The 144,179-nt window shown below is 44.1% G+C and overlaps 3 protein-coding genes across 8 annotated transcripts; all 3 read left to right on the top strand.

The window, feature by feature from the left end:
* The first annotated feature begins 512 nt into the window (after positions 1-512).
* TMC7 (transmembrane channel like 7) lies at positions 513-62,558 on the top strand. The gene is made up of 16 exons (XM_028528931.2): positions 513-806; positions 16,215-16,458; positions 17,597-17,745; positions 20,786-20,953; positions 24,459-24,541; positions 29,062-29,207; positions 43,329-43,476; positions 44,609-44,782; positions 45,839-45,996; positions 48,424-48,541; positions 48,859-48,956; positions 50,581-50,767; positions 53,467-53,597; positions 55,827-55,982; positions 58,683-58,761; positions 60,145-62,558. The coding sequence occupies exons 1-16, from the start codon at positions 740-742 to the stop codon at positions 60,208-60,210; spliced, it is 2,172 nt and encodes a 723-aa protein (XP_028384732.1). The 5' UTR covers positions 513-739; the 3' UTR covers positions 60,211-62,558.
* Positions 62,559-66,087: 3,529 nt separating this feature from the next.
* On the top strand, positions 66,088-92,280 carry COQ7 (coenzyme Q7, hydroxylase). 6 transcript variants are annotated; one of them, XR_004902053.1, is made up of 9 exons: positions 66,088-66,234; positions 70,266-70,444; positions 71,517-71,631; positions 72,342-72,481; positions 73,162-73,230; positions 73,680-73,758; positions 84,525-85,852; positions 87,032-87,168; positions 91,997-92,280. XR_004902053.1 is itself a non-coding variant. In XM_036020876.1 (7 exons), exons 1-6 carry the CDS (start codon positions 66,162-66,164, stop codon positions 73,755-73,757), a joined length of 654 nt encoding a protein of 217 aa, XP_035876769.1. In that variant the 5' UTR covers positions 66,088-66,161; the 3' UTR covers position 73,758; positions 91,997-92,280. The 6 variants fall into 6 exon arrangements, 5 of the variants coding, with proteins under 5 accessions (XP_035876769.1, XP_035876768.1, XP_028386733.1 ...); XM_036020876.1 differs by lacking the exons at positions 84,525-85,852; positions 87,032-87,168; XM_036020875.1 differs by lacking the exons at positions 84,525-85,852; positions 87,032-87,168; positions 91,997-92,280 and adding an exon at positions 79,341-79,607.
* Positions 92,281-103,096: 10,816 nt separating this feature from the next.
* ITPRIPL2 (ITPRIP like 2) lies at positions 103,097-109,890 on the top strand. The gene has a single exon (XM_036020879.1). It carries the CDS (start codon positions 103,669-103,671, stop codon positions 105,274-105,276), a length of 1,608 nt encoding a protein of 535 aa, XP_035876772.1. The 5' UTR covers positions 103,097-103,668; the 3' UTR covers positions 105,277-109,890.
* The last annotated feature ends 34,289 nt before the right edge of the window (positions 109,891-144,179 follow it).

Here is a 144,179-nt window from a genome sequence, read left to right on the forward strand (position 1 = left end):
AAATATCCACATATGTTATTTGGACTTCTGCATAAGACACTTCCCCATTATGTTTTTAATTTGGCAATTACTAATATTACATACAAATGTATATACAATTACACTTATTTATTTGACATTTACTTTTAATTCCACTTTTTAAACCGCACGTGGTTAGATATATACAGGCAGAGATGAAACATAGATATGGTGTCAAGTGTGTCCCTCCAAGACAAACAGCATGTAGGGAAAAGTTCTCTGGCACCTTTCTCAACAAGTCATCCAGCTCTGCACTCGAGAGATGCCTTATGCATTTACAGACATGTTTATTCTTTTTCCCCGTGTTCTGTACCCAAATGGTAACTTATTTGAAACACGTGTTTTCGTTTGGTTATTTTTATTATACTTTTTAAAAATTTGAGTGAGCTATCTAAGAGTTCGCTCCTTATCAGGCCGCCGCTCGTCAGGCCGCTGGATGGAGCCGTCCGGGATCTCCAGCCTCCAGCCCATCCCCGAGCCGGGGCGGCGGGGCTTGCATCACATCACTGCTCCCCGACACATCCCGGCCGCGCGCCCTGCCGCTTGAGTAGTTCAGCGCGCGGCCGGCGTGGGAAGAGCTGTCTCCGCGCCCCCACCCCCAGCCTCTGTGACGTCCACGCCGGAACCTGGAATCCCGGCTCCTGGAGCGAAGGGCAGGAGGCGGCGGCTGCGGCGGCCGGAGCGGGTCTCCCACGGCCTCTCCGGTGCTCGAAACGCAGCCATGAGCGAGTCCGGTGCCAGTGCGCTCCCGCCGGGCAGGCCCAGCAGGCAGCCCTTCATCCATCCAGGTAGGGCGGTGGGACGGTGCTCCTAGCGGTCGGAGGGCACACAGCGCGCGCGAGGTGCCCGGAACGCGACAAGGGCCCGGCCTCCCCCGACCTACCAGTCTTTGGGAAAAGCGGTCTTTCTCACTCCTGCTGTCCCTCCTCTAACCTGTCCTCACCCAGTTGAGAGGGCGCATGCCCTACCGAAGGAGCACTAGAATAGGGGTCCGGACCGTGGTGGCTTTTCCTTCCAGTTGCTGGCCGAGAGATCCCGGGCTAGTCTCTAGTCTTATCTGTTAAATGAAAAGACTTTGAGATCCCTGCCAGTTCTGACATTCTAGTAGGAGGTGCCGACCCCAAACATTTCAGGGTGCACAATTAGATGGGCTTGGAACCGAATTCTGCTTAAACTGTTTATTGCTGTGTGATCTTTGGTAAGTGGCATGTCTTCTCTGAGCCTCATATTCTTAAGTACTAAAATGAGAATAGGATGTCTGGGCGCAGGGGTGGGGATTACCTGAGAGAAAAACGTGTGAAGTGCCTAGCACAGTGCCTGGTAGAAAGAAAGCACAACAAATGGTAGCCAAGCAAGCATTATCCTCTCTCTCTCTCTGTTTTCCTTTTTTCTTGGGTGAAAGTTGTGTCCTTCTTTGTAAATTTTTACAAAATTAGGTACAACCACTACCCAATCAAGAAAGAAAAGTTGCCAGTACCCAAAGCAAGCTTCCTTGTAGCATTTTTATCTTATATTTGCTTTTAACAAAACACAAGTACCATATTGTAAATTTTATCTCATTGTTTTCTCTAATTCATTTTGAGAACAGTGCTTTTGTTACAAGGACTTACAATAAAACATGAGTGTAGATTTGGGCATTGGGCCCTTCTGATTGGATTGTTCTCAACGTCTAGAAGAAGAGAAGACAGCCAGAAGGGACCCAAACTCTGGGACCCTGCTCAGGAATCAGAACTCAGGCTGGGTTTGATGATAATTCTTTTTTTAGCGCATTATTAATACTGCTGGCAGCAGCTCAGTTTTAGCCTTTCAACAGTGGTCATTCAAAGATTTTTTTGTTGTTAGTGTTTTTTATCTTCCTCTTATTTTAGCTCAGTCCATCACATTTAAGCTGCCAATCATGGCTTCCAATACAGAGGGCATAAGATGCATCCTTTTTTTGATGTTTACTGGGTGTTTAAGAGGACTCTAAGCATCTTTTTATAAGTATTATAACTGGCCCTTCTAAAGTCTCCCCCACTCCTTGGACAGATGATGTTTTTGACCTTGTACCCATCAGCATGCATGGAAGGCTCAGAAGGGACATGGGTAGCACTTGTAAATGTTTAGCTGTAAATGTTTAGCTGTTATATGGGCATCATGGGAGTAGAGTTGGAAGTGGGCAGGAGACAAAGGGGGTTTGGTTTACAGAATAGGCCATGTTCCTCTAAAGGCTAAAATGGATTATACCACTCCCCTTTGTAATGAAAACTTTCCAGTGGCTTCCCACTGCTCTGAGAGTAAACTCCAGGCTTTTCTATGGTGGTCTACAAGGCCTGGGGATCTGACCCCAACCTTCTTTCCAGGCCCTCATCACCCTTAACCCATCCTGCTCTAGCTACACTGGTTGTCTTGCCATTCCTTCAAAATACCAAGGTTGTTTCTGCCTCAGGGCTTTTGCATCTGCTGTTCAATTTGCCAGGACTACGTTTCTCTTTGCTCTTTGTATGGTAGCCACCTTCTCCTCCTGTCAGATCTTTGTTCAGATGTCACTTCAGAGAGGTAGACCTCTGGAGTCCTCCTCTTGTCTGAAGAAGTACCCCCATCTCACTTTCCCTGACCCATCACCTTGCTTATTCCTTCAAAGCACTTATCACCATCTGAAGTCATATAGTTTGGTTTGATTATAGCTGTCTCTCCTTCTAGAATATGAGTACCATGAAAAACAGGGGTTTTGTCTTATTCCGTTAGGACCTAGAACCATATCTGGTTAGTAGATACCAAATAGTGATGAATAAATGAAGGGAAGGGAGGCAACTATACCATAGTGTCTGCAAGTCTGGATTCTGCTTCCCAGATGCAAGTCCTTGTTTTCCCATTTACTGGATTTGTCTTTGGGCAAGGCACTGAACTGCTTGGTGCCTCAGTTTCCTTATGTATTAAGTAGAGATGAAGATAGTACCTACTTCAGGGGGTTATTATAAGGATTAAGAGAGGTGATTAGAATTTACTATTTATATTAGTTATTTATACTGCGTTACAAATTACCCCCAAACTTAATGGCTTAGAACAGTAATACTCATTATCTTAAGATTTCTGATGGTCAGGACTTTGAGAATGACCTGTCTAGGTGGTTCTGGCTCGCGGCCGTTCATGAGGTTGCTACCATGGTGTCAGCCAGGGATGCAGTCACCTGAAGGTTTGCTTGGGACTGGAAGATCCCTTCCAAGAAGATCCCTTGCTCACACGGATGGTGAATTGACACTGGCTGTTGGCAGGAGGCCTCAGTTCCTTTCCACATGGACCTCCCAGGGGGCTGTGAAGTGTCATTCTGACATGGTGGCTGGCTTCCCCCAGAGCAGATGATCTAAGAGGGAGCAAAGCGAACCTGTGATGTGCTTTAGATCTGATGTTGAACATCACACTGTGGTATTTCTGCAATACTGTATTGGTCACATGGATCAACCCCATTCAGTGTGGAAGGAGCCCAAATGAAGGTATGAATGTCAGGACACTGGGGGTAGAGGATGGATCGGTGGGGACCATCCTGCAGACAGGCTGCCATGGGACCACTGGAGTGTTAACTGTTGTTAGTCAATGTCTCCGCCTCCCCTACTAGATGATAAGTTCCAGGAGGCAGGGGCTGGGCCTGTTGGGCTCACCATTGGGTCCCCATGCTTAGCACAGTGTTTGGTACATAGCAAACCTTCAGTAAATATTAGTTGAGGGATGCTCTTTGTGGTTTTGCCCCTGTCTTAGCTTCCATATGCCCCCCCGCCCCCCGGCACATCTGACTGATGGTCTGTGATGGTCTGCATGTTACTTCTTGGGCCTGAAAAACTCCTTCTGTTCCCTCTCCTGGGACTATTACCTTACTTCTTTATAAGGCATACTGCTCTTCTCTTCTTTCAATCTGGTGTCACTTCCCCCTAGAAGCCTTCCTTGATTATCTCTCTTCCCTCAAGATGAACTATGTGCCCCTTCTCTGTGCCCACAGAGACCCTGGCCTTGCCCTGTGAAAGTGTCCATTGAAGTGTATCTCAAGTCTCTTGAGCTGTTTTGTTTTTAAGGGTAGGGATGGGGCTCAGACACTGACTTAGCCTTGTGGCCTTGAGCAAGTTACTTCCTTTTCTGAGCCTCAGTTTCCCCATCTATAAAGTGGAGGTTCTGATAGGAGTAGAAGGTGGAGGACCACCTTGATCCAGGGCACCTGGAGAGGATTCTCATCTGAGCATTAATGGCTGCTGCACCGCTTCTCCTCCAGGCCCCAGCCACCTGCTAGCCCCTCGCCGCATCTCCTTTCTCATGTCTTTGCAGTCGCTGTTCCCTCTGTCTGACACACCCTTCACACTTCTGATATCAACTTCAGTGTCACCTCCTTCAAGAGGCAAAACCCCCACTATATCTCAAGTAGCCCCCAGGAGACATTTTGCCCACCCCTAGGCCCCTCAGCCCCAAAGTGCCTGGTATGTTCCTTTTTATGGAATGGAATAACTTCTTGGCTTTTTCCCTTTGCCAAACATTTTTGATATTCTGGTCACTAAGTACTTCATACCACGTCATCTTCAACTAGCATGCATGCAGTGACTGCTTTTCTAATTGAGGTATAATCCACATGACAGAATCAACCATTTGAAAGTGTATAATTCAGCAGCATTTAGTATACTCAGTGTTGTGCAGTTGTCACCTCTATCTGGTTTCGAAATATTTTCATTGCCCCCAAAGGAAACCCTGTGCCCTGTAAACAGTCACTCCCTGTTTCCCCTCCCCAGCCCCTGGCTACCACCAATCTGCTTCCTGTCCCTAAAGATTGACCTGTTCTGGGCATTTCACATAAATGAAATCATATAATATATGACCTTTTATGGATGTTTTTTCCACGTAAAATAAATAATGTTTTTGAGGGTCATCCACATGGTAGCATGTGTCCGTACTTCATTCCTCTTTATGACTAAATACTGTTCCATTGTGTGGGTATGTCCTGGTTTATCCATTTACCCATGGTGCACATTGTTTCCGCCTTTGGCTATTAGGAAAAATGCTGCTGTGAACATATATGTGCAAGTTTTCTGTTTTAACATCTATTTTCAGTTGTTTGGGGCATGTACCCAGGAGTAGAATTGCTTGATGATATGGTAATTGTGTTTCACTTTTTGAGGAAGGGCCAGACTCAGAGACTCCTGACCCTTCTGTGGGGAGTGACCATGACCATTATGTCACTGTTCAGCAGGGGAACCGAAGTGACTCACCCACGATGATCCGATCACTGTGATGTGGTGGCAGGGCAGAATTAAAAACTGTGTGATGGCTAAAGCCATTGACCTCTCTCTTCCTCAAGGGGCACCGCTCTTAGGAGGGGACCTGGAGGGCCCTTATGTGATTGTATTTGGATTAACCCCACTTGCTAGAGGGTGAGACTTGGTCTGGGCCCTTGAAGCAGGGGATACCTAGAAGGGTGAAGGGATAAAACTGAACAGCCCAGTTAGACTCCTCCTGTGAGGGGAGCTGGAACTTTTTTGGTTTGGTTTTGTTTTTTAAAGATAAGTGAAGAGAACCTCTGGTGGTAGTTTTTATGGAGCCGCCTGGCCTAAGTGTGAATCCTGACTTGGCCAGTTTTCAGCTGTGTGACCTTGAGCAAATCCTATTACCTCTCGGAGCCTCAGTTGTCTTATCTGTAAAGTTAGGATAATCACACCCCGACCAGGGTCACTAAGAGGATATAAGGAAGCAGCACGTCAAAAATCTAGCACCACACCAGGCAGGTGCTGTGCACCTGAATGATAGCTGTTAGTATTATTATAATTGGGGCTTCTCTAGCCCTTATAAGATTTGATGACTGTGTGTGCTGTGTGCCTCTATTTTCTGGAAAGGTTCTATTAGATATATAGTTAAACAACTATTCTTTGGGTTGTTTTAGTCCAACAGAGGTATTAAACTTGAAGCAACCACTCAACCTACAGTGTTTATTCCCCCCCCCCCCCTGCTTATCTGCTAAGCCCATTCATCCGGGTCATTCATCACCCTTAAAGGGGCCGGGAGGGAGGGATCACCTGCAGGTCTGGAACAGTGGAGACTGCGCAGGCCCATTGTCAGGCTGGGATGGTTCTTTGGTGAGCCAGCCATCTGCCTTCTTTTTTTCTGCTGTCCCTGGAAGAGTCTGAATTCTGCCCAGTGACCAAAGCCACATTAGGGCCAGAGGCCCTGGGTGGCTCTTATTATTTTTGTTTCTTTTAGGAAGTGAAGAATTTAGAGTGATAAAAGGGGGAAATGACTTTTCAGTATTTTAACTTCATTGCAGTCTGTTTGCTTTTAAAAGGAGCATTGTTTAGGTGTGGGACCCACCCAGACTTTCTGTGGGGCTTCCCCTCCACCCACCAGGAAGAGGAGGAAGGGAACTGTCCTTGAGCCTTAGCCATGCACCAGGCGTGGGGTCTGGTGGTGACAAAGGTGGGCCAGGGACACACTTTCATGAAGCTTCTAGTCAAGCAGGGAGACGCTAACTGAACAGGAAAAGACAAAAACAGGGTACTTACAGCTAACCAGAACTGCTGAAAAGAAAATAAACAGGTGATGGGATAGAGAGGGAGAAGGGGGGAGCTGCTGAAGTGGGTGGCTGGGAAGGCCTCTCTGAGGAGAGGTCTTCTGAGGCTGTAAAGGAGTCAATGCAGGTGACTCTGCGAAGTGCAGGCAGAAAGAGTGTTCAGAGGGAGGCTCAGGAGGAGCAAAGGGCTGGAGGTGGGAATGACCTTTGGGTATTTGAGGAGGCTCCCAACTGGAGGTTAGAGGAGGAGATGGAATGAGGTCAGCAAGCAGGAAATAGTTCTGGGAATCTGGGAGACCTGAGTCAGCTGTTTGATTTCAGTTTTAAATGTGTCACTTCCTTGAATTCCGTAGAGCAACTCAATGAAGTAGGCACTATTTGCCCATTTTACCCTTGTGGAAACTGAGGCTCTGAGAAGTTAATTGACAAGCTCCTGAAACAGAAGGGCATTATGTTATGAATCCAGAGCCAGTGTGTCCATGTATTCATTTGACAGATGTTTATTTGAGCACCTGTCATGTGTCAGGCCCCATGCTAATCGCCAGGGGGGTCAAAGTAAGTCTTTGCCCTCAGTGTTAGGATCTTAGCTCATCCTGGGCAAAGTTTGTGTCTTCTCCAAACTCTCCATTTTGCAAAATCAGGATGGTACTTGAAGTCATTGTGAGAGCCACAGGAGGTAAGTATGTAAAGAGTTTGGCATAACCACAGCACATGGTAAATACTAGTTGTCATGAATGCCACTTCCAAGAACTTTGGAATCTCTTTTAGAGAAGTCTCGACCAAGGAGGATGAACACTCCACATAAGGAGTAGCTTGGTCCATAGCAAGAAGATTCCTCAATGCAAATATAAGTCTTCATGTACATTAAGTTCATCAGTAAATAATATCAAGTGATGGTCATTGGCACCAATTCAATACCGACAAGAATCCCCAATTTGGGATGCGGTGAAGAAGGAAACTTTTTTCCGTGCAAAACAGCTTAACTGTAACATAGCACAGCTTGGCTGGGGAAACAGAATGGCTGTGAGGCAGTCCTAGGGCCAGGTGGCCCTGGGGCCAGGCCCCTCTCCAGCTAGACAGCTCTGTTCTCCACTCCTTGCTGATCTGTCTTGCATCGCACTGGCCTGCTCCACTGTGCTTTGGTCTGCTCCGCTCCACTCTGCTCTGCTCCAGTGAGAAATCTTCAATATTTTAGCTCAGCCAGGGAAACACACACTTGAGTCTGCAGTGGAAAGGAAAAGTGCACTGTCAGAGCCGGAGGGAAGCTGGCTTATATGAACACAAGTCCCCACTCCTGGTCCCTGATTGGTCTGTCCTCTTGCAAATGAGGACTCCAAATCCTTGCAGTTGGATCCAAAAGGCACTATCCTGATTGGTTAGAATAGAGCCTCTCTGGTTGGTTGAAGCTGCACAACTCCTATTGGATGGGGAAAACCTCAGTCTTATTCATTGAAATAGAATTCCAGGAACTCCTTTATAAGGGCTGGCTTAGATGGCAGAAACACAGTGCAGGCAGGCAAGTAGGTCAGTGCAGATGCAGGCAGTTTAGTGCAGGCTTGTCCCTGAAGGGCAGTTTGTATGAGAAGTCCCTGCGTAGAAATGGCTGCTAGCCTTTTTTTTTTTTTTTAATTTGAGCCCAGTTAGCCACCAGGAGTCCTTCTCAGTAGGTGTCTGCTTTCTCAGGGCTCACAATAACAAAGTCAGTTCATCAGAAAGTAACTACACATGTATAGCACAGTGTTCCAGGCACTGACTGCTCTAAGCCACAGGTCTGCAAAGTACAACTCACAGGCCAAATCCAAGCCACCGCCTATATTTTTAAATAAAGTTTTATTAGAACACAGTCATGCCTATTTATTTATGGATTATGGTTGCCTTTGGGCTACAACCTCAGAATGGAGTAGTTGGAACAAAGACTGTGCAGAAAGCAGTATTTACTATCTGGCCCTTTACAAAAAAGATTTACTGACCTGTTTTCTAAACATAGATGTTTAACCCTCAGGATGGCGGTGCAAGGTGGGAACTACTCACCCTACCTAACATGTGGGGAAATGGAGGCACAGAATGGTTAAGAAGCTTGCCAGCTCACATAGGTGGCAAGTGGAAGTAGGATTTAAATCCAGGCAGTGGGCTTTGGAGGCTATGCTCTTAACGCCTGTGTGATATTATCTCCTCAGAATCAAAGTAACTGCTCCACTGGCAGCCCACTGGATACTCCACTGGCTTGAAAACCAGGAGACCTGGGTAATGGGCATGGCTCTGATTACCCAGTTAGTCACTGCTCCTGTAGGCTGTTTGCTCATCTGTGTAATATAGCCTTGGATCAAGCTAGTCCCCAGGCCCCACCCAGGTGCCAGGTGCCATGATTCATGCAGGTCCTCCCAGCCCTGAAGTTCTGAAGTCGGTCAGATAGGGGAGGTTCCCAAGACTCCTGGCTCTTCCCCTCTCACACTAGGCTCTGGGCTCTTGTGAATGAGGCCTCTCTACATTGTTCAACACACATGTGGCCATGAGATACAAATTTAATAAATCCTGATAAAATTAAAATTCATTTTCTCAGTCTCACCAGCCACACTTCAGTTGCTCAGTAGCCACGTGTGGCTAGTAGTTACCATATTGGACAGTGCACACACAGAACATTTGCAGAAGGACAGTGCAGCCTGATGCATGATGCCCTGGCTTGGGATATAGCCATGCCAAACTAAGTGACTCAGGGACAGAAATAGCCACAGGACTGGCCAGAGAGATCCTGTTAAATCTGAGTTAGACTGTGTCATTCCTCTGCTTAAAACCCCTCATGGTTTCCACTTACCCAAGTAAAAGCCATGACCTCACTTTGGCCCATAGGCCCTGGTGGCCTTGACCTCCTGTCCCAATACTCCCCTCCCTGCCAACTCTTCTCCAGGAGCAGTGGCCCCCTTCCTGTTCCTTACACTGGCTGGGCATGCTTTGGGCTCAGGGCCTTTGCACTTGTTCTTCTCCCAGCTATCTAGGTTCTTTCTCCCCACGCTTTGCTCAAACCCATTCTGGCCTTATTTTTCCCCATATACTTATAACTACCTGAAATATATTGTTCTTGCTTGTTTACTGTCTGCCTCCTCTAGCTAGAATGTAAGTCCTGTAAAAGACAGGGGAATCTGTGAGTCATATTCAGGGCTGTGTGCCAGTTCTAGGATGGTGCTTGGCACATAGCAGTTGCTCAGCATATGCTTTCGAGTACGTGAGTGAGTGAATGAATGGATGGGTGGGTGGGTGGCCTTTCCAGGGGAAGGGCAGTGATGAGTCTCCGGACACAGAGGTTTGTGAGCATTTGGTGATGATGTCAGTGGCTTTAACTAGATCTCCTGGACTGTGAACCCCTGGTAAAGGCTCTTTGGTCGCTCTGCACACAAATTATTCAGGTACCTCCCCTCTGGTTAGCATCCAAAATAAAAGCCATGTCAAGCCATAGAATATGAGTAAAAAGAAGTCTAAAAAGTTCTGAAATTGATGTCCACATTCCCTTAGTAGTACTGTGAAACTGGATATGCACATGCTATTGATTATTTCTTGAGCAATAATAGCACAATATGGCTTGTGTACAGTACCTGGAATAGGAAGAATGTAATATACAGTTGACATCTCATTTTTTTGCCAGCTCTTTTTCCTTCCTTTAAAATTTTTAATTGTGAAAAAATATATCATCCATATAGAAAAGAATAATGTTAAATGCTTAAATTCCTTAAATCTTTTTCTCATTTTTTGGTGCCCTTGCTCGTGCTTGTGTGCTAAGCCCATACGATGGTCTGTCTGGTGGGTGATCCAATGTTGCCTGTATCCCCAGCACCAAAATCATTCATTCATGGTAAAGAAGAGGGATGGCATCCCTGCCCTTGTGGAGGTTACAGAACAATGGAGGGTCAGAGACAACACACAAGCAAACAATTAGGGAGGAGGATGGCATAATGACAGGGGCATGGGCAAAGGGGTGGGCACCTAGCAGATACATGCTGGTCGGAGGAGCCAGCGACAGCTCATCAAGGCAGGAAGCAAGTCTGCAAACCTTCATCCTCCCCAGAGTCCCAGCGCCCAGCCCAGAGTCCCTTGCAGAGAGGGGCTTCATGCAACTGAGCTAATTCCCACAGCAGCTGGTGAAAAGCCAGGACTGGATGACCCAGAGGCCCCATCTTATCCAGAGTTTCCATGATTCTGCAAGTGGGAAGAAAAACCCAGAAGTGAACCTAGCACCAAATATGGTTGGGCTCAGGTCTTGGCAAACACTGGAGGGAGGCTAGTGGTGGTTTTAGTACCATTCAAATCACAGTTGGCCTGTGCCCACATCCTGGGAGACTTTGTGCTTGTTGGTAGGATTTGGTGTCCTGAGGAAGGAGCTGCCAAGAAAGTTGGGACCTAAAGGTGCTCTCCAGATGTGCCTGCATCTGCTCATTCATTCATTCATTCATTCTTCAAATGGAGGCCCTCCTCTGAGCAAGACTGTGCTCTGAGCTTCAGAGAGGCTCTGTCCTTAACCTGGAAGAATACAAGACAACAGCAAAAGTACTCATACCTGCCCCAGTCCCCACCTCTCCTGTAATTACCCAGTCACCTGCCTACCTAAATGATAATCTAATTGCTGAAATCTGGCTCTAATGGCAAACAGATTCTAGGTATTCCTAGATGGAGGTGCCTCAATATCTGAACTGTGTTCCCGCCTGCCATGCAAATGGTCGACAAATAGCCCACACACTGACCACCGGACTTAAGTGGCCATGCTGATGACACTTTCAGCTGGACCCGCTCAGGAGAACACCTGACAATAACTATAATGAAACATTCTTATCTCTGAGGATGAGAAACGGAGGATTGGAGAGGTGACGTGACCTGCTTCTGTAAAAAGCGGAGGAACCAGGAGTCTGCTTGACATCAAATCCTTGGGCAAGCTGCCATCTCTCTGGGCCTCAGCCTCCCTGTTGCAAAGCCAGGGCACTTGGCTGTCTGCCTCTGCAGATTGATGTGAGAAACCCAATGCTGTCATGCTTTGAAGAGTGTGTGGTCCTATATGAAAACGAGAGGAGGTGGATCATAGTTATAAAAATAATGATGCCTGTGTTCAAACGTATGGTGTGATTATTTTTATTTGAAGATGTAGAACTTCCCAAAATATCTGAAAGGAAAAGTCATTCCTCTTCAATGATGGCCGTTTTGAAAATACAGTTTTCCAGCAGGGACTTTGTTATGGAATGTGAATAGGATGTATCTTTCCTGTGGAATGTATGCAAGAACAATCTAATCAGTACGTTAATTGGTATGGCATTCTAGTGTTTCTGAAACGCTTTCAAATCCATGTCCCATTGAATTAAGTGTTTCATGGTGAAGACCACATCTTTGGCACCTGACAAACCTGTGCTAGGGTCCTAGATCCAAAACTTCATAGCTGTGTGAGTGGGAAAGGCATTTAACCTCTCTGAGCCTCAGTTTCTTCATCTGCAAAGTGGGATAATTCTATTCAAAGGGCAGTTCAGAGTATTAAGTGTGGTAATATATATTGAGTACCTCAAATAGTCTATTACATATAAGTGCACAATAAATCCTAGCCAGTAACTCTGTTCTCATGATCACACTGATGAGGTCTGAGGTGTCGCATCCCCAGTTCCAGAGATGAGAAATATACAACTCAGAGACGGTCATTGTCTGGCCTGGGGTGGCCTGGGTAGTGGGTGACAGGCCAGGCCAGGCTCCAGCTCCTTCCCTGACCCCACAGCTCTGGAATATTCAATAGGTCAGTGCTGCTCCATTTTAAAGACCTTTGTTCATGGCTAATAACAGCTCTTTGTTGCTGTCCAGAGGGAGGAGTGGCCTCCCGCCTAGACTTGGACTCTCTAGCCTCCAGGTCCCCACCCGACACTTCCCTGGTTTGCTTTAGGGAGCCACCATTACTAATGAGAAGTGTGTCATATCCTCAGGGTGTGCTGGGGCAAGGCAATAGGAGGCTGAGGAAGACTGACAGGCTTGCACTTGGCTACTGGCCAGGCTCCAGAAGCACGGCTGTGTGTCATCTGCAGCAGATAGCTGTTCCATTGTGTCTGCACAAGCCCATCAGAAAGGGGAAGAGGGGAAGATTATAGCTGTGCACCATCAGACTCCAACTCAGAGTGAGGCCATGGCTGGTTCCCTCCTCCCCAGCACTCCCTCTGTCCTGCTCAGGAGCACCTTCTTGTTCTATTAGCTATGTGTACATTTATGGAGTCCACTGCATGCCGGGCACTGGACTGAGCGTTTCTGTCTATGAAGGGGGACCCCCCAAAACCGGAATTATCTTCTGGAGGGTGGGTCCCTTGTAGTACAGGCTTCCCCTGCTGGGTGAGTATTCTAGGAACCCATCTGTATCAGTGTACCAGCTGGCGTTTTTCTGAGAGGCTGTGTTGGGCTTCAGCGAATTTTTTTGAAGACTCTTTCAACTCATTTGCTCATTTTGTGATGGACAATTTAAGAGTGCTCCTGCCCACACCGGGCTGAGTGTTCAGCAGTTTTTGACCCAAAAATGGCATGATCCCTGTGCCCCACCCTCCCTGTACACCTGATCTCACCCACTCACCCCGAGCGACCTTTTTGTTTGTTGGTTTCCCTGATTGAGAAAAGTCCTCAAAGGGAAACAGTTTGCTGTTGTGGAAGAGGTAAAACAAAAATATGGCAGAAGCACTAAGAGGCATCAAAACTGACAAGTTCCAAAACTGTTTTGAGCAGTGGAAAAAAACATCTTGATAGGTGTATTGCATCAAATGGAGAGTACTTTGAAGGCGACTGAAGTTTACATATGTAAGAATAAATACACGATTTTTTATAAGTAAATTCTGTTTTGGGGGGTTCCCCCTCAAATATGATCACATTTAATCTCCAAGTGGGACCCCATGGTGGGTCCTCTTCTGAGCCTTGCAGCCTCCAGAGCAACCCTTTAAAACACAGTCAGATAATGACATGCTTCTGCCCAGAGTCCTCACTGGCTTCCCATCAGCCACATCCAAGAGTGGCAGCACTGCCCACATCTGACTCGGTCTAGCCCTGCCACCTCTCTGACATCCCCTTTTCTATTCTCCCTGACCCAGCTAACTATTGTTGCTTAACAAACTACTCCAAACATAATGGCTAAAGCCATTTTATTGTTTCTGCTGATTCTGGGTATCAGGAAATCAGCAGAGCATGGAGGAGATACTTTGCTCTGCTGCATGTCACGTCTGCTGGGGCTGGAGTGTCCAGACAGCCTCCTCACACCTGTGGAGGGGCTTGGCAAGGATGACCTGAAGAACAAGGGACTAGCCATAAAGGCCCACCAGGGTCACAAGCCTGAGACTTTGGTTGTCCTCCTTGGAGGTCAGGGCCTCTTCCTCTCCGTGTAGAAGCCTGACTTCTTACATGGTGGCCCTAGCCTCACAAGAGGGCAGAATTGGAACCTTCAAGCTCTTGTAAGGCTTGGGTCTACAACTGGCAGAGTGTCACTTCTGTCGTGTAAGTCACAGATCCAGCCTAGATTCGAGAGGAGGGGGCAATGAAAGGCTGGTGTGGCTCATCAGGGTCCACCAATAAAACAGATTTCTGTTCATTTACTTTTCTCCAGCCACACAGGCCTCCATGCTCCTCTTCAAACATGTCATGCACATTCCTGCCCCAGGGCCTTTGCACTTACTGTTTTCCTCTTCTGGGATGCACTTCCCCAAATGTCCACAGAGATCATTCCCTCCCTCCATTCAGCTTCAGCCTAAATACCACCTTAATAGACATACCTGACCCCATCTTATTGAAAACGGTGCACCTTGCCCATCACCTCTGCCCCCTTACCCCACTCTGGATTTGTTTTCACTTATCACCTCTTGGCATAATATTTATTGCCTATTTATTGTCTGATTTCCTCTGCCCTCACCTCAGAATGTAAGTGCCACATGAGTAGGGCATTTGCTTTGTTCTGTGTGGTAGGTCTAGCTCCAGATCTGACATATGGTCAATGTATTTGTTGAATAAATATTAGAGTCGAGGAAACTGAAGCTCAGAGAGGTTAAATAACTTTCCTAAAAACACACAGCTATAACTGACAGAGCCAGGATTCAAACCCAAGCAATTTAGCATCTAGCATTGAGCCATAGAAGTTTTGTTGCCTATAAGGTTAATTGCCTCCTATTTTCTCTCCTTGTGTCTAGTTTGTCTTCACTCAGAGTGGTCTTCCCACAGCTAAAATTGGATCAGGCATACAACCCATCTTTAAGGTGGTGTCCCACCTCTTCAACAGAAAGACTTCCCTTAGACCACAGCACAAGGCACAGCAAAGCTTGGCCTCCAGCTGTGGCCTGGTGTACTAGAGCAATTACAGATTTTTGAGCCAGGCAGACCTGGTTCTGTTTCCAGTACCCCTGCTCACAGGGTCTCTAAACTCAGGCAGATTAGGAATGCCATCCATTCATCCATTCATCCATCCACCCAATAGGTATTCATGAACTCCTACTCTGAGCCAAGGATTGTGGTAGGTCCTGTGTCACTAAGGTAGACAGATGTATGCTCACACAGTCACCCAGATAAATATATATTCACAGATGAGATAGATACCATAAAGGACTCATGGTGTGGGAAAATGTGTAACAAGACAATTGTAATAGTGCAGCGAGGTAGGGACAATTTCCTGAGGAAGTGACATGTGAGTAGGGGCTAAGAGGGTAAAGTTCATTCCAGGCAGAGAGAACAGCACATGCAAAGGCTCTGAGGAGGTGGGAACACATTTTAGTATTGGAAAGACCCTAAAATCTGTGTGCAGGACAGAGAACCTAAGGAACTGGAGAGGCAGGCAGGAGCCAGATCATGCAGGACTTTGAGAGTCTGGGCAGGGGCTGAGGAACCCATTAATGACTTTATTTTCTCACCTGTAAAATGGGGGTAATAATAGACCCTGATTATTAATAATAATAATTTCCCAGTGTCTGTGGTTAACTGGGCATTGACTGGCTGTAGGCTGGTCTGGGATGGTCTCAACGAGGCCATCATCCATGTTCCACAGGGTCTCATGCTCTAGCAGGTCAGCTCAGCTTGTTCACACGGCAACAGCAGGGGTACAGAGAGCAGCAGAAACCCACAAGCTTAGAACTGGCACAGCATCATTTCCACTGTACTCTGTGGGTCCAAGCAGGTCACAGGGCCAGTCCAGATCCCACTGAGTGAACTCTCACCACAGTGCCTGGTGCCTAGGAATTGTTCCATAAATGTTATCACTGTTATTACTGTGTGTAGCACTTATGCTTTTTGATGTTTTATTCCATATATCATTTTACCCTACACTGTATGAGAGTAGCTGGGGCAAATATTACTAGCCCCATTTGACAAACGAAGAATGGAGTTTAGATAACTCCCTGGGGTCACACATTTAGCTAGTGGCTGCAGCTGAACGCTAGCACTCAGATATTATATAACTTAAAGCATATTTGCAAACACATCTGTTGAAAGGGAACCCATTTGCAGATAGTTTCATTGTCCTGAGCACCATCCTGGTAGATAAGGTAATTAAGATACAAATGCTTTTGTCAGTGGCCCAGGCTAGTGGCTGTCTGCAAGGTTTAGTTGTGATCTTGAGGTCCGAGTCTCCTCTACTACTTTTGTTTGTTGGTTCCCCCCAAAAGTTGTTGTCTCACCAGGGTGAATGATGCTTTTCTTCTTTTCTACCCAGAGAACCTCTCTTTGGACTCCAGTTGCTTTTCTTCCCCACCTGTGAATTTCCTCCAAGAATTGCCAAGCTACCGGTCCATTGCACGTAAGAGGACAAACATCCTTTCTCGAGACAAGCCAAGTGGCACTTTGCTGAAACCGACAGACTCTTATACCTGCCCGCTGGAGGAAGGAATCACTGAAAACCTTGATAGCCAATCCATTCGAAAGTATGCACTGAACATCTCTGAGAAGCGGAGACTAAGGTTTGTTCAGTAGCCATCTGGAAAGCATTTGATGTAGGTTTTGGGGTGTGTTTTATGCATGGAATGCATTTTCTGAAGAGTTCACATAATCAAAACTTTATTACCTAGGGTAAGCTAAGTTGCTCTGACAAAGATACCCAAACATGTAAAAGCTCAATTATTAGAAGTTTATTTCTTTCTCACATAAAAGTCCTGGGTCAGGTCAATAGATAACTTTGCAGTCATTTAGGAGCCAGGTTCTTTCCATCTTAGGGCTGCTCTGCAACCCTCCCAAAGCTTTGCTGTTGTCTGCATCTGGACAGAGAAAGCAGATGGAAAGATAAAGTGTATGGAGTATGAACCAGTTATCTGTGCTGTGTAATAAGTCACCCACAACTTAGTAGTTTAAAACAATTTCATGAGTCTACAAGTCAGCACTGGGCAATTCTTCTAGTTGCAGTTGGGCTCACAATCTATTGCCAGGTGTGGTCAGAGAGGTGGCTCTGCTCATCTAGCTCAGGGTCAGCTGGCTGTAGCCTGGTCTGGGATGGTCTCATCGTCCAGCAGGTTAGCTCAGGCTCATATGTATGGCAGCAGCTGATGCCCAGGAGGAGCAGAATCCTGCAATTCTTCTTGTAGTCTGGCCTTAGCACTGGCGCAGCATCACTTCTGCTGCATTCTGTGGTCTGAGCAGATCACAAGGCCAGTCCAGAATATAACGTTTTGGGGATTCATTCATGTTGTAGCATGCATCAGCACTTCATTCTTTTTTATGCCTGAGTAATATTCCATTGTATGGATATAGCTTATTTTGTTTATCTCTTCATCCATTGATAGACATTTGGTTTGTTTTCACCTTTTGACTGTTACGAATAGTGCTGCTATGAACATTCCGGTACAAGTTTGTGTTTGAGACTCTGCTTTTCATTCTTTTGGGGTATCTACCTAGGAGTGGAATTACTGGCCCATATGTCAGTTCTAGGTTTAACTTTTTGAAGATTGGCCTCTCTGATTTCCCTGGTGGCCACACTATTTTTACATTCCCATCAGCGGCATATGAGGTCTCCAGGGTTTCCATAACCTCTCTGCTAGGGTTTTATTTGCTGCTAAGGCTTGGCAGTGGTGCCATAGTCATAGTCATGCTTATTTTTTAATGCAGGGAGATTCAGGAGACCCAAATGAAGTATCTGTCTGAGTGGGACCAGTGGAAACGGTATAGCAGCAAGTCTTGGAAGAGGTTCCTAGAGAAAGCTCGTGAGATGACGACCCACCTGGAGCTGTGGCGGGAGGACATTCGCAGTATAGAAGGTAGCGCACCCCACTCTCTGCACGTGCTCCTCCACAACAGTGCCTGAGGGACAAGTACAGCTTTGTTTACACTAACTTTTAGCTGGAATCTAGCATTTCCTGCCACGAATATATGCAATCACACACTTGGGATTAGCAGAACTTGACTGTGTCTTTGTCACCAGGAAAATCACAGATATACTTCTATTCCTTCTGGTTGGAGTTATCTTGGAAAACCATTTATGCTCTTCACCACTTTGAAATCATAGCAGTTGTCATATCTGCTACTAGATCTTGTTATTTAAAGTGCTAATGAAGATGCTTTTGTGTTATGCTGTCACAAATTTGGTTTTGTTTATATTTTGTGCTCTTAAAACATTATTCTAAGGTGAGGTTCATACTGCCACAGGTGCCCATGGCTCTGAAGATACCAAGAATTTCTACTTTCCCATAATGGTGACAGTGGGATGCGGTACTGCACTAGGCAGCTCAGGTTGCCATGACGAAGTACCATAGACTGGGGAGCTTAGACTACAGACATTCATTTTATTAGAGCTCTGGAGACTGCAAGTTTGAGATCAGGCCACTTTGTCACCATGTCCTCACATGACCTCTTTTTGTGCACACTTCAGGAGAGAGCGAGTCGGAGAGAGAGAAGGTTTGCCCTGGTGCCTCTTCCTACTAGGGCATTAATCCCATCACGAGGGCCCCACCCTCATGACCTCATCTAAACCTCATCTAAACCTCATCACCTCCCACAGGCCCCACCTCTGAACACCATCACTTTGGGGCTTAGGGCTCCAACATATGAATTTGAGGGAAGCACAATTCATTCTATAGCAAGTATACAAAAATTGGAAGTTCTGTCGAAGTATAAAATTAGAAAAAAACCATTTCAACATTTGGGTGATACAACAAAGTGAGAGGGGAAAATACCTTTTAGGATGACATAGTTTCTACCATAAAGCAAAATGATTTACAGGAGTCTCCTTAAAATTGTTAGAATGGAAATTTTGTAAAGTTTGTAAGAAACACTGCAGGATAAATGGAAGAAATTATTGTCCCCATTATTGCTATTATAAAACCTATAAAATACCATTGGTAATCCCTTCAGTGAATTACCTTTTTTGGTTTTTGTTTTATTGAGAGAGTGTAAACAGTTTCTAAAAAGTTTCATTAGAAACTTACAACTTCAACCATCCACTTTTGAAGTTAAGCGAACACCTGGTTGGAGTAGAATTTAATAGTAAAAGCTAACCTTTATTGAGCCTTCACTATGAACCAGGCCTTGTATTAAAAATTTTACTCATGTTATCTCTGCTGGTCCTCACAAGATCCTTCCACACAGGTACGTATCACTTGCGTGGCTCAAAGAAGTTAAAATATTTGTGCAAATTCACTGGCTAGGACAGAGCAGACCCAGAACCTGAACCCAAGCAGTCAGACTCCAAAAGCAGGGGTGTTATCCACCATGCCTCACTTGTTGAGTGGTGGCCTCTCTGGAGATTTTCATTCAGAAAGTGGCTTGTGTATTGGAGTGTAGTTTCTCCCTGGGGAGCTGGAACCTTGATTTTCTCTTCAGTGAGTCCACTCCTGTGATTCCCTGGCTGGCTAGGTGCTCATGTGGGAGGAAGTGAAGGTGTGATAGTCAAGCTGCTTGCTCTGGCAGGGCTGCTGGGATTGGAGAGAAGCAAAACATGTAGGTCTCTGATATCTTCAGTGGCAGAAGATGTTCTTTGCTTCCCCAGAAGATAAGCAGACACCCTCACTTGAAGTGCTTTCTGACTGTCTTTAATAATTTCATTATTATGTGGTGGACAGTTTGTTTTCTTCTTGAAAAATCAATGAATGTAATCCTTAACAAAATAAGATTTAAAGTATATGCTTACCCCAACAACAGCTTATAATTGATAAAATTCAATTCCCATTCTTAGCGATAAAAAAAAAAGATGGGAACTTTCTTAATCTAGTAAATATATCTATAAAAATTCTGCAGCAAGCTCATATTTAATGGCGAAATATGGAAAGATTTCCCCAAGATTGAGAATGAGAAAAAGGGTGCTAGTTAGCATTGATTCTAATCTACATCATCCTGGAAGTTCTAGCCAATGTACAGTAGTGGGGGGAAAGGCATAGTGGGTGGAAAGGAAGAAATAAAATGTCTTTTCTTTAAGGTAAAGTTGCTAAATACAATATCTATATAAAACCAGTAGCATTTCTATATACCAATGACAAACACTTAAAAAGGGATATTTTAAAATGACACAATTCACAATAGCATCAGAAAAAATGCAATACTAAGAATACAGAATATATAAAGAAAGATATGAATCACTCTGTACATAAAATATACAATATTGAAATTAAAGAATCTAAATATATCATGGTCATGGATGAGAAGATTCAGTATAAAAATGTCACTTGTCCTCAAATTGGCTCATATATATTCCATGCAATCCCAATCATAATCTCAGCAGATTTTGTGTATGTGTGTATCTGTGTGAAATTAATATACTTATTCTAAAGTTTATATAGTAATGCAGAGGATGAAGCATAGCTCTTGAGGAAGAACAAAGCTTGAAAGACTTATAGCACTATATATCAAGTGTTATTATATGTGTGCATATTAGACAGACTGGTATTGGTGCAAGGATAGAGATATAGAACAATAGAAGAGAATAGAAAATTCAGAAACAGCTTCATACATTATGGTCAGTACCTAAGCACTATTGTAATTCATTGGGAAAAGGATGGTCTTTCAATAAATGGCACTCAAATGAATTACATTTTCACATAAGCAAAGATAACTATTGAATCCTTATGCATACCATTCTCAAATGGTTAATTTAAGATTGAATGTATATTTACAAGTCAAAGTTTAAACCTGTAGAAGTAGAGCCTTAAGCCAACAGTAAAAAAAAAAAAAAAAAAAAGAAATGTGTTTTTCTCCTTCCCTTCCACCAGGATTCCTCCAACTTCAGCCCCACGTAGTTGAATAAATCTGGAGTGGGTAGTGGGTCAATACTCCTGGTCAGTGATGTTTGGATTTCTTTTTCTCCAGGGAGATTTGGCACTGGGATTCAGTCCTACTTCTCCTTCTTGCGATTTCTGGTGTTGCTGAATTTGGTGATATTTCTGATCATCTTTATGCTAGTTTTGCTGCCAATCTTGCTCACCAAATACAAGATCACCAACAGCAGCTTTGTGCTTATTCCATCCAAAGACGTGGGTGAGTCTAAGGCCTTACGAGTATTATCTGGTTACAATGCTTCCTTCTTTAGGAATCTTTATATTCTTAGTCTTGGGTGACTGTATTAGTCAAGATGGACTGGGTCCTGCCACAGAAACAATCGACCCCATGACTCTCAGCACCTAATAACCACAAAGGTTTCTTTTTTTGCTCACAGTACATGTCCATCACTGTTTGTTAGTGGCTTTTTTTCTATGTTGTCTTCACACTGGCGCCTAAGCTGATGGCACAACCTCTTTCTGGACCACTGACAGCACTATGTCCAAAGGAAAAAGAACCATGACAAATGTGCTGGCTCCTACGGCTTCTGCCTGAAGCTGACACACGTCATTAGCCAAAGCAAGCCACTTGGCCACTCCTGAGTTCAGCAACGCATTTGAGAGGAGAGCCGCAGGGTTGGAAAGTGGAATATTTAGCAAACATAATACAATCTACTTCAGTGGTTTCTTTTCAAGACTCTCATCTCCGATAATGGTGGTGCTCAGGGCTACCATTTATTAAACATCAATTGTGCTGACAGCAAGGGCTGGACCTGTGTTTTCTTACTGACTTCTCAACATAAGTCACACCTTCTGGGCATTTTGTTTATTCAAATGGCAAGAGTTCCCAGTCAGTCTACAGACATTTGATTACCCTTTAGTACCAGGTTCTGCGCTGGGGCTAGAAGTGGCAGCCTCATGCTTCTCTTATCACATAATTCTTCTCCCTAGAAGAACCCTCCTCTGGAATCGCTTCTGTGGCCCTAAACATTCTTCCTTATCACATTTGTTTCTATCTTAATTGTGCTGTACTTCAAAGTAAAATAAGAGTACCGTGGAAACCCTGACTTCACTCAGGGCTTTGGCATTCCTATTGAGTGCCCACTGAATGCCAGATGCTACAGTCTCATTCTCCAATGAGTCTGTTTTACAGACACACATTACCTGCTGCTATGTGGAAACCCTGGATTCAGTTTCAAGGCCCAGCTTTGCTAGTTGATTAGACTTTCTGAGCCTCAATTTCCTTATGAATAGAATGGAGGTGATAATTTAAGTAAAGAGATGGCTAACGGCATTATTCAAATAACATCTCATTATATAATACTTAACTCATTAAAAATAATGCTTATTTAAATTATAAATAATTGAAAACAATAATATAAGTTCTATATTATTTAACACAGAAAATAATACTCTCATTTGAAATGAGAACTAAATAGTACAATGCTCAGCACATGGGGAGTACTCAATAAATGGCAGCTGCTTTTTAAAGCACTTTCTAAAGCACTGAATGCCATTCTGCCTCGTGTGAATCTGGAGCCTGGGCACTTAACCACTCAACCTGGCCGCCTGGCCATTTCTCCCTCCTGCAGTAGGCAGAGCCGTGGTTGCAGGAGAGCCACCCTCCTGTGGAAAACGCAGTTGAGCTAAGTGTGGTCAGCGTGCATCCCTTCTTTCTCATCATTTCCTTTGACTGTACCCTCCCCCTCCACACATATACTTTTTTAAAAAAAACTTACCTAGTAAGTGCTGTCCCTTAAGAAAAGGATCAGAAGTCTTTCTCTTCCTTTTTCTTACCTTCCTTCCCTTCTTCATTCCTTTATCAAGTGTTTATTGAGCACCTACTATGTGCTGGGCCTTGAGTCCAGCACTGAGGCTACAACAGGGAACACCCCACCTTTATCCATAGTGCTAATACATTCTAGCAGAAGGTGGGCTTTAAGGAACTAACCACGAGAAGTATAGAACGCATGAACTGGGCAATGGGGAAAAAGAACAGATAAAGTCCTGAGAAGTTGGACACCCTAGTGGCTGAGGGGTCCTCAAAGCCCTTTCTGAAGGCAGGGACATTTAAGCCAAAACCAGGAGGGTGAGGAGAGGGCAGCTGTTGAAGAACTCGGGGAAGCGTCTTCATGCAGAAGACCAGCGTCCATGAAGGTCCAGAGCTGGGAAATAACTCAGCATATTAGAGAAATGAAAAGCCTGGCGTGGCTTTTCCTATAAAGGGCCAGCTAGTCAATGTTTTGGGCTTTGCAGGCCATACAGTCTCTGTTGCCACTTTTCAATGTCACCATTGTGGTGCAAAAGTGGCCACAGACAAATGTCATGAATGGGCATGGATGTGTTTCCATAACTCTGTATTAACAAAAACAGGCAGCTGGCCAGCTCTGGGCCATAGTTGGCCAACCTCTAGTCTGGAGCACAGTGAGTGAGGAGCAGAGGGGCAGGCGTCTCATTTCATCTTCCTGACTCCTCTCCAAATAGAATGACTATCTCCCTCCTCTCCATATAATAGCATGTTCATGCAACCATTTGAATACTTAGGTAAACCTAACTGCCACTAGTCTTTCTTCACCCCTTGATGGTGAGCTTTTCAAAGGCAGGAACTGCTTCTTACTCATCATCTTATCTCCAACATCTAAGTGATTAAGTAGTATTTGTGGAAGGAATAAATGAACATATGCATGTCAGAATTATAAAGTGGCATAGCTGGATTTGGCCTTAAAGAAACTGGTTCAACTCTCTTATTTTAACAAAGGAGAAAACTAAGGCCCCGAAAAGGGTGATAGATTGGATTATTTTCCCCGATTTGTTGCTCCCCTGTAATTGTGATTTTGCAGGGCCTCTCACTGTGGGCAGAGAATACTTCCTGCTCCACTGATACTGCATTGGGCCACGTGGCTTATTTTGTCTAGTGGAGTGTTAGCTTGAAATGGCTTTGTGTGGCTTGCCTTATGAGACAAACCATGAGCAGAGCATCCCCCGGGTGAGCCATTTCCTCTTCATCTTGGGCCCCGGAATGGAGTCATGGGAGCAGACCTGAGCCCAACTAGAAGTCTGGAGTCTATCCTGGCTCAGCCTAAATCAGCTGAATTAACTCTAACTACAGATCTGTGAATAAGAAAATAAATGGTTGGTACATGAAGTCACTGAGGCTTTGAGGTTGTTACATGGCGATAGCTGACTGATACAGAAGAAGTGAACTTATTCAAAGATAAGGTAGTGTTGCTAAAATTGTTAGTCAAATAATTTTTTAGTTAATTACATATATGTAAATATATATTTTTTCAAATGAAACTGCATGTTTATTTACACACACATAGAGATATTTTAAAATTGGATGTGCTTAAAATGAAATAATGATTATACCAATCACATATTCTAAAACCTGTATAAACATGAACCCCAAAACATAAAATACCAATACAAGCAGAAAATATTACTGTAAGTGGACCCAGATGCAAAATGTCTAGGAAAAGCATACACCTTTAGATGCTCAGGGAGAATGGTGAAAGGGGAAATGCTACTGTACTTGGTGCATTGGAGTTCAGTTTGCAAATAGAAAATCACAAACATACAAACACATCCTTACACAGACACACCAGTATGTATAACATTTAAGGTGTATGCAAATACGTATGTGCATGTCTACGCAAAGTGTGCTAGGCAAGTTAGAGAGACTGTGAAACTATTTCCACTGATCTTGTTTGTTTGTTTGTTTACAGATATTCAATGCAAAGTATATCCAATAAGTAGTTCTGGACTCATCTACTTTTACAGTTATATCATAGACTTGCTCTCTGGCACTGTAAGTATTGAACATAATTCTGTATTTGGCCCCTCAAGTCTAATGTAGACATCAGTTTCCTGAATGTCTTCAGTGAGCGCAAAACACAGTGTTGACACAAGCACCAGTGAAAGGAACAGGATTTGCAGTGACCCCATCCGCAAGGCTAATGTCCATGCACACCCTGCTAGAACATGCAGGAGATGTGCTGGGTCACTTTCAGCCATTATCCTCAGCCATTGTCCTTTTCCTAGCCCCGGCCACCTTTCTTATTGACCGGCAACAAAATACTGAGTTCCCCCATAGAAAAGTTTCAGTGAAGACCTAACATTCAGGGGGTTCTAGGCCATGTGGATAAAAGCTATGGCTCTTCTGCATAATCTGCAGATTACACACACAGACATGCCTGATGCACACATATGCACATATGACTGTGTGTGCATACCACATTTGTATACATACATACACGTTTCCTGCAATCCCTTAACAGTCTACTAATCCCAGGTTAACACCCCCTTCCTTACAGTGGTATTAATCTCATCCTTATAGTAGTTCCAAAAGGGTTTCTTTTACCTTCTAAAAAATGATTTTTTGCGAGCTTTCATTTTTTGATTCCACTTTTTTTCAGCAAAAAAGAGCACAACTATGAAAAGTGACCATCTGCCTTTTAGATCAGGGTTTCTTTACCTGAGCAATGTCGGTAACTCAGGCCCAATAATCCTTTACCCTGGGCACCTGCCCTGCGTGCTGCAGGGTGCAGGCAGCCTCCATGGTCTCCGCCCACTCGATGCCAGTAGCGGTTCCACAGCTGTGACAACCACAGTGTCTCCAGACACTGCCTAATGTGTCCCGGGGGACAGAATTGCTCCTAGGTGAGAATTGCCCAATTTGATAGTTACAAAAATATCTTTCTGAAAGTTATCAGTATCAGAATGATATGTCATTGAACTTCCAATTTCCTGAGTAGTTAAACAGAAATATTGAATTTGTGTATTGCATTTAATTCTGAAAAAGTGCTTTTTACATTTCTGATAGTTTTCTCAAAACCACTGAGAGGAATTGTCATGTGGGCACTGAAATGTGCACTATGCAAGGAGAAAAATTCAGTGTCTCACCCAAGGTCACACAGCTGGTAAAATCAAAGCGGTACCAAGTCCCAGAACTGCTGTTAGCCCCATTTCTTTTTACATCCCCAAAGAGAAATCTGTAGAGCTCCACACATCATAACCTTCTTCCTTACAGGAAATATTTTACAGGAAATGTAGATGCACCTGGTTATCAGTGTCAGTGAAGTATGCGTCACAAAGAACAGCCCTGTTCAAGAGAATTTTCTACAGTGACGAAAGTGTTCTGGAACTGGGCTGTAAAATGCAATAGCCATGAACTAAATGGCTCTTGAGCACTTGAAATGTGGCTAGTGTGACTGAGAAAGTGAATTTTAATTTCATTAAAAATTTCAGGTTAGGCCCTGGCCTGGTTGCTCAGTTTGTTATAATGCCATCCTGATACACCAGGGTCACTTGTTCGATCCCCAGCCAGGACACAGACAAGAATCAACCAATGAATGCATAAATAAGTGGAAAAAACAAATCCCTGTTTCTCTCTCTCTCTCAAATCAATCAATAAAAAAAAATTTTAAGTTTAAATTGGCCGTAGAGAGAGATAGCCAACAAGATCTAACAGTGTTTTTCTGTGTTGAAAACGATTGAGCCAAGTTCATTATAAAATCAAAAAATGATTTCCCTGGCCCAGTGACCTTTTACCCTGAAATGCTACATAATTTTGAGGGAGAGATTAATGGCAACCCTGATATCAACCCTAGGTAAATATAAACAGGATTCATGTGATTGGGCAGGTTTTCATGGCCTGTGTGCCCCGCCTTTGGGAGAGTTAAAAAGAAGTTGAAGTTTTCTGTTTCCACATTTTTTTCTGTTAAAATTTTACTTAATTAATATTTATATTAATACTTAATACATGGTTGTCATAAAAATTTTAGAATTTATAGAGCAAAACATGAAAGCACTCCTCTCCAGAAGTCACTGAATCTTGAACACTAAGGCTCATAGCCTTCTTGCCCTTTCTCATGCCCTGACAAGGGCTTGCTTCATGTTTTAGACCATGGAGTTTTCATGCTGCAGCCAGGCCCCTGTTGATGGGTATTCAGGTTGCCTCCAACAACGCTGTGGTGAACTTCTCTGTGCTATCCGTGCCGCTGCTTCCATGTATGCTCTCTTCTCAGTCTCCTGGAGTGTTCCTGCTGTCCAAGGAGGAATCTGAGATGATCAGTTACTCTTTCCATAAGAAGTCAGGGACTGTTCTGTGCTCGATGTTCACACAGGTCACTTTTTTCCTTGTTTTGTTGCTAACAGCTTTATTGAGGCATAATTGACCTATCATATAACTCACCCATTTAAAGGGTTCAATTCAGTGGTTTTTAGTGTATTCACTGAGTTGTTTAATCGTTACCACAATCAATTTTATGATATTTCATCACCTCTAAAAGGAATGTCATACCCTTTAGCTATCACTTCCCAATCCATGTTATTAGCCCTAAGCAACCATTGACCTACTTTATGTCTCTATGATATGCTTATTCTGGACATTTCACATAAATGGAACCATATAATATGTGGTCTGTTGTCTCTGGCTTCTTTCACTTGACATGTTTTTAAGGTTCATCCATGTTGTAGCATCTATCAGTCTTTCATTCCTCGTTATGGCCAAATATGGTTCCATTGTGTGGAATACCACATTTTGTTCATTCCTTCATGATGGACACTTGGGTTGTTTCCACCTTTAGGCTATTGTGAATAATGCTGTGATGAACATTCATGTGTGAGATTTTGTGTGGAGGTACATTTTCACTTCTTTGGGGGTATATACCTAGGAGTGGAATCATTGGGCCTAATGGTAACCCTATCCCTAATCTGGAGGAAATTCCAGACTTCTGAAGTGGCTGCACCATTTTATATTCTCACCAGCCCTGTATGAGGGTTCTGATGTCCCCACATCCTTGTCAGCACTCGCTATTTTACCTGATTTTTTTTATTATAGCCACTCTGGTCTGTATGAAATGGAATGTGTTTGTGGTTTTTATTTGCATTTCCCTAATGACTAATGAGTTGAGCATCTTTTTATGTGCTTATGGCCATCCATTTGTGTATCTTCTTTGAATAAATGTCTCCTTGGATCTTCTTTCTGTTTTTAATTGGATTATATGTCTTTTTACTGTTGAGTGGTAAGAGTTTTTCATGTATTCTATATACAAGTATCTTATCAGATACATGATTTAAAAGCATTTTTTCCTATTCTCTGGATTGTCTTTTCACTTTCTTGATAGTGTTCTTGGAAGCACAAAAGTTTAAATTCTGATAGAGTCCAATTAATTTTTTCTTTTATTGCTATTATTTCTTTTGGGATCATATCTAAGGACCCATTGCCAAACCCAGGATCATGAAGATTTAGTCCTCTATTTTTTTCTAAGAGTTGTATAGTTTTGGCTCTTACATTTTGATTTTTCATCAGTTTTAAGTCAACTTTTATATATGGTGTAAGATAGGGGTTCAAGGTTTTGTTTTGTTTTGTTTTTGCATGTAGCTATCCAGTTGTTTCAGCACCATTTCTGGAAAAGACTATAATCTTTTCCCTTATCAAAAACCAATTAATTGAAAACATATGCGTTTATTTTTGGACTCATTTTCCATTGATCTATGTCTATTCTTATGTTAATACCTGTCTTGATTACTATTGTTTTGCAGCAAATTTTGAAACTGGAATGTGTGAGTCACCCAACTTTGGTTTTTTTATTTTCAGTATCTTTTTGGCTATTCTGGGTCCCTTTTGATTCCATATGAACTATAGGATTAGCTTGTCACTTTCTACAAAGAAGTCAAATGGGATTCCGATAGAGATGTTGAAACTGTAGATCAGTTTGGGGAGTATTGCCATGGATTTCCCAATCCATTAACATGGGGTATTTTTTTCATTAATTTAGATCTTATTTAATTATTTAAACAGTGCTTTATAGCTTTAAGAATACAAGATTTAGCCCTGGCTGGATAGCTCAGTTGGTTGGAGGATTGTCCCTATATGCCAAGATTGTGGGTTTGATCCCTGGCCAAGACACATACAGGAAGCAACCAATGAATGCATAAATAACTGGAATAACAAACTGATGTTTCCCTTTCTCTCTCTCTCCCCCCCTTCCTCTTTCTAAAATCAGTAAGTAAAAAAAAAAAGTCTATGAGATTTACATTTCAGTTGTTAAATCTATTCCTAGGTGTGTTATTTTTTGCTGTTACTGCACATGGAATTGTTTTAATTTTATTTTTGGATAATAGACCTGTGTATTTTTAATGCTCAGGTTTTATTCCTGCTTTCTTTATTTTGTAAACACTAAGTACCTATTATACCTCTGGGATTGTTCTAATGTCTGGGGATTCAGGGATAAACAGTAATGACATTGGAATGTGAGTTCTTGGTCTCCTGGTTCCTTGCAGTGAACTTACCAGTCTGACCTCATGCCTGTGACTTTTTTTCAGGGTTTCTTGGAGGATACCTGCCTGTTTTATGGACATTACACCATTGATGGGGTAAAATTTCAGAATTTCACCTATGATCTGCCTCTGGCTTATTTATTAAGCACAGTTGCCTACGTGGCCCTGAGCCTTCTTTGGATAGTGAAAAGGTAAATTTTCTTATCATTGTGTTCTCTTTGAATTATCCTGCTGGCTGGAGTTTATTGGAGGCCATGGATTCTTTGAGCCCATGCCCAAAAGATGAGCAGAGTCCAGGGCGGGTTTTGTGGAGGAAAGATTTGTGAGTGTTTTGGAGACTGTGGAAACCTGGAGGCAGTAGAGGCAGGATTTTGGAGCTGGAGGAGCAGCCCAGAGATCTTTACTCAACCATTACTGCATACATTTGCCCAACCTTATCTTTCATCTGGTGTGTATGTTAACCGAGTCTCTCCTGGATTTTGAATGGCAGAAACCCAGTTCTGACCAACTGGGGCAAAAGGGAATTGAGTGGCTCAGAGAAACAAGGAAGGGAGGAAACTCTAATTACAGGAAGGACGAAGATAAAGATATGGCTTTGAAATATCTGAAAGCAAGAACTCCTTCATCTCTGATTCCCTTGGTGGTGGCTTCCTCATGTGGACTTTCTGGGTCATGGGTTCAGGAATCCTTTGAAGAGATTGGTTAGCTCTGTTTCATTTCAGTACCCAACCCTGACCCTTTAGCTGTGGCCAGTTGGTTAGGGTCACATGAGAACATGGCATTTCCCCAGTAGACAAGTAGTTTAGTAGGGGCATCAATTCCCAAGGAAATAAAAATGAGGAATATTAATTATCTTAATTACTAACAAAGAACTTCCCCCCAAAGTACAGTGACCCAAATATGATAGAAGTTGTGTATCTTTCTAGCATAAAGTTCCAAGTGGGGTGCAGGTTAGTGTGGTAGACATCTTCTCAGCCATTGTGGGATTCAAGTGCACCGAAGTTCAGCCATTTTCAGCATGCAGCTTTGAAGCTCCTCGAGAGCCGAGAGTGACTATGGAGGAATATCCCGTGGGCGGTGTTTACCAGCTAGGCCTAAAGTGATACACATCACTCATATTCCGTTGACTACAGCTTAGCCACATGACCATAGCCAACTGCAAAGGGGTCTGGGAAATGTCATCCCTAGCTGGCAGCCACTTCCCAGTGCTAACACTATATTATGGAAGGGGAACCACAAATATTTGATGAACAGCTTTCTGTCTCTGCCACATGGGCACCTCTCTTACCCACATCACTGTCACATGAGAACAGGAACAGTGCTATAAGCCAGGGGGCTGTGAAGCTCCATATCACAGGAGTAGGAGAGACCAAGATGTTGGGGCCTGGATTTGCCCTCCATGGGGACCAGGGATTACCACCTCGGAGAAAGCCCCAGAGCCGAGCTGGGCACTCATATCCTGAGTCAAGCTATGACATGAAAGTTACCTGGTGTGTGTCCATTCCCCACCCACATGGGCAGTGTATGGACAAGAAGGGGCAGTGACTTTTTCTGGGGCAGAGGGGCAGAGGGGCAGAGAGATGCTTGGTAAAGAAATGTTGGTTGATCGGGGTTCTGGCTTTGCTCCTTTGTAATGGTAGACAGTTTGGAGTGTCATGGGTGGGCACAGGTAACCAGGTTCTTGGTGATCAGGACAAAAAATTGAACCGAACACCCAGAGTTTATAGCAGAGAACATGAGAACAAGCCAACTCCAAGCAGAGATTGACCTCACAGCCTGGAGGGACTCTATTCTTATAGGGCGGACCCTTCCTGGCTAGTTTTGGTGGGCTTTTACTGCGCATGTGCAAGTAGTTGTACTACTTTAAAGCTACTGCGCATGTGATCTCCTCTGATTTTCCCTGATTGGCCACCAGGGAAGAGGGTCCCACAATGCTACTGAATTGACCCCCTTTCTCCTGGGGTCCCCTGTACTAGGTTCACTTTTGCCCCTTACCAGAGAATTATAGCTCTCCATGTTAGAGATCAGTGAAAAGGAAAGGAATTATTTATTTGTTATATAGACTTAAGAGTAAGAGTAATGACTTAATGTCTTCATCAAAATCCCAAAGTCCCCTAAAACACCCACAAACACACACAGTTCCTCCTTCCCCCCTTTGCCCAGTCTGGGGTACCATATCTCAAGAAAAGAAGTATAAGTCCATGGCTCAGGCAGCCCCCGGTTCTTCCCAGTAATCTGTGCTCGGCTGGCAGGCCTCCCTCTGTTCCCAGCATCAACTGTGTCGCCAGGATCTCCAGTTCTTATTCCAAAACCACATGGCACCTTCTCATGGCCCAGCAGCAAGAGTCCTTTCACCCCTTTCCTTCCTGCAAAGTGTCTCCTGCATTCTTCCAAACTGCTAAGAGAGAGCTCTGCATTGCTGCTACATCTTGCTTTCCAGTTTCTTAAGCTGTATGGCAAAGGGAGACCCAAAGCCGAGTGATTCTCCCTTGCCACATGGCAATTCTCTGTCAAGCCGTGTGGTGGTTCTCTACCAAAGCTGTGTGGTGATTCTCTACTAAAGCTACGTGGTGATTCTTGTCATGGCCGCCACACCTGGGTTTAAATCCTAGCGCTAATCTTCCTCCGCAGCCCCATTTCCGACTCCTCCCACAATTGGCTACACTCCCAACACTCCCATATTTTTTCAGCTTTTCTGGGCAGCCTTGGTTAAGTCTGGGAGGTGTAGCCCTGTGGCATGGAGCCAATCATCTCCAAGCTCTCATGAAAGCTCTGTAACCAGGGGGAGTTGACTCCCAGTTACATCTAGAATGGAAGTCACTCCCTTCTCCCCAGCTTAAAGCATGGCCACAGCTATTTAACATATCTATGAAACCAGTTAAAGGTTATAGATATGTTAAATGACTTCTAGAGGTTAGCTGCAAAACCATTGCTATGCAAAACAACTCAATGGCCCTGCTGCAAGTATCCCCTTCCCCAGCTCAGACTGGTGGGGGTGAGGACATCCCATATTTTTAATATTTCCTGGACACTCTGAGTTTTGGACCCCATTAGTCCTTCTTTTAGGGGGCCCCTGGCTGCACCCTCTTATAGGAGGAGCCCTCTTTAAGACAAAAAATACAAAATATCTTTTTTAAATTATAAAATATGAAAATAGCGGGACCCTATGAACATATTGCTAGAGGTGGTCCCGGGGCCCTGAAAGGGCCCTCAAGAAGAAAGAAGCTTTCTTAGCCAAACAGTAATTTTACGTCTAGATCTTGCTCAAGCTCCTCACTTCTGGGCCTTGATTGTGTCCTGGAGAGGACTGGAGGAAGCATTGGGTGTGATGTAATGAGGAAGGTCCGCCCCTGCAGGAGAAGATGCTAGAGTAGCAAAGAGCATGGACTTTGAGGTTCCCAAACCGAGAGTTGAAAGTCACTTCACCTTTTTAAACTCATTTCTTTCACCTATGTAATGCACACACTTGGTTGGTGGAAGGATGCACTGAAACAAGACAGGTAAGGAACTTAGGACTGGGCCTGACACCTGGTAAACTTTATTAAACTAAAGTCATCATCATAAATTGGCCCCCATTCTGCCACTAACTCTCTGATTCTAGGGAAACAACTTTCTCTAGATCTTAGCTTTCTCATCTGTTAAGTGTAGGTTTGGTCTAAATTAGTGGGACTGGGGTGGGACTTCATGGAGCTTTATAAAATAACACATTTCTGGACCCCACATGAGGCCTACTGACTGAAAATCCCAGGGTATGAACCTGTCACAGGTGTGCACAGGTAACCAGGTTCTTAGTGATCGAGGACAAAGAATTGAACCGAACACACAAAGTTTATAGCATAAAGACAGAGGGAAGATTTATTAAGTGATAGTACACTCCACAGGACACAGGAGTGGGCCAGCTCTGAGCAGAGAAAAAAAGGGCACATGGGCTGGGGGATTCTATTCTTATAGGGCAGAAGCCCCCTTGCTAATCTTTGGCGGGCTTTTCCTGCGCAGGTACAAGGAGTTGGATTTCAAAGCTACTGCGCATGTGTGGTTTCCTATGATTTTCTTGATTGGCTACTGGAGAAGGGAGTCCCACGATGTTATTTCATTATAATGATATTATAATGAATCAGGGGTAGCGCGCAGACGCATTCTATGATTCAGAGTTATCCCAGTAAACAGGAACAACCTGTCTTAGGGGGTCTTTGTCATGTATAGATGTTTTCTACCTCAGCCCTGCGGGGGGCCTCTGGAGCTTCCTTCCTGACTATCTCCTGCCTCAACTTCTCCCTGAGAGACATGGTTCTCAAAAATCTTTTTGGGGTTGTTGAAGGATGAAGATCCGTCTTCCATAGCTGCTTCAGGCTTAGATTGGACAGTAGACCCTGCCTATTGAGAACCACGGAACTCTCGCCCTATTCTATCTAGAGGTTGAAGAGGAATTCCTGAGGCCACCTCGGATGCTGTATGTTGGTCAGCTTCGACATCGTTCTCAGGGATTGGTTGGAAACCTTGGAGCGTCATCAGTTTGACGTGGAACTGCTTAAGTCTAGAAGAAACAAATTTAACAAGTAAATTAAATAAGCAAGGCCCTAAAAGTAGTAAAACCAGCAGTGTTATTAAGGGCCCTAAGAAGGGTAATAACCATGTTAAGCCAGGGAACCATGAGGTCAGGGCTTCTTTAATCCCTTGGCCCTGTTGATTATACTTATGTAGCCATTCTGTCTGTTCATAAATTTTTTTTATGTTAGTTTCGATCATTCCAGAGTTATTTATATAGGTGCAGCAGGTTTTATTGATAACAGCACATACCCCTCCTTGTTCTGCTAGAAGATAGTCAAGGGCAAGGCGGTTATCCATGACTACATTTGCCAATGAGTCTACTGATCTTGAGAGTCCAGCTAGAGTACCAGCAGTATCTTTGGAGATTTCTTCTATAATCTTAGTGAGTTCCCTTAGAGTGGCCTCATGATAGGCGAAGCCTCCCCAGGGGGCTGCAGCGGCTATAGTGGCAGCAGCTCCAGCCACTACTAGACCAAAAGCTCGTTTTTTTCTGCTGAGAGATGGACTCCCAGGACCCGTGGTTATATTTATAATGGTTAGGTCTTGGGGTGCCAAGGTCCCTAAGGTGCAGTCACCCCCATGTTTAGAGTTGCTGAGATGAGTATAAGCAATAGCTTCTTGAAATTCTGAATGATCCGTTAGCCAGTTATTGGGAGTCCCACATAGCCAGACGAGCCCCCGGGGGTGCTGCAATAACTGTGGCATTAGTGGAGTTATATTTGTTAAGGAGGGCATATGGCAAGGGGGAAAGGCAGTCCTTAAAAGGGCCTAAGTTATTTCTCTGATCTTTCCCACCTGCAGGAGGTGGTAGAAATTTTGCTAATACTCCTTGAAGAGATTGGTTTAATTTCCAAGTAACACATTTAGAAGTATCGTTTGTATCTGCATTGTGAGTTTTGTCAAAGCAACAATGGGTACTATTAGGAATACAGTTAGAACCATAATTTGGGTAGCATACTATATGTGACCAATTTAATGGTTTGAAAATTTCTTCCTCAGAAAGATTCTCTAGAAAGCTGGAACTTGAAAGAGAAGCCAGGGCTTGAAATGGGTCAATGGCCCTTGTATGAGTATTATTATAACATGGGGTACATCCCATTGTACTGTTGCACTTAAGAGAGGTGCTGGAGTAATTAAATGGCTTCAATTCTAGTGGGGTCATACGGAAACACAAAGGAGGATTTCGCTCCCATCTGACTCTTAAAGAAAAAGAGGAACGCGTGTAATTGGCGGAGGAATTCAAAGCACTGATTAAGGATTCATTAGCTATTGGGTAGGCTTTTATATGAGTATTGTATCTGGAAGGAGTTTCTGGGTTAGGATGACATATCCAACATTGGGCCAGGTTTTCTCCTGCTGCTAAGGTCCGAGAAGCATTCACTAGAAAATTTTCATCCCATTCCGTTATACAGGGTGCAGGCAAGTAGAGAATGGTTAATAGAAATAACAAAGACATTTTCATTTTAGACAATCCACCCAGATATGATTCCACCCAGAAGGAAGTGAGCAAGCCTTTATATGAAGCAGAGGACCAGTATGAATAGGAAGTTTTCAAGAAGTGCAACTATCCAGAACAATGGTGATTTCAGTGCACTGTTATTGGTTATTACTTATCTTTTTAGGGCTTCTTCTTTTTGAACAGGAACCTGAGGTCCTCCAGTGGCTCGCAGGTATAGTCTGGGCTTTGGGTCTCCAGCTGGTCCTGAGTCAGATTGGGATCCGTGGGGGCTAGTTTTACCCTGGAAATATGAACCCAACTATCAACCCCTAAGAGTTTCACAGCCATAGGGGTACTCAGGGCTACCTGGTAAGGCTCTTTCCATTTAGGGTTGAGTTGGTCTGCTGGTGATCCCTCCTTCCAGGTTTTAAGGAGTACCCAGTCTCCCGGAGATATGGCAGTTTGAAAATTCCCTTTCAGAGCTGGTAAAACTTTATTTCCATATTCCTGTAAAGCTTTCTGCACTTGTCCTAAGTTTATTATATACTTAATTGCTTGATGGGTTTCTGTATCGAATATCAGATTTAGAGTTAAAAAGGGCCGGGCATACAACATTTCAAATGGACTGAGTTTAGTATTGGCCTTAGGGGAGCCCCTAATTCTCATGAGGGCTATAGGTAGTAACTTAGCCCAGTTTTCAGAAGTTTCTTGGCAAAGTTTTGCTAATGTCCTTTTTAAAGTTTGATTTGCTCGTTCTACCTTTCCAGAGGACTGTGGTCTCCAAGCAGAGTGAAGATAATATTTTATGCCTAGAGCTTCAGAAACTGCTTGAGTGATCTTAGAAGTGAAGGATGGCCCATTATCACTTTGTAGGGATCGTGGAAGACCAAACCTGGGTATTATTTCCTTTAGGAGAGCCTTTACTACTTCTGTGGCCTTCTCTGTCCTTGTCGGAAAGGCCTCAATCCATCCAGTAAAGGTATCTACCAGGACTAGTAAGTATTTGTATCCTTTACAAGGAGGCATTTTGGTAAAATCAATCTGCCAGTCCTCTCCAGGATAGGTCCCTCTTCGCTGAATAGGTTCTATCAGCGGGGGCAGGGATGGCTTTTGCCCAGGATTGTTATAGGCACAAAGAGTACAAGCCTGGCAAATATTCTTTATGGTAGTAGCTATTCCCCTACCTATGAATAATTTGTTAACCATTGTCATTGTAGCATCCCTTCCAAGGTGGAAGGAGTCATGCAAAGCCTTTAAGAACTTCCACTGGGAGGCTTGAGGAAGGAAGAGCCTCTGGCCAATATATATCCAGGGTCCTTCCTGGACACCTCCTTGCTCCAAAGCCCAAGATATTTCCTCAGATGTATAGTTGGGCTTGATATCTGAGACATTTACAGGGGGGAATAAAGCCATTTGTCTATCAGTCCCTAGCGCTGCTTTCTTTGCTTCCTGGTCTGCTCTCCTATTTCCCTGAGAGATATGGGACATATCTTTTTGGTGGCCTTTGCAATGCATAACTGCCACTTGCTTAGGGAGCCTAACTGCTTCCAATAAATTTAAGATTTCTGGTCCATGTTTAATAGGGGAATTCTTAGCGGTGAGGAGCCCTCTTTCTTTCCATATGGCGGCATGAGCATGCAGAACAAGGAAGGCATATTTGGAGTCTGTATAGATATTGACCCTTCTTCCTTGTCCTAGGATGAGAGCTCGGGTAAGGGCTATAATTTCAGCCTTTTGGGCTGAGGTTGAGGATGGAAGGGGCTGTGCCTCAATGGTGTTATATAAACTAACTACTGCATATCCTGCTTTTCTCTGCCCATTCTGTACAAAGCTGCTCCCATCAGTGAACCACTCATCATCAGGGTTTTCTAAGGGCTGGTCTAATAAGTCAGTCCTGCTCGATTGAGTAAGACTAATAATGTCTGAGCAGGAATGGATCAAATCTGGGGACGATTCTGTAGGCATTAAGGAGGCTGGGTTTAGGGTGTTACAGGTCTTTATAGTTACTTCAGGATTGTCTAGAAGAAGGGCCTGATATTTGGTCAGTCTATTTCCTGTTAGCCAGAGGTGCCCTTTCATTTCTAACACCCCTTGTACCTGATGTGGAGTTAAGACTTCTAACTTCTGCCCGAGAGTTAGTTTACTAGCTTCCTCGGTTAGCATGGCTGTGGCTGCAACTGCTCTTAGGCACGGAGGCCACCCAGCTGCTACAGTGTCCAGTTTTTTTGAGAAATATGCAACTGGTTGAGGTTCATTCCCTAGTCGTTGGACTAAGACCCCTAAAGCTATCCCTTGCTTCTCTGCTATGTATAGAGAGAAAGGCTTACTTAAGTTGGGGATGCCTAAGGCTGGGGCTTTGATTAGAGCCTGCTTGATTTTATTAAAAGCCTGATCACATTCTTTTTCCCATATAATGGGTTCAGTGTCTGGCCCCTTAATGGCTTCATACAGAGGTTTGGCGATTAGCCCAAAGTTGGGGATCCAAATCCTACAGAATCCTGCCATTCCTAAGAAGGAGCGAAGCTGCTGTTTAGTAGCAGGTGGAGTTAATTCAGTAATCGCTTTAATTCTCTCCTGTGATAATTGCCTACATCCAGGAGTCAAAATATACCCTAAGTAATTTACTTTTTGTTTGGTAATCTGAGCCTTTTTCTTTGATACCCGATATCCTCTTTTAGCTAGGAAATTCAGAGTCTGGATGGTATTTTGATCAGAAGCCTCCTTGGAGGGGCTGCAGATTAGTATGTCGTCTACATATTGTAAAATGGCCCCTCCTTCTAGCTGTAAATCTCTAAGATCCTTTTCTAATACCCTAGCAAAGAGATGAGGACTGTCCCTAAACCCTTGTGGCAATACAGTCCAAGTATATTGCTGATGTATCATCGTCTTTGGATCAGTCCACTCAAAAGCAAATAAATACTGAGAGTCAGGATGCAAAGGGATGCAGAAGAAGGCATCTTTCAAATCTAATACTGAATACCACCGAGCATCATCTGGTATCTGCGAGAGCAAGGTGTAAGGGTTAGCTACTATTGGATGTAAAGGGACTACTGCTTCATTGACTAACCTTAGATCCTGGACTAGCCTGTATTCTCCTGTAGGTTTCATCACTGGTAAGATGGGAGTGTTGCAAGGAGACTGACAAGGGACTATGAGCCCATGTTGTATAAATTTAGTTATGATGGGCTGTAAGCCCTCCAAAGCTTCTTGTTTAATAGGATACTGCTTCCTGTGAGGGTAATCTGACCTGGGTTTTAACTGGATTTTAACCGGTAATGCAGTCTTTGCTCTTCCAGGAATTCCTGACTCCCAAACTAGTGGGTTTACTGCATCCAGAACTGAACTTGGGATTTCTTCCTGATTTTGAATACTACTGATTATCATCACCTTACTTAACTCAAATGGCACTTCAGGGAACAACAAGATAGTTCCCATCCGAGCTAAAAGGTCCCGGCCTAACAGAGGAATAGGGCACTGAGGAACAATTAAAAAGGAGTGTTTGAATATTCGACTCTCAAATTGGCAAGTGATAGGGAATGTATAGAAATATGCCTTAGGATTTCCTTCGACCCCCATTACTTTAGTTGATTTGGAGGAAAGAGGTCCAGAGTAAGAGTTAAGGACAGAGTAAGTGGCCCCTGTATCAACAAGAAAGTTGATTTTCTTACCTGCCACATCTAGAGTTACCCGGGGCTCCTCAGTAGAGATGGGAATATGAGTATTCCCTGGGGCCGACCTGTTCCCCGGGCACCTTCAGTCCTCAAGAGTAGCCATGGCCTTGGGAGATGACCCCTTTCCACTATGGGAATGGGGGCAGTCTACCTTCCAGTGCCAGGGATCAGAACTGAAGTTCTTGCATAGAGGACAGGGCCTCGGAGGTGGCTGAGTGCAGTTCTTTGACCAGTGTCCAGGGCGCTTGCACTTATAACAGGTCCGATCCTTTTGCCCCTGATTCTTTTGAGGCCTCCCCGAGCTCCCCTGATGGGGCTGGTTTCCGCCAATGGCACTACTAAAGGCTAGTGCAAGGAGCTCTGCTTGCTTCTCTCTTTCCTTCTTTCCCTGTTTTCTTTCCTCCAAATCCCTATTGTTAAAGACTGAAAAGGCTGTATCCATGAGCTGATCTAAGGGGGTCTGCGGGCCCATTTGTAATTTCTGAAGCTTCCTGCGAGTATCAGGGGCAGATTGACTTATAAAATGCTGTCCTATCAAGATTCGACCCTCTGGGGATGAAGGGTCCAAGTTTGTATATTTTTGGAAGGCTTCCACTAGTCTGTTTCTGAAGAGAGCTGGGTTCTCTTCCTTGCCCTGAAAGATTTCCCTAACCTTTTCGTAATTCACAGGTTTCTTGATGCAGTTTCTCATTCCTGCCAATAAGCAATCTATCATTGCATCCCTACTCCGGATCCCTGCCTGAGTATTGTATCCCCAGTCAGGTTCCTGGTCCGGGACAGCTTGGGCAGCTGGCTGGTTAGTGCCAGGGTTCTGGGTATGCAGCTGATCTGCATACTTACGGGCCTCCTCCCAGATCCGCTGTTTCTCATCTGGGGAACAGCAGGTGGTCAGAATTATGTACAAATCCCTCCACGACATACTAAATGCTAGAGTAAGAGTCTGGAAATTACTAGTGAAACGTGAAGGATCCTCTGAAAAACTCCCAAGCCTGTCTTTACATTGTTGTAAATCAGTTATAGAGAATGGCACTTGTACCCTTATAGCACCTTCAGGGCCTGCTACCTCCCTCAAGGGTAGGAGTGCAGGAGTGGTAGGGAGATAAGAAGCGCCACTTCTAGTATGTCCTGCAGGGCTGGGTTTTTCCTCAGCTGGTGGCTTTAGGTTGTTTATAGCATAGGGTGGTGGAGAGGTCGCTTCCTCTAAGGTAGGGGCAGAGACTCCAGAACTCTGGGGTTCCCTTAATCTCCCTTGAGAGACAGGTGGGGAGCTAAGGAGAGTATCTTCTAATTGATCAACACTTGGGCCTATAGGTTTTGTCAGGGTGGGGCTGGAGCAAAACGAGGGATCTCGGTACAGAGCCATAAATGCCTGCACGTAAGGAACTTCAGACCATTTGCCTTCCCTCCGGCAGAAGAGATCTAGCTGTAGGATAGTATTATAATTTTTGCTCCCATTCTCAGGCCATATTTCTCCATCCCCTAATTTATATTGGGGCCAAACTGTGTTACAAAAGAAAACTAATCTCTTCTTTTTAAATTTTTGGGGTCAAATTTATCCCAGTTGCTAAGAATGCAACCCAATGGTGATTTGGAAGGGATGGAAGATGTAGTTCCCATCTCGACTGCGGTGATCCTAAGAGAGAAGGAAAAGAAATACAAAGATACTCCTTTGCAGACTAGAGGCGTCCCTCTCTTTGCTGCCCTTAGGAGATTCCTAGTGGGCCATGGGCATCCCCTGGGATCCCACCGAACTACCAGACGTCTCTGGCGAAAGAGATTCTAGTGAGAGAGATACTCCTTTGCAATCGAGAGGCGTCCCCCTTTTCTTGCCTCAGGAGCTTCCTAGTGGGCCACAGGGCATCCCCTGGGATCCCACCGAACTACCAGACGTCTCTGGCGAAAGAAATCCTAGTGAGTGTCGGTCGACAGAAATCTAAAAGACTTGAGAGAATCACCACAGTCTACTTTTGTCTCTAACTATTGGGAAGGAACCAGTCCTGCATTCTTGAGCAATTGCCTATAATCCCAACAATCCCAGACTCTACCCTTGTGGCCCTAGTACATTTCCATTTCTGTATTCTTCATCTATGGGGACCCTCATTTTCCTGTAAGCTTTAAGATCTGGGGCAAAGGAAGTGTGTTACTAGAAAAATAATTTCTGGCCCTGTAAACCATTCAAGAAGCACCAAGATGATCTTATTATAAAATGACTCTTTTCTAGATCACAAAGAAGACCCTTAAATATCCTATGTAATTTTCCAGAGCTTTAAGAAATTGTACCTGCATCTGAAGTCTCGCAGAAGGGACCTCAAGAGATGTCTAAAACACCACCCTTTATACTGGAGGCGGATCTCATAGAGGGACAATGGACTGAGAGGGGAAATTAAAATATCCTTATAGGAACAAGTAAACCACCTTAGATTCCCAAATTCAATTAATTAGGTAAGAGTGGCTCTACGCAGCCATTTAGTAACCAGCGACCAGCAGGCACCTGTTGTGTGGTTCTGAGCGATGTTGCTGCTTACAATGAGAGTATACACGTGGCAAAGATGGGAGTGGCTCATTCCTGCAACTGTACTTAGCGCTAGCCTGTCAATGACCCCAAGGTAGATATCCTAGTACAAAGACAGCAGGAGCCCTTCATACATAAAAGGCAAGTGGGGTATGAGTGAAGGTATAAAGACCAGAAGTCAGTTGGGGAGGAAAAGCATAAAAGACTATCTGTGGGCCTGATGAGGAGACTGCAAAAGGAAGTCATAGCGCAGATGAGGTGGTGACTGATATCCCGCATGGAAGGTCCGACTATGCCTATTGGGGGAGTGGCCGCGGGGTGGGGCAGTGTTTTGTGCTTTCCACAGTGTGCCTGACCGTTGTGCGGACATTTTCTTGTACCTGGCGGGGACTAAGGCTAACCCCGTTCCGCATCCAAGTTATCCTATCACAGGAGTCTTCAAGCGGCGGGCGCCCTTGTGGCTTTTAACTGCCCGACCTGTGCCCGCAAATTAGCAGCCGACCTTCCATCACGGAACATCAGAGTCACCGAAACAGAATAGGTGATAACGGAAAAGGGCATCCCAGGTGTCAGAGCAGCAAAGAAGGCTTACCACTCCGGTGTCTTCTCCTGGCTGGCTCGCCAAAAACTGTCACAGGTGTGCACAGGTAACCAGGTTCTTAGTGATCGAGGACAAAGAATTGAACCGAACACACAAAGTTTATAGCATAAAGAAAGAGGGAAGATTTATTAAGTGATAGTACACTCCACAGGACACGGGAGTGGGCCAGCTCTGAGCGGAGAAAAAAAGGGCACGTGGGCTGGGGGATTCTATTCTTATAGGGCAGAAGCCCCCTTGCTAATCTTTGGCGGGCTTTTCCTGCGCAGGTACAAGGAGTTGGATTTCAAAGCTACTGCGCATGTGTGGTTTCCTATGATTTTCTTGATTGGCTACTGGAGAAGGGAGTCCCACGATGTTATTTCATTATAATGATATTATAATGAATCAGGGGTAGCGCGCAGGCGCATTCTATGATTCAGAGTTATCCCAGTAAACAGGAACAACCTGTCTTAGGGGGTCTTTGTCATGTATAGATGTTTTCTACCTCAGCCCTGCGGGGGCCTCTGGAGCTTCCTTCCTGACTATCTCCTGCCTCAAACCCACCTGGGAGTCTGCATTTTAGAAAACTACCCAGATGGTTCTGACATAAATTCTTTACTGTGAACCTTTGGCAGAGTGACTGATCTCTGTAATTCCTTCCATTTTTTATTGTCTTCACAACTCACTGGCAAATCCTAAAGACACCCTGTTTCATCTACAGTGTGTAGCATTTGATGTATATATATCATCAAGTACCAGGATGTTTTTCCATAAAAGCATTTGAATAACTATTATGAAGTGTGCAAGAGTTGCAACTGGAAGGTGCGCACTAATGAGGTTAATTGACTATTTAAAGTCACCTGGATTCATTTATCCATCAGTTGGGCAGTGGCCATTTTATGGTCCAGAGACTCTGGATATAAAGGTGGCAAGGCTGCCAGTGTTTCTCTCCTCAAGGAATTTAAATTTTAGTCAGGATCAGGGACTATAAGCAGTAAACAGATGAGTAAAATAATTGCAGATTAGGTTCACTGCTATGAAGGAAATGAAGAAGACTAGCTTGAAGTGGAGGTTACAACTTTAGAGGGGGTGGTGGGGAATGCATGGAGGGGTTATTTGAACTGAAACCTGAAAGATGGGAATGAGGCAGGGTTCGGAAGGGGCAGGGGAAGAACTGTCGCAGGAGAGGGTAACAGGAACTGCAGGTACAAAGGCCCTGAGGCAGGAGCAGAGGTTTGTGTGTCTATGAAAAGGAGAAAAGCCAGTGTAGTAACAGCAGAGTGGCTATATGGGAAGAAAGATCATGTAGAATGTTTAGACTGTATTAAAGAGTTTGGGTTTTCTTCTAGCTGTGAGAAGAGCCATTAGATGGACGAAAGGAAATAATTTTCAAACGTGAGATGCCTAATCAGCTGCCACATATATTTAGGATGATCCAAAACTTGACCATGTCAAAATGGGTGGAAAATGCAGCCATGTGTAACTGTTTTATTCTAGACAAAGCCAGTGGGCCTGTATTTTGTTGCTGTTCTTACAAGAAGCATAATTATTTTGGGGGGTCAGGTCGGTGGAAGGGTTCAAAGTCAACCTGATCCAAAGTGAAGAGCACTTCCAGAGTTACTGCAACAAGATCTTTGCTGGCTGGGACTTCTGCATCACCAACAGCAGCATGGCGAACCTGAAGCACAGCAGCCTGCGGTATGAACTCCGAGTGAGTGCTGCTGGGTTTCTCTTGGTGGCTTCCTTGCCAGCAAGCTTGTGCCTTGGGAGGCCGGGTTGCAGCTCGCAGAGAAGCTAGGGGTGGGGGGCCAGGCTGCATCCGGTGTTTAGCAAGTTTCCCCTTTGTAGTTTTCAAGAGCTTTTTCTCAGAGAACAGCTTCCTGGGGTTGATCGTGTTAGGCCCAAGCTTGGAGCTGGTGAACTGGGGCTGAGAAGGGGGGTGGGGACACAACAGTGAGTGGGGGAGGTAGTGTCAACCCCTCCCCCGCTGCCACCTTTATCTTTTCTCTTCATGAGAACCCCTCATAAACATAGCTTATACCTGGAGAAATAGGACTAAGGGTGGGAAGCTATGATGATAAAGTGGTGTGGTATGAATATGAAAAGTAGAAGATAATTTATACACTAATAAGGAGAGAAGGAGGAATAAATAGCATCATGGTCAAACCTACTCCCCCCAAAAGGAGGAGGGGACAATTGCATGAATGAGTAATAAAATAAGATGGAAGAAATCAAATCAAGTGTATTACTTTTACACTAAATACAAACAGACTGAATCCTCCTATTAAAAGCAGAAAAAGATTGAGTTAAAAAGCAAAAAACACCTGCCTTATATACTATTTCAAGAAATAACACATGTAACATATACCATATTTTGTCATGTATAATGTGCACCTATGTTTTTGACCCAAACTTGCAGGAAAAAAAAGCTTTCATTTTAATTTTTTAATTCAATTATTTATTTATATTTAGAAACAAAACTGATTATTGTATTCCAGGGCATTACTTTGCATACAGATATCATTCTAGAGTTACACTTTTAATGCATAAGCATAAATAAAAGAATTATAAACAGTTATGTAGATACAAAGTTTGTAATACCCATGTGTAATGTGCATCCTTATTTTTCCCTTAAAATTTTTGGCAAAAAAGTGCACATTGTACACCGCAAAATGCAGCAATGTCATGAATAGGTTAATAGTTCTGTTTTCACATTTATTGCAAAGTCTGATTGCAATCTTAAATAGGATATTCTCCCTTGATTTTGGCCTTTAGTAGATATGAAGATTAGCTGAACTTCCCTTCACCCCTCTGTTCACAAATGAATTTTCTTTGCTCCTCAGGCAGATCTGGAAGAAGAAAGAATACGACAGAAAATAGCAGAAAGGACCTCTGAAGAAACAATACGGATTTACTCTTTGAGACTGTTTTTGAACTGTATTGTTCTGGCTGTTTTAGCAGCATGCTTTTATGCAATCTATAGAGCAACTATATTCTCGCAAGAACACATGAAAAAAGTAAGGACTCCTCCAAAGTCAATTGCACTTTTACTCTGGTTGGGCATTATGCTAAATAGCCTTGTAAAACTCTGAGGCAGATACCATTATCATTTCTGTTTTACATGTGGGGATATGAATTTGGCTAACATGACAGAGAACCAGAAATCAAAGGAAACCAATTTCCACTTTTAATAGAAATGAAAAGCATCCAAGGTAGAATATTTGGAGTACCTACTCTCCCTGGAATTTACAATATTTAAATCCAGCTGGACTTCCTGATTTAATCCCCAACTCCTCTACTTGCTGTTAGGGACCTCAGTTTACCTAGAGTAACAATGGTTTTAAAAACTCAAGTTGGTCTAGTGGCTCTGCTTTATGAAATCAGTCACCAGGGGCCCAGATTCCTTCCATCCTGTGGCTCTGCCACCCTTAGGGTGTGACCCTCTTCTCTATGGTACTTGAAAGCTTACCACAGAGCCAATGGGAAGGAGAGGAGGAGAGCACACCCCTTCCCTTCAAGGTCACAACCTGGAGGTTGCACTTAAAAGTTCTGCTTACCATCCTTTTGGCCAGAATTTAGTCAGATGGCTATACCTAGTTAGAAAGGAGGCTGGGAAATTTAGTTTTATCCTGGATAGCCATATATGTGTCTATTACTAAAGAAGGAAAGAATGGCTATTCTAAGTCCTTAGTACAGCCTTGACAAATATGTTGCCTAATGATACAGACACATGGATTTTTGTTTTTTTACACCTCACATAAGTAAATCCAGTAGAGCTCATTTTTCTTCTAGTATGGTGCTAGATCACATTTCATCCATTTGAACACCCACAGAAGGAGGTAGCTTATGTTTAAGGGCCTTGGAAGTAGCGTGTGTGTTTTGTTTTGTTTGTTTGCTAATAAACATGTGTAGTTGAGGTTGTTTTTCCAGTTTATTGAGATATAGTTGACATATAATACTGTGTAAGTTGAAAGTATACAGCCTAATATGTATAGTCGAGTTCTTTTAAGATCAACTTATTTGTGATGCAAATTTCCTTATTACACTTCTGACAAGGCTTGTTATCTTCACAGGAAATTGACAAGATGGTTTTTGGAGAGAACCTCTTGATATTGTACCTGCCCTCTATTGTGATCACGCTGGCCAACTTTATCACTCCAGTGATCTTTGCTAAGATCATCCACTATGAGGATTATTCCCCAGGCTTTGAGATCCGGCTGACAATCCTTAGGTAACGTCTAGACATGCCAAGCAGATCACCACTTGTGCACTCTCTAGCCTATTGTAGACATTGCTAATCAATTGTGACACATTTTCCTGCTAAACCAAGAATCCTCTTCAACATTCAGACAGCCCCCATGAATGAATCAGAGTTTGCACATGCAGTAGAATCTCTTTGACTTAAGAGTCTACTCATTAGTATTATGTTTGTGGGTCATCTATTAGCACATTGACATCTGAGGGTGAAGGGTGGGGCCTTAGAAGGAAGAGTTGCTCTGAAGATGTTAGGAATGACAAGGTGGGTAGGGAAGTGAAAGAGAAGGAAAGGCAGCTAATACGGGTGTGTTATGGGGCGAGCTGCTTCTGCTGACAACTGGGGCTCAGTCCTACTGGGTAACTCTGGGAGTTTGTGGGGTAAATACCTTAGCCCTTTCTCAACAAGCCAAGTATTTTGCCTCTACCACCTAAGGGTGGTTGGCTCCCAGAGGCATTAACTCCTCACACTTCCACCCCTTCTAACCCCATGCATGGGTCTTGGGTGGAGAGTGGCAGGGCCTTGCAGGAGGAGCCTGAGGCATTGGTTGGAATTGTAAGTGCTGAGAAAACGTGGCCAGGTCACCCACAGTGTGCGCTACAACTGACTTTCATAAGTTGTTGTAATATCTCTTCTCATTTTAAATAAATAGTTTCATTTTTTTTAAATGACAGTATAAAGCAGGATTCAGGGAGTTAACACAAATGGGTTGAAGAAAACTGGGTGGGGGCTGAGTGAAAGGAGCATTTTTGGTTGCTTCTCAAGTGCCTCAGATTACGTTTACATCTTTTTTTTTAATATTTTTACTTTGGAAATTTTCAGATAGAACAAATAGTATAATGAACCCCCTGTGCCCATCACTTAGTTCCCATTACCAACATTTTGTTCATCTTGTTTTGTCTATCCCCCCTCTGTTGCTGGGTTGATTTAAGCTAATTTCAGACAACATGTCATTTCACCTGTAGCATATTTCTAAGTGACAAGGGTGTTTTTTTTAAATATAACCCTCATGACCCCTAATAAAATTAAGTCATTTCCCTGATGGAACTGCAGATGGCTGTGTATGATTGGTTTGCTGGAACCAGGACACAGAAACAGCAGGGTGCTTCCCAGAGGGAAGGGGGGTTGGGGGAGGTAGAAGAAGGCTAAATGGGGATGGGAGGAGACTTGGCTTGGGTGCTGAACACGCAACACAAAGGACAGATGATGTGTTGTAGAATTGTGTGCCCCTTTTATTTAAAGAATTCTCCCTCCCCTTGTGTTATGCCCTTGATTTGTGGGACAAACCTAGGGCATTTGTCCTATAGAATGTCCCCTAGTCTGTATTTAGTTCATTATTTTTTCATGGTGTGATTTTGTTTTACTGTACCCATAGTTGTGGTAAACTACTGTGTATTCAAACTACGTTATGTTATGTTATGTTGTGTTTGTTATGTTATGTTATAGTTTTTAGCTATAGAAGCCTCCTCGGCAGTGCTGGGTTCTCCTCCCACCACGGGGCACATGGTGTCAGGCGGCACACTGAGTCATGAGAAGAGTGAGCTGATCAGTAGTGTGGACTTCTACCCTTTTCTACTGCCCACTTTTTAATGTTTTCATTTTTTTAAAGATTTTATTTATTTATTTTTAGAGAGGGAAGGGAGGGAGAGAGAGAGAGAGAGAGAGAGAGAGAGAGAAACATCAATGTGCGGTTGCTGGGGGTTCTGGCCTGCAACCCAGGAATGTACCCTGGCTGGGAATCGAACCTGGGACACTTTAGTTCCCAGCCCGCGCTCAATCCACTGAGCTACGCCAGCCAGGGCTCATTTTTTATTATAATCTAAATAATAGGAAAGCACCTTTTTAAAAAAAGTAGCACTCTCTCCCCTCCTGTCTTGAATCCAGCTTCTTCAGACAGCTGTCATCTGCACGGTTAATGTGGCTCACGCCAGCATCCACACATTTTCTTTTAGAAACACATTCATGTCTACATGAGACTCTGCAACGTGTTTTATTCACTCCTCAATATATCAGACATCTCTCAAAGCTGATACTTATAAGATTCAATTAGTTCTTTTCAGAAATGTGTAACGTTCTATGAAGTGGCTATAATACCATAGATTCTGGAGTTCCCAGCTTTCTTATCCTTTTTTTTTCTGCCATTTAAAAAATTGTGGTAATATATAGGCATAAAATTTGCTATTTTCAACTGTACAACTCAGTGGCATTAAGTACATTACCAGTGTTGAGCCACCATCACCACCACTTTTCCGAAACATGGTCATCCTCCCACGCAGAAACTCTACCCATTTGTGAGTCTGCCTTTAAGAAAGGCAGTTCCCTGCTCCCCGGCCTTCCTTCTGAGGGCCCAGCCTGCCACAGGGCCTCCTCTTCTCTTCCTCTCTCCTCCCTCTCATCCTGCAGGTGTGTCTTCATGCGGCTGGCCACCATCTGTGTGCTGGTGTTCACCCTGGGTTCCAAGATTACATCCTGTGACAACTACTCATGTGAGCTCTGTGGCTACAACCAGAACCTCTACCCGGTGAGGCTGGGGGAATGGGAGCATCCTGCCGAGTGGGTCATTTCAGAGTAGCAGGCCCAAGGTGGAGAGAACAGCCTTGAAGCCATGAGTTTGAATTGCAGTTGATCTGCTTTCTCACTGTGTAGCAGAGTCTGGCATGCCAGATACTTCTCAGTGCTTGAAAACCAGAGTTGGTGCTGGAGCTCAGAGGATCATCAGCTGATGGCCTCCAGAGGCAGCAGGATCTGGAGACTGGATGGACATTGGGAGGGGTCTGAGAACCTGGCTTTCTCTGCCCTGAGTTGGGTCTTATTGTTTCTCCCTGTCTTTGGTTTCAGTGCTGGGAGACCCAAGTTGGGCAGGAAATGTACAAGCTGATGATATTTGACCTCATCATTATCTTGGCTGTGACACTTTTTGTGGATTTTCCTAGAAAGTAAGTGTGAGGGATAACCCCCCTTGTCTCCCCTACACCTCCTACCCCTGCCCCAGCTGGAGGACCCCCTCATAGTTGCTCTCCATAAAGCACTGGATGATTCCACAGTCCCTGGAAACCACTGACAACCATCCAGTGACCTTCAAACAGCTCCACACCATCAACCCCATAGTCCATTAGATGCCCCCAACAGGCAGTGTGAGGAGTGGAAATGGCACTGCTTTCCATGAGGTTTCTGTGGAGACGACTTCCTGCCATCAGCACAGGCCTCAGTGGATACCACATTTCGTGACTTGGGTTCAAGCCCCAGCACTACCACTTGCTAGTCATGTGACCTTGGACAGGTCATTTAAGGTCTGCACTTATTTTCCCACCTGTGAAATGGGGACATAGCAGTACCCACCTCACAGCACCATTGTGAGGATTAAATGAGAAAATGCAAATAAAAGTACTAGGAATACGCCCTGTTTCAAAACTCAGCAAAACATTAATTGTCACCCTTATGATTATCATTACTATGCTGTCATATTTTTTATTATTCTCAGCATGTCCTCAAGCCTGAAATGAAACACTGTTTACTTAAGGACTTTTTTACCCAGATGTACAAATTCCATAAGCATGTCAGAGGTCCAGTATGCCCTTAAAAATAAATATTAAAAAAGAAACTTTCCTTTAAAAACTTATACAAGTATGACATGAATACATGCTTATTGAACATTTTAAAATATTTAAAATTTAAATAAATACAGAAGTCTGGCAAATAGTGAGAGTTCTTATTTGTTACGTTTCCCTTCTACTCCCCAGTCCCAGCCCAGTCATCAGAGATGGCTGTGGTTGGTACTTTGGGGATCTCCCAGTCCTTAAAAATAAAAACACTCATTTGCATAAATACATCTATAAATAGATACAGTCTTACTAGAAGTGTTCATTTCTCCCCCTTAAGTGGGATCATGGTGCATCTGTACTGGTCTGCTGCTTGCTTTTTGTCTCCCGTACAAACAAAATATCATGAACTTTTGATGGGAGGACACATAGATTTTCCTCATTTATTTTAGGGACCATATAGTATTCCACTGTGCCCATGGCTTATACTTTGTCAATCTAGCCCCTACTTGTGAGCATTGAGGTTGTTTCCAGTATTTTTGCTAATACATGGCGATGCTATAGTGAAGAATGGTGTGTGTTTATTGCAGGCCCTTGGTCCTAGGGTGTCTGCAGGAAGCTTGTAGGATTCCAGCCTGCTAGGTGACAGGGTCCTCCTAAACCATTTTCCCTGTGGATGCACATGGCTTTGTGGGCTGAGTGGCAAGCCAGAGCACAGATACTGTCCATGTTGTTTATTGTCACCTCAACCCTGTGAACTAAATTGATTTATAATCCCCCCATACTCCAGATGAGAAAAATAAGCCTCATCTAAATTTATTTGGCTGGACAGTCGTAGATGTGAGACTCAGATCCTACTCTTAAAGGTTCCAGAATTCACTGTCTTTTGAATCTTCTAGACTTGTGACTAACCAGTTTCCATGCGAGACCTGTGTGGAAACAGCGCCAATTTTGTGCACATGGTTCTGTGGCCTTGGCCGATGCTGGTGGTCCAAGTGAGAAATTGCCCCACTGTTTCCAGGCTCCTGGTGACCTACTGTTCCTCTTGGAAGCTGATACAGTGTTGGGGGCAGCAGGAATTTGCCATTCCTGATAACGTTCTGGGAATTGTTTATGGGCAAACCATTTGCTGGATCGGAGCCTTTTTCTCACCCCTTCTTCCTGCCATTGCAACCCTGAAATTCATCATCATCTTTTATGTGAAAGAGGTAAGGAGAGGTGGGGACAGTGGGCTGATGCCCTGCACTGCTCTTGCCCTTGTATGGTATCCTGAATGCATGTTTGGAGCTCACCCACATTCTGTCAGATGCATCAAAATTATACCCCTTATTTGATATGTACTTTTATTCTGGAAAAAAGACATTCACATTTTTATTATTTTGAGAGTTTTGTTAAGCATTGTTTTGCTTCTGTGATTTAAATGTCATTTGTATATGTAACTGTCAAAGAGTTGAATTGCAATTGATTGATCAGTTGACAGTGGTACATTTTGGTAATGTTTAACAAGTGTTTATTAATTTAAATTTTGTGATTTTCTGTTTGGATTTTGGAGCCAGTGAATTTATTTTCAGGCTTCAATTATTTGTGTAGCTCCTTGAGCAGCTCACAGGCCCCAGGCACTGTGCCTGGACCAAGTGCCCAGGGGCTGAAGTGGCCCTGCAGGTGACTAACGTGTCTGGGCTTATGAACCAAACTTCTTTTTTCTCTATTATAGAGACAATATATGCTTAATACTAAACATTTAAACAATACAGATATGCACAAAGTAACTCTCATCCCTTCTTCCAGAGGTACCTTCTGCTAACAAGCCCAACATTTATTGATTACCTCTTATGCTAAGACCTGAGGATTCAGAAATGGACATAATAACAGTATTAATAATGATGATAATAATAATAATAATAGCAAGTGGTAATGATACCATGTGCCCCTACTCTGCTGAATGCCTAGGAAGCTGAAGTTCAGAAAGGTTAAGTAACTGGTCCAAGGTCACACAGCTTATAAGTGACTCCTGGGATTTGAAGCCAGGTTTATCTCACTCAGGAGCCACTTAACCTGATAAACAGGGCCTTGCATCAGACCAAACTTTCTATCTGGATGTTTTGGCATTTGAAGAATGTTCTCATGCTTTCATTTGGAAACTTCAATTGGCTGAAGTCACCAAAGGAGAAATGGAGAAGAAAAAGCCTATAGGAACTTTTTTCTTTCCAGAAAATATTGGTTGGCCAGTGGCTTCCCAGTGTGCAGCGCAGCAAAGACAGAGTGGGAATAGTGGGCTGGGCCGTGGGCACTGGGCTAAGTTCTGACTCTCACTCCAGGCCTGACTGACAGGCCGCCCCCAGACATGACACCAGGTGTCCTTGGCCCTCAGTGCCCTCTGCTCACAAGATGTTCTGGCTACTGCTAAAGTCAGAAGAGCTTGATGTCTACTCCCAGCAACAGAGCATTTTTAAATGCTAAGAGGAAATATTATGCCTGCTACTATACCTCTTTCCCCTCCCCACTTGATATTTTCTTAAAGTCTTTTTTCCCCCAATGGAAATATTTATTCTTAAATATAGGAAAAATAAATATGCATATAAAACTTCAAGTAAAATATCTCTTAACTTTTATAGATTATTGTAGATCCATTTAACATATATTTAACCCCCTATAACACTTTTTAAAATTATATTTTATTGTTTATGCTATTATAGTTGTCCCCAATTCCCCCCTCCTTTACCTGCCTCCACCTAGCCCCATTCCCAGGCAATGCCCACACTGTGGTCCATTTCCTTGGGTCACATATATATATGTTCTTTGGCTAATCCCTTCACCTTCTTTCATCCAATCCCCTCTCACTCTTCCCTTCTGACAGCTGTCAGTCATGTATCTATGCCTCTGTTTCTATTTCGTTCATTAGATTCCACATATAAGTGAGATCACACGGGAGTTGTCTTTTTCTGACTTGGCTTGTTTCATTTAGTATAATAGTCTCCAGGTCTATCCATGCTGTCCCAAAAGGTAAAATTTCCCTTTTTTACTGGGGCACAGTGTTCCATTGTGTAAATGTACCACAGTTTTTTAATCCACACATCTACCAACGGGCACTTAAGCTGTTTCCAGAACTTGGCTATTGTAAATAGCACTGCTATAAACATAGGGATGCATATATTCTTTTGAATTGGTGTTTTGGGATTCTTAGGATGTATTCCCAGAAGTGGAATCACTAGTAGGTCAAAAGGCAGTTTTATTTTTGTTTTTTGAGGAACCTCCATACTGTTTTCCACAATGGCTGCACCAGTCTGCATTACCACCAACAGTGCACTAGGGTTCCCTTTTCTCCATACCCTCACCAGCACTTACTGTTTGATGATTTATTAATGACGACCATTCTGACAGGTGTGAGGTGATGTCTCATTGTGGTTTCAATTTGCATCTGATCATTTGTGATGTTGATCATTTTTTTCATATGTCTCTGGGCTACTTTTATGTCCTCTAAAAAATACTTAAAAAAAAAAACAACTTAAATGAGATCATACAGGACAGGGTGCTGAAATCTACTCTTTCATTTCACAGCACCACATAGGATATAAAGCTTGCTTCCTCATCTTTTCTAGGGGCTACGTGGTATTCTGTTGTGTGGGTGTGATTTAACCTTTAAGGACCGCTCCCCAATAGCCATTTTTGTTGCTTCCAGTTCAATTATTCCCTGTTATCAACACCTGTAGCAGTAAACACCCACACATGTGTATTTTGGCCCAGTGTTGGGGTCTGGATTATATATCTTTCATTTTGATCTATATTGCAACTGCCCTCTAGAAAGGTTAGACAATTCACATTCCCACTATAATGCTTCAATGTGCTGTGCCCATTTATCCTCACAGAAGCTGAACTCCTAACTTTCCCTTTCTTTCTCTCCCCTTAGATCAGTCTTCTTTATACCTGCAGACCTTCCCCGAGGCAGTTCAGAGCATCCAATTCTAATTTCTTCTTCCTGTTGGTGCTGTTAATTGGCCTGTGTTTGGCGATAATACCACTGACAATCAGCATGGCACAGTAAGTATCACTTTGTTTTCTAAAACATTTCTCTGCTTCTTGACATGGTCCTCTTCTCTGTTAAAGGGCCCAGTGCATTTTCTATGGGCTCTCCTCACAGTGCACCACCTGCAGTGGTCTGGTCAGTAAGTTGCTCCTGGCTTAGCCAGGCCCACCCTTGTTTTGGAAGCTCCCTCTGGTTGCTGGAAAGTCTTGGTCCACTTTCAGAACTTGGGCTCACTGGCTGGCCATTATTTTTGAGAATGCCAGTTGGGTCTGTCCTATTCAGCTCCCTTTTCCTGAGACTTCTCTTCTAGTTCCCTTTTAGATTGTTTCTGATTATGAAAATAATGCATGGGCATTCTAGAAAACTTGGGAGTATACGGAAAAACAGAAAGAAGCAGGAAGTCACTCTTGTTCCTGGCACTTTGGTTGAAGGTTTGCACTTAGTGAACATTTATTTATTTAACGCCTTCTATGAACCAAGCAGTGTGCTAGATGCTAGGGGTATAAAGACATTTAACATACAAATGTTAATGTAGAAATGTAGAGTCTGGTGTGGGATTTGGAAAAAGCAGAATGCTCAGGGCTAAGGATCAGAAGTTGAGGTTTCAAGCCCTGGTGATCTCACTCCCCAGATATGTTATCATTTATACCAGAGGCCAGCAAACCTTTTCTGTAATGGGCAAAAGAGAAGTAATTTAGACTTTGTGGGCCATCTAGTGTTTATAAGCAGCTGTAGACAATATATAAACTAGTGAACATGACTGTGTTCCAATAAAACTTTCTTTATAACAAAACAGGTGACAGGCCAGATTTGGCCCATGGACTGTAGTCTGATGACTTACACTGCCATGGGATTTCTTTCCTTCATCTTTACATTAAAATCCTTGAGTTTTGAATCTGTTTCTCACATTTTTTAAATTAACTTGAATATATATATTTTATTGTTTTTTTAGTTATATAAAAATTCAAATAGTACAAAAGAATGTGAGCTAAAGGGAAAAAATTACTCTTTATCTTCACCTCTTAGTCCCACTCTGCAAAGGTAACCACTGTTAACATTTTATGAATACTTCTAGAAATTCATTATGAGCAATATATTTAAAAAAAATACATATGGAATAATGCTATAATCCTGTTTGGTAGCTTGTTTTTTCCCTTTATTTTATATTGTGCCATTATCCATGCCAATGTATGTAGAACTCTTGTTTTTTTAAAGTATCTTTTAGCTTCGATTTTTAAAATATAATATATTCACATGGCACAAAATCCGTAAAGTATAAAAGAATATATGGTAGAAAGTTCATCTTCCAGTCCTGTTTCCCAGCTACGCACTTAGTTTCTCTCTGGGAGACAGTCATTTCTACGCGTGCCTCTGTCTCAGTGGCTCTTGAGTATTCCACTGTATAAATGGATCGTAAGTTGTTCATCCATTTCCCTCAAATAACACGTAGGTTGTTTTCAGGAATTTATTTTTATCTGTAAAAATAGGATTATAATGGAAAACTTTCTACACAGAACTTTGTAATGTAGATGTAGGCAATTTTTTGTAGGGCTTAATTTAATTTTTTCCATCATAATTTTATTTTTTCTCTACTTTGTACTTTGAAAAATTTCAAATCTTTGGAAGAGTTGAAGAAATAGCCACAATGAAAACTCATATACCCTTCAACTGGATGTCCCACTTTGCTACATTTGCTTGACCATTTGAAATTAAGTTGTAGGCACCCTGACGTTCATCCCTACACATTTGAGCACACAGGTCCTAAAGATAAGGACACAGTAACATTGTCATGCCTAAGAAAATACTAACATCATTTCAAATTTCTCCAATTGTCCCCGAATAGTCTTTCATAGCTTTATTTTAAAATGAGAATCTTTCAAATTTTATCCACTGCTCTTGGTTATGTGTTTTTAGTCTATTTTAATCTTTGATTTTTTGAAGAGTCCAGGCCAGTTTCCTCATTTCTAAATAAGAGACTAGACAATAGAATCCTCACATTCTGCATTTGTCTGATTATTTTCTCACGGTTTCATTTAACTTTGTTCAGTCTGAAATTCCTGCAAATTGGAAGTTGGGTCTAGAGATTTGATAAAATTTCAGGGTATTTATGACCAGAATATTCCGGAAGGCCATGAGGTCAGGCAGTTCCTCATGAGTTACTATTAAAGTCTGTGGGAGTGAGAGGAGGAACTCTCAGCCTCGGAGCACATCTCACCTGAGCTCCTTGTTCTGTGTTCTGGCAGCATCCCTTCCTCAAAAGCTTGTGGGCCGTTCACCAACTTCAACACCAGCTGGGAGGTGGTTCCCCAGACAGTGAGCACCTTCCCTGGCTCCCTGCAGTCCCTGGTGCACAGCATCACGTCGGAGGCCTTTGCAGTACCTTTCTTCATGATCATCTGGTGAGAACCACCTGGACCCCTGTATTTCCTACTGCAGCATGTGGGCTTCCCTCCACTGGGAAATGGGAGCTCACCTGCTACACTTGTCACTTTAGATGTTACTGAGCCTCTCTTTCTCATCTCTAAAATGGGTATCATAATTGTAATTCTTTTAGAGGATCATTGAGCCGGTACAGTAAGATCCCACATATAAGGCACTTAGCCCTGTGCTTGACTTATAAAAACCTAATAAATGTTGCCTATTATTATTATTAATTATTCACAAAATCACTTGCGTTTTGAAAAGGAAACTGATTGCCCTGGGCAGGTGGCTCAGTTAGTTGGAATGTTGTCCCATCCACCAAAAGACTGTGGGTTCAGTTCCCCGTCAGGGCACATACCTAGGTTGCAAGTTCAGTCCTTGGTCAGGGCATACATGGGAGGTAACCAACCCATATTTCTCTCTCTCTTAACTTTCCTCCCTTTCTTTAAAAAAAAATCAATGTATCCTCAGGCAAGGATTAAAAAGAAAGAAAGAAAAAGAAACTGATTATTGAGCAGAGAAAAGAGCATCAACTTGAGCCTTGGCTCTACCACTTGCAACTGTGTGGCCTTGGCTTATCGCATATATATCATTTCGGAGCCTCCATTTCCTCACCTGGAAAACGGGGATAAGAATGGCACATACCTGAAAAGGTTGTGAGAAGCAGGACCTGTGGTAACACACGTAAAGTGCTTAGCAGAGGACCTGACCCTTAAAGGCTCAGTAAATGACAGGTGTTACATGCAAGGGTGATGAGGGTCTTTGCTGCAGTGATTCGTACTGAGCATTAAGGTAATTCTAATAAAAAATGTATATTGAGGGCTATGTGCTGGGCCTTGTTCTAATTACAGTGGATCCTCATTATTCACAGTTTCCTTTTTTTCCCTTTTTTTTTCCTGTCAGTGTGCCCACTCACTAAAAGGTTTTTGAGATCTCAAAATCAGTACTTGCAGCAGTTTTCATGGTCATTTGTGGACACACATAGAGTAGGGGAAAATTTGAGTCTCCTGACACACACTGTCCTAGTTCGTTTGGGCTGCTATACCAAAATGCCATGGACCAGGTGGCTTATAAACAACAGAAATTTATTTCTCACAGTCCCGGAGCCTGGAAGTCCAAGATCAGGGTGCCAGATAGCTGCATGACCCTCTTCCGGCTTACAAACTTCTCACTGTGTCTTTACAAGACAGAAGGGACCAGGGAGCTCTCTGGAGTCCCTTTCATCAGGGCACTAATCCAAATATGAAGGTCCACCTTCACGACATAATCTCCTCCCAAAGACCCTAACTTCTAACACTGTCACATCAGACGTTAGCGTTCCAACATGTGAATTTAAGGGGGACACAGATATTCAGACCATAGCATGCACCTTTCCAGCTGAGGTCGAACAAAGCTATAGGTATACTGCTGTCTTGTGTCAGTTCTCATGCCTGTAAGCAAGTCTTTTTTTTTTTGCAGTCTACTTAGTGCCATGTTTCCTGCATTTAATGTTTTTGGTTGGTGATTTCACTGTTTGAAATGGCCCCGAATGTAGTACAGAAATACTGTCTATTATTCCTAAGCGCAAGAAGGCTGTGATGTGCTTTACAGAGAAAATATGCACATTAGCTGAGCTTCATTCAGTCACGAGTTACACTGCTGTTGGCTGTTAAGTTCAATGTTAATGAATATTAAATAAGGTGTCCTTAATCAGAAACAAGGTTATGTGTTGATAACCTTTCTCAATAAACAAGAAACATAAGACAAGTTATCCACCAGTTGACAAACATGTTGTGACTGCTCATAGGAACCTAAGCCTGTATTTCCCTTAAGGACATTGGTTCAGAATCCACTAATTCAGTGTTCCTGGAGACTTTATAGACTGTAACTGCCACAAATAACTGGAGTTTATTGTAGCTTACATGTGCTAACTCATGAAATCATCACAATTGCCCTATGATGTAGATAATATTACAGTAAGACACCGCCATAATGCAAGAAGTGGGCCAAAAAATTCATTTCTTAAAGGCAGGATCCCTTTGATGAGATTAATAAAATGACCTGGGAGAGCTGTGCAGCCAACAAGCCTAGAATTCCGAGGACCCTGGGATTCAGCTACTCCGTCCTAATTTGTTCACCTCAGCTGTGGTTTGGCTGGTACCCTGTGGTGCTGGTTACCTGATTGGGCTTCAGCATCTTCGGAGACCATTCTTGTCCTGGGCCAAGGGGACTTCCAGAAGAGTACCATTGATGTCAGTGATTCCAGTGGCCCTCGTTTCCTCGGCCCTGTCTGGGGAGGTGCACAGGAACCACCTCCCCTTCATGCAATGAGCTTTCGGGCTGTTTTCCTCCACTCGCCCCACTCATCAAAGATAATATCTTCAATCGCCCTCCACTTGAGATGTAGGGCTACAGAGAAAACAGGAGCCAATGGTCAATTGCTTTTGTTCAAAATTGTGTTATCTTAAGCTTGATATCACTGGATTTTACTGTATTGTCCCATTTTACATATGAGAAAACTGAAGCCAGAGAGACTCCACAATGATCATTCACCCCTTTGTCTGTTTCTGATGCCCTCTGCTTGGAAGATGTGTGGGTTTTCTTTTTCTAATAAGTAAAACAGGCAAAACTTGGGTTGTTATTCTAGTGGCCTTCCAATGGTACAAACTCCCTAGTGACCACTCCACCTTGTGTTGCAGCCTCATCATGTTTTACTTCATCGCCCTGGCTGGAGCACACAAGCGCGTGGTCGCCCAGCTCCGAGAGCAGCTGTCCCTGGTAAGGAAGCATGCTGGTCCAGAGGGTCGTGTCTGGGGACATTTCCCCAGGACACCTAAGGGAAAATGGCACTTTGCCCAGGAATGATGTGGCCCCCACCACTCTCCCAAAACTATGCTATCAGGCCAGGCCTCCTCCAACTTCATTCATTCAATGACTCATTCATTCCTTCAACATATATTGGGTTGGCTAAAAAGTCTGTTACCTTTTTTCCATAAAATAAAAGACACATTTTTCATTTTCACCAATAATTTTATTGTTTTGGATGCTTTGAATATGTTGGATATCTTCTGCTATTGACTTCTAGTGGGTAGAGGCCAGGGGTGCTGCTAAACATCTTCCAACGCATCAGACAGCCCCACAGCAAAGGATTAGTTGGCCAAAATGTCAATAGTAGCAAGAAACTTCGCAAACCACTTTTGACACAATTAGTCACAGCACCTTTTCCACACACTGCACAGATCTTTTTTTGTTGCATTTTTACCTTTCTTGAAATAGTAAAGTATAATACATCAAAATATTTGCATCTATCCTTCCATCTTCAATATTAAAATGGCTGCACAAAAATTCACCAATTTTGATAAGTTTTTTAAAAATGCATGCTGATATGAAAGTTGTTGCAATACAATCTAACGACATTATTTTGAATGAAGTTAGACACCTAAGTGCTACTAGAGCCATTGTTTGGAAAAAAACAAATGAACTTTTTGTCCAACGCAGTATAAGCACTATCTGCACCTCATACTGTGTGGGGATACAGTGGTGAAAAGAGAGAAAAGACTGAGAAGTAGTTAAAGAAAACGATAAATGCTGATAGCAATAACTAATGTGAAGATAATACAAACGAGGTAGAGCTACAAATGGGCCATTTGCTGCTGTTAGATGTTGGCCACTGAAGGCCTCTTTGAGGAGGTGACTGATATTGTAGTTGAGCCTTGAGTGATGAGAAGGAGCCAATTATGGGAGATTTGGGGATGAGAATAACAGGCAGAGTACAGAGATGGAATGAGCTGGTCATTCTTGGGGGCAGGGCGGCGAGGGCAGTGTGGCCGGAGAGACAAGATGATGCTCAAATTGCAGCCAGGGACCCAGCATAGCCTGCAGCTCTGCTCAGAAGTTTGGGTATAATTCTGAGGGTGATGGGAAGCCACGGGAGGGTGTAAAGTAGAAGTCTGATGTACATTTTTGAAAGGTCATTGGCCACTCTGTGCAGTAGGGGCTCTGCAGTGAAAGAGTGAAAGAGAGACCAGTCTAGAAGCCATTACAATCGTCTGGCATTTAACATCCCCAGCCTCATGTCTGATAAGTTATTTATTAGGTTGAAGTAACGATATTTGTTTCCAACTATGTTGAATGGACCCTTGACTCTATTTCTTTTTTTAGGAAAGTCGTGACAAGCGTTACCTAATCCAGAAACTAACAGAAGCCCAGAGGGATGTGAGGAACTGACTGAATAATGGTGAAGATGTTGCTGCGTGTTGCTTATAAGCTGACTTAGTGACCTGCTGAGCCTACAAAGTCCACCTGGGTTTTAAGCGAAAATTTTTTAAATATATTTTTTTCTGGAGTTTGGGCCTTTCCTGAGGGTGGCTCCACATGTGCAGCTGCAGAGGCCGTGTTTACATGACCCCACTCCTACCTAGGGTGTCAGCAATTTAGAAAAGCAGGTTCAAAACCAAGTCTTTGCCTATAGACCAGCCACTCAGTGACTATGAAAAACTGACTTAGAAAGCCATTTAAGCTTTTACACCAAAAAAATGGAAGAGAGAACTCACAGACTTTTAAGAGCTTATTTGTTTTGTCTTTTAAAGTTAACTGTAGAGGTCATCTGTTCTTGAAGCTAGGGCAGTTTCTTTTAAACCAGGTCCTAGGGGTTGAGGCTTAGAAGTGTTCCTTAAGAAGGTGACCCTTAAGTGGTGACCCTTTTATATGGTTCTGTAGACTTGAAATGAACACAGGTGTTTTCTTTTAATGAAGAGAAAACCTTGAATCATGGTTTTTGGACCAGAAGGTGGAAACATGGAGAGGATGGCTATGCAATTTTCAGCGACATGGTAGCAGTATGAGAAAAAGCCATTCCTGCTGTGTGAGTTAGAGTCTCTGAATGCCCTAGATTACACCTGCTGAGGAGTGCTGCCGCAGGATGGCAGTATTGACTTCTTAGCTGCAGCCTTATTTATTACTAAGGGGCAAGCTGCCTTTATGGGGCTGGATAGCCACAAGCTTCAGTACCCTTCCAGTCCTGATCTTGGAGACTTGGTAGAGGGCCCAGCACCATGAAATCAAGAGGCAAAGTTTGTCTTCCAAATACCATTTCCAAACTTCCTGTACTGAGGTCTCTGTTTCTGAAGGACACTACACATTTCAGAGCCAGGCTGAAAAAAGGCTGTTGAGTATTTATTTGAGTTGTGGGTTTACGTGCATAAGTGCTTGGGAATGTGGGTTGCAGCTCTGCCTGTTAATCAGATCAGCCTGTGCAAGTGTACCCAATTAGACCAACATTCATATTGGTTTCTTGTTGAAATTGTTAAGGGTTGAAAATTTAAACACAAGTGCCTTTATGTCACAAAACATGCAGAGTACCTCTTAAGATTTTCATTACAGGATAAACTGTATGCAATAAATACCTCATCATAAGCTTTCTAAAATTGACAGGATGAACTTTTAAATATAAGCCTAAGTTATTGTTTAATGTAATAAGGTTTAATTTTTATATCTTCAGATTGTTCCCAAAGTACTTTAGTTTTGTAACGGACCTTCTGAGGCTGACTTCCTTTCACTGACTCTGAACCTTTCATGAGGGTAGCCTGGAATTTAATGTTGGTGCAGGTTTTGAAAGCTGTTGCTGTTAGGAATCTTTTCCACCCCCTCCACCCCTCATTAGGAAGAAAATGACTCTGCTCTGGGAAGCCAACCATGCATACTACAGCTTATACGTCGCTCTATACTTGTCCCTTTGCCAGGCCATTTACTTTCCTTCCACAAAGTTAGCATTAACATGGGGTATTTTTGTACCTGTGAGACCAATGAGATTTTCAAGCTTTTTCTCTCTTAAGGTTTATGACTTCCTAAGTCTAAAGACTAGTCTCATAGAATTCTGAGTAAAGAAAAGTTCATTCCACCCTTACTTTTAAAAACTTCCAATTTGGGGCATTTCTGCCTAGTGTATTTATATATAATATGTTCTTGCCTTCATCAAGCTTCTGAGGAGAGTCAAGTTTTCTGTGTGTGTGTGTGTGTGTGTGTGTGAGAGAGAGAGAGTGAGAGTGAGAAATGAAGTTGTTTTCTTTCCTTATAAAACTGATACTGAAATATACTAATATATTTGTTTTAGTTAAATGCTGCTAATTTGCATACCTCTTACTTGAACGTTTATATCTATTTTGATAACTTTAATGACTTTAAGTGATGTCTGTGTAATTGCTCAAGTACAGCTCTTAATAACAAATGTGTATGAAAAACTCATTAAAGTCTTTAAGTTTTTTCAATGTAATTGCATATATTTGAATTCATGGAACTTGCTTGTGAATAATCACATGATCATGTTACCAAACCACCCAGTGGGGGTACTACCACTTGTTGCCAAACTGTCAAACCTCCGGAGGCAGAGTTCAGTGGAAAGGAAAAGGAATCTTATTTAATGACCACACAATTTGAAATGAAGGCAACTTTCTGCCTTAAAACCCATTCCTTCTAAAATATCCAAAGAAAAATAACACTGCCATCCTCTGTCAGGCCAGACCAGTCCTAGGCTGCACCTGGAATTCCTCTTGCTATTTAAAAGTACTGTCCTTGGGGAAAATCCAGGTGGCTGCAGCATGCTTCTGGTCATCATCTGCTCTAGGTGTCCTTTAGAGTCTGTGCACACTGGCTGAAGTTCCAGGTGTGGCGTTCTGCTCCTTCCTTGGCTAGAGTGGCTAGAAGCCACTCTAGAAGCAGCGTGGCCACTCTCTCAAGAGGAGAGCATTCTGATCCTTCCTTCACAGGGTTTTTATTGGCTTTTAATCTGCCCAGGAATACAGGTAAAGTTCATTAATCATTGTCAGGCAGTAAGGATCAAACAATAGATAGTATACAAAGAACTCCGAGGCACCCTTCCCTTGAGAAGGTAGCTGTGCTGTCCCTTTTGCTCCACACAGGAATCTGTAGTCCGTGTGAATGTCTCATGTCTCAAGTGCTAGAAGCCACTCTAGCACTTGCTCCCTGTCTCTTCAGCATTGGCTTGCCAGTGTAGCTATGCTCATGATCAGACAGGCCCGCACAGCAATCACTCCAATGGCCAATCACTCCAATGGCCATGCAGTCTCCAGGGCCCACCAGCCTAGGAACTTGAGCCCCTGGTGGTTGACTAGACCAGCGAGGGGAGAGGAAAACAGAGTGCAGCATTTCCATGCTCTCCACTTTTTAAGATGGCCCTCAGAATCCCCTGAGTCACGGAAGTAGATAGGAGGGTATGTCCTTCCATCCAGTTACCTCCCTAGCACGACACAGGTGCCCTACATACTTCTTTCTGCTGAGTCATGCCACTGTTGCCTTGGTTGTCAGAGCAATACATACTGGTTCCGAGTAGCCGCACTGAGACTGAGGCTGCAGCTCATATACAGTCATCTGTGCTTCCCAACCCTTCCCCCAGAAATTTCTGCGGGGTTCCCCCTGTTACAATCATGGAAAAGTTTAAATTTGTAAAGTTGTACTTTACCTTTTTCTAGAATCAGAAGTATATAATTATAGGAAATCATGAGATGAGTGTTTTTAAGGCTCCTTGGCTCTGTTGAAGCTGAAGGGGGGGTTGTTGGGAACCACCCTGCCTGGTTTCAGGAGCTGTAACCCCCCATGGCTAAGGCTGAGTGAGTGACCTTCGACCTTCATTTGGATCAGAAGCTAAGGAGACAAAGCTTATCTCCCTGGCAGGAGCACCACTTCTGCTCCTCTTTCCATAACTGGGCCCCAATGCTTGATCAGTTAGCCAATAACAAGTATGATTCCCCAAGAGGGGAACGATCTCAGACAGGCATGATCACATGGAGGCCCCAGGGAAGGACTTGGGGGACCTATGGAGAAAAGGGGTGATGGACCCTCGCCCCTCGGCTTTGACAAAGTCTGAGTACTCATTCTGCCCGGGAGAAGTCTCCTATCTCTTGGCTACCTTACTTCCCCTGCCTGACTTAATCCTAAAACAATGACAGAGGGCGGTGCAGCCCTGTGCTGGAAAAGGCTGGTTTCCTGGGGTGATCAAGCTTGAGAAGGAATACATAAACTATGAAACCTGCTTCGCTAAGAATCCTCTTAATTAAATGATAAAGGTCCAGGCAGGAAATGAGTTTGCTTCCCAGAGTTTTGTAGCTGTTAGCTAACAGACTCTGACTTAGAATAGGCCCTCAGAGTTGTTTGTATACTATCTATTGTTTGATCCTTACTTCCTGACAATGATTAATGAACTTTACCTGTATTCCTGGGCAAATTAAAAGCCAATAAAAACCCTGTGAAGGAAGGATCAGGACGCTCTCCTCTTGAGAGAGTGGCCACGCTGCTCTGAGGCACCCTTCCCTTGAGAGGGTAGCTGTGCTGTCCCTTTTCCTCCACACAGGAATCTGTAGTCCGTGTGAATGTCTCATGTCTCATCCATGATGCCGCAGACACTGTGGGCTGGTGTCTGCGTCAGAGGATGTGTGTGTGTTTTAAAGTTAAAGATGTAAAATTATTTCAAGCGCTCTTGCATCCCACACCCACAGAGGGAACCACTGCTAATGGTGTTTTTGCTCCCCCAAAATTATAATACACATTCAAACAGATATATTTATGTGAATGTATAAAATATATATTTCTGAACTTCTCCCTTTTTCTCACATCTTGAAAATCCCTGTAAGTAGTCACCACATTCTTTTTAATAGCTACATAGCATTCCATTACATTAGTATGTGACAAAACTCCAGGGGTTCACTGCTTGGGATTTCTATTCAAGAACAAGATGTGGTCCTGGATGGGTAGCTCGGTAACTGGTTTGAATATCATCCCAATACTCCAAGGCTGTGGATTCAATCCTGAGTCAGGACACATAAAAGAAGCAACCAATAAATGCATAAATAAGTAGAATAACAAATCAGTATTTCTCTCTCTACTTTCCTCTCTAAAATCAATAATGTTTTAAAAGAACAAGATGTGGTTGTCACAAGGTAGTTTTACTTGCAGCAAGTGAAGGAGACAGGAGGTTCACATTGGAAGGTCTGTTTTGCTGAAGGGAGCCTTAGCTATTACATACATATAAAGTGTTTGGTTAATTACATGTTGATTTTTTTCTTTTTTTTTTAAGATTTTAAAAATACTTTCAACAGATTTTTTTTCCTAATGATTTCATGTCTTAAAGCAGTTTTAAATTTACAGAAGAGCTGCAAGGAAGATACAAAGATTTGTCATAAGCCCCTTACCCCCCCCCTCCACATGCCTAGCCTCCCCCATTTATCAACATCCCCTACTAGAGTGGTGTATTTGTTACAAATGATGGAATCTACATTGACACATTGGATATGCATTTTTAAAATTATGATATATAACTAAATCTCCTCTCCCTATCCCAGACCCCAAGAAACCAATGTGCACCGACATAAGTGCAACCAACAGTAAAGTGGAAACAAAAAATACACGTTCTCTGCACAAAATCTAAAATTAAGAAAAGAACTACAAAGAAATTTGAAATAGTCTGTCAGTCCCCATACCTAGAGATAACACTATTGGCCATGTGGTGAATTTAATTTCAGCATGTAATTTCTATTTTGAAGTGGATGTAGAATAAAAAGAAAAAGTCTTTCCATTTTGGTAAAACAGAAAGTACAATAGTTATACCAATAAATTAATTCATGGTCCTCTTTCCCACGAATCTTCATCCTGTCAGTGATGGGAGAGGAGTTGGGGGACAGTTACAGAATAGTCTGGGGAGTGTAAAGCACAGCATAGGGAATACAGCCAATAATGTAATAAGTACATATGATGTCAGATGGGTACTAGATTTACCAGGGTGATCACTTTGTAAGTTACATAAATGTCTAATCACGGGGCTGTACACCTGAAACTAACATTGTATGTTGACTATAATTTAAAATAAAAACAATGCAATTTTAAAAAACTTCACACTGTCACAATCTTTGAAAGATCGATTTAGCATTCTCACCTCCATAGCAACCGAAGGCTTTCTCCCTTGGGGCAATCTTAAGTGATTGATAGTGACCGCATCCAGTAGGATCTTTTCACTTGCGATGTTCAACCAATAGAGTGGAAGCAGGGGCGTTTCCACCACTACAAACCTGGGTAGCGTCTTCCTTACGTCTGCCTCGCATCATCAGTGTGCGCTAAGGGCACGTTTGGCCCGCGTCGCTCAAAGGAGTGGTTGCTTTGTTGTCCCAGCAATGAGCTGTGCCCAGTTAATGGGGTCTTGCTTCCCGTGGCGACTGGGTACGGTCGCCCCGCGACACCTCTCAGGTAACACGGGGCCGCGGCCACGGTACTGCGCTGGGCGGGCGAGCCGTGGAATTTTCTCCTGTTGTTTGGGCCGGAGAGGTCACGGGGAAGGCGTTTGCATACGTCACAGGGCTGCGACGGCGTGCGACTGCGAGACTTGGAACGCTGGGGCGCTGGCAGCGAGGTGGGGCGTGTCTTGCGCAGCGGGAATGTGTAACAAGATTGGGATGGTTTTCTGCTAGGACTTGGTGGGGCAGCCACTTAGGGGTGACGCGTTGGGGAGTTGCACACCTGCCTTCACGTCACTGCAGGCGTGGTCGGAGTTCCTGCCAGAGGACTGTTGGCGACTTTGTTCAGTGCTTCGTGGGTGCCCTCGTTGCCTTCGCTTAGGGTCTTGGCAAGCAAAGAAGTCACGCGACCAGCGTCTGTTTTCCCCTATTCCCACCCCCGAGCCCGTTGGAAATGCAGATTCTCAGGTCCCTCCGGGGGCTGTGTCTGCTTGTAGTGGTTTTTTTTTGTTAATTTTTTTTTAGATTTTATTTATTTATTTTTAGAGAGAGAGAGAGAGACAGAGGCGGAGAGGGAGAGGGGCTGGGGGTTATGGCCTGCAACCCAGGCATGTACCCTGGCTGGGAATCGAACCTGGGACACTTTGGTTCCCAGCCCGTGCTCAATCCACTGAGCTACGCCAGCCAGGGTTTGCTTGTAGTGTTTTAACAGCCCGTGGAATGAGACATATACGTTAGAAAGTTTGAAAAACACCACCGTGGTGGAAGGAACATCGAGTTTTGAGTAAGGAGACCTGAGTGTGTCCTGGCTTCTCCTTTGCTCGGTTCATTTGAGCTGCCTCAGAAAATTGTGACATTTTCTCATATCGTTTATGTACCACCTTCAGATTTTGCCTTACAGCAATACCGCTTGTATATACTTTTGATTATTAAATGTGTTTTTTTCTATAACTGTGTTCCACTTTTAAGTTAAACAACTTCAGGGAAACTAAGTTCTGATGGTAAACAGAACACAGCATTGCCTGCCCCAAATAGAGTAATCATCCAAAACCATTACGCTGAAAACAAGAAGTTAATAGTATTGTTTTAGATACTGTTGCCTACCAAGGCTTGAGCCAAAGACCATCTCCCCCCACCCCCCTGTCCCCTGTTAAAAAAAAAAGATTAGCTAGTGTTAGGAAGGTGTTCAAGATGTCAGCTCTAAACAGACCAGTCTCCTTGATTAAGTCAAAAGGATTGGAAGAGAATTTAAGGGAGTAACTCCTACATGAGCGTTATTTAGTGTACGTTCATAAGCCACTTAAGATATCCCCATATACCACTTAAAATCTTACAGGTAAAATCATTGGTGTATATTTCCCACTTTGGAAAACACAAATATAAAATGATACATTTGAGAGCTTCTAGTACTGGCTCTCAAGTTTATTTTTTAAAGTATGTCTCAGTACAGGCAAAACTCACAGGATTGTTGAACATGAATTTTAATGCTTTGTTGAGCCAATGAGCACAACAGAGTAAGAATCTTTTTATTTATAAAGTTATCTTCCTATATCTCATTTTATCTTCATGATAACTCAGTAAGAAAAGTATTTTTTCCCTTAAAAAGGAAATAAGCTAATTATTACCAATATTATATGTAAGAAATGGCAGTTCTGATTTGTCCAAGGTTACACTTGAGATAAAACACATTATCTGACTCTAGCTCTGTGCCTTTTCTATGGTCCCTCCATAAGAGATTGTGGAAAGATAGAAATGGCAAATATTATAACTCAATCCTCCATATTACCCCCCATCCCAAATCATTTATTAGGTGCCTAAATCTGAAAAGGTGGTGTAGTGTTGGGGAACAGTCTAGTATGTTTTTAATATAAATATAATCCCACCCATCAAAAGTCAGCTGTGTGTTTGAACTGATCCTATATACTGGGCCCCTTGCTATTTTTCAGTACATATATATATTTTTAAATGAGTACTGGGTTGTTTTTAAAGTTCTGTTCCATTGACATGTTTTGGGATGGGAGTAACAAAGAAAAGAACAAGCAAACAAGATTATTACAAGAAATAGAGCCAGCTGGTCATTTCCATTTTAATTCTTGGGCCCCATCATTTTGCAAGGAAGTGAGATTGATGAAAGCACCAGTCCTTGGACTCAGAGGCAGAAACTTGCAAGAGGCCACCTTGACTTTGTCAAATGTCTCAAATTGTGCTCCATATAAAAATATGGCCACAGATGACAGTGACTCATTGTCTGAAGGCACGGAACTGAGTCGTACATTATACTTGGCAGAACTTGGAGTCCTCTTGAGTCAAATATGCTCAGTAAGATGGAGCAGGTTGTGCAGAGGAGTAGATCAAAGCTGGGTCACAGTACTTCACACCTCCATGTCCACAGTACTGTGTTAAGAGCAAGGCATTTTAAACTCCACTTGACCAAAAAGTTGAAATGCAGAACAACCCCAAGTCCCACTAGGTCTACTCCATCATCTTGTGTCCAAAGCACTCAAGCCTTTTTTCTTTTTTCATTTTTGATGTTTTATTGTTTGTATTGTTACAGATGTCCCATTTTTCCCCCTTCATCCCCCTCCACCCAGCCTGCTCCCCGCTTCCACAGTCAGTCCCCACACCATGTCCATGTGTCCTTCATGTATGTTCTTTAACTAGTCCCTTCACCTTCTTTCAATTAGTCCCCACTAGTCCCCTCCCCTCTTACAGCTGTCAGTCTGTTCCATGATTCCATGCCTCTGGTTCTATCCTGCTCATTAGTTTATTTTGTTCTTTAGATTCCTCTTATAAGTGAGATCATATGATATTTGTCTTTCATAGACTGACTTATTTCACTTAGCACTCAAACTTTTTAATGAAAAAACCACACATGTACCCAAAATGAAAATTTCTACACATTTTCTGGGTGGTGTTGAAGTTAGCCTCAATGACAAGTATCTATTAAAGACATGGTTGTCATATATAATCTTTGAAACACATCTCAAGATGATATCAATACAGGTCAAAGTTCACATTATAAACAAAATAGTCTCTCAGTCTCCATTTCCATATCTGCAAAATGAGGTTAAAATACCTTACACACCTAGACACACTACAAAACCCTTAATGGGAAAAACTTTTGGCATGCTATCATACAAGGCTCAGAGAATACTGTCCAGGTGTTACCATTAGTAGATTTTTAAAAACAAAATCAAATTTGTCCTTAAGAATTTATGTTTTGAAGGCAAGACTAATTCAGCTGAATCAGTTATGTGCCATAGTGAGACGAAACCTAAGTTCTAAGGCTTATTTTTCTTCTTTTTTTTTAAGTTTTATTTATTTATTTTTAGAGAGGGAAGGGAAAGAGAGAGAGAAACATCAATGTGCAGTTGCTGGGGGCCGTGGCCTGCAACCCAGGCATGTGCCCTGACTGGGAATTGAATCTGCTATGCTTTGGTTCGCAGCCCGTGCTCAATCCACTGAGCTACACCAGCCAGGGCTTAAGGCTTATTTTCAAAATAAGATACCCATGGATGCAGGTGTTTTAAGAGAACTTCATTCTGTGGTTCTCAACCTTGGCTGCAAAGAAGATTTGTGCACAGAGCTTTTTATAAATATCAGTGTCCCCCTCCCAGAAATTGACTGGGGAGGAGCATTCATGGTTTTGAAAGCTCTCTAGAAGGTTCTGTGCAGCCAGGGTTGGGAGTGAAGCAGGCCAGGAAGGATGGGTGAGCTGGAGAACCATGCCTAGACCTAGAGTCCACTGCCACATTAACTTCCAGGAGAGAAGGCAGGCTTAGAACTTCCAAATCTTCATGTACTTAAAGTGAAACTAGAAATCCAAATACAGTAGTTAGCTAAGCTCTTCTGTTTTAACTGTAGGTAACTAATAAAAAAACCCCACAAAAAACAAAACACTGTAGGATAAACAACATACTTAAAGGCATGTTAACCCTTAGGCAACTCATTTGCTACCTTTGTTCTAAGGTGCCCCTTCTGTCTGCAAAAAGAGACATCTCAGTTTTACTTGAGAGTAATGAAGAATAAACACTTGCATTGCAGCTTATGGAAGAAGAATCAGTGTCAGATTTTGCAGCTCAGGACTGACTTTAGACAAGATCAGTCGGGCAGCTGTGGACCGAATCATACGGGTGGATCATGCAGGTGAATATGGAGCAAACCGCATTTATGCAGGACAGATGGCGGTCCTGGGTCGCACAAGTGTCGGGCCAGTCATCCAGGTGGGTGCTGCTTTATCTCTTTCAGCCTGGTCTACTGAACAGGGCTTAGGGGGTAAGGACCCAAAGACCTTCAAGTAATAAATTACTTTAGGTCATGTCTTCTCAGGGGATTTACTCTTTGTCCTCCAAACAAGTGGAAATTGGATATTGGGGAGAGAGGAGTAAAAAGCGTGTTCTTTTTATGTATGGAGCACAGATGGGCATCAAGTACATAAACAAATATATGGTCTATAGTATTAACTTTTCATGTGAGGATGGATGATCATGAAAATGAGGTTGAGAATCACCACATTAGGTAAAAGTACCAGTTGCTGAGAGGTTGCCTCCTGCCCTCAGTGCAGCCCAGTGGAGGTATTTTATACTGAGAGGCAGAGGAAAAGACCTGGGCTTTATAATCACACAGACCCAGTTTCACATTCCAGCTCTCCCACTTCCTCCCTCTGTGACCTTGGAGAAGTGACATAACCTCTGTGTCTTCATTTCCACACCTGCAAAATGAGCTGATAACACCCACCTCACTGGGTTTTGGTAGGTGTTATGGTAAGGAATAAATGAGCTGGTATAGAGCAGCTGATACCATGCCTGGCATGTAACAGACACTCAGCACAAGTTAAATTGCCTTCTCTAAGTGCTCAGGCAAGTTACTTAACCTCTCTATGCCTTCCTTTCTTCATCTTTATAATGCAGATAACAGTTTGTCCTTCACAAAGCAGTTGGGCAGCTTCAGTGAGTTGCCTATCTGAAACTGTTTGACAGCGCCTGGCACTTAGGAAGTGCTGTGTGTTAGCTGTTATTATCATTCTCTCTTTCTCCTTTGATGTATGATACTTACATGCTAGCAATCTGGAAGGAAATCACACAATAGCTGATATTCTGCCCTCCTAATTTTGAAAGAGCTAACCATCACATTTCTCATGAGTATGGAGCCTCATCTTTAAACAGGCACTTTGTGGGTCTGAGGTGCTTCTGTCAGAATCATGGTTCATGGATGGGGCATGTGGCTTCTTTGGGATACAGCGGGCGGTGGCCTGCATAGAATGCTTATGTGTCTTTATTGTTATGTTTCTTACAGAAAATGTGGGATCAAGAAAAGGACCACTTGAAAAAGTTCAACGAATTGATGGTTGCATACAGGGTCCGGCCGACTATTCTGATGCCCTTTTGGAATGTGGTGGGGTTTGCACTGGGTATGTGTCTGTCCATAAGGGCTTATGGGAGCTGAGGGGTCTGGGGCAATCATACCCTTTAAGCACCACTTCACAAGTCTTGCTGTGTCCTCTTGCAGCCTTTTTTTATCTACTTAGTATTTTTCTAATGTTAAATTTGCTGCCTTTTTTTTTGCTTAAATTTATTTAAGATAGAATCTTAATAGTTTTATAAATAAAAGGTACAGTAAAAACAGATACAACAAACACAGCTAGACTAATTCAGTTGTAGCCAGATAATATTTCCTGACAAAGGTTCTAAACCTGGGATCTCACTCCTAAAAGGGAGAATAGTAAATACTATGCAAGATTCAGACATACCTCAGTTAACGACTTTCTTCTTGCCATAATCAGGTTAGGGAGATCATTGAAAAGAGAATAATATTCTTACTGTTAATTAAGGTTTAATACTGTAACTTGGTACCACCTAAAATAGTGGTTTTCAGTGGGGTCAAGTTGCTCTTGAGCACAGTTGGCAATATCTAAAGACATTTTTTGGTGTCACTCGTGGGGATGCCATCAGTATCTATTGGACAGAGTCCAGGGATGTTGCTAAACATCCTGTGATAACAACAAAGGGTTATCCAGCCTAAAGTTTGTAGTGCCGAAGTTGATAAGCCCTGACCTGACATGCTCTCCCTTACCAGTGGTATCAGTCCCATCCTTTACTGCTCTGGGTTTGACAATTCCAGGCGCAGGAACCGCCCTGCTGGGGAAGGAGGGAGCGATGGCCTGCACGGTGGCTGTGGAAGAGTCCATAGCACATCACTACAACAACCAGATCAGGGCATTGATGGAGGAGGATCCTGAAAAATACAATGAACTGCTTCAGGTATTTGACTACCCTCTGAAAAGGGGCTGATAAGGGGGAAAGGGACAGATATGCAATTTAGTAAAAAAAAAAAAAAAAAATAGAATGTTAGGGAATGATGGGACCTTAGAAATCTAGGTCAGCGCCGCATGTCTTTGAAGGCATACAAACTAAGGCATGGAGCTGAAGCTGTGTGCCCTGGTCACATGCTCAGGCAGAGGTCAGGACCCGTGTCTTCTGAGCCTGGGCAAGTATTCTCTCCATTTCCAGATTTGTGGTAGATCCTGAGCAAATGCTATTAGTATGAACCCTTCAGATTAAATAAATGAACTAAAAGATACCCTGAGATAATTTTCTACAGCAGATAAGGGAACAGATACAGGCCTGGCTTTTTTTAAAGCCTACGTCAGATTGATAGACTATGGCTTGTGACCCACCACCTGTTTCTGTAGAGAAAAATTTTGTTGGAACTCAGCTACACCCATTTGTTTACTTGTCTGTGGCCACTGTCCCTTCTATAATGGCACAGTTGAATAGCCATGATAGGGACTACACGATGCTTAATGCATTGACTGTCTCTTTATAGGAAAGGTTTTCCTACCCCTGTCTTAGCTAATAATGTAAGTCTTTAGCCCAAAATAAGACAGAACGCCAGGAAAGTTAGAATGCTGACTTGCATCAATTTCTGTTTGTTTAACCAGGTGATAAAGAAATTTAGAGATGAAGAGCTTGAGCATCATGACATAGGCCTTGAACATGATGCAGAACTGGTAAGGACCTACCTTTACTGTTTGCTTGTGGTGCTTTGGGCACCTGATGTGGCAGATGAAGGGCTGGGAAGGTTTCTGTTCCTAGGAAATAGGTTTCACAGGGACTGCCAGAGAAAGAAAAACAGTACACTGCTTTGACAAAGAGCAAGCTCCCAATTGGGAATCTTGGTCCTTGCTTCCACCCGTACCCTTTCCCCTAGTGTCCCCTTTCCCTTTCCAGTGAGAAACCAGATGACTGTGCTTGGGCACAGTAGTAGTAGCAGAGGCATAGTAGCAGAGGCATTATTCTAACTCTTTGAATAGGTTTTTTTCACCCCCAAATTAAAATGAATTGTTTCTTAGATCTTATTTCTTATCCAAAGAAGTCTTGTCCTGCCAGGCCTGTATCTCACCACCAAAAGTGAACGTAGAATGTGTTTCTTTTGTTTGCTGATTGTTGTCTTTAACAGGCTCCAGCATATGCCGTTTTGAAGAGGCTTATCCAAGCTGGATGCAGTGTGGCGATATATTTATCAGAAAGAATTTAAGGTATGTCCACTTCACCCTGTTTATAAAGATGATAGTAATTTAACAAGTGATATCGACAGAAAAAGAATGGCACAATTATTACTGAGCAAGGGCTTACTGCCCCACGTGTGTAGAAGCCAATACTATGACATTGTCTTTTGAGAAAAGAAAAGGTTTTAATTGCAAGGTCCACCAGCAATGAAGTAGGAGGCAAGGCTCAAATCTGTATCCCTACTGAGGGTTTTTGGGCTAAATTTAAAGGAGGAAGCAGGGGAAGTTGGGTATATTTATAGTTACATTGGTTCAACATGAGAGCCTAGTACACAGGTGCGTGGGAATTGCAGCTTTTCATATGTTGAATGTTTGAATTCCATGTTGGGGGTTTGCATGTCATGCACAGTGGATTTTGACCCAGTGACTTTGAAAGGTTATTCTGGGGTTAATTCTTTCTCTAGTGCGTTGTCCTACTGTCCAAGTGCATGATCCTGCAGCCTTATTCTGCTGTCTCTGAAAAACAACTTAGTGTCTTGTTAGGAACAGAGCAAGCCATTTTATGCTGGTTTTGTGGTTACATTATTGTTATGTGAATTTTGTTAATAAACTGTAAGTTTTTTTTTTTAATAAAACTGTCCAGTGTTGGGTTTTTTTTTCTGTGTATGCTATAAGGCTGGCAGTTCACCAGGCACATTCAAATTACAGCAAACAAAGTTGGTCATTGTTTGGTCTATAGCTATTTTTTTCCTAAAATATAATAAATGAATTATTCCAAAGTAATAGGAATCTAAAAAAAATTTGAGCTTACTGGTAAAAATGGAAATTGAAAACACAAGGGCGTTTAAGTTTGACAGAGCCAGACTCTCAAGTTCATCAGGCAAGTGGAAAACTGTCAGTTGTTTCTGTTTTGAATTGTGGATCGAGGGCGCTTTACTTCCATTAGAGAATATATTAAGTTGCGGATTGTTTGTGAAGTTGCAATATATAATTTTCTTTAGGTCTGTTACCAAGAGAATAGACTAAAACACATTGAACTTTTCCTACTGTGTTGAAATCTTTTATGATTTGCAGATTTTTAAGTAATTTATTAAAAACCTAGGTTAATGATTCTCCTCTTTGGCTGCACATTAGAATGTCCTGAGGAGCATTTTAAAATTTTTCAGATGGTAAACCAAAAATTCTGAATGGCGCCAAGGAGCTGAATAGTTTTCTAAGCTCCCAGGTAATTGTAGTGGGAGTCAGGACTGGGGACCCCTGGCCTAGACTCTAAGCTTTCATGGTAAAGAATTACATTACTAAAGCTCTGCCTTCCACCTGCATCCTGGATTTAATCAGCATCGTGTGACAGGGCATGACTTGCCTCCAGGAGGTCTAATTTTGGAGGACAGTGGACACCGGCATAGTTTGGATTAGTCAACTGCTCTTTTCCTAACTCAGGAGTGAGTTTAGTTTTATGTGATAGGTAAATTAGTCTTCTGATAATAATTTGCAATAAATGAGACACAGGAGAGAAAGGTCTGAGACAGTTTGAGATTCCCAACTCTTCAGTGCTAGGTCACAAACAGACGTCTGTAGTGTAGTAGATTCAGTGCAGTTGGTTAACAATGGGAAAACCAAGTTCCTGCAGTGACTGCCTCACGTCTGCATTATTTTATAAATGTGCATTTTGTCTTTCCTGTATGAGACCATGGGTTTCTTGTGGGGAAACAGTCTTTTCCAGTCCCTGATACATTGTAGGTACCCATTTAAAGGAAGGAAGACAGGAAGGAATGAAAGAGAAGGAAAAAGGAAAAGAGAAGTTGAGGGAAGGATCAAGGTGTTCTTAAGCAGCTGCAAAACTGCTATGAAAACAGCCTCCCAAGCTGTTCTCCCACTCCTTGGGCCCTCTCCATGCCAGGGGTCCTCAGCTGAGGTTTTTGGCCCTGTCTTTCATCTTTTTCTTAGTATCTCATCCTGCCTCGTGGCTGATTCCTTCACATGTGTACCTCCACCCCAGATTTCTCATTTTTAAATAGCTCGCTTCCTAGCTGACCCCTCCACTTGGAAGTTGAAGGGAATCTTAGGCTCCACCTGCCCCAAACTGAACTCACCTCCCCTTCCCCGAGTCCTGCTTCCCCACCGGCTTTCCCCATCACAGTTAATGGCAAATCCATCTTTTCTGGTTCTCAGGCCAAAATCTCCAGGGTCATCTTTGACACTCACCTCTGTTATTGTCCCATCTAATTGATCAGGCCATCCACAGGATCTCTACCAGATCCTTTATGTTGCCTTCCGTGCTTCCATTCAGGGTGCAGCCCCCCTCACCCTTCGCCTGGATTATTGTAGAAGCCTCCTAACTATTCTTCCTGCCTTACCCTTGTCCTCCCACAGTTCATTCTCAACCCAGCTGGTGAGTGATCCTTTGAACCATAAGCCAGACCACATTACTGCTAAGCTCAGCATCCCACGTTGGCTTTTCCCAGTTCCCTCAGAATAAAAGTCCAAATCTCTAAATGGTTTACAAGCCCCTCCCCGACCTCGCCCTCTGTGACCTCTTTCCCCCTTCTGCACTCTGCCCCAGCCACACAGGCCTCCTTGCAGTTCCTCAAAATGCCAGGCACGCTCCTTCCCTGTGGTCTTTGCAGTGGCTGTCCCTCTGCCCAGAATGCTCTTTCCTAAATATCCATATGGTCAAGTTTCTCACCAACTCCTAAAGTTTTACTTAAATATTACCTTTTAAAAGGACCACTTTTTCAAAATTTCAGACTTTGCCCCACTGCATGCATCCCTCCTCTGCTCTGCACCCTTTGTCTGCTATGGCACTTGCTACCATCTAGGTAATATAATATACTTACTTGTTATGTTCCATGTCTTTCTTGCTGCGAGAATGTAAGCTCTCAAGGGCAGGAATCCTTGTTTTAATCACTGACGTAATAGGTGCTCAATAAATAGTTTTTGATGGGAATGAATAAAGAAATCACACTCCCTTATTAGAAGTCATTTTCACATAACATAATTGAAGAGTACTCCTGTGTGCTTCTCAGCAAAATTCAGTGGAAACTTAATTGAAAGGATGCCACCCATCTGGGCTGGGCCCCTGGGCTCCCTGGTCTGTACAGATTCTTTTGCTGTAAAACTCAAAATCTTCCAGCTTGGGCAGGGGTGGGGGAGTGAATAACGGGGAGCAAGGAAGAAAGGAAAGAGATGCTGCCAGGAAACCAGAAGAAGGCCATTCGGTATGCTGCTTGCTGATGATTAAAAACAAAGCAAAAAATGCAGACTGGATATCCACATGCAAATGAATGAGTTTAGACTCCTACATCCTAGCTATATAAAAATTAACTCAAAATAAACCAAAAATCTAAGTATTAATGCTAAAAACAACTTTAGCTCTTAGAAGAAAACATGGGAGTAAATTTATGTGACCTAGAATTAGGCAGCAGTTTCTTCGACATGACACCAAAAGCACATGCAATATAATTTAAAAAATAGGTAAACTGAACTTTATGAAAATAAAAACTCTTGTGCTTTGAAGAGCACTATCAAGGAAGTGAGAAGATAACTCACAGAATAGGAGAAGATATTTGCAAATCATATATCTTATAAGGGATTTGTATCTAGACAATATGAAGAATTCTTACAATTCAGCCCTGACTGGTGTGGCTCCGTTGGTTGGGTGTTGTCCCACAAAGAGAAAGGTCACCAGCGTTTATCTCTTTTTCTCCCTCCCTTCTCTCTCTCTATAAAAATAAATAAAATCTTTTTTTAAAAAAGAATTCTTACAGTTTAACAATAAGACAGATAGGCCAATTAAAAACAGGCAAGGGGTTTGAATAAACAAGTCTTCAAAGATGTTTAAATGGCCAATAAACATTCAAAAAGATGCTCAATATCATTAGTCATTAGAGAAAACCACATCACTATAATGGCTATAATCAAAAAGACAATAAATGAAAAAGAAAGTGTGTTGCTGAAGATGTGAGAAATTGGAATCTTTGTACACTGCTGGTAGAAATGTAAAATGTTGCAGTCCCTTTGGAAGACAGTCTGGCAGTTCCTCAGACAGTTAAACATAGAATTAACTATATGATACAGTAACTCCTCTCCTACTATAAACTCAAAAAGGAAGAAAACATGTTCAGACAAATATTTGTACATGAATATCCACAGAAACATTCTTCATAACAGCCAAAAAGTAGAAGCAGCCCAAACGTCTATCGGCTGATAAATGGATAACCAAAATGTGGGATACTATGGAATATTATTTAGTCATAAAAAGGAATAGAGTACTGATACATGCTATAACATCAATAAAGCTTAAAAACATGGTGCTTTGAGTGCAGAGTTTCAGTGTGGAAAGATGGAAATAGTTCTGGATATGGATAAGGATACAACAGTGTCCTTAATGCCACTGAACTCTACACATAAAAATGGTTAAAATGGTAAATTTTATAATGTATATTTTACCACCAATAATAATTTAAAAAATTATACTAAGTGAAGGAGGCCAGACATAAAAAGGCCACATATTGTATGATTCTGTTTATATGAAATGTCCAGAACAGGCAAATCCAAAGAGACAGCAAGTAGACATGGTTGTCTAGGGCTTCAAGGGTTTGGAGAGTAGCAGCTAATGGATACAGGGTTTCTTGAAGGGTCCATGAATGTTCTAGAATTAGATGGTGATAGGTGCACAACCTTGTGACTGCACTAAAACCACGAATCATACACTTTAAAGTGGATTTTATGGCATATGAATCATAACAATAAAACAATACAGGATTTATAGTTTTATGTGGTATCCGAAAGCAAATTTTGATCCAGGCTGTTAAATGGGGAGACTTTCTTTAATGTATCACCCTTCAAGCTAGCCAGAGCATATAGGTGCCTTGATCTTTGAGATGCTGGTGGTATTTGTTGCCCTCCTGTAGCAAAGCTAATTTTGTAAGTATTGCAGTCAGGAATCTTAGGCATATGAAGGCATTCTGTACAATCCTTATTAAAAGGCCAGATTTGTTGCTGATTGTTTAGCATCCCCTTCAGAATTGATGGCTGATGTTTTATGCTTCTGAGAGCTTCCAAAACAAGATCAGGTTTTTAAGATACCCTTCTGATTGTGTTTTATTTCATTACAGCTTGTCCTTGTATATTAACAAGGTAATCTTGTCTTTCCCTTACTTTACTGCTCTGACCTTTCAGGAGAAATGTGATTTTAAAATTGGACACCATCCAAAGATGATGCCAGCATGACAAAGGATATTATTCCTGCAAGCAATATAGTTCCAAAGATGTGATCTGAGCTGTCGTTCTTTGCATGTGTGACTCCCTCTCTACTCAAAGTGTGGTCCATGGACCAATAGAAGTGGTGTTGATTGTGAGCGTGTTGGAAATGTGGAACTTTGGGCTCCTCCCCAGACCTACTAAATCAAAATACGCATTTTAACAAGATATGGTGGTTTTAAAGTGTGTCCACAAATTCCTCAATACTCCTCTCTTCAGTGGAGCCCACTTCTCCTTGCCCTGAGTGTGGACTGTCCTTAGTGACTTGTTTCAAATATAATGGAAATTATGGAGTATATTTCAAGGCTGGTAGGTCATAAAAACATTTCAGCTTCCACCTTTCTCTCCAGGATCATTCACTCTGGGGGAAGCCAGCTGCCATGTGATGAGGACACTTGGGCAGTTACTCTGTGGAGAGGGTCACATGGCCAAGATCTGAGGCCACCTGCCTACAGCTGTGTTTGTGTGACATCTTGAAAGTGAATCCATCAGCCCCAGTGAAGCCTTCAGATGACCTCATGAAAGACCCAGAGCCAGAATCACCCAGCTAGGTCAGTCCTGAATTCCTGACTCTCAGCAACTATGTTCAATAATAAATGTTTATTTTCAGCTGCAGAGTTTTGGGCTGATTTGCTATACAGCAGCAAATAACCAATAGGTAACACTTGCAGGTGACTTGGAAGCACAGTAAAGTTTGAGAAGCACTGAACTATACCATGAACTGGAAGGTAGAGACCAACATAGTTTTTTCTATATCTTCAGAGCTTAGCACAGTGCCTGACAATCAGCAATTTTTCTTAAGATTAAATACAAAATCAAATTACCCTTTTAAAAGTTTTTTTAAAAAATCAAAACTTTTTTGTAATAAATATTGCATGTATGCGCATTGTAAAATACTCCAACATGCTAAAGTGCATTTACAGGGACAGGTAAATCTCCTTGTAGATTGCTTGTTGATTAACAGGAAACTGGGATCATTTGCCTTACTTTATGGTTACCTATTAGCAATCTGCCACATAAGACAATATGTTTTTTCTTGCTTTTTTTCCTTCCAAAAGTAATGCTTGCCTTAAAATCAAACAATATAAACTGCATATAAGTAAAATAGAAGAGAAAGGACCCTTCCAAACTTACATTTTCAGACTAGAAAAACAACAAAGCTTTTTATCCATATTATGTACACATTTGGGTTTGTATTATTCCCCAAATGGAATGATACTGTGCATCTTGATCTGCAGTTTGCTTTTTTCATTCAGTGACCTACTCAGCCATCTTTCCAAGTCTTCCATGTGTAGATCTACCTCGCTCTTTTAGTTGGCTGCAGTTCTGTTTTACAGCCGAGCCGCTGTACTGCACCAGCTCCTTACCTGCACTGACAAAGTACTGTTTTAACTGCTCTACCCCCTGCACTCTCAGGACCACCTTCTGGAACATGTACTCTGTTCAGCCCCCCATTTACAGTCTTCTAGGTGCTGGGAGAGGCTTGAACTTAATTACCAGGCCATCCAGCCTCTTACTTCCTCTCTCCTATCAGTGGACATTTGGGTTACTAATAACAGATTTGGGGGGACCTCTAACACTTCAAGGGGATCACATTTGAACATAGCTTCTATAGAATTTAAGGAGGTGGAACCCTATGGTGTTCTTTACCCTTTTGGAGATCCTATACCTTCTTGAGAATAAGATAAAACTTCGGGCTCTCACCCCATAAACTCCTAAAAGTCCTCCTCTAAGACCACTGGATCCAGGTGATTTTCGGAGAAGAAAACATGACCTTTTCCAACCAAGGGGAACAAAAGAAACCTTTCCTCAAAACCACCTTTTTCTGGCCCTGCCAGAGCACAAAGCAATTTTCTATTGAATTTGTTTTCAAAGGTTTAAAAGGCCCCACTTGCCTTCAGGGATGTGCTTCCTGCCACTTCTTGAAATGGCAGCCCTGCAGGGCTGTGACTGAACCTGATGGGTTCTCTGATCCTGTCTTGGGAAGAACTATTTGCTGCCGGGCATGCCAAGGGCAAGGAAGGTCTAGGTCTCGGGCTTCCCGGCGCCTGACTGTGGTCACCAGAGGGCGCCCTCATCCAAGAGTCCTGAGTCTGGAAACCCCTACCAACCCAGCTGCAAGTCATTTCCAGAATGTCATAGGTACAGTGCCTGGGGAGCGTGGACAGGCAATTGCTAAACGTTGTGATAATCTGGCGTTAATAATCCCACCTCCTGATCTTTGCTGTTAGAAGAGAGTGGAATGTCACATTTGCACATTGCAAGATGAGGGCTCGCTCAGCTGCCTGTTCTACTCTGCCGGGCCACTGGCTTGAGCATCCTTATCAGGAGGGAGGCATTTTCTTGCTGCACTGACTGCATATTCATTAGTTGCCACTGCTCCCTGCACTCACCTTGCTTGCCCCCACCTTCTCTCAATTCCTGTACTCTGCTCTTGTGATGAAGGTCATTTGCCCTTTCAACCCTGTATCTCTTAGGTGAAATCATTCCACGCCCTGCCTCCTATCCCTGCATATTCTGGCCTCCTGTGTTTATATTGCATGGTCGTTACCCGCCTTCCTACCATTTCTCCAATCTGGCAGCAAGCTCAAAATTAAGGGCTGTCCCCGGTGCCTGGAGTGTAGCAGGCCCTTGGCCAACGTTTGATAAATGAATCAAAGCCAAGAACAAATCATGTGGCCTTATAGAATGGAACAAAATGAATTCAAACAGTAATGACAGTCACCTACCTGATCTCAGTAGGAACACACCTAGAAACTTCCAGATGAAATTTTGTATTGAAGTAGGGAAGGAGGGTCAAACTTGTGAGTGTCCTTCAGTCCTCTTGTCCATCTGTACTGCAAACCCAGCATAAGCCTGACAATGACAAACACTTTACCCATAACCATGTCTCAACTCCTCTCCTTCAAAATGCTTTTGATTTATAGCTGCTCTGTTGTGGGGTTTGTTGTTTTCTTTTTTTTTCAAAGAATTTCTATTTATGATACTTTGTTCCTTTCCTTTTTGAAAAATCTCAATTATATTTTCAGTTGTACAGAATTTCCTGATGCTTAATTGTGGAATTCTTAACTAGGTATGCACATCAGACTAAATTCTTGAGATTAAAAAAAATTTACTGATGCTCCTGCTCCCCCCAGTCCCACGGAAGCAGATGCTTTAGGGCCGGCCTAAGGGGGGGATGTAATTTAAAGACTCACACAAGGGCTCACTGTGCACCCTGGTTAAGAATCACTGGTTTAATTCCACAAGGGCTTTATTTTAAATCTGCCCCCAAACTGATGCTTTTCCCAGCTTTCTATTCTACTTTCTGGGCTGATTGAGGATTATCATTCTATCCCTCTTTTCCTGCCTTATTTTCTGCTAAGATGTGACTTCTTGTTCTGATTTTCTCCTGCCCACTTGGTGCCATGACAGTTGGAAACACGTCACAGACCAAGTTGTTTTCATCAGGTGGAAACAATAGTGACAGCAATGCTCTCTGTTCTAATGAGGCGGGGGGGGGGGGGGGGACAGCCTTTGTGTGGCATTTTCCATGCCTAACTTGCAAGTGGCTTTATTGAAACAAAAATTACACGGAGATGCCACCTGTTGCACCTACTTGCTGATGGTGTGTGTGTGTGTGTGCACATTTAAGTCAACATGGGCATTAAAAGATTAATTATCTTGGTTACTTATTTGGCTGCATTAAGGGACCATATTATTCTGAGTGCTGTGCAATAGAAGAATTTTAGAACATGAAATTTTCCGATATATTATTTAGAAGAGACACAAAACATCTCAACTTTTGCTTCTAATAAGTATTAGCTTTGCTAAATGAAAAATCGAGAGGTCATTTTTTTTTCAGGTATGATTTGATCCAGGAGCTCAAACTGAATACCTGGCTTCTCTTTCTTCTATCTCTGCTGTTCACAGTGTTGAAATTGGGCTCACAATGGCTCCCAGTGGCCCTCCTCCTGTATGGCAGCAGAATTGCTGCAGCATTTCCATCCATCACCTCCTGACACCCCTCTGTTTGCAAAAAGGGTGAGGGTCTCTTTCTCTAGCTTCTGCAGAAGAGAGAGAAAAGTTTGGTTTCCCAGAATCTGCAGAATATGCCCCTCCCTACCTCTAGTCTCATTTGTCTGTAATTAGGTCTCATTCCTAGTCCCTGACCAATCACTGTGGCCTGGGAAAGCTGCTTAAGCATTGCGCTGCTCTCATTAGCTAGACCTGGTGACATAGTTGTTTTGAAGCTGGTGAAGGAGAAACAATACTTAAGCCAAGTGGGTTTAGGGTGAGTTAGGGATGGTTCCCACAAAGGAAGCCAGAGTCCCCTCACCAGAAGAGAGAACAGATGGTGAGCAAGTAAAAGACTGATGTCCCCTGAGCCCAGGAGGTGGTGGTGAAGACATAACTTGAAGGGACTTAAATGGGGCAGTGGGTTCAGGATGGACTGGATGAGGGAAGATGAAAAGGAGGTGGGGGAGAACATTACTGTAGCGCTCCCCTTGACGGTGGGTGGGACCTGAGTGAGGGGTGAATGGTGAAGAGAGGCAGCTTAGCATAATGGTATTAAAAACCTGGGTGTTAATTCTTGCCCTGCCATTTACCAGGTGTTACCTAACCTCTCTATGCCTTAATTTTCCCTCTTGTGAAATGATTGCACCTGGGTTGTCATGGATTAACCTGAAAACATGCTAAATGGAAGAAGGCTGTCACAAAGGTCACATATTATACAATCCCATTTATATGAAATGTCCAGACTGGTTAAGTCCATAGAGACAGGAAGTAGTTTAGCGATTGCCTAGGGCTGGGGGGAAGGGGGTGTTGGAGGCTGATAGCTAAGGAGGTAGGGTTTCTTTTCAGGATAATGTTCTAAAGTTGACTGTGGTGATGGTTGCACAATGCTGTGAATATGCTAAAAGCCATTGAATTATATACCTTAAATCAGTGAATTGTATGATATGTGAATTACATCTCAATAAAGACTTTTTAGAAGGTAATATGTGTCAAGTGTTTTGAATGTTGCCAGGCACAGCCCCTCTGTCTGCCCCATCAGACCTGGAGGTCCAGCTGTTGCAGGACCTTGGAGGCTGCACTGTCCCTCAAGCTTAAGTTTCTTTCCCCCTGCCCTTGTCTTTGTGAATGGTCTCATCATTACACTCCATTCAGTTTCCCCGTTTGATCGCTTCTTTTCTGCCTGGGCCCTGCCTTCACAGAAGACACCTCTGCAGAGGAAGAGCAGAACTTGGCTACTCATCAGGTGGACATGTAACATGGACTAGTAAGGTCAGTGTTATGTGTCCACTTGACTGGATTATGGGTGCCCATTTACTCAAACATTATTCTGGATGTTTCTGTGAGGGTGTTTTTTAGTTGAGAATAACACTCAAATTGGTAGACCGAGTAAAGCAGATCTCCCTCCCTAATGTGGGTGGGCCTCGGCCAATCAGTCGAGGGCCTGAATAAAACAAAAAAGCTGACCCTCCCAAAAGTAAAAGGAACTCATCCTGCCTGACTGCTGAGCTGGGACATTGGTCTTTTTCTGCCTTCAGACTTGAACTGAAACATTGGCTCTTCTTGGGCTTGGAGTTGCCAGCTTTCAGGCTGGAGCTCCACCATCAGCTCTCCTGAGTCTCCAGCCTGCCAGCTGCAGACCTTGAGGCTTGTCAGCCTCTGTAATCACGTGAGCCAATTCCTTACAAGTTACCTGTCTCTGTACCCTGTTGTGCTTTTCTCAGGAAGCCTGACTAATACTGGACCTAAAGGAAAGATGAGTCAGTGGTGAGTTTAAGACTGAATAACTAGGAAAATGATCAAAATATAGGACAGAAATAAAGAAATAATATCAAAGGAAGTGACTAGTTTTGGAAGAAGGGGTTTTTTTCCCCCATTTACAAAGCATTGATTAAGCATCTGCCCTGTGCCAGATGAAGTGCCAGCTACTGGGGACTGAAAGATCTACCTGGCTGTGGAAACTAGAGGCCAACATGCAGCCTTCTGAGTTTTCCTTCAGCCTCACCAGCCACATTGAATTAATCTTCAGGTCTGCAACACCTCCTCGGATTGCTCTCAACCATTTCTTTGGCAGATAGGGCTTTCATTGGAATCACCATCTTCTATCCTTTTAGGGATTTTGTGAAGATTTCACTTAGGGTTCAGGAAGAACATGGACCTATTTGAAGAGGTTTGTATGTGAAATCAGGAAATGGAAGGTCACTGGTATTGATCAAAGTATGTGGGCATAAAGTGTATTTCTCATTTCTTTATTGAAGTGGTTAAGAAGAGTGCTGCTAACAATGTCAAGTGTTTATTGGGGGAAGAGTTAGTGTCCAAAGAAAAATCTGCAGTTTTTCTATGAGATGCCATTAGTCAAAATGGACTTGAGTAAAGAAAGATGAGAGGGGAGAGAGGACATCTCCAGATAGGGAGAAAGAGACACCTATTCTGGGTGGCTGCTAAGGCTGAGAGTCTGGCCTCTTCATACTTCATACTTTAGCTCCATCTGAGGGAAGGGAATCTTAAGAAAGCTACTGCAAAAAATGACAGCTTGGACCTCTCCCACCTCTTGGAGTAACATGGGATACTGTGTTATCCATCCATTCCCATGAGAGCTCAGGGGAAGCCCTTAGACTATCTCCCTCTACTCAGCAACTGGGTATGCCCAGGGACTGTGTTTGGGTCAGTGATACATAAACAGAAGTTCTTAGGCGGGGTTTTCAGGAAAGCTGCTCAGGAATGGGGCAGACAACTGCGACCTGCTCTCTCTGTCTTTCCCCAAATGTTGCATCCAGCCTGGGATGTGGATATCAGGGCTGGAATGCCAGCAACCATTCTGAAGGTACAGTACAATTCAACATGTGCAAAATGACTTCTGTTCAAGGTATTGCCTGCAGCATTATTTGTGATAGCAAATGATTGTAACTGGCCTTGGTATCTGCCAGGAGGGGACCAGCGAAGCAACTTAACGATTCAGCCATAACCAAGATTACTCTGCAGTGATTAAGAAGAATGAAGTATCTGTTTGTTGTGATATGGAAAAATCTCCAACACTGACTACTGGTGGGGAACCAAGACACAGAACAGTGTGTATAGGTGTAGCTCAAATCCAGCTAAACTACTTCAATGGCCAGAATAGAGCATGGGCTATTACATTTCTAAGTCAGGAGTCAGCAGACTGGTTCTGGAGCCAAATCCAATTGTAAATAAAGTTTTATTGGAACACACTTTTCCTTTACATGTCTATGACTGCTTTCCTGCTACATGCTACACTGGCAGACTTGAATAGTTGGGATAGAATGCCTATGGCCTGCAAAACGTAAAATATTCACTGCTGGCCCTTACTGAAAACATTTGCTGGACTCCCTGATCTAGGCATTACTCTCTATCTTTAAAATGAGTTGAGCACTGACTGGTGTGGCTCAGTTGTGCATTGTCCTGCAAAGCCAAAGGTCACCAGTTTGATTTCTGGTCAGGGCACATGCCTTGGTTGCAGGTTTGGTCTCCAGTCAGTGTGCCTATGAGAGGCAACCAATTCAAGTTTCCCTCCCACGCTGATGTTTTTAACTTCCTCTCTCCCTTCCCCTCTCTGAAAATAAAGAAGTAAAATCTTTTCAAATGGGCTGAAAAAACACAACTTGCTTCATAGAGATTGTAAGTATTAAGAAACAATGAATATAAAAGTTATTTAGCATTTATGGTAAACTCAATAAATGTAGTTATGATTATGATTTGGTTTTATTCCGCTTAGCCTCTAGTAGAAATTTTCCTGTAGCTATTTGACCAATCTAAGTTTCTTGCAAATCCCTGTAGATTGCTTTAGATACTAAAGAGTAGCTTCCAAATCTAGTAAACGTGTGGGTGGGGTGGTGGGGTGTTGGCGGCCAGTTGCGGGATGAGAAACCAGTGGTTGTTACGCCTCTACAGCAGGTCTTTGAATCATGTTATTTTATTCAACGTCATTTTGTTATAACATTGATAAAATGCTGTGGAAACTTAACTCTTGTTCATATCAATGAGCCTATGGTAAAATTGGTTTCATTATATGTCATTTCACTTAAAGTTGCAGAACCTATGAACATTGTTAAGTGAAGATTTATTATGTGCCAGGTGTGGACTGGATCTGTCTGTGTGTCACTTCACATAATCCATACTGCCAAGGAAACTTGAAAATCAAAAAGGGATGAATAGTTGATGACAGTAAGTCACTGAACTGAGACTCAAACCCAGCACTGCTTACCTCCAAAGCCCATGCTGTTTTCTTTTTTTTAAATATATTTCATTGATTATGCTATTACAGTTGTCTCATTTTCCCCCCTTCACTCCCCTCCACCCTGTACACCCTCTCCCACCCATATCCCCCCCTTTAATCATGTCCATGTGTCATACTTATAAGTTCTTTAGCTTCTACATTTCCCATACTATTCTTACTCTCCCCCTATCTATTTTCAACCTACAATCTATGCTACTTATTCTCTGTACCTTTTCCCCCTGTCTCCTCCTCCCACTCCCCTGTTGCTAACCCTCCATGTGATCTCCATTTCTGTGGTTCTGTTCTGTTCTAGTTGTTTGCTTAGTTTCTTTTGGTTTTGCTTTAGGTGTGGTTATTAATTGTGAGTTTACTGTCCTTTTACTATACATGTTTTTTTTTAAATCTTCTTTTCTTAGATAAGTCCCTTTAACATTTCATTAAATAAGGGCTTGGTGATGATGAACTCCTTTAACTTGACCTTATCTGAGAAGCACTTTATCTGCCCTTCCATTCTAAATGAAAGCTTTGCTGGATAGAGCAATCTGGGATATAGGTCCTTGTCTTTCATGACTTGGAATACTTCTTTCCAGCCTCTTCTTGCCTGTAAGGTCTCTTTTGAGAAATCAGCTGGCAGTCTGATGGGAGCTCCTTTGTAGGTGACTGTCCCCTTAACTCTTGCTGCTTCTAGGATTCTCTCCTTCATTTTTACCTTGGCTAATGTAATTATGATGTGCCTTGGTGTGTTTCTTCTTGGGTCCAACTTCTTTGGGACTCTCTGAGCTTTCTGGACTTCCTGGAAGTCTATTTCCTTTGCCAGAATGGGGAAGTTCTCCTTTATTATCTGTTCAAATACGTGTTCAATCTGTTGCTCTACCTCTTCCCCTTCTGGTACCCCTATAATTCAGATGTTGGAACATTTAAAGATGTCCTGGAGGTTCCTAAGCTTCTCCTCATTTTTTTGAATTCTTATTTCTCCATTCTTTCCTGTTTGGTTGTTTCTTTCTTCTTTCTGGTCCACTCTATTGTTTTGAGTCCCAGTTTCCTTCCCATCACTATTGGTTCCCTGTGCATTTTCCTTCATTTCTTTTATGGTAACCTGCATTTGTTCATCCAATTTGCACCCAAAATCAACCAATTCTGTGAGCTTCCTGATCACCAGTGTTTTGAATTGTGCATCTGATAGATTGGCTATCTCTTGGTAGCTCAAAAGGATGAGTTCTGGGGCACTAATTTGTTCTTCTGTTTGAGCCATCTCTCTCTCTCTTTTTTTTGGGGGGGGGCTCTGGTCACTCCTGTTACAGTGAGGGATGGAGCCTTAGGTGTTCACCAGGGCTGGGCACCCCAGTCTCTAGAATGTGACGTTGTATGTGAGGGCGGGGTCGAGAGGGAACGATGGTGGTAGCTCTGTTCTCCATGGGACCTCAGTCCCTTCCCTGGGATCCTGGGTTGCGCGCTCTGCCCTGCTCCACAACTGCTGCCTCACCGGGTCTGCCAACTGCCACTTGCTTACTCAGGGTCCACCGCTGCGATCTTGTGCGCCCCAGATGGCTTATGCACTCCCAACTCCGGTTGCCTTATGTGCCCAACTCTCCCTGTTCTCCTCGCTGCGACCCTCTGCCCGGCTTCTTGTCTCTGCCCCTCCTACCAGTCTGGATGAGTGGGTCTATTTCAACTTCTTGGCTGTCCGACTTTTATTCAGATAAATTTTCTGTCAGTTCTGGGTGTTATTCTGCCTCTAAATTGTTGTTGTTTTAATCTTGGTTGTGCATGGAGGTACGGTGCGTCCACCTATACCTCCATCTTGGCCGGAAGTCCGCCCATGTTCTTTCTAATCACAACTATGTCTGCTACCGGCGAATTCTTGGACTACTGCACACCTCCTCCTTGCTTTGCCCAAGATGGTTCTGCTCTGTGCCTGTTGTGTGACTTACTGTCCCTGGCAACCAGTTTCCCTCTCAAGAGTGTCTGAGTTTGGACAATAAATTCTATGGCACCTACTATTATCAATAAGGCTTTCAGTGTCAGCTCAGTGAGGGCTGAGATCTTTGTTTTGTTCAGAATATATTCCAAGCACCTAGAACAGTATGGCACATAAGTATGTGTTGAATCAAATGTTGAGTGAATTATTGGTAATCCACATGGGTACCTGTCAGGTGAACAAAAGGCACACAGTGGGATGAGGATTGTTCTCTTAAAGTAACTCTGGACACACACGGATGCCTGGCTCTTGGTCCTTCTCTGTGGTTACAGCAAGCTGTGCCTAGTTCGAGTCTTGTGTTTTAACTCATGCAAATCAATCACCTGCTTTGTACCGGGATGGTCCAGGTTGGTCATCCCAGGTGAAGGAAGTAAGTATTGTTCAAGGCCTCCTACAGGATAGGTGTGTTGTGGGGGATCTCTCATGCAGAGTCAGAAATAAAACACATCAAATTGAGCTCCAGGTGGCTTTGCGGAAGAAAGGGGAGGTAGATTATGTGCTCAGCACAGCCCTGATGTAAAGGTAAGGCTGATAATCTATCCCTTTTATGTGCACAGAGTGTCGTGGGCCACTTCCAGCAGGAGAAGAAAGCCTGACCTTTGGAGAGGGCTATAAAAGGTGCTGAATTCACTTCTTTCCTCACAGTATGCATTTAACAAAGGAGGAAAAGTGAAGGGCTTTTGTGTCCAAGTGAAAGGTACACAAAGGCAACTCAGCATTTTGTCAAGCTGATGGCCAGGGCACCGAGGCACAAATAAGATAGATGCTGCTTAGATTCTGGGCAGCCAGATATGGCCAGGAGACCCCGACAGTGTGGCAGTCGGCAGAGGGGCTTCTGGTCACGCTGCCTCCAGCACCAACGGGCTGGGACCAGGGGGGCAGTTTGGGAAGGCTGCTCAGGAGTTTCAGAGCCAAGAATCTGAGTTTATTGGAGATGATGGCTCTAGGAGTCTTAGAAATCACATCTACATTTGTGATGGGCTCTAGTGGTCCGGGGAAGGGTGTCACACCATCCAGTGAGAGTCTTCAAAGCTGCAGCTGACAAAGACATTACAAAATGTAAGAGTGGCAGGTCTCAGAGAATGTGAGTGACTTGTTCCTGTTCCGCATGCCTCCCAGTGGGGGGATGGGATAGGGGAGGTTCCAAAGTCAGGAAGGTGGTGAAAAGCATACATAGTAAAAGATACCCTCCTGTGAAATCATTTCTAAGACTCCCTAGAAAATACAGCAATGTGCTGTCTCCCAGGAGCTCCATATGCCTAGCTGATTCTTTTCCTAGTCTGGAACCCATCACTGCCTTTCTCTGGTTGAGCTCTACGGGAAGTTCTTGTTGAAGAGAAATGGCCATCTTTAAATACAAATTGCCCCCAGCAGGGGGGGATTGGGAGGGGAGTAAGGGGACAACAGCGTATATACAATTTCCATCTCATACCTCAGGGAAGGCATGTGCTCCTCAGTGGCAGAAGGGAGGTTCCCCTGCAATGTTAGTGTTCTCTCTCTCCCCCCCATTTTTGTTCCCACCTCTTGCTGCCACATACTGTGGTTGAATTCACATAAATTACAAGGGATGGGGCTTCTCTATTCGACCCTAACAGGAAAACTGTAAGAGCAGAGATTTGGATGCCATGGAGAGATTCAGATGCCACCAAACTAGTGACCAATAGTCAAAACCAGGCACATTTTCCAGGTGCCTGCTCATCAGTAAATTAGTATGTTAACAGATTCCTGGCATCTTTCCTGAAAAATCCCTGCAGCCTTACCCTGTGCTTGTTGAAATCAAAGCAAACACGTAAAACCCACTGTTGCAATCCTTACCAACCTGTCCCTCGCTCCCATCTCATGGAAGTTATTTCAGTAGAAGGATAACAAAAGAATTCCAAATGGAATTCAAGGCAGAATGTCTGTGTACCCCAACTTTATATATTGAAATGAGTGTGTACGCCCAGATTTATATGTTGAAATCAGACCCGCAATGTGACGGTATTAGGAGATGGGGCCTTTGAGAGATGATTAAATCATGAAGGTGGAGCCCTCACAAATGGATTAGTGTCCTTGTAAACGGGGCCCCAGAGAGCCCCCTTACCCTCTGCCACATGAGACAGTGAGAGGACGGCTGTCTGTCAGCCAGGAAGTGGGCTCTTAGCAGACGCCCAATCTGCTGGTGTCTTGACCTCGCACGTTCCAGTCTCCAGAACCGTGAAAGATAAGTTTTTGATGTTTATAAGCCCCCCAGTCTGTGATATTCCGTTAGAGCAGCCCAAACTAAGACAGCATCCAGTTATGGAGGGCAGCTGCTGCCGCCATTTAAGAGGTGGGCTTTGGGATGCTGTGGGAGCCTGGGGAAGGTCTTCAGAAGGAAGGAAATCCTCCTTTTCCTACTTTGAATCTCTAGAGGGGAGGCTCAAACCAACCTAAATATAGGCAAGGCTGGATCCAGGAGCTCAAGCGAAACCATCAGTAATTTCTGTTTCTAGTCTTGGTAGTCCTTTCCTCTCCAACAAGCCTTTCTGCTCTGTTGGCAAAATGCCTGCCACCTCTCCAGGCTTACAGCCTAATGGACCAGCAACTCTGATAGAAAAAGGACTTTTCTTCCTCAGTTTTCCAGTGAAATTCCCAAGGTTGACTCTGGAATAAATTGCAAGTGGCCTCAAATTCTTTGCAGCTCCTTCCACAAAGAGGTGGAATTTATTATATCATTCCCTAAATCTGGGCTGGATTTGAAGCTTGTGTTGATCAATAGAATGTAGTAAAAGTGACAGTATATGAGTTCCAAGGCTAAATCTCAATCTGCTTTTCAGTCTTTGCTCTGGATTTCGTGGAGTGCTGCTGCCACAGCAACAAGCCTGGAATAGCCTGCCGGAGGACGAGAAATCACACAGATCGGGAACATGCTGTTCCACACGTCCCTGGGCAAACCAGCCTGCCAACCACTGGACACTGAGCGGGCCATCCTAGACCATTCAGCTCCAGCCAAGCCACCGAGAGACCACTGACATCTAGACCAAGCTGGCCTAGAACAGAACAACCACCCTGCCTACCCACAGAATTGTGAAAAATAATAAATGTTTGTTATTTAAGCCTTGAAGGTTTGGGATGTTTGTGAGGTACCAAAAACTGACAGATACTTAGGGGTCAACTTGGGTCACCTTCTCACCCTGAATCATACAGTACGGGAATACTGTACTCTCAGTGGACCGGCCTAGGTTTTGTGTCTGCTCCTGGAGCTGAGGGTTCTGGCAACTGCCACTCAAGTCACACAGAAAGCTGGGGGAGGGGAAGTTCCCAAGAAAAACCAAGGTGCTATTAGCAGAGGGATGCCAAGGCAGCAGACACAAAAGACACCTACTAGATCATTCTAACCCATGCTGGTATCTACGGGAGCTTGCATTAATGGTCTCCGTTCTAGCTCTCACTTGCAGCATAGTCTTAAGGACAGCACTGCCTCTTTGACATTTCATTCAAAGAGCCATCACAGTGTAATGGCAGGGGCACTGGGGCGGGGATCGAATGGAACTGAGTTTAATTACTGATTTTATCTGCTCTTGGCTGGATGGCCTTGCACATGTTTTGTAATCCCTCTGAATTTTAGTTTTCTCATCTGTAAAGTAGGAGATGGTATTAATACCCACCTGTTATATAAAAGTTGGCTATGAGCATTAGTGATAACACGAATGGGAAGCACAGTGCTTGACACACAGCAGCGGCTCAGGAACGTGAGCAGTCACGAGTTTGTAGATGCACCCAGGTGCCCAGAAGCCAGGTCTCATGGGTACGTGGTGGAATTTCCCACTGTGCCCACCCAGAATACCAGGAAATATGCTCCCCAGCGGGGGTCTTGGGGTTCCTTTCTGCAGTGCTCCCTCTCAGAGAGATGCAAATCCCAAGTGATCCTTTTTGGTGTCCAAACACAAATTGTCTTGGCTTTTGAGGCACATGCAAGAGCAGTACTTCCCCTCCCGGGGGGTAAATTGTCCCAAGTGAAACCTGTGGAGGATGAGTTACGCTGCGGGGGTCCTGGCCGGGCAGTGGGTCTGTTCTTGCCAGTTGGAACGCCTTGATGGCTGCTCCTTACACAGTGATCTCAGGACGGCTGTGTGGGCTGGGCCCTAGCGCAGGCCCATCTCTCTGTCAGTCTGTGGGTTTAGCAATGACTGCTTGCACCCAGGTGCAGGTCTTTTCCCCCTCCTCAACCCTTTAGATTTCACAGGCCAGTAAAATGAGTTCAGGAAATATTTATTTATGGATGACACTTGTACCAGGCATTGGGGAGGTAACGGGGCCCAAAGCAGGCAGGCAAAACCCTGCCCACCTGTGAGTGGCAAATGAAGGATTTGGGAGACCGACCTAGGATCGCTGACTTCTCCTGTTACTAAGATAGTACTGAAGGAGAGGAACCAGCTTCCCATGATTATCTTTACTGTCAGTTTCTCCGGAGAAGAAAATGGTGATTTTAACATTCAACAGAGTAGAAGGGCATATAGCCTTAAAGGATTTTTTAAATGACTATTAGAACCAAATCATATGCAAATTTACATTGTTGGGATCTGGCTACATATACAAAAATACTTTGGGGTGTGGGAGAGAGCACTTTAAATCGTGTGGACAATACTGCTTTACTTAAAGGCCTGTTCTTAAAGAGCTGATTTCGTCTCCCATTGTCCATGTCTTTCAAAGGTTCCCTCACCATGCTGAGTGCTTAAAGACATGTATTCTTCATATAACTTGGCCCATAAGCTCAAACCAGTTCCTTCATCGAGTGCTCAACTGATGAAACTTTGATTTTAGTGCTGAAGAAAAATCTGACTGATGGCCAATGACAGACAAAATACCAGTTTCCAAACTAGCATCGTCTTAACAGATTCTCAAATGTATTTTTTTCTCTCAACATTATATTAAAATTTTTCAAGCAAACAGAAATCGAAAGAGTTGTATAGAAAACACCCATATATCAACCACTGAGGTTCTACCATTAACATTAAACTTCACACTGGATGTATAATGTGTCTATCCACTTATCCGTCCCTCTCTCCACCCGTCAATCCCTCTGATTTTCTGATATGTTTCAAAGGCAGTTGCTGAGGCCAGTTCACTTCACCCCTAAACACTTCAACTTGCATTCTACTCACTAGAATCCAATATGTGTTTATGATTTTCTTTGAGATAAAATTTAGATACAGTGAAATATGTAAGAAGTGGACCATTCAATGTTTTGACAGATGTGTAATCTACACTCCTATGCCAATCTGTCATGGGCAATTTGAACTAAATACAATTTTATTTTGCTACATACTGACTTTGAAATGTCCCTACCCTGTAAAAGGCAACTCCACTATAAACTGGGCTTTATGAAAAATTCCCTTCACATGTCTTACTTTGATCTTTTCCCCCAGGCCCTAGAAAACATTATCTGATGCCTATTTGGAAACAACTGACTCAAAGCATCGTGTGGGGTTGTTAAAGGTATCAGCATGGGAGGCATGGGTTCGAATCTCAGCTCGGCAACTTACTGGCTATTTGACCTGGTGCAAAGTATGTATCCTGCCCATGCCTCAGTTTCCCCATCTACAAAATACAGATAAAAATACGACCCACCTCATAAAGTTGTTCTGTGTAGTGAGGCTGAATGTGTGAAAACCATGTGAAGTATTTAATTAGGACACTGCCTGGAGAACAGTAAGCACTCAGGACATGCCGACTCTTCTCTCCATGCTCATAGGAGGAGGCAGGGAAGAAAAGACCTCATATCTGACTCATTAGCTTTGCCGACAGTGGCTTTCTGAGCTCAGTGATTTTATGTTCCACTCAGTGCCGAGTCTCTTTTGCCCCCATTGGCCCTCTAACCAGAAATCAAATGACTGTCAAAATTCTCATCATGACATCACCAGACAATGCCAGTGGGAAGTCTAGGTCCATAAAATGACTCAAACTAGAAGGACTGGAGCAGATGGGGAGTGGGAGTCCTACTCTGTAATTGTCTTGGATTTATAGTGTAAATCCCATGGCCTTGAATTTGATGTCGTGCCATCTTATTGCACAGAAACTGCATTACAGACTCATTAGCTCTCTCTTGGCTCTTCATCTCTGCCAGACCAAAGCTTCCCTTTGACAGATGTTGGTTTCATTATTCATGACTCTCAAATAAACGGTGGCTTTGGAAATGCAGACCAGGGAAGAACATTCTCCAGTGAAAAGTGCTTTATCAACACAGGGCTACTTTGCTGGACTTCTGAAATAAGAATCATTTATTCATTCTTTCATTCATTCAATCCATCATTCAGCATTTAGCAATTAAGTGTACAGGACAGATATGGTTTCTGTTCATAAGAAAAGCTTACAGTATCTTTAAAAATACAACACACATTTAATTAGTAACCATACAAATAATGAATCACAATTAGGATAGAACTGATCCAATGCAGCCCATGGAGTAGATACTGTTGGTTGCCTACTATGGCAAAGGCTGACAATTGTCCCCTGGTATTTATTCTCTTTTTTTTCCCATAGTAATGAAACACATTATTAGGAGGATACATGCTGTAGGAAAATAACTACATTCCTTAGCCTCCTTTGCACTACATGTGGCCATGTACATTTCTGGGACCAGTTCCAATGTATGGAAGGGCAATTTCCCATGCCACCAAGCAATTCTTAGACACCAGCTGGGTGCCCTACATTTCAACTCAATTTTGACACTATGTACCTAGAGATAGTGTCAGATCCCACAGACTAAGGGCTCAATCCCCCAAGACTGTACCCTGATACCACTTCAGATGCCAGTTACAAGTCCATGCTTCTGACAGGCAATGACCACCCCCCTCTACCTTCCCCTTGGATTCAACTAATTTGCTAGAGCAGCTCACAGAACTCAGAACCACTTTACTTACTAAATTACCAGTTGGCTATGAACCACGCAGAAAGTTTTGCTGGAGAATTTCTGTGAAACATTTTCTTGCTCTAAAATAGAGATCCATAGGGGACAGCCACCTCTCTAAAGTACCAGCATGGTGCTGGGTTCATCTTCTGTTGGATGTTTGTGTGTTTAGATGTGATGCTTGGAACCATGGCAACCACTCTGTAACCAGGAGGAGAGCTAGTCTACAGATGGTAGAGCAGAAAGACGGAAGGAACCCTATGATGTGGTGAGCCATTGCATTAAGCAGGCCTGGAGCCACTGTACCTTCAGACTTCCATTTTGTGGGATCTTGTGTTACTAGTAACAAAGAGCCTTCCAACCAAACAGCATGGTATACAAGTTGTGACCAGATTTCCAGTCTCACCTCTCAACATATCTCCCTTCAGACTCAAACTTAAGACCTACTGAAATATAAACCATGCTCTTTTATTTGTCCAGGATTCCATACATGAAGGGACTTCTACATGTTTGCCCTTCTCTATCCCCTTTGTCTGACAATGATCCATTCATCTTACAGAATCAATTTAGCAGCCACCCCCACCCCTCAAAGGAGCATTCTGTACAGACCCAGTGTATGGGCCACCCCAAACCATCTGGCCTTTCCTACTTGCCTTGCTTCTTGCCCAAAGCAGACCTAGGGACAGCTCACTCCATTTTCACAACAGGAAAGAGACAGCTGCCATCACTGCCACCGACCAAGGACTTTCTTTACATGGGTCTCCACCCATGGAGACTGCCTGCCTGAGCACAGACTAGGCCTGCAGAGACTGGCTTTTCCATCATCCTGGAGACCCAGCCAGGAAGTATAGATATTTGATATTCAGTGCGCATACCTTGACAGATGAGGGACAGGAGATGGGAAGGAATCACCCATTACACTGGCTGCCCTTTTTCTCTATGGCTGATAAAGAGGCTCCTCTGTTCAGCATCTTTGGAGATGTTGGTGACTAGGGGGCCAGTCGTGTTTGCCGCAGGGCTGTGGCCAGCTCAGGAACGCACCACAGTTGAGTGCATCCTCCTTCCTTCCCTGCTTCACTTCCCCTCTGTCCCCACTCTGGCTGTACTGGCTCTGCATCCTCCAGAACACATACGTATGCACATCCCTTAGGTTCAGTTTTCTAGGGGACCAGGCTAAAATGCCCCCATCTCATGCCACAGCCAGCCCTGAGTTTCGCAGGGATTGTGATAAGGGTCCACTGGGAACTGAGGCAGCTGCTGCTCACTCAAAAGAGAAGGAGATCTCGGCTGTCGTTCAGGCACACAGCAGCCCTGGCGCCCCAACATCAACTCTGTTACCCGCCGTTCTTGGACTAGTGGCTTGTTCTTGCTTCTTCCTACCCTCCCCTGACCTGCTATGGTTTTTCTTTTCTCAAAGCCTTTGTCTATTCTGTGCCTTTGGCTGAATTCTGAGTTCTGCTTCCTTGTGGTTTCTGTGCCCCATTCAGACTGGGGAGCCAGCTCTGCCTGCCGCACAGCTGTGGCTGGCCTCATACAGCAAGCACCGCAGTGTGTGCACCCTCCCTCCTTCCTGCTTCACTTCCCCTCTGCCCTCACTCTTGCTTAGATGGGTTTGGGTCACTTGGTCACCATCCAGTATTGGGTGGCATTGTCAGCAAAGTCATGTGTCAGGCCCTCTGGCTACTGGCTGCCCTGTTCCAGTCACTTTCGAGTAAGTGCTTAGAGATGTCTACATCAACTTAACATTTTTGGGACATCCACAAAAGCGTGATTGATGGGCTCGTCTGTCTGAATTGAGGATACACCCATGTGGGTGTTCTGAGTAGTATGAGACATGTGCTGTGTGATGTCATGCATAGCGGAACCAACCGGAAATTTTTGAGAAACAGCAGCAGATCATTTATTACAGACAGTTTGAAAAGCTGTGGGAAAGGACTCTGGAACTTCCAGAGAGGATTCCTTAGTAACACAGCAGACTGGGCCACCAAGGTAGCTGTTGCCTCTGCCTCACCAGGGAACTGCCTGTGGAATCAGGGCCCAGCTGTGGGTCTCAAAACCACCCACCTCTGCTGCCAGCTGCACCAGCAAAGCAGGTGTCTTGGGCAGCTCCTGTCCCTGTGCTAGGGAATGTGGGAATGTGTTTTGTTTTCTAGCGCCAGCTGCAGAAAAAGGCTTGCTGGAAGAAGGCTAGAATGGATGGCCAGGGAATGCCACAGCATCCACTCACAAGCTCCAGACTTCCACAATAATTGGACCTTTCCCCCAAACTGTCACATGTTCCTGGACACCTGTGCCCTTGTGTATTTTGTTGCCATTACCTGGAATGGCCTCCCTGAATTTCTGCTGGTAAAAATAGTATTCATTCAACAAGCCCCTAGAAAGTTCCAGGCAAGGTGTTCGATGCTTCTGATACCAAGGTGACTATGGTAAAGTCACTGCTTCCAAGAACCTCGTCAGCTGGTTAGAGAGACACACACAAACATAAACAAACCTGCTTTCCCAGAATGCTCTCTTTTCTGTGCAATAAAACCCTTTACAGTGTGAAAGGGAGAGAAGCACCAGGAATAAGGGCCCAGCTCTCAAGTAGCCTTGCCAGCTAAGTGACTTTGAGTAAGTTACCCACCCTCTCTCAGCCTCACCTTTCCCCTATTTGAAACGGCATTGATAACAGCACCTACCTCACTGGGCTTGCTCTGAACATTTCAGGTGATACTGCCTGGGAAGGGCCGAGTCCAGGAGGCACATGTTATGTATGATGTACCACTGTCTTTTCCTGTCCTTCAAAGCCTGGGCATATGTCTCCTCCTGTGAGCTTTCCCCAGGAAATTTCTCCATGGGAAACGAGCCACCTCCTCTTTCCCTTCTCCTCTCATCAGCGTTGTGCTGCCATTCTTCCTCCGAGGGACACGCCTCTGGGATATCAGAAATGTTGGGAGGGCTGGGTGTACATATTTGCTAAGCTGTTAAAAACAGGAGTGGCCTTTGTCAGGTATTAAACATTAAAGGAAATTTTTAATGAAATAACTTTCAAAAGTGTACAGAACACCCTGGCTGGGTGGCTCAGTTGGTTAGAACATTATTCTGTACACCAAAAATGTTGTGGGTTCAATTTCTGGTCAGGGCACATACCTGGGTTGTAGGTTTGATCCCAGGTAGGTTCTCTCTCACATCAATGTTTCTGTTTCCCCCTTTCTCCCTCCCTTCCTCCCTCCCCTCTCTCTAAAATCTGTAAACATATCCTCAGGTGAGGATATTTTTTTAGTCTACAAACCAGTGGCAGTTTTCTGAACACATCACATTGTGCAGCGATTTAATCTGTCAGCTTGGAGCACGCTGTTTTCCTACAGGTTCCCCTCTGCACACAGTAAGCACCCACAGAAGGGCGTAGTAAACTAATGAGTAAGTGCATTTGTATTTGCTCTGACACATACAGGTTTTCCAAGTGCAAAGTTACAAGGCCTGTACCTTGAACTGTTCAGAGGAAGTGAGCTAAGGAAACCAATCACGAGCAGGTAAAACAGTAATGGTGACACGTTGTTTACACAGTGCAGCGGGGTGAACAGTGGTCTGTGTGAGGTAATAAAAACTGTATAGATCGGTGTCTACTCCCAGCTCCTGGCCCAGAGGTCCTAACACCTTTGTAATTTCCTAAATGATAAGAGAACTAGGAGCATCTCTTGTTTCAAGGAGGTGAGTCTGGGTGGGCTCCTGAGTAGCAGCTGGTCACCAGAAAGACCAAGCAATGGTTAGAAGCTTGGGATTTCCAGCTCTACCTCCCCACACTTCTCCAGAGAGGAACGGAGTAGTAAGTGATCGTGCCTGTGTGAGCAAGCCTGCACAAAGTCCTGGTAGTAGGGGGTTCAGGGAGCTTCCAGGTTGGTGAACACAACCATACACTGAAAGGGTGATGCACCCCAACTCCACGGAGATAGAAGCTCCTGTGCTCGGGGCCTTCCCAGACCTTGCCCTCTGTGTCTCTTCAACTGCCTGTTGACCTGTGTCCTTCCTCATGTTCTCTAACATACTGGTAATTGTTCAGTGTTTTCCTGAGTCCTGTGAGCCACTCTAGAAAATTAATCGAACCTGAGAAGAGGGGTGTGGAAGCCTCTGATTCGTAGCCAAGTCAGACAGAAGTTGTGGGTCGCCTGGAGGCCTACAGCTTGGAGACATCCAGTGGGGTGGGAGCCGTCTTGTGGATAATGTCAAAATAGAATTAAATTATAGGACACCGAGCTGGTGTCACAGAGAATTGCTTGTTGTGGGGGTATGGAAACACATTTGGTGACCAAAGGGTCAGATGTGAAGTGTTCTGTGTGAGTCGTAAAGGTGACACAAGAAGGACAACTGAGCTTTTCCCAATATACCCTCCAAAAGCTATGTTTACACCCTAACCCTTGGAACCTGTTAAGGTGATCTTAGTTGGAAAAGGGGTCTTTACAGACTTGATTAACTTAAGGGTCTCTAGGTGAGATCCCTGGTATTACCCTGGTGGGCCCCAAATCCAATGACGGGTATCCTTCTAAGAAAAAGAGAAGGAGAGAGACACAGAGAAGAAGGCCATGTGAAGCTGGAGGCAGAGGTTAATCTGATGCAGCCACAAGCCAAGGGACACCTGGAGTCACCAGAAGCTGGGCAAGGCAAGGTAGGATTCTCCCCTAAAGGCTTCAGAGGAAGTACAGCTGTCTTGCCATCAAGAACTGTGAGAGAATAAATTCCTGGTCTAAGCCACCCAGTTTGTGGTGCCTTGTTACAGCAGCCCCAGAAAATGAATATGGCTGCTTCGGAGCTACAACTGCCAACCCCAGCAGCTGCAGCAGAGACCGTATGGCCCACAAGCCTAAAATATTTACACAACATGTTTGCCGACCTCTGATCGAGCATTGCCCTTTTTGTACGGTGATGATAGCATGCCGCCATATCTACTAGGGAAAAAAATAAGTCACTCTGTTAGTATTACCCCCATTTGATAGATGGGAAGATTAAAGCGAAGTGAGATTAAGGGATTAGTCCAAACATGGCGGCCACCTGTGGCTTTCCCAGGTTGAAACATCTGCTGTGCCTTCTCCAGCACAACGCCCTTCCCTTGGGGGACACCCCACCCTCAGTCCCTGTGGTTTGGACCCGGCTCACCTCACCTCCTGGTTCCAGGGTTGGGTGTCCAACTGTCTTAGTCAGCTGGGGCTGCATATACAACAAATACCACGGACTGGGTGGTATGAAAAATAGAAACTTATTTTCTCACAGTTCTGGAGGCTGGAAGTCCAAAATCTAGTTCCAGTAAAGTCAGGGTTCTGGTGAAGGCTCTCCTCCTGGCTGTCACCTTCTCCGCGTGTCCTCACAAGGCCTTTCCTTGGGAGTGTGCACAAGGAGCGATCTCTAACTCTTGGAAGGATACCAGTTCTGTTGGATTAGGGCTCATTTTTATGATCTCAATTTACCTTAACTACCTCCTACTTCCAAATATGGCTACACGGGGGGTTAGGACTTCAACCTCTGAATTTTGAGGGGACACAGTTCAGTCCATTGCATTACCATAGGCCAGGCTAACAGTGCATCCTCCAACTTGATCACTTTCAGCTCATGACCCAAGGTTATCTCTAGGGATGGCATCTGCTGTGACTTTCAGGCAAGCCAGGCTTTCTTTTCCTCCACATGCAGGATAACATGAGGCTAAAGCAGCCAGGAACATATAGAGAGGACTTGGCAGAGGGCACAGCCAACCTAGAAGAAAGCAGAGCTAGGAAGCCTATGAAGAGTAACTAGATGCAGCGTTACTGAAGTAGGATCCCCTAGATGTCTGTTAACACAATACAATCAATTCTTTTTGAGCTGTCCTTCCGTCACTTAGAACCCAAAGACTCCTGACTGATAGAGACTACTGTCTCATAGCTAATAGCAGTGGAGATGCGATCTAAAAGGAGGTTTACTTAGCTCTAAGAGGCTCAGCCAAGGACTTCCTGGGAGTAATCTCAGTGCTTAACCCAGAAATCATCCTCAGCCCTGGTTTCCAGGTGGCAGGTGGGTTCTGAACTTTTTTTTTGGCTTTCACCCTTGCTTTCTAATTGATGGTGGGAGCAAAGTGTGCAATGAGTGTAAATACACAAAGATAATTATTTAAATCCAGATTATTTCAAGGAGTACTCCCTAGTTATGCAACAAGACAAAGCTTCCCTGGACTGAGGTCCCAATGTAGGTCCTGAAAAAGGACACAGACAAATTCCCAGGAGTTGAGGAAGGGGAATTTCTGGTCCCCTCCCTGAGTCCTGACTCTTGCTTTCTCCGGAGCCGCGGAGCTGTGCCTGTGTTTAAGGCACGGCTCTGCTAAACTGGGTGACCTTGGGCAAGCAGCTGAACCTGCCTGTGCCCTGGATCCTCACCTGAAAAATGAGGTAGTGCCCACGCACGTCATAGGATTAACATGAAGAGTGTACATGTGCAACGTTGATTAGCCCAGTACTGACACACAGTAAAGGCTGTTGCTGTTCTTCTCAAGGCTGGCTCTTCCTCATTCAGATCTCAGAGCAAATGTCGCCTCACAGAGTCCCCAGCTTTCATGCGGCAACCCCAATTTCTCACTCCCTCATACAGATTTATTTCATTCAGAGCATTTTCTGCTATGGGATCCCTCCTCTTTTGATTCCCTCCTGCCCCCACCCCCTTTTTTTTAAAGCTGCAAACTTTACAGTCAGAAAACTTGTCTGTTTTGTCAACTGCTATTTCCACAGCACCTAGCCTCCTACTTGGCACATAGTAGGTGTTCAATAAATATTGGTTTGTATAAAGGACAGTGGTATTCTGGCAGGGCCTCTTTCGTTGGGGGCCTGACACACCACCAATACCATACCACCAGGACTTGCTGGGGGTGGGGGAGGAACACACAGTCTCGTCGTGAGCTCTTTTCTCCTCCTTTTAACTTTCCAGTGTAACTAACTTCTTGTGAGCACAACTCCAGAAGCTCCCTGGATAAGCCACCGCCCCGGAATCAGGGCCTTTCCAGTTGTGCCTTAAGGGAGGGAGAATGGGGGTGGCCCGCAAGAGACCAGCTCCTAACGCCTCCAGAAGTCCCTCCCGCCGTCCCGCGTCGCTTTAAGGAGGAGGCCTAGGGAGAGGGCGGGGTCCCGCCGGCTCGGAGCACGCTCCAGACTTAGGCATTTCCTCCCCGCCAGCTGGCGCGGCCTCACCTCCCCTCGGAAGAGGAAACTCCCGGAGCCCAAGTAACGGGAACTACAGCGAAGGGGAGCGGCTGGGGGCCCGGCGTCAGGAGGGCCGCCCAGGGTAGGAGGTGAGCCGGGCGGGCCAGAAGCTGGCCGTGCACACCGCGCCGGAGCGCCGGGTGGGGAGGGCCACCGGGCAGGACGCATCGCGCAACCGGCGCAGGGCGCGGCCCGGAGCCTGGGAGTCCAGGGCGGGCCGTAGCTGGAAAGAGAACTTGAGCTGGGAGAGGAGGCTGAGCTAGAGGGCGGCTTCCCCCATTCCTGCAAGGGGGGAGCCGCCGCGGAGGCAAAGGAGACCCGGACAGCGGGGCGGCTGGGGCGCTGCGCGTATGCTGGGCCGGGGGCGCCGCCGGGGCTTGCGCCCTGGGCTGCCCAGGCGCCCGGCATGTCGGTGCACTACACCCTCAACCTGCGTGTCTTCTGGCCCCTGGTGACCGGCCTGTTCATTGCCATCGTGTGCCTCTACCATGTCCTACGAGGGAGTGGGGGCGCCCGCGCCGAGGCCCCGGACGGCGCAGAGGATGCGGACGGAGGCTTCCCTCTTCTTAAGGTGTCTGTCCTGCTCCTCCTCGGCTACATCCTCCTACGCTGTCGCCACGCTGTCCGGCAGCGCTTCCTGCCCGCGTCTCCCCGCCTGGGGGGCCACTCCGCCTTCTCTTCAAGACATTTCCAAGAGCCGAGCCTCGGCATCTTGCTGGAGAGTTACTATGAGCACGATGTGCGCCTGTCCCCGCACGTGCTGGGCCACAGTAAGGCACACGTGAGCCGGATCGTGGGCGAACTGGTGCGAGCTGGCCGCGCCCGGGCATCCCCGGGCCCCATTCCCGGGGGCACACTGGCCTTGGCCTTTCGTGGAGACTTCATCCAGGTGGGCAGTGCCTATGAGCAGCATAAAATACGCCGGCCGGACGCCTTCGACGTGTTGGTGCCTTTGCGCCTCCCGCCGCTGGTGGCGCTGGAGCCTCGGAGCCTGGGCACCGAGCCTGCTTTGGCCCCAGCCTTTCATGGCTGCTTCGTGTGCGCACTTAAGGCGCCGCCGGGGGCCTCCGGGAGCCACTGGCTCCGGGACTGCAAACCCTTCGCCGACGGCTTCTGCGTGGACGTGCGCGGGCGGCGCCACCTCTCTTCCACCCTGGTGCTGCGTTGGTTCCAGTCACATCTGCAGCGCTCCCTAGCCACCGTGCGCTACAGCCTGGAGGAGCGCTGTCGGGTGAGCCTAACCCCGGGCGGCTTGGAGCAGCCTCCCACCCTGCACATCCTGCCCTGCCGCACCGATTATGGCTGCTGCCGTCTTTCCATGGCCGTGCGTCTCATTCCCGCTGTCCATTTGGGCGAGGGTGTCTTCCTCGTGGCTCCGCCACCGCCGTCCTCGCCCTCTGGGCCCTTACCAGAGCTCCCGGGAGGCCTGCGCGCGGATGCACTGTGGGGCGTAAACACAGCGCGGCAGGAGCAGAAGCTGCTGGGTTGGCTGCAGGAACGGGCCCCTTCAGGTGCCTGCTACCTCAAGTGCCTGCAGTTGCTTAAAGCCCTGCGAGACCTGGGCGCCCACGGGCTGGACCCGGCGGCCGCCACCCAGTGGGGACGCATCCTGTCCTCATACGTGCTCAAGACGGTGCTGCTTGCAGTGCTGCTGCGTGAGAGGGCTCCGGAGCAAGGCTGGGATGAGGCGCACCTGGGCAAGCGCTTGGAACAGTTGGTGCGGTTTCTTAGGGACTGCCTGCTGCGACGCCAAACACTCTTCCACTGCGTCCTGGGCCCTGGTGGGGCGGCCGCCGAAGTGGGCCCACTGCCCAAAGTACTGCGTGAAGCTGCTCCAGTTGACCTCCTGGCTGCTTTCGATAATCACTCCCGGGACCTCGCAGCCTCAAGGTTGCTGTCCACATGGCGAAGGCTGCCCCAGCTTCTCCGGGCCTATGGGGGTCCCCGCTACCTTGCCAGGTGCTTCCCACCCCGGAGTCAGCACACCCAGGGATTCCCTAAAGATGAACCGTAAACCCTGACAGTGCCCCTACCAGGCCTAATGCTCCTAAAGCCTCTCCTACCAGCTAGGGGTGGGGATGGCAATGAAGCCAGTTCAACTCCAGGAAGATGAGCTGCAGAAAGTGTTGGAAAATTCAGAGGATGACATTTGGTGGCATAAATGCCATCCTTGGGTTCACAGTCCCGAATAGTTATGGCATCTTTTCACATCCACCAGGGTGCCATGGTCAGGCTTTGGGGAAACATCCAACAGCAGCAGCTGAGAGTCATCGGAAGGCCGGTTTGTGTGGAATGACTGACTGACAGTGTAGAAGGATCCGTGGATTTTAGGGAAGTCCAGTTAAGGAAGCAAGCAACTAGCAGCAGAGAAAGTTCCCTCTGCTGGTTTTTGAGCTGCAGATCTCTCTGGCCCTTACATTTAAAGAAGTTAATGTTTTTTGGCATAACTACTTGCTAGATCCTGGGTTCCTGATCATCTTTTTCTAAAATGAGTATCTACAACTGGAATTGAAATTCTATTCTAAGGGGCTCCTGGTCTGAGGAGCATTGTCTCCGCTCTTCAAATTAATATTAATGTGTTTTTTAAATGGTACAATCACCAGTGTTCGATGGGACTGTGAAGAAGTGAGTCTCACAGGTTGCGAGGCAGTCAAGAGTTGGTCAGAGAAACTTCCAGAGCAAATAGCACTTTATTTTGATCATTTGTTGGTAATTGTCAGTGCCAAGTGTTGCATCTGAAAGGGAGACCAGCCATATTTACCATTAAGAAATGTGCAGTTGTGAGAAGCAGGCTTGTTTTACTTCCCACCAGACACATGCCAGAATGTGTACCAGTCAACACCCATTCATGGAGTGCATGCTGGGAGCCAGGCACAGTGCAAAGCAGCATCAAAGTGCATATTTATTTAAGACAACAGTGGTGAGGGCGGAAAACATGTTGGGTCTCGAGAAAGATGTATTTTAGTTTTTGCCTGTCAAGGTGTCTCACTGGGACTTGCTGCTGGCTAGAGATAGAAACCTTGTTTGTTTTAAAGCTTTTAAGCAAATTCCTTTGCATGAGACCTCTTTCTGAGTTTAATGAAATAATGAAGAGGAAATATCCACTGCAGTGCCTAGGATGTGGTTAGAACTCTCAATGCTCAATAATGGTTAGTGGTTGAAAGTTTTTCTCCCATTGCCCAAGCCACCTTTAAATGGTCCAGAGGCAACTTGGAGGCATGGTGGGTTCAGCACAGGTCTTGCAAAGCATTTCATTTATGTGCACGTAGTTCAGTATCTTGGGCTCTGTACTCGAAGACCAGTGTCTCCCTGATCAGTCAGCCAAGGAGAAATACAGCAGAGGAGAGCAAGAGGAGATGGGTGGGGATGGAGGGAGACAGACCTCGTCAGCAGGCAGCTCCTTTTTGTCTTTGCACAGAAATATCACCAGGTTGGGTGTATTTTGCAGCCAGGAGGAGCCCATTATGAAATCCCTCCCTGTCCTCCCAAATTTCTAACAGCCCACAATTCCCAGTTTAGAATGGTCCATCATATACTCACCTAAGAGGAGCTGCAGCCAGTCCCTGTGTTGGACTTTTTTTTTTTTTTAAACAGACATGTGCTGCCTTAGACTCTTAAAGATAAAACTTGGAGGACAGAAGTGGTCACCTGAATAGGGCTGTTGTTTAACTTCTGAGTTATTTTAAGGGAACTCTTTAAACTTTCTTTAGGGGACCTACCCAGCCATTGCAGGAAGTCATTGTGAATAAATAGTGTACAGGAAATCCTCAGCAGGACTGCAGAGACTTCCTACATACTTCGCAACCTTGGACTGCAAGAGTTGCACATGTGCTTTCTCTTTGAGGTTGTTTTGGGGAGCATTCCCCTGGATACCACAAATATTACTTCTAGCTTTTGAGGTCAGTGTTAGGTTATAAGGTACTGCATTTAGCAAAGGGATCAGTATACCAACTTCCTGCGAAGATATAAACTGCACAGTGTTTTAAAAAATTACTTTTTAAAGTAAATGCCAACAGGAATTAGGCCCTATATTGTTTCCTAGTCAGCCACAATGTCCCCTGTGGTCATTAAGGCTACTGGAACCGGGGACAGCGAGGCTCTTGGAAGGATTATAAAGCTTTAAAAGTTGAATTTTCCTAATATTTCTAGATGATAGGTTTCTTTTTTATCTTAATAGTACTTTGAACTTTAAATCTGATAACATACTGTTCTTATAGGTTTTTGTTGTTTTCCTTCAGGTTAATTACCCAAAGCCTCATCCATCCTCAAGGTTTTAAAATTTTATTATTTTTTTAAATTAATGGGGCATTGTATTTGTGAATTTTTAAAATATTAATGTTTTATTTAAATGCCATGCTGAGCAATTGTTCTCTGTACATGGTGACCAAAACTTGGAGTTTTCGATCAATTTTGATCAATGTTTAGTAATCCCAAACATGTACTGTGTACAAGTGAAATAATATGGCATATTAGCCAGGTGTGATGGTTGCCCAAGGCACTTAAATTAAGCTCAGTTCTGTATTTTATTAGGGCTCCATCATGACCTTGATCAGAAAAGTACACATTTTTGGTGTATACCTGGTACTGGAGATTCATATTTGCAAATATTCTTATACAGGAAGGCTCAGAATTCCTTTTTTTTTTTTTTTTTAAAGATTGATTGTCCACAGCCAGTGCCCAGAGAAAATGTTTGGGGAGAATGACTCAGCCATTTTGCCACGAGACACTCTTCAGTAACTCCCACTGACCAGTCCTGGGAGCCATCCTAGAATGCTCGTGGGCAGAGTAGGAGGCGGATTTTTTTTTCCCCAAAATGAAACTGAAGTGAAAGAAGGAAGAATGCAAGTGAACCAAGAGAAATATGAAGGACTCTGGAAGGAAGGCTCATGATGGAAGTGAAAGGAAGGAGAGATGGGGTGGAAATCATGTGAGGGTGGGAAGGAGGTTTGGGTTGGGAAACACATTTTTAGGTATGTGCTCTTTTTAAATCAGGGGTCGCAAACTCAGCAGCCTGCAGAAACAAGGTAGAGAAGGGGTGGGTGGGCAGTGGGGGCTTCTTGTATTAAGGGCTATTACTTGGCTTCAGGCAGGGAAAAGGGTACAGAGGGGCTAGAAGTCAGGACTGTTTAAAAATGAAACTTTCTGATTGTTAAAATAATTTTTAAATGTCCAAAACACCATGTGGGCCAAACAAAACGTTTGGTTGAACCTGCAGGCCCCAGTTTCCGACCCTTGCCTTACAGAGCTAACCCCCCAAGTATGTATAAGGTTATATTTATTGTTGTGGATATGATGCTGTTATACATAGTTGGGGAGTGATAGTTGAGTCTCTTTTATCTCTCAGAGCTAAGCTTTATTGTAGAAACAAACCAAAAAAAATTAACACGGCCACAGATAACACTTTACTCATAATTCCCAGAAGGACCCTCTGTCCTGGAGCTGTTCTTTGCAGTCAGACCCTCCAGCAAAAGCCCCAGGGGCCAGTTCTTGGCATTTCCTTCCCAGTGAGTCGGTTAAACTCCTAGGCTGTGTCAGAGTTTGAAGATGAGTCATCAGGAAGGATTGCAGAATAACTTGTTTCTTTTTTATTTGCATTTTATTTTAAAATTAATGATTATTATTTTTAGTGGTGTTCTTGCCTGTGCCTTAGCAATGATAGGTGGTGGCCTTGAACACCAGAAAAACAATGCTGGGCTGTTGGGCCAAGCTTCTTGGGCTTGCTGCCCTGTCCATGGCCAAGAACACTGTTCGGATCAGATGTGCCTACCTCTTTCTGACTCCGCGGCTCCCACCAAAACTAACATCCTAGCATTCTGAAGGAATTAACCTAACTGCTTCCAAATTGTCTCTTTTATCCTCACAAAGTAAGTCACTTTTTCTGTAAAATGTGACTTTTGACCTTGATGCCAAAGACTTAACTTATTCCACCCATGAACAGAGGAAGGTTATTACCTCCCTCCCCAGTAGTGGAAAAAGTGAATCTCATTAATATTTCCAGTGTCCCTCAAGAGGGAAAGAAGTTCAGTATTATCATGTGGCATTTGTTAATTTTTTAAAAATCACATGTCTATTACTTAGACCTACTGTTTATTTTTTTATACCTACGTAGCACATGATATGGTGGGGATAAAGCAAGTATAAACTGGGAGCAGGGGACGTTATATGCAATCAGCTACACAGAGAGAACGGACTAAAACATGCAGCTAAATTACATATAATCTGATTTTTGAACTATCAGATATTCAGGAATATTTTAGCACCTTTTACTTTTAAAAGAATGTGCCTTGATTTAGTCATTTGACTTTAAAACATTCCTCATATTTTATTGTGATTTTTAATGTGTGTTTTGACCCCAAACTGGGTATTTTGACGCAGTGTGTCAGCTGCAGTCACAGCATGTTTTGTTCCAATAACAGAGACCAAAGAGTTCATCAGTTACGGTTCCGCTGCTACAGTTGTGTGATTAAGAGGCATTTTAATCACAGCGTATTTCCACGGCCCAAACAACTGAGGCCTGCCATTTGTTTTCTATTTCAGGTTGGAGTAAATTTGCACTTTTAATCATATGGGTCATTTGGGGACCTTGTTCTTTTATACTTTGCTTTGTTAATAAAGGTACCTATAGAAACCTGTGGACTGGATGTCAGATTTTGGGCGGGGTCTCATCTTCCTGTGATTCCTTATGGAAGCCTCACTTGATCTCAGCGCCTGGGTGTATGGGGAGTCTTTTCCCATGCAGCAGCACTGGATCATTGCTGGTACAGAAATGGCTCCGTACTCAGGTGGAAAGAAATGCCATTTCACAGCTCTGTAGGCTCACAGCCTCGGGTCCTGCCTTCATGTCTTCTTTTTTTCCTTGCCTAGAATCTTCTGCCCATGTGGCTCTTCTACCCACCCCTCTACACACACACACACACACATACACACACACTCATAAATACAATTCAAGTCTTGGCCTGTGGCTAATTTATAGCTCAAATTTATAGTTCAAGAATTTTGCCCAGAAATCTCTTAGGCCCTCAGGCCCTCTCCAAATGGCAAACATTTGCTAATATGAAAAACTAGCAGGCTTAGTGAGAACTGGAATATCAGAGGCTACATAGGACTCTTCAAAGACTTGGAGCCAGGTGGAAGTTTAGGGAAACTTGCACCCACAGGCTGATTAAACACTAGTTGGTAGAACTTGAGCCCAGGGGAAAGGGGGGTGGGGTGTGTTGCCTTTAGTTTTTTAACAAGTAGTTATTCACTGGCTACTGTCCCTGGGCATTGAGGACACACAGTGATGACCAAGACAGATGTGGTCTCTCTCTCTCATGAGCTCACAAACTGTTGCAAGAGACAGGCAGTCGAAGAAGCAGTCTTGATGGTGGGTGGTGGGTGGGGGAAGGGCTATGGAAACATGGAAGAGGAGCGCCTCATGCAGTCAGTTCAGGTAGAGCTGCTTAGAACAAGTGACATCTACATCGAGATCCAAACAAGTGAAGTGAAGGGACTTGGGCTGGAGAAAAATGCATCAAGCACAGAGGTGAAAGGAGCATTTGAATTTGGTTAGAGATTGAAGATACGGTGGGAGGAGGTTTCAGTGGCCGAGGATGAGGTGGGAGAGGTAAGAAGGCACCAGGACAGCTAGAAGCTAGAGCTTCTCAAACTGGAGTGTACAAATCACCTGGAAGTCTTGCTAGAATGCAAGTTCTTTAATTAACCTTTTATTGAGTGATTGATTGATTTGAGAGAGATTGATTTGTTGTTTCACTTATTTACGTGTTCATTGGTTGAGAATGCAAGTTCTGATTCAGCAGATCTGGGTTTGACCTGAGACTGCATTTTTAAAAAATTTAATCTTTATTTTTTCCATTCCCATTTAGTCCCCTTATACCCCCTGTCCCCCAGCAATCACCACACTGCTGTCCATGTCCATGAGTCCTTTTTCCTTTTTACTCACTCCCTCTGTTCCCTCACCTCCACCCACCACCCCCGCCATAGCTGTCATCTGTTCTCCATCTACGAGTCTGTCTCTGTTTTGCTCGCTTGTTCAGTTTGTTCATTAGGTTCCACATACGAGTGAAATCACATGGTGTTTGTCTTTCTCTGATTGACTGATTTCACTCAGCATAATGTTCTCCAGGTCTGGGGACTGCATTTGTAACAAGATTCCCGGTGATGGTGATGACGGTGGTTCAGGGGCCATGTGTTGCTTGCAAGGCTGTGAACTCCGCTGCAAGCCTGGGCTGAGCCAGAAGATACTGGATGGGCATAGAATGGCGGGGTCAGCATTTGAGTTTGGCTCATTCTGACTGCATGGTGGAGAACTGGATTAAGCAGGAGTTGGCAAATGATTTACTTTTGCTTTATTTATTTTTTATATATAAGGTTTTATGGGAATATAGCCACGCCCATTCAGTTACATACTATCTCTGGTTGTTCTCACCGTATGTTGATGGAATTGAGCAATTGGGACACAACACTGAAAATATTTACTCTCTGGCTCTCTGCAGAAAAGGTTGGCTGGAAGTAATCCAACTGGAAATCATCAGATACTGCAGTGATCCAGGCCTGGGTGAGGCGGGGTGAGTGGGTCTGAAGTAGGGACAGAGAGACAAGTTACCCTAGATACAGAACAGCCCCACAGTTAGGGACAGCACTTGAATGCTGAGACCTGTCTTCAAGACTTGCTTCCTGCTTTTCACCTGGACCCCTCTTTGCAAGTTACCTAATGTTCTCTGAATCTCAAGTCCTTCCTCTGTAAGTGGGATTTTCAATAGAATGTTTCTCATAGGAGTAATTTGGGGTTAAATAAGCTCATACCTCCAAAGTGCTTGACATATACTCGTATTAAGCACCCAGTACAAGTCGGTGCAGAAAGAATTTTCAGAATAGAATTGTCATTTAGTCTGTGTCTGTGGCCTCTTCCTCTGCTCCCTTTGCTGCTCATTCTTTTTCCACTGCAGGATTGTTTCCATTTTGTCCACCTAACCATCTCTCTGCTGCCAGATTGTGTTCATCTCTTTCCTTGATGCCCATGGTGTTCCTCTCCATGAGAAGCTCTCAGTCTGAGCACTATGGTAGACTGATTACAAAAATAGTCCCTGTTCTCCAACTCTCCCTATACCCACACCCTTTGCAAAGTGACTTCACAGTCTCTCCCATCAAGAAGGGAGGTGGGAAGGGGACCTTTTGCCTACCTCTTGAAACTAGAATGTGACTATTTAGTCAATAGAATGTGGTGGCACACATTCTGATACAGCACAATATACTGTATTTTGCTGTGTATAATGCACTCCCATATATAATGTGCACCCATGTTTTTGTGCACATTATACACGGGATTCTTACACCCATGGTGTGTAATCGTATACCCATGTATAATGCTCACCCTTATTTTTCCCTCAGTTGTGTGTGCAAAAACCTTCTCAGTTTACATGGCAAAATGTGGTAATATAAATCAATATAATACCACAAAAGATTTTGTGCTAGACCAAAGTTCCTGGCCCTGGCCTCAAGACCCCTTGCCTGCACCTGATCTCTTGGAAGCCTGCCACCACCACATGAGGATGAGAGACCATGTGACCCAACCAGCCCTTTCACCAGAGCTGATAGTCAGTCACCTGTGAGGCAGGTGAGTGAGGCCATCCCAGACCAGCCCCACTATCCCTTTCTCTCCCACAACTGACGTGTCAACAGACTGAAACACTTGTACAAGCCCATCTAAGACCAGCTAAGCTTGGTCCAGGTCAGCAGAACCACTCAGCTGGACAATAGCAATAACAGACATTGTTTTAAGCTGCTGAGTTAGTGGTAGTTTCTTGCTCAGCTAACTGATTTGGAAGCTTTTTAAAAAATCTGGCATGCTAGGGCTGCCACTAGAGTAAATACAGGCTGTCCTTCACTTCTGTGCATTTAACTTTCAAACAGACTTCGATACAAGCACTTGACTGACAGTGAACCACCTTCCCCACAGTGAACCCAGGTTTCCCTTGGCAGCTGAAGCACGGTGGGGTGTTGGCCTCCCAGTCGATGGTTGGTAGTGGCAGTATTGCCATCTTTGAGCACGGTGTTTACACAGCTGTTGGACCATGTTCCTGTATTTGTCCTTATCTTATAAAAGCAAATGGAAGCTGCAAAAACTAAAGTGCTGATTCAGGTGACAAAGTGCCACAGGTCTCAAAGGTTAATACAATTAAGACACTGATTCAGCCCTGGCTGGCATAGCTCAGTGGATTGAGCGTGGGCTGCAAACCAAAGTGTTGCAGGTTCGATTCCCAGTCAGGCTACATGCCTGGGTTGCAGGCCATGACCCCCAGCAACCGCACACTGATGCTTCTCTCTCTCTATCTCCCTCCCTTACTTCTCTAAAATTAAATAAAATCTTTAAAAAAAAGACACTGATTCAGTATCCCTGACATGGCTAAGCTTCAGCCTCAGTCAGATGCTGGCTGGTGTTAAGCTGGTGGGCATTGTGTTCACCTTTAAAGGAACAAAACAACAGTGATGGAGGCCATTTAGGAAGCAGTATCGCTTAGGAATACATTTGGCCACAACTTACAAAAACCTAACATATGGTGACAAATAGAAGCTTGTTTCCTTGTCAGTCAGAAGCCTGGTGATAGGCAGCCAGCAGTATAGGGAAGAATCAGGACATTGTTTTGCTCTGCCACTTTCATTTTATCCTTATTTTCATTTTTGCCCTTATGCTTGTCATGTCAAGATCCCATACTGCATACTACAGGCATGGAGAAGAGAAGATGGATTAAGGAACTCCATAGACTTCCTCTTATATCTCATTGTCCAGAATGGTGTCATGTGACTATTCTTCGCAGCAAGGGAAGCTGGGAAAGAGTCCCTGGCACCTGTCATACAGCAGCCCTAAGCAAAATATGCAGGAAGAATGGGTATTTGTGGGTAAATAAGATTCTGCTACATAAATGCTAGAAATAAATAGATTATGTCAAAGAAGTGAGAATTAGAGAATTTATAACACCATAATTATATAATTTATACTTGCCTAAATTCTAGCATATAGTAAATGCTCCATAAATGTTAGGACTGAAGTCTCAACTCTACCATTCACTGTCCATAATCTTTTGGGCAAGTCAGTTAAGTTGTCTAGACATCAGTTTTCTGATTTGCAAAATGAGGGTGATAGTACCTCCTATTATAAGTTTTACTGATTTGAGAGAAATTTGTTATGCCACTTACTTATGCACTCATTGGTTACTTCCTGCATGTGCCCTTACTAAAGACTGAACCCGGAATCTTGGTGTATTGAGACAACGTTCTAACCAACTGAGCTACCCGGCCAGGGCCCTGCTCCAGAATCTATTTCTTAGGAGGGGTCACCCTTGGGCATTCTGCCCAGTGCCTCCCTGTCATAAAACCTCCCTTCCCACAGGACTGCAGTTGTGAATATTTATTGTACATGTTCCCAGAAGGGAGGATCACCCCCATATCTCTCTTTCAAATTGTGTCATTTTCTTACACACTTTTCCCCCATTTCACTTCTCAGATGAATTTTGATTTGCATTGTTTGAATTCTGGAAGAAAGCTCAAACTAGTAATTCTCAATCTTAGACCAATGATAATATACAAGGGGCTCTGTAAGATTATCCATGCTCATGACCCCACTGTGGCCGAAGGAGTCAGGGACTCAGGGGTTGCAGCCCAGGCACGGGCGCTTTTCACAGCTTCCTGGATAATTCCAGGCTGCACCCAAGGTTGTGAACCACTGATGTAGGTCAGATGGCCCTCCTTTTCAGTAGAGAACCTGTGATTTCCACACCAGGTGTTCTGGAAACCACCCACTGGTGGGTGTGAAGTTTGGTTTGTGGTAGAGACAGACAGCTGAAGGGGTGGGTAGAGGGGGGCGGGAATGAAATCCTAGGATGGAACTCTAGCTGAAGAGACACAAGGCAAAATCTCATTGTTAAGTAGGCACAGGATTTAAGCCTATTAGTAGTTCCTCTTTTCTTCAGCCCCAGGGAGATGGAAACGATGAAAAATATTTTGAAAAAATAAAAAGCCTCTATATTTGGAGGGACAGTAACCTCATTCTTTTAGCCTAGCCTGGGGAAAATACATATCAGATACAGCCTGTCTTCACAAAACGCTGGCTCTTTTCATAAATATTCAAAGGCTTTGCCCACACTTTGTCTCGGTCTCCTTCCCCTGCACCCTCACCATCTTTAGATGCAGGGACTTTGAGCTAGCCCTTTAAAAAAAATTGAAGTCCATCAAGATACCTTCCATTGAAGTTGGGGTAGGCAGGGAATTAGAAGCCCTACTGAGTGCCAGACTCAAGCTAAAACCTTTTAAGGGCCTAATCTCATCAAAAATTTTTATCTTCATGGTTTATTTAATCATTGGTCTCCTCAATTAGGAGCTATGCCTCTGATGGGCAACTGTCGATTGTTATCAAAACAAAACCATTAAAACATATTTCAACCCTGTAGAAGAATGGTGTGGCATTTGGAGACAAGGAACCCTCTCAGGGTCTTACATGGCAAGAAACTGCACTTGAAAACACGGCACCATATTATAAGCAAAGGATTTGTGATGATCGATTATTTTTCCTCTGACAAATGCCTGGTTTTCGAAAGCAGTCTAATTAGAATTAGTAGGAATCTTCACTTTTCAAATCTTCCAAATGTATTTGGGTATCATCTTACTAAGCCCAGCCCCATGAAACCAGCCAAGATGTCTGAGTGCTTCCCACATGTGACACAGGCACTTCTGCTTGCTTAATATCCTTGAGGAATCTACTACATCCCAAACCCCCTACAGGGCCAAGTGACTGGTTCTGACCAATGAGTGAGCAGTGAGCAGAAGGGACTTGTGTGTGATCCCGCAGAGGCAATAAAGGTCAAGTATGCAGATGGGAGCATCACAAGGTGCAACTGAGTCACTGTGAAGAAAACAGCTGCCCTTGATGATCACCTGATTCATGCTGGACTTTGCATGAGTGAGAAATATGCATTTGTGATGTTAGGCCTCATAAGAGAAACACTGGGGTACTTTGATACCACAGTATAACCCCACTTAACCTAGTAACTAACACAATGGGATGCTGAAGAAGGCTCCTACCGTAACCTCATTCTGGAAGACCCCATTGGAAGCCCCTCAAATTGATGTGTTGATTAAAAATGGGGAGAAAGTGCTTTCCCTAGGGCCGCAGGGTATTACAAATCATGAAGTGCTCCATCTCCATTCACTCATTCAGTGAATAATCATCGAGTGCCATCTATGTGCCAGGCCCTGTGCTGGCACCAGGATAGAGTGGTTAGCAAAATGGACACCAAGTCATTTGTCTGCAGCTTCCAGTCTAATGGAGGAGACACGCTTGTCAAATAAGCCTACCAATTAGTGCTGAATAACAGAGGTGAATGCTTTGAAGGAAAAAAAAAAAAACAGGTTTCTATGACACTGTAAATGAGAAGGGACATTACTGAAGCCCCAAGAGATTAGGGCAGGCTTCTCTGAAATCTTGAAGCCCAACACACTAAACCATGCTGGTCTGTCTCAGGGTGTCATCTTGCAGAGCACTTGCTGCATGCAAAGCTCCATGCCTAGTGCTTGACACACACTGTCCTCAGTTGATCATGGCAGTCGTCCTAGGAAGTGGTATTACTATCATCTCCATTTTACAGATGAGGAAGCTGAGGCTCAGCAAAATGAGGCCGCATGCCCCAAGGCCACTTAGCAAAGTAAGCACAGACAGGGATTTGAATCCACATCGGCTGCTTTCTAACAGAACACTTGCAGCACTTCTGGCCCTTGCAAACCCAGCCAAGGAGGTTAGTCATGCAGGAAGTAGCCCCTCATGAGTCCCACAGTGGAAGATCAAAATGAAACCAGCAGGCAGATGTTTACAAGTTGCCTGGAAAAGCCACCCAACCAAGGAGGAGGGATAGCTTTCTTCCCAACCCCCAAGCCCTTCCGTAAAAGCTCCAGAGTTCCTTTTTCAGTTTTACAGTGTTTCCTCCCTCTCCCCGCAGAGGGTTGACCTCATTCTTCTTTCTGTAGAAGAGAAGGTGTGGGCTGCTGGCCCTACAGTAGCCTGGACACCAACGATGGCTTCCCTCCAAACTTAACCCAGATGGACAGGCACATACTAGTTCTTTCTTCTCTTGGCTTTCTAAGATGCTTCCCTTTCTCCCCAGAACAGAAGCACAAAGGCCAGAGATAACTGCCTTGAAACGTTGGCCAGTCCAAGCTTATTGCTTTGTTTTTACAGGACTAAACAGATTAGACACATAGACACATTTACACTCATTCAGACATAATGCTTCCCATGCAGACATGTGTGTACACATACATGCATAGACAGCCATGTTCCTGAACTTGTACATATACACTGATAGCTAACACTTTTATAGCACTTAATGTGTTCTAGGCAGTTTTCCAGGTCTAGGCTGACAATTGCCCATGGGCCAAATCTAGCCTGCCCAACCTGTTTGTGTAAACAAAGTTTTATTGGAATGTAGCCGTGCATATTTATTGACACAAACCATTCTCAGTGGATCATTGCAACAATCCTTATATCATTAGGCAGGATAGATAGTGAACCAAGGCAGGAAGGGGGAGGGAGACAAGTCTTACCCGTTGATTTAGCAGTCTTGAGCCTGTTCCAGTAAGAGTAACAGGCATTCCAAATATCATGACCAAAACTATGACAGCGCAGGAGGAGGGGGAGGTCCTTGAAGTTCTGTGTGCTGGGAAAGGAAGCCTCTGGAGCAATTTCACTAGCTAAGAACCTACTTGCTGAGAAAGAAAGACTTTGTAACTGTATATTGATCTCGAGGTCTGGAATGGGGAAGAGGAGGGTTGCTAGAAGCTGGCTAAAGCATATAAATAAGTCCTAGAGTCCTGATAGTCTGGGCACTCAGCTGGGTGCCCACTTGCAGCTTTTTGCTGAAGAGTATACACAAACTTGCAGCTTCATTTTCCAATATATGTAAGGCACTCAGATTAGCTAAGTGCCTACTTGCTGAGCCCCTACTTGCAGCCTTTTGCTCAGGTGTATTTCATATAAACTTTCTATCTCATTTCCACTATATGTGTTGTCTCTTGCTTGAATTCTTCTCTTGCGAGCAAGGCAAAAACCAAGGAGGGGGAGCCCCCTAACTCAAGTCTTCCCAATAACAGTGTTACTGTAGGTAGTTAGCTAATTATTTTTAAATATATTTTATTGATTATGATATTACAGTTGTCCCATTTTCCCCCTTCAATCCCCTCCACTCTGTACACCCTCTCCCACCCATATCCCCCCTTTAGTCATGTCCATGTGTCATACTTATATGTTCTTTAGCTTCTACATGTCCCATACTATTCTTACCCTCCCCCTATCTATTTTCAACCTATAATCTATGCTACTTATTCTCTGTACCTTTTCCCCCTGTCTCCTCCTCCCACTCCCCTGTTGCTAACCCTCCATGTGATCTCCATTTCTGTGGTTCTGTTCCTGTTCTAGTTGTTTGCTTAGTTTCTTTTGGTTTTGCTTTAGGTGTAGTTGTTAATAATTGTGAGTTTGCTGTCCTTTTACTATACATGTTTTTTTTTAATTTTCTTTTCTTAGATAAGTCCCTTTAACATTTCATAAAATAAGGGTTTGGTGATGATGAACTCCTTTAACTTGACCTTATCTGAGAGGCACTTTACCTGCCCTTCCATTTTAAATGAAAGCTTTGCTGGATAGAGTAATCTGGGATATAGGTCCTTGTCCTTCATGACTTGGAATACTTCTTTCCAGCCCCTTCTTGCCTGTAAGGTCTCTTTTGAGAAATCAGCTGACAGTCTGATGGGAACTCCTTTGTAGGTAACTGTCCCCTTATCTCTTGCTGCTTCTAGGATTCTCTCCTTCATTTTTACCTTGTCTAATGTAGTTATGATGTGCCTTGGTGTGTTTCTTCTTAGGTCCAACTTCTTTGGTGCTCTCTGAGCTTCCTGGATTTCCTGGAAGTCTATTTCCTTTGCCAGAATGGGGAAGTTCTCCTTTATTATTTGTTCAAATACGTGTTCAATCTGTTGCTTTTCCTCTTCCCCTTCTGGTACCCCTATAATTCAGATGTTGGAACATTTAAAGATGTCCTGGAGGTTCCTAAGCTTCTCCTCATTTTTTTGAATTCTTATTTCTCCATTCTTTCCTGTTTGGTTGTTTCTTTCTTCTTTCTGGTCCACTCTATTGTTTTGAGTCCCAGTTTCCTTCCCATCACTATTGGTTCCCTGTGCATTTTCCTTCATTTCTTTTATGGTAACCTGCATTTGTTCATCCAATTTGCACCCAGAATCAATCAATTCTGTGAGCTTCCTGATCACCAGTGTTTTGAATTGTGCATCTGATAGATTGGCTATCTCTTGGTCACTCAAAAGGATGAGTCCTGGGGCATTGATCTGTTCTTCTGTTTGAGACATGTCTCTTTCTCTCTCTCTTTTTTTTGGGGGGGTGTCTGGTCACTCCCATTATGGTGAGGGGCGGAGCCTTAGGTGTTCGCTGGGGCTGGGCACCCCAGTTGCTAGATTGTGATGTTGTATGTGGGGGCAGGGGCGGGAAGGAACAATGGCGGTAGCTCCGTTCTCCTGGGACCTCAGTCCCTTCTCTGGGATCCTGGGTTGCATGCTCTGCCTTGCTCCACAATCGCCACCTCACTGGGTCCGCCAGCTGCCGCTTGTGTATTCAGGGTCCACCCGCTGCGATCTTGCGCACACCACATACCTTATATGCTCCCAGTTGCCTTATGCACCCAGTTCTCCCTGTTCTCCTCATGCCAGGACCCGCGCCCAGCTGCTCCTCTCCATCCCTCCTACCGGTCTGGATGAATGGGTCTACTTCAACTTCTTGGCTGTCTGACTTCCATTCAGATAAATTCTCTGTCAGTTCTGGGTGTTATTCTACCTCTAAATTGTTGTTCTAATCTTGGTTGTGCGTGGAGGTACGGTGCATCCACCTATGCCTCCATCTTGCCGGAAGTCCCCCCCGGTAGTTAGCTAATTATTAATAAAAGGAACAAGGGGAATTAGACATTGAGCTTAATAAACTGGGGAGAAAGAGCCTGTTTGCTTCACCAGGAATCTACAGCTTCACACCCCAGGGGATCATAGCATTTCCCCACCAAGGGGATTAACACTCCTCCCTTCCCCACTCCAGTACCAGATTGTTGGGGGCACAGGGGGAGGTGTTGGACCATAGAAGCCTGCCAGTCTAACTAGAGTGGACCCATCAAGAACCCATGAAAGCTTGGAAAGTTGACTGGTTATTTTGACAAAGCACCTGGTTCATCCCAAATCTGGGCTAATATAATCCCAGGGAAACAAAGGAGCACTCTCTCTCTCTATTTCTTGCTCAGTGACCAGCACTTGCCCCCTGTGTTTGTGCATTCCCTCTCTTGCCCGGGAGCATGCGACCATGTGGGTCTAGCAGCTACTAGGGCCCGAGGCAGACTGCATGGACTCCAGAGGACTAAGCTTTAATACAAAACAGAAACTCTGGATATTGACCTTTGTTTTGGCCTTGCTGAAGACATGGTTGGACTTCTTCCATGACAGTACAGACGGAGATGGGACATTGGAAACCCAGGGACACTCTTTTGATCTTGCATCACAAATAAATCAACTTGCTGCATCAGAATCTCCAGCTCATGAGTCCTTGAAATGCTTTCCTCACAATCCCGTGGAAGAGCCTGATTTCCACTGACACCACTAGTCATTATCTGTGGCTGCTTCTGTGCTGCAACAGCAGAGGCAAAACCTGAAATATTTACTGCCTTGCTCTTGTCAGGAAGTTTGCCTACTCCTCTAAGTGCTTAAAAGCTCTACAAAGTATCAGTTATCTATTTTCTTGACTCTGAGAAGGAATATACCTGTCAAAAAGGGCTCCTGTGGTTAACTGGTCCCAAATTTATAATCAGTCTAGCAGTCATTTATAGAGGACCTCTCACGCATGCTGCATTTCAGGGAAAAGCCACAGACTAGGCTGCCAAGCCTACTGCTCTGTATTCCTGCCAGCTATGTAGACCCTTAAAACAGAGTGTCTGGTATCATATTTCAACCAGTGGACTGAGACCAGCTACATCACATTGGAGCTGCACAGCAATATCCTAATTTGCATCTTTACTGACCAGAGTGGCACCATAATAACTGACCAATCAGGACACACTATTCTGACTAATCTAGACAGTGCAATTTGGACCAATTGAACTGTGAAAATTTAGATCCTCCATTTTTATAAAAATGGACAGATCAGGGACCAGAACTGGCCCTTTCTCTGTATATGTAGGTTTCCTCTTTGTCTGGAGGAATGCACTTTTGGTTTCTTCTGTTTACCTAGTTTACAAACTTTTAAAAAAATTATTGGTTTTAGAAAAAGGAAGGGAGAAAGAGAAACATCAATTTGTTGTTCCACTTATTTGTGCATTCACCGGTTGATTCTTGTATGTGCCCTGACTGGAGATCAAACCTTGGTGCATCAGGATGAAGTTCTAACCAATTGAGCTACCGGGCCAGGTGCATACTGTTTATTTGAATAAAGTCTCTCTTTTCATTGTGCTCCAGATTGGGAACTCCTGTTGGCAATGGATTTGTGGCAGCAACCTTTTGTCAACAATTTGCTACATAACTAACCATCCCAAAACTTAATGGCTTAAAAACGACCACCACCATTCTCTCACAATTCTGAGTGTTAACTGAGCCTTGCTGATGGCTTTGCTCCTATCGTCAGCTGGGACCACAGTCTTGTGAAGATCAACTGAGGTGTATTATCCTGTCCAGGAGGGCTTGCTCCCATGGCGGGCAGGTGGTGCTGCTGTGGGTTGTGAGCTCAGCTGGCACTGACCACCAGAGTGCCTAAATGTCCCTCCACGTGGCCTCACCTTTTGTCTCTAGATTCTCACAGCACAGGCACTGGGTTCTGAGAAACAGTGTTCTGTGTGTGCTAATGCAGAACTGTGATCCCTCAAGGCCCAGATTCTTCTGGTCAGAACAAGTCACAAGTCCAGCCCAGGTTCAAGAGGAATTGACATGGACCCTCCCCTCACCTGTCAGTGAGTGGTAGGAGTGGCCAAGAACTTGTGGCCTCCTTTATTTAATCCACCCTGGTAAGTACTTACCTTCATTTTAGACATAGGGAAACTGAGGCACAGAAAGGTTAAACAACTTGTCAACAAACATCCAGCTAGTAACACATCCACCCTCATGCACACACAAATATACACATGCTTTCATAGTCGCGTATTATACATATATCCATCACATACACATCCATGATTTATATATACACATGCACTTACACAGTCACATGTTTGTATCTTTATATAAACACCAAATCCTTATGTAAACTCACATATACATGCATGCATACTTGCACATCAGCACATTCACATGTACACACTCCACTGCACACACACATGCACTCCTGGCACTCACACCCTCAGAGACACCCCCTCCATTCTCATATACATGATCACATGTATCTGAGACTTGCATACACAGACACATCACCGTTTCCTCCCTCTCCACTGACCACAGTGACTTCCTCCAGGGACTCGGGAGACCTTTTTCTCTTCCCTTTTGCACAAGGTGTTCTCTTGGTTCCAGTCAATGCTGCTGCCTTCCGAGTTGTACAGTCTTCCCACACCACAGAGAGGCTCGCAGGCTTGGGCCCTGAATGCCCGTCCAGTCCCACTTGTAACGGCCACAGGGCTTGAAACCAGGCACCTCGTTGATGTTGGATGTGGAGGAACTCATTAAGGCACAGAAAAGGTACAGACATTGCCCAGTGTTACTCAGCAGAAGCCACTGAGCTGGTAGCGCACACCGACCTCCCAGTATTCAGCTGGGCCAGGCCCAGTGAATGAACAAATGAGTCGGAAGTACTTGTCCAATAATGAATTTTTAAAATAAAAACAGCTTTATTCTTTTCAGAGCAGTTTTAGCTTCACAGCAAAATTGAGAGGAAGGGACAGAGATTTCCCATATCACCCTGCCCCCGCACATGCACAGCCTCCCTCATTATCTGCATCCCCCACCAGAGTGGCACATTTGTTACAACAGATAAATCCACACTGACACCTCATCATCACCCAAAGTTCATAGTTTACTTTAGGGTTCACTCTTGGCTGGTACAGTCTGTGGGTTTGAACAACTGTGTAAGGACAGGTATCCATCATTACGCTGTCATACAGAGTAACCTCACTGCCCCAGGAGTCCTCTGTGCTCCAGCTATTCCTCCCCTCCATAACCCCTGGTCCTTACTGTCTCCATGGCTGTGCCTTTTCCAGAATGCCATGGAGCTGGAGCCACACAGTATGTAACCTTTTCAGATCCACTTCTTTCACTTAGTCGTATGCATTTAAGTTTCCTCCATATCTTTTCATGGCTTGATAGCTCATTTCTTTCTAGTGCTGAATAATATTCTATCATCTGGAAGCACCATAGTTGATTTATCCGTTCACCTACTGAACCACATTTTGGTTACCTCAGTATTGGTTTTTCTTAGGGGCTGTAGAGAGTGGGTAGAACAGAAATGCTCTCCAAACCTTAAGAGTCAGATACCAGGGATGTCAGAAAGACACATAAGATGTAGAGGAGAAATGTCCACCTTCACTCCTTCATTGGGTAATCATCTATCACAACCATCTTGAGCCCTAGCCTATCACTATAGTGACCTGGGAAGATTTTTAAAATACCAATGCCTGTGTCTCACCCCCAGACACTGTGATTCATTTGGGTGCAGCCAGGGAACAGGACTTTTGAAAGCTCCCAGACAAGTTAAATGTGAAGACAGGTCAAAGAGCCCAAAGCAAAGTTAGAGAGAATCAGCTAACAGAGAGGCCCCTCAGGGAAGTGACATCAAGCTGAATTCAGACTTGGGGAAAGGGCATACCAGGCAAAAGTCACAATGTGGTTTGACTCCATAACTTTGGGGAAGTCCTTTCACGTCTCTGAGTCTCAGTTTCCTCATCTATAAAATGGGAGCCTGCCTCTTGGATTCTTGTGCAGTTTAAATAAAATAAAGCATGCAAGGTATTTGGCACAGGACGTAGTGAACATTCATGTGTGACAATGAAGTTTCCATGTATTGAGTGCTCATTATGTGCTTGGCACTTTGCTAAAAAGTCTGTGGCTCATTTGGGCCTAGGAAGTAGTTAGTGTTCTTATTTTCACTTTAGAGTCCCTGTAGTCTGCAGCTGAAGGAACCAGAGGCTCCCATTCTATTATTTTCATAGAGAACCATGACAAGGAGCAAGTGACCCAGATAGGTCAGAAACTGACCCTGGGAATCTAGAAGGGTGCATGCTGGCTCTGGATTGGTTTTTAAAAATGAAAATAGTCTTCTTGTTCATTTGTGATCATACAAGTAATATGTGCTCCCTGTGCAATGTTCAAATCAGGCAGAAGCATCTGAGAAAGAAAGAAAGATCTTTGGATACCCCTAGAACTTCTGATCCAAGCAGGAGTCAGAGTAAGGGGCTGCCCTATGAAGGCCCCCCTACCCATCCTTGCCCATGCTTTCAGGACAAAAGCATCAGTTCCCATGACGTCATCTTCCTGCCTTGAGGCCACGGGGTTAGGGACAATGGCAGGATGTGGACTTCCAATTTAGAATTCTGACATCAGCCTAGTTGGAAAGGGCTTGGCCTGGAGCTGGGACTTACTGCAGTCAAGGCCTCTAGCAGGGACTTGCATTCAGAGCTGTTCCCAGAGTGACTAATAATAATGATGTTGACTGAACTCTCACAATACACCAGACATCACTCAAAAGGTGAGTTAACTCATCAAATTCTTGTGACCACCCTAGCAGTCAGGTACTGTGGATGAAAAAGGGCCACATTTTACCTGACAAACTCACGGGGAGGCCTGGTTGGCAAGCCTTACAAACTCAGGGACTGAAAGTAGCCACATGAGATGGCCTGAAATGAAAACTTCTTGACTAAAAGTGAGTCATGGTGGGTAGTCATATCCAAGGCCTGTAGCTTCCTTGACAAAGGTCAATCTTTATCTTAACTGAGCTTGTCTATTGTCTTTCTGCATTGAGGATAACTTTGAAATGCCAAAGTAATCTCCTTTTCCAGACCGCCCCCCCCCCCCCCCCCCCCAGCAGGGCACATACACACATCAGAGACAGAACCCCTCATTGTAATCTTGTTCCCCAAATACCGTCCCTATATGCTGTGAATGTTAACTATTAATTATCCTAGTACCCACCAATATAAAAGAAGTATGTTCTCTGCTTTACTTTTGATCCCATCCTAGAGATTTTCTTTCATAGCTCTCTTCCTCCCCCTTAACCTACCACCAATGAATTTCATGTAACCCTCCTTATCCCTCCTCCTTTGATTCCAATGCATAAAATAACCTGCAGACTTCCAGTCAAGGTGGTGACATAGCCAAACATGGCTCACCTCCTCACATAACCACATCAAAATTACAACTAAAATATCAGAACCATCAGAAATCAAGTTGAATGGAAATCTGACAACTACGGAATCAAAGAAACCACATCCATCCAGACTAGTAGGAGGGGCAGAGACATGAAATGGTCTGGTCCCACATCCACATGTGGTGGCTAAAAATTCAGGAGGAATATCTTAGGAGTGAGGAGTCCCAGTCCCATACCAGGCACCCCAGCCCAGGGTTCTAGTACCAGGAAGATAAGTCCCCACGACTGCTAGCTGCAAAAACTCAGTAGGGACTGAGTCAATGGAAGAAATTTCTGGAGTCCCAAGCAATTCCTTTTAAAGAACCCACACATGAACTTAATCAGACTCACTCCTTCTGAGCTCCAGCACTGGGGTAGCAGCTGAAAGGCACCAGTGGCACACAGGGAGAAAGTAAAATGGCTGGCATCAAGGTGAGAGCTGGGGGACAGCTTTCTCCCAGATGGAGGTGGGCCATTGTCATTTTGTGAGCACTCTCCTCACAGAGCCACACAGCAGGCAGGCTGGTACCACATCTAAGACTCCATCAACCTAGTTAACACTGTTTACCTCACACCCCAGATACCCAGAGACTCTGATCCACCCAAATTATGGGCTCACCCAAGCTGCTTTTCCATATGAATTGTTGGTCTTGGCTCATGCTTCACAACTTCTTAAATCCTATCAAACAAGCCACAGTTGGCCTCAGTGAGCCCCAGGGCCAGCATTGGCAGTAGCCAGCCTAGATTCACAGCTTGGCTTCCCCTGGGAATCTCCCAGCCCATCACAAGTAGCAGCCATGTCAGACTAATTTACAGCTCAGGCAGGGTGGCCTGGGCAAAACAAAGGTACACGTTGATCTTGGCCTGCATCACATAGGAAACTCCAGAGCCTGCACACCAAGGTGGACAACTGCAGACCATGTTGGAGCACCACCACCCTGCCTCTGCACAGCTGATCCTCCACAGAGAGTGGAGGTTGGTGTTCAGTAGTGATAGCCTGTTCCTGCAGCTGACCAGCCTGGGTAAAAGCCTAAGTAAATACCTCCCATTGATCTGCCAACAGCAATCAAGGCTCAATTACAAGAGGAGAGTGTATTCACCCCACATAAAGGGTGCACCTCGATTCCTCAGCTTGGGTGATAGGGGAAGCTGTGCCACTGGACCCTACAGGACACCTACTACATTAGGCCACGCTACCAAGACAGGGAGTCATAGAAGCTCTACCTAATATATAGAAACAAATACAGGGAGGCTACCAAAATGAGGGGACAAAGAAATGTGACCCCCAAATGAAAGAACAGTTCAAAACTCCAGAAAAAGGATTAAACAAAATGGAGATGAGCAATCTATCAGATGCAGAGTTCAAAACACTGGTTATTAGGATGCTGGGGGACCTTAGTGAGGACCTCAACAGTATATAAAAAAAGATCCAGTCAGAAACAAAGGATACACTAATTGAAATAAAGAATAATTTACAGGGGAACAACTGTACGGTGAATGAGGCCAAGAATCAAATCAATGATTTAGAATATAAGGAAGCAAAAAAATCTAATCAGAACAACAAAAAGAGAAAAGATTCCAAAAAAATGAGGATAGTGTAAGCAACCCCTGGGACAACTTCAAGCAATCCAACATTTGCATCATATAGGTGTCAGAAGGAGAAGAGAAAGGGCAAGAATTTGGAGATATATTTTAAAAAATAATGAAAGATAACTTCTCTAATTTGGTGAAGGAAGTAGACATGCAAGTCCAGGAAGCACAGAGAATCCCAAACAAGATGAATGCAAAGAGGCCCACTCCAAGACACATCATAATTAAAATGCCAAAGGTTAAAGAGAGAATCTTAAAGCAGCAAGAGAAAAACATTTAATTAACTACAGGGGGATTCCCATGAGACTGTCAGCTGATTTCTCTAAAGAAACTTTGCAGGGTAGAAAGGATTGGCAAGCAATATTCAAAGTCATGAAAAGCAGGAACCTACAGACAAGATTGCTCAACACAGCAAACATATCATCTAGAATCGAAGGGCAGATAAAGAGCTTCCCAGACAAGAAAAAAAACTAAAGGAGTTCATCATCACCAAGCCCTTATTATATGAAATGTTAAAGGGACTTATTTAAGGAAAAGAAGGTCAAAACTATGAAACATAAAACAGCAACAAATACATATCTATCAATAATTGAATCTAAGAAAACAAACTAAGCAAACAAAAAGAACAGAGAGAGGATCATGGATACCAAGAACATTCTGATGGTTGACAGATGGAAGGGGTTGTTGGGAAACAGCTAAAGAGGTGAGGGGATTAAGAAGTACAAATAGGTAGTTACAGAATAGCCACGGGGATATAAAGTACAGTATAGGAAATGGAGTAGCCAAAGAACCTACGAATGGCCCCTGGACATGAACAATAGTGTGGGGATTGCCTGAGGGAGTAGGGGGTGCTGGGTGGAAGGGAGCAAAGGGAGGAAAATCAGGACAATATAATAGCATAATCAATAAAACATAATTTAATAAAATAAAATAACCTGCAAAACTGCCATTCTCCGTATCATTTTCTGAATCTGTTGAGATTTTACTTCCTAGCAATTGTCCTCAGTTTGGCTCAAATAAACTCGTAAAAATTCTCTACAGTTTTGGGTATTTCTTATGTTGACAGTACCATTATGCCCTTCTTATAGAAAAAGAAGTAGGCTCAGAGAGGTAAAGTAATTTGCTCAAGGTCACACAGCTGGTGAGCATCAGAACCAGGACTGATGCCTGGTTCCAAGCCTTGAGCTATTCTTCATAAACCTTATGTTCAGAATAGTCATATGGGACACAAGTGTTTAGAATCTACATTAAATACATAAATAAATCAATGCTTTGAAAGGCTGAGTGACTTGTCTAGGGTCATACAGCCAATGAGCAGGAGAGCTAATAAAGATTCTTAAGTTCATGTGCCTTTAGAGCCAGCTCTTGGTCCTCTATTTCCCCAACTCCAGCCCTTGAGGTACCGCCTTCACAGTCTTTGCTATATCAGCATACCTTATGTATTTAGTCTTTTTTCTTACTGTTGCTTTTTTCCCCTATAGCCTCATTCCAAACAATATCTGTAAAATGATTGGTTTACTGTGCTAGTGACATATAGTTTTCTTATCACTAAACATCAAATGAAGTAAACCATATAAATCATATGTTCTACCAATTATACATGTGTTCAACTATTAAAAACATAAAATGTGCAGCCACTGTGGAAAACAGAATGGCATTTCCTCAAAAAATTAAAAATGGAACAGCCTTATGACCCAGCAATTCCACTTCTGGGAATATATTCGAAGAAACCCAAAACACTAATTCAAAAGAATATAAGCTCCCCTATGCTCATTTAAGCATTACTTATAATAGCCAAGATCTGGAAGCAGCCCAAGTGCTCATCAGTGGATGAGTGGATGAAAAAGCTATGATATAGGTACACAATGGACTACTTGTCAGCTGTAAAAAAAAAAAAAAAAGGAAATCTTATCCTTTGCAACAATATGGACAAACCCGGAGAACATTATGCTAAGTGAAATACGCCAGTCAGAGAAAGATAAATACCTTCTATGTGGAATCTGTGATTTCACTTCTATGTGGAATCTAATGAACAAAACAAACGAACAGAAACAGACTCATAGACACGTAAAACAGCTGCCAGTGGAGCGGGGGTGGTTGGGGAGGTGGGAGTTTTGGGGCTGGGTGAAAAAATGAAGGGATTGAGCAAAAACCAAAGAACAAAACTCTTAGGCACAGACAAGAGTGTGGTGATTACTAGCGGGAAAGAGAGATGGAGGAGGTAGAAGTGGGCGAAGGGGGATCAATGGTGGTAGAAAGAGACTTGACTTTGCGCTGTGAGTGCACGATGCAGTGTGCACATGATGTGTTGTAGACTGCACGCTTGAAGCCTGTGTGGTGTTATTAACCCATGTCAACTCAATGAATTTTTAAAAAACACAAGAGTTTCTCTGACCAAACATGAATTCCACCTTTACGCAGCTTGCAGGTGAGTGGGAGAGATGGACAGACAGTGTTACTGGCTGAATTATGTCCCCCACAAAGCCGTATGTTGAGATCTTAACCCCCAGTATGCAGAATGTAACTATACTTGGAGATACTGATTCTCTACCTCCTTTTTTATGTGAGAGAGAAATAACTTCTATCTCAGCCTTGTTATTTTCAGGGTTTTTTGTTATAAGGAGGGAACCTAATCCTACCTGATTTAGCTGCTTACAAAAATGGGGAGATGTCACATTTGAATACAAATTTTTGTCTTTACTTGAAAACTAAGCTCTGGCCACATTGAGTCCAAATTCCTGTGTGGCCACAGTGGGGACAGGACTGAGGAGGGTCCCCTTTATCCTGGGCATGAGTTCCCGTCTCCAGTTCACAGGGTTCTCACTAACCACAATTGATGTTACATCCACCCAGCTTCCGCCTTTGTGTTGCCTGCCTGCCTCTGAGTTTGTGATTCCTGACCCACCCTCTCTGAGCCTCAGTTTCCTCTACGGCAAAACTGGGCTAAAGGAACCTCCCTTTTAGGCTTTTGGAAAGAGGGAAGATTAGATAAGTTACTAGCCGTAAAATACCAAAGTGACATTCACCTGTCTCAGTAGAGAGTGCCGCAGTTATTATTGTTACCATCATTATCTTCATCAATTTGGGAAGGAATTTGACTTTTTTGGTGGATAATCCAAAATCAGAAGAGAGAGTATGGAACAGCTCAGGCTCTAGCAAGAGTTTGTCAGCAGGCAACTTTTCTTTTCAGCCCAGGGGCCGTTTCATCTCTCTCTTGAAAGTGTTAGCAGTTCCTTGCATCTGTAAAGGATGGAGCTGCTTTTGATCTCTTCCATCAGCGCTCAGCTTTTCCCTTCCCAAAGACAAGGGCCACCTCTGGCTTCCGCCCACAGCCCCTGATCTGTCCAGCCCGGGGCCTCTCTGTCATCACTCCTCTGTGGGGTAGGGGCTGAGGGCAGAGCTGCCAGGCCCACTGAGGAGGGGGATTCCAGGTTAATCCACAGAATAAGGGAGAGTGGGTTTTTCCTTTGCACTCTCATTTCCCTGAGGCTGGCACCTCCCAAGGAAGAGGCAATAAAAAGAGGGCATTTTGTGGTATAACTCAAGGCTGGAAAGGAGACAGACATACTTATTGCATACTAAGGTCTCAGGGCTACGATGCACAAGTCACCCTCAACGTGTGCAGTGATACTGTCCTCACCCCCTCTCTGTGAAGGCTGCCTCCTGTGAACACATGCGCCTCAGGCCAGAGGGCTCTTACCCAGCTGTGGGCGGGACACTCAACCTGTGTGCAGCACCAGACGGAAGTGCTGGCGAGTCAGAGCCCCACAGCACCCCTCAGCTAACTGGGGGATAGGTATACCAGCTCTCTTTCCTTGCAAGTACAAGAACTCTGGGATACATGCTAGGGATGGTGGAAGACAGGGTCTGGGGGCTCCAGATGCTGGTAGAGACAAGGAGGGAGGCCCACCCCTAAGAGGGGTCAGTTGAATGGACTAGGGAAGTCCCTCCCACCTCACCCATGGACTTCCCACTGACGTGAAGAACTAATGGACCTGTCATGGGGTGCAATTCGAGCCTGCCCAATAGGCTGGCAATGAGGCCATGTTGTTCCTGATGTGGTTTACTATAGGGACCAGAGGGAGTAGTCACATAGTACAGTGGTTAGGAGTTCAAGCTCTGGGATCAGTTGTTGGTTTTCTGATTCACAAGCTGTATGATCTTCAGCAAGTTCCTTAAACCCTCTGAGCCTCAGTCTACTGTCCCAGTATCAGTGTGGTGAGCATTCCTGTCCTCAGCGCCTTAGGCAATGGGCAGGAGTTTTTCTAGAGCACATTTCAGTCATTCTGAGCGGCAGGATGTGGGCAACTTCGGTGTTATTAATGATGGCCAGGGGCGCTCTACAGTGATTAAGAGTTTGCACTCCCATCAGTGTGTGTGCTTCCCGTGCTCCCATATGTCCTTTGCACACCAATGGAATCACAATACGCAATTTTTTCACTTAGTATGTGTATTGGAAACAGCTCTTTTCATATCAACTCATCTTGATATGCCCCATTTAAAAAACATTTTATTAAGTTTTAACATAATTACAGAAAAGTGCACAATGAAAAGCATGATGAATTTTCAGAGTGAAAAACACCTGGAAAATCAATGACTCCTTAAGCCCAGAAACAGAATGTTCTCCTCATCCCAGAAGCCCCCTGCCTGCCCCTTCCTTCCTCCTGTCAAAATGGCTTTATAAATAATTTTTACTCCTTTGTGTATGTGTCTGGTTCCCCTGGCTAAACATATGTGTGTCAGATTATCTCTGCTGTCGCATGTAACAACATTTTGGCAATGTCCAGAGACATCTGTGATTGTCACAACTTGCAGAGGCGATGCTACTGGCGTGTAGTGGGTCCAGGGTCCCTGCCACTCATCCCATGGCTCACCTGACGGCCCCACCACAGAAAACATCCAACCCCGTGTCTGTGGTGCTGATGTTGAGACAGCCTGTGGTAGACTGGGCTGAGACCCTAGGGTTTTGTTCTGAGTGATGGAGAGTGAGAAACCCTGGGTTAGGTGTATGTTCAGACTTTCTAGATCCTGCCAAACTGTTTTCCAAAGGGGTGTGCCCACATTCTTGATTACTGGTTGCATCCTGCCCATCCCGTGGGCATCATTTTACCAGTTCCCATTGATTGACTTCATATAGTTTGTAATCTTTCAATCATGACACCCGTGTCAAAATGAGAAGCCTTATCACAGTCTATTTAGAGAGAATATTATGTTTATATATAAACACAAAAACATTCTCTCTCACACCCAGTTTCTCTTTCCAGAGATTTCAGACAATGCAAACATGACAAAAATTTAAGTATAAATTTCCTTCACCCAGCGTGCTTGAGCATAGAACTCACTCACAAAAATAGCTCCTGTCATCTGGCTTCTGCCATGGCTTCACATCTCATGCAAGTGGACACGTGATCTGGAAAGATAAACAGGAAACCCCTGGCTGCATGGGAAGATGGGGCAGGCCTCTGTTCCTCCGAGAGAGAAGACTTGGAAAATCGGAGTGTCAGCCTGGGTGGGCCCCAGAGGACCTCTGTAACCAAAAGCAGATCTGGCTGCCTGCCTCTGTGAAAGCCAATACTCCAGAGGCAGGTGCTGATGTAAAGGAAAGTGGCTTATTTTCAGGTGCTGGCCACTGGGAAGATGGGAGACTCGTCTCAAAGCCCATCTCAGTGCAGGCAGAGGATTTTTACGAGGAGGGAGGGGGGAACAGAACAAAGAGATCGAGGGAGGGGGTTGAAAAATTCTCTATGTGCAGACGAGCACAGCCCATTCCCATAAGGCAAGTGATGTTTCAGTGTGCATCATCCTGGCTTAGTCATCCCGGCCTCGTGTCATCCAGGCTCCGTGGCTGAAGGTCAGCACATCTCCCGCAGCTGGATGCCTGAAGGTCAGAGTCTGCATCTTTTAAAGTTAGTTCCTAGGATTCTTATGCAAACATGCTGTCCATCTACAAGCTACATGTCAGTCAGAGGCAGCACTTACAGAAACGTCAGAAGAATGGTGGGGTGGGTTACAATTCTCCACCATGACAATTTCCCACTGTTACCTCCAGTGCTGACCACCCTCTGCCTACAGACAGGACTGGCCAGCTCTGGGCGTGATCACAATTTATTTCTCAGAATGCTTCATGGGAACTAATTCCACTTTGAAATTAATCTCTGGCATCTCCATGCCTTTTATCTTTATCTAAAATTCAAATAATGGGTGATGCTTTGATTTTCAAATGCACTGCTTTAAACTATAATGACATAATATGTCTTGATCATTTTACCTCACCTATTTTTTAAGCAGCTGGCATGACACTTTTAAAAAAAATAACTCTTCATAAGTGTTACAGGAACAATAAAGTCAACAGAACAGAAAATTTAAAATATGCATCACATAGAGGAAGATCAAGCCCCAATTCACTGAGTTACTGTTAATAAGAATTAAACTTAGCCACGAGCTTTTGGGCAACCAAAGCAAAAATGCAAATACAATGCATCACACAATTTCTTGTTTTCTAATTAAAGGAAAATGGCATAATTTTAGTGGAGATAATTATGCTTTCAGTCTATGTTTTCATCTGGCCTCTTTCCTCACCTCGGATGGGGTGTTGTTATAGGTACGATGCTGTTGCTGTTGTACAATAACAGTGGCCAGGCACTGGGCTCACAGTGCACACTCAGGACACGGGGGGGTGGTATCCCCATTCTTCACAAGTGAGGGAGCTGCGGCTCAGAGAGGCTAAGTAGCAACCCCCTCCTCACACTTGCCAGTAGTGTTGCTGACAGACAGGCAGGGCAGCCCTTTGAGACAGTAATAATCTTGTCCAAGGACACATAGCTGAGAAGTGCCAGAGCTGGGATCCAAACAGGAAAATTCAGACATCTGAAATGTCTTTAGCACCTACAAAGTGTCAGATACACCTTAGGGTATTTTGTGTAATTGTGAGGGGCTGTAGGTCAAAGTTGAGAGTGGCTGATTTGGGTTCACTTCTGCCCCTTAATAGTCATATGACTCTGGGCCATTATTTAACTCCTCCCCTGAGCCTCAGTTTCTTCATCTGAAAAATGGGCAGATAATAGGGCCAACCTTGAGGGCTGTTGTGGGGATTCAGTGAACTGTTTTTTTGTGGGGAGGACCGAGTACAGAATCTGGCCAGGAAGATACCCATTGATGTGCTGTTAATATCGAGAAAGCTTGATGATAAAGAAAATGTGGTATATACGTAGAATGAAATATTGTTCAGCCTTGAAACAGAAGGAAATCCTGCCATCTAATGACATGAATGGAACTAGAGGACATTAAGCGAAGTGAAATAAGCCAGACACAGAAAGTCAAATACTATATGACCTCACTTGGAATCTGACTGTAGAAGCAGAGAGCAGAATGGTGGCTGCCAGGGGCTGGGGGGAGGGGAAGGGACGTGTAGGTCGGAGGGTGTGGAATTTCAGTTGTTCAAAATAAGTTCTGGAGACTTCCTGCACAACATCGGGCCTATGACTAACGAGACTGTATTATATGCTTAAAAATTTGCTGTAACCGTGGATCTCATCTTAAGTGCTCTTACCACACAAGGGAAAAAACACAAAGAGGGCAGGAGGAAACTGTTGGAGGTGGTGGATTCATTTATGGCATTGATAGGGATAATGGTTTCCCATGTGCAAACTTACCTCCCAACACATCAAGTTATATACATTAAATATCTGTATAGGTATAGATCAAAAATCCTCAAGGAGACAGGAGTAGCCAGGTTTGTGCTTCAGGTGGGATCGACCTCCCTTCCCCTTTTTATAAGCTTTTCTTCTCAGCCCTGCCCTTCCCCAGAGGATTGCTGGGGTGGGGTTGGGGGTGGGGCAGTGAGAGGAAACAACCAGGACTGTGCCTGGAGTTTCATAAATAAACCTCCTTTGAAATGGCCGGAAGGCCCCAGCTATAACCTGTCTACTGTGGTTTTACTACAAGCTTCATAGTAATACCTTCTGTTTTTATTTATTATGTTTCCTGTTTACTAAGCCTTAGTGCTACAAGCCCTCATCTGCCTGCTAATTGACTCACCTCACTTCTCTGGCAATTCTGTGGAGGGACAGGATTCTTGACTCCATGTTCTAAATTAAGCAAAAGAGGCTCAGACAGGTGAAGCAGATACAGAACTCAGCTCTTCTGGGTCCAAGTTCAGGGCTTTCTTCTCTCAAGTCCTGCTGCAGGCCAGCAGTGAATAAAGCTGTTTCCGGAAATAGTTAAGAGCTAGAGCTGAAAAAACACACATTTTGAATTGGCCAGAAGAGATTTGGAAAATAACACATGTCAGATCCCTGGCTTTCCTCCTGATGCAGCTACTTGCCCTTGTCCACTGTTCTTTCAGTACTCTTGCTCCTCTGACTCCCTTCACTCCGCCACATGGAAACAAAGCAGCAGGCTGGGTTACTTGTTCATTTACTCATTCGTTCGTACATTTCCTGTTATGGATTGAATTCTATCCCCTTCCCCCAATTCATATGTTGGCTGTCCCAATCCCTGGTACTCCAGAATGACTGTACAGGTGGGGCAACAGTAGGTTTATAGCCATTTGTATGGAAAATAATACAATAATTAATAAGTAATAATACAAGAACAAACTGTGTTTTGCATACTCACAACTGTAAACCTACTTTTGCCCAGCCCTGTATTTGGAGATAGGACCTTTAAAGAGAGTCTTTTTTTTTAAATTTTTTTTTATTTTAATCATTGTTCAAGTACAGTTTTCTCCCCCCTACTCCCATTCCAGCCCACCCACCCAACCCTCCCCCTTCCCCCCATTACCCCCCCACCCCTAGTTTTTGTCCATGTGTCCTTTATATTTGTTCCTGTAAACCCTACCCATTCCCCCCTGGAATTCCCTCTTCTCTCCCCTCTGGTCACTGTCAGACTATCCCCTATTTCAGTGTCTTTGGTTATATTTTGCTAGTTTTTTGTTGTTGTTGTTGTTGTTTAGATTCCTGTTAAAGGTGACATCATGTGGTATTTGTCTTTCACTGCCTGGCTTGTTTCGCTTAGCATAATGCTTTCCAGCCCGATCCATGCTGTTGCAAAGGGTAGGAGCTCCTTCTTTCTTTCTGCTGCATAGAATTCCATTGTGTAAATGTACCATAGTTTTTTGATCCATTCATTTACTGATGGGCATCTAGGTTGCTTCCAGCACCTAGCTATTGTGAATTGTGCTGCTATGAACATTGGGATGCAGAGGTTCTTTTGAATTGGTGTTTTAGTATTCTTAGGATATAGTCCCAGCAGTGGAATTGCCGGGTCAAAAGGCAGATCCATTTTTAGTTTTCTGAGGAAGTTCCAAACTGCTTTCCATAGTGGTTGTACCAGTCTGCAGTCCCACCAACAGTGCACTAGGGACCCCCTTTCTCCACAGCCTCTCCAACACTTGTTGTTTGTCGCTTTGTTTATGATGGCCATTCTGACTGGTGTGAAGTGGTATCTCATTGTGGTTTTAATCTGCATCTCTCTGATGGCTAGCGATATTGAGCATCGTTTCATGTGTCTTTGGATTTTCTGTATGTCCTCCTTGGAGAAGTGTCTGTTCAAGTCCTTTGCCCATTTTTTAATTGGGTTACTTGTCTTCTTAGAGTGGAGTCGTGTAAGTTCTTTATATATTTTGGAGATTAAACCCTTGTCTGAGGTATCATTGGCAAATATGTTTTCCCATACAGTTGGTTCTCTTTTTATTTTGATACTGTTTTCTTTAGCTGTGCAAAAGCTTTTAATTTTGATGAGGTCCCATTTGTTTATTCTTTCCTTTATGTCTCTTGCTCTAGGAGACAAGTCAGTAAAAAAGTTTCTGCGTGAAATATCTGAGATTTTCCTACCTACGTTCTCTTCTAGGACTTTAATGGTGTCATGCTTTATATTTAAGTCTTTTATCCGCTAAAGAGAGTCTTGAGGTAAAGTGAGGTCATTTTGGTGGGCCGTAAACCAATGCAACTGGTGTCCTCATGAGAGGAGAGTAGGTTGCAGACACAGAAGTGGAGAGGAAAGCGTGTGAGGAGATCGCGAGAAGGTGACCCTCTGCACACCAAGGAGAGAGGCCTCAGGAGAAACCACACCTGCTGACACCTTGATCTTGGACTTCCAGCACTTTGAGAAAAAAATATTTGTTGTTTCAGACATCCAGTCTGTGGTGTTTTGTCGTGGTAGCCCTAGCTCATTTCCTCATTCACACTTTCATACACACCTTACCTTGTGCGGTGTCGGCCAGCAAGGATTCCGGGCACTCTCTTTAAAATCGCAGCCCCGTTTCCTCTTGCCTCATGCCTCTTAGTTCCCTTCTCTGCTTCATTTTTCTCTGTAGCATTGATCACTATCTGGAAATCCACATATTTGCGTATTTATATGTTTATTGCCACACAACAGGGGCAGGGATTATTTTTTGTCTGTTTTGCTCAGTGCTGCACTCACAATGCCCAGGTCACACTAGGTGCTCAGTAAGTGTATCTCGGGTGAAGGAGATCATGCACCCACTCAACCCACTGACAGGATCTGAGCTGTGATTTAGCACCGGGCACTGTGCCAGGGACCAGGACACACCCGGGGACCTGCGTGTCTGTTTCCCATGCTGGATGGAGAAATACTGGATGTCAGGGGCCACACTGCATTCATTCCTGCTGCTTCCACACCCATTCCAGGTTTGGCCTGGAGGCAGTGCTGGGCCAGTGATTGCTGAATGAATGCCTGTGTGTTGGGAGAAAGGACCTGGCATTTCCTGACACCTTGGACTGAGAGTGAATAGTCTCACTGTGAGTCATGATGTGGCATATTGTTACTTACTTATAATGAAGTACCAAAATCTGCAAACAGAAATAGAGGATGTAGCCTCCTTCTGCATTACTTGATTCAACTGTATCCTCCTGAGTATGAGAAAAAGGATGGATGATGCCATGCTTTTCAAGGAGACACGGGCCCAGAATCCCCGGAACTTCTCAGATCCACAATGATTCACACTCCCCACCTCCCGGCTTCCATCCATAGCTTGGAGGACTTTGAGCTGTCATTTTAGAATTACATGTGTTTGCCTTTAATTTTACCCACAGAGATATGTTTACTGAGGGGGAAGACCTGCAGGGCTGAAAGCAGCATGAGCACAAGTCACTCGCTGGGGTGATGGTGGTGTTCCGTGTCTCGGTCGGGGTTTGGGTTGCACAGTTGTGCGCCTTTGTCAAAGCCCATGGGATGGGGTACTTACGATCTGTGCCCATTGCTATATATAAATAATTTTTACCTATAAACAAATGACTTTAGGGAATGATAATCTTGGTGAAGTACTTAGGAGGAAGCCGACGTCTACAACTTCGTTTGAGGTGCATCGAAACTCAGGTGGACCAGCAGATGGAAAGCAGGGTGGGCAGATTCATGACACAGCATGGGGAGCAAATACTAGTGGTAGAGGTTCTGTGAAAGCGTTTAAGCTGTGTGGCCTGTGTGGGCATGTTTATGGTCAGACGTTGGGGGTAAAAAGCATGAGCAAAGTGCTCACTCTTTTTGGGAGGAGGGGGTACCCAGGTTTCTTAGACCCAGGAGTGGGAGGGCTGGACAAGGGCATGAGACTTCAGTGCCACTTTCAGAGTAGTCGCCACGTGCTCCCAAATGTTGTAATGGTGACGGCATCGTACACAGACGGAACTGCATCTCAACTGAGAAAGTGGATCGCGGGTACTTTAGAGAGAGCTCTGTTATGTTCCTAATATTTAATAGAATAATTAGTCATATTAATGTTGACTTAATAATAATAGTTGATAGTCTCTCGTGGAATTTGGGACACTCATTCACTTACTCATTCATTCAGTCATTCATTTATTTTTCACCCACTTCTTCTTTCCTTCCTTTCTTTCTTTTTCTTTCTTTCCAGTCCTACTTTCACTAACTCCTTTATCACCCTTTCATATAGAATCAATTCTACAATTAACATCTTAGAATTAATTAGTATCAGGTAGGCAAAATGGTCAATCATGTGTTTTCATACTAATAATAACATGTTAAAATCTATACTGCTATTTAAAATAATAAAGTTTATTTATGCTTCTTTATCAGTGGTACATCTCAATAGGGTTGCCAGATATAAGGAATACAAATACAGAACCCTAGGTAAATTTGAATTTCAGATGAACAATAAATTCTTTTTAGTTTAAATATTTTCATGCAATATTTGGGATATACTTGGACTAAAAGTAATTGCTGTTTTTCCAAAATTCAAATTTAAGTGGGCTGCCTGTATTTTTTTTCTGGCAACCCTGCACACACTCTCACCTCCCGTGTATTACCTGTAGAGTGGAAACCTGGAAAACACTAGCATTGATTTTTAAAAATCTTCTTTATTTTGGAATAATTTTATATTTACAGAAAAGTTGCAGAAATAGTGCAGGGAGTTCCAGGATGCTCTTCGCCTAGTTCCCCAGCATTAATGTTTTACAAAACCCTATGGCATTTCTCAAGGCTCGGAAGTTCACTGGTGCAGGAGGAAGATTCACTAAAAACCAGACTTTATTAGCATTTATCCCACTTTTCCACTGATGTCCTTTTTCCGTTCCAGGATCCAGTCCATATGCCACACTGCATTTAATAACTGCTTTTCTTTTAAAGTGCCATATTTTGGGGAGTGAGGCTGGGTGTGTTTATTTGCCTTGTCTTGTAAAAGTGTAACTTTTTGAGATTTTTAAAATGACTATTTTCAGTTTTCATAGGCTAGCAAAAATTAGTAGGAGAACCAAAGCAAAAGGAAGTCAATCTTGAGGCACTGATTACTTCCTAACAAGTTTTGGTTTTGTTACAATCTGGATGTCTTGATGGGAGTGAATTGCATGTGTGTGAATGTCTTTTGCATCTGAGCTGCAACTATAGTAGCATTTTTTATTGAGCGATTACTATATGCCAGACATTGTGATGTTATTAGTATCAGATCAGGAGCCCCGTGAAGGCAGAGATAATCTTTCACTCATTTTTGTAACTCCTGCAGAGTCTCTGGCATACAGTGTGTGCTCTGCAAACACTTACCAAATAAATGAAGTATGTAATTGTTCTCCCCGTGTTCATCACCACCAGTTCAACTGGCTTAAAAGATTAGAGTTTTCCCTGGTCAGATGAGGCTAAGTTATACTGTGGTGGTAAATGAATTCCTGAATCTCCATGGTTTAAGGAAACAAATGTTTATTTCTCATTCCTGCTGCATGTCTAACTTATGGTAGTAGGGACAGGAGCTCCACTCCACTCCACTCAGAGACTCTGGCTGACAAATGTTCATACCCCCAACCTCTGCATTCTTGGTCCCCAAAGTAGGGTAAGAGGGAACTGAAGGTTGCACCCTGCCTGCTTCTTAAAGACACTCGTCATTTCTGCCACAGTCCTTTGGTTAGAACTGGATACATGGCCTCAGTTAGCTGCAAGGGGTCTGTGAAATGTAATCTTCTTTGACTCCCCCAAAAAATGGAAAACGAGAGGGAGCTTGGTGAACACAAAGCATCGTGTGCCGTGTGTTTAGTGACTTTCCCATAAGTGGAGCACATTGTGATGTGTGGCTGAACTCCACCGAGGAACTCGTCCACCTCTATTCGCCGGCCCCAACCTCCAGCAAAGGCTGGCACCAAAAAGGTGCATGTCAGGACTCGTGGACTGAATACATCAAATTAATGATCACCTCGCTTTTTGTCTGGCTTTGAGAAGCACACACTCTGAGTCATATTTAATTCCCTCACTCCAGGCTGAAGCCTTTAAAGGATCCTAATTAGATTCTTAGAAGAAATAATACCCATCAGACAAACAAATGACAGGAGGTTGGCTGTGGAGCTAAGCTCCAGGCTGGGAAAATGTAATATGAGGGTCAGTTCCTGGGGGACTAGACAGATATGAAGGAAAAAGGTCATGCCTATTCATAGTGGTTATTACAATGCCCATAAATACTGTCCTTCACGGATCGGTGCCCTATTCACTGTCAGTCTGACAAGAAAGAGAGAGAACACTTTTATGGGACTGTAAGGACACCCTGTGTTTCTGATAAATTAGGCAAGCTCGAAATTGTTAACAAGGGTGTTTTGCACCCAAAAAAGCTGTATTATGGGGAAAATGGGGAATCCCAGGCCATCTCTATGCTGCACTTCAGCCAAGCAACAGTGAGACTCCATGGTGCTCTTGCCTGTTTACTGTTCTCTTGTGCGGACACACATGGCTTGTCACAGTATCATAGGGTCTCACATGGGACCTCAGCATCATTCAAGAACAGCCAGCTCGATTTGCAGATGAGGACACGGGAGACCGGGCAGGGGAAACTCAGTGCGGTGTGATGTCTGCCACTGAGCGGGTTGTATGCTGCACAGCTTGAGGGAGCTGTTAACACAGCTCCGGGTGCAGGGCGCCCCCTGGGATGGTCCTGTTTGCCTCCATTGTGAACACAAAGCCATCTCTTGTTGATTTGAATGAAAAATGTGTATAATTTCAAGTGTCATTCAACTGAGATGATTTAAAGAACGTTAGCATAGCTTTGTAAAAAGTGATTCTCGGATTCTTGAAGAATCCCATATTGTTATTTCCTTTTTGAAAGTCAGGACTCCACTGCAGCCCAAATCTCAGACTCTGAAATCAGGCAGAAATGTGATCTGACTCTTAATTAGCTGCGACCTTAGGCAAATCACTTCAGTTCTCTAATATCAGGCTCTTCATTTGTAATATGAACATAATATTATCACTGGGTGGGGCAATGTTACCTACAAATCACTCACTCCCCTCACCCCTGCCCCAGCTTCTTTGCCTGCTCTGGGTTTGTTTTAGGTAGGAGTGGGCTCACCGTAGACCATGGATCATGGCTGGTCACAAGTCAATCAGTCTTGCAGTCCCAGTCCTGCTTTCCCAGACTCTTTTGCAACTAGGGGTAGCCATGTGATCTTTCTTGGCCAATGGCAGTATTGCTTTCATTTCCAAGAGATTCAATTACACTTGATTGAGTCCATTTTATTCTTTTAAAGAATTGGGTAGATCTTGAAGGTGGTCTCCTGCTGGGAAGAGAATCCATCCAAGCCAGTGGCCCTATTGTATGATGCAGAGCTAGCCACTTGCCTTTGGGAATCTTGGTTTTCTCACATAAAGTGAGACCGTTGGATGGTGCCTAAGGTTATGTATTTATTTGTTTACATAGGGAGAGAGTACTCTTCTGACCTCATTCCTGGCCACTCACTGCCCATCACCCTTTTAGCTCCTCTCCAAGGGGAAGGTGCTAGTGGCTGCCTCAGAGTCTGGGACATTCCTGGGGCCACGTGTCCTTGTGGGGGAGGTCACTGTGTGGCATGGCTGCAGCTCTGCTCTGCCTCCTCCCCCACTTCACGAGGCTAGGTAGGGCCCTGACCCGCCTGAGATCTTGCACATTCCTCTACATGTTGGCCACTGGGTTGGCTTATATATTAAACTTGGTAAGACCCTAAGATTTCTATTCATGGTTAGGGGTTGGGGATTAGGAAGTCTATTTTAATTTAGAGCTTAAACTAAGTGCTCTAATCTAACTTTTATAGGGAGTTCTGCATTGGTGATTATTAGGCCCAGGTTCACCTTTTCATAGAGTGTCTTGATCCCAGTGTAGCTACTATTCCTTGCAGGTGGCTCCCTAAGGAACCCTGGCAGTGGGGCGAGTGAGAGGGTGTAAGGAGATTGACAGAGGCAAGATTCAGGCATCCCTGGATCTCTGGTCTCAATAGCATCAAAAAGATGAACAAAATCTCAGCCCGAGCTAATCCCTACTAAACTTTAACAAATATTTTGGAAACACCCATTTTGTGTTATGTCAGCCAGCTCTGGTGTTCTAAGATGCTAAAACTCTGTTTGGGATCAACACTAAACCCTAAATTTCCATCTTCCCAGTGGTTTGTGGTTTTCTCCCCTGAAACTGGACACCAGAGGCGGCTCCAAGGGCCCTACTAGCTTTTCCGGTGCCCCATCTCTGGAGGCTTTAGCTTTCCTGGTGCCCCATCTCTGTCAGCCCACCCCACTCACAATAGGGGCCAGTGGCATTTCTTAAACTGATGCGGTGTGAATCATCCTCATTCTCAAGGCATCTTTCCTACTACAGTCCCACCTCCAAGCTCCTCCTCATATAAAAATTCTGGGGCTACCTCTGCTGAGCAGTTCCCGAAGGTTTACACTTCCTGAAATAGCAGAATGGGTTCCATCCGGAAAAGAATACTTTCCTGAAAAGCGGACATCAGAACAGCACAGCTGGGCCCCAGCCCTGGCTTTCAACAGCTTTTTAGGGTTGGCTCTGCCCCAGGGCAGTTTATCTTAGTCACCAGGAATCCCCGGGTGTTGCCATGCCTTGCACTTTTAAAATGGAGTAAGTTATTGTTGAGGACACGGGCAGATGTTTGTAAATCGGCAGTACACAGTGTAGTCTTGTTCTTTTCCCCAGGCAGGAATTACAGCAAATTTTAAAAAATATATTAAATAAAGGAAGGAAGCTAGTGTATAGAAACTCCAACAGGTGGGATAAGAAAAACTCAATTCAACAGCCACTCCTGGAGGTTTACTGAGCCAGGCTCTGTAGTGGGTGTTCAGGAAAGAGGAGAAAATGTATAGTCATTGCCCTTGAGGGGCTGGTGGCCTAGGGGCAAAACAGACACACAAACAAGTGACACACAGACAGGCTAGCCTCAGCCAGCACCTCCCATAATTGAATACTCACATGAACCACCTGGGAGCTCCTTAAAATGTAGATTCTGAGAAGCAGATTTGGGATAGAGCATGGGATTCTGCATTTCTCACAAGTTCCCAGGTGATGCTGCTGCTGCTGCTGGTCTAAGGCCCACACCTTGATTATCAAGGGGCCAGGCATTAAAAGCATGAGCTCTGGAGCCTGACAACCCTGGGTTCAAATCCCAGTTACCCCACTTACTAACTGAATGAGCTCGGGAAGTCCATTTTTACCTCTC

This window comes from Phyllostomus discolor, chromosome 3 (assembly GCF_004126475.2).
Source record: "Phyllostomus discolor isolate MPI-MPIP mPhyDis1 chromosome 3, mPhyDis1.pri.v3, whole genome shotgun sequence".
In the NCBI taxonomy this organism is placed as follows: Eukaryota; Metazoa; Chordata; class Mammalia; order Chiroptera; family Phyllostomidae; genus Phyllostomus; species Phyllostomus discolor.

Excerpts from the sequence above, each read along its gene's own strand:
- TMC7 (XM_028528931.2), top strand. The coding sequence starts at position 740 with ATGAGCGAGTCCGGTGCCAGTGCGCTCCCGCCGGGCAGGCCCAGCAGG. Across the intron at positions 43,477-44,608 it reads GCCTGCGGTATGAACTCCGA|GCAGATCTGGAAGAAGAAAG; the intron begins GTGAGTGCTGCT and ends TTTGCTCCTCAG. Across the intron at positions 48,542-48,858 it reads ACAACCAGAACCTCTACCCG|TGCTGGGAGACCCAAGTTGG; the intron begins GTGAGGCTGGGG and ends CTTTGGTTTCAG.
- COQ7 (XM_036020876.1), top strand. The coding sequence starts at position 66,162 with ATGAGCTGTGCCCAGTTAATGGGGTCTTGCTTCCCGTGGCGACTGGGT. Across the intron at positions 71,632-72,341 it reads TGTGGTGGGGTTTGCACTGG|GCGCAGGAACCGCCCTGCTG; the intron begins GTATGTGTCTGT and ends TGACAATTCCAG. Across the intron at positions 73,231-73,679 it reads TTGAACATGATGCAGAACTG|GCTCCAGCATATGCCGTTTT; the intron begins GTAAGGACCTAC and ends TGTCTTTAACAG.
- ITPRIPL2 (XM_036020879.1), top strand. The coding sequence starts at position 103,669 with ATGTCGGTGCACTACACCCTCAACCTGCGTGTCTTCTGGCCCCTGGTG.